The sequence below is a fragment of the Chamaea fasciata genome, unplaced genomic scaffold (assembly GCF_029207755.1).
Source record: "Chamaea fasciata isolate MVZ Bird 193981 ecotype frontalis unplaced genomic scaffold, bChaFas1.0.hap1 SCAF_1, whole genome shotgun sequence".
NCBI lineage: Eukaryota > Metazoa > Chordata > Aves > Passeriformes > Sylviidae > Chamaea > Chamaea fasciata.
Genome location: NW_027094086.1, coordinates 106,723,347 through 106,867,525, shown reverse-complemented (window position 1 = coordinate 106,867,525; position 144,179 = coordinate 106,723,347). Strand labels below are relative to the sequence as shown.

The 144,179-nt window shown below is 40.2% G+C and overlaps 1 protein-coding gene across 1 annotated transcript; it reads left to right on the top strand.

The window, feature by feature from the left end:
* Nucleotides 1–62,803: 62,803 nt before the first annotated feature.
* Nucleotides 62,804–119,738, top strand: NPSR1 (neuropeptide S receptor 1). The gene is made up of 9 exons (XM_066177520.1): nt 62,804–63,058; nt 75,621–75,753; nt 102,278–102,381; nt 102,729–102,822; nt 107,415–107,616; nt 116,385–116,461; nt 117,144–117,233; nt 119,342–119,522; nt 119,645–119,738. The coding sequence occupies exons 1-9, from the start codon at nt 62,918–62,920 to the stop codon at nt 119,736–119,738; spliced, it is 1,116 nt and encodes a 371-aa protein (XP_066033617.1). The 5' UTR covers nt 62,804–62,917.
* The last annotated feature ends 24,441 nt before the right edge of the window (nt 119,739–144,179 follow it).

Below are 144,179 nucleotides of genomic sequence, written 5' to 3'. Positions count from 1 at the left end.
CACAAAAATATAATATCATATCATATCATATCGAGAGTCCTTGAAAGTGAGGAGATGAGTGCAAGGTGCACAAAAACCAGGACTAGTAGCAGCCCAGAGCAAACAAGACTATTTCCTGATCAGTATATTTAGAGATTTTTTTTTTCCAAAAAATGTTGAAGGGGATCACACAAACATCTAAGCTTCTTTAACATGCTGCTTTAGTCTTAAGTAGTGACTCTATGGTGAGATAATGGTGTGCTAGCTCTAAAATGTAGAACATGAATATGCTCTTGATATAGCTATTTTTATAAAGTAGCACATAATTTTTTCCTATTCTAAAAGCATGCATTAAACCCTTCAAAACTGAACATTTTTTAAGATGACATTTTAAACTATTCAGTCACCTGGGAAGTTGTTTTTAACAGAACTTATTGTTTAAAACACAGGGACAGTGCAATGTATTCATAAATAACTTGCTGTCATTGCTTAATCTGGTAGTGATTTACATGCAAAAGGTTTCTCTCTGTTCATGGTGTACGTTTCTAATTTTTTCTGTTAGAGGAGGAAAAAGAAGCTAAATTTTGACTCAGAAAATATATAAAATTATCACACAAATCAATACTATGCTTCCAATTAGTGTTTCTAATTTTACATCACTTTTCTTATCATTTGCTCTTAATGAAAAAGCAGCGATTTCAACAAGAGTTTCATTATTTACTTTGGTCATTCAAACTAGCCAGAATTTCATACAGGGACAGTAAATCTGGTAAAATGATAGTGACTGATATTCCTCTGGCGGGCTGGAAGATGGGGACCTTTCTTCCCCCTTTGGGTTTTGGCAATGGGGATCTTCTAATACTTTCCATCCTTCTCTCTGTTTTCTCTGTTCAGCCAGTGGAACAGAAAATAAACCAAAAAGGCAAGGCCAAGCACGTGCTCCCTCTGGCCCAGGTGCTGTTGTCTGGGAGGGACCAAGGCAAGAAGAGTGTGTGTGTGTGTGTGTGTGAAGAGGAGAGGAGAGGAGAGGAGAAGAGAGGAGAGGAGAGGAGAGGAGAGGAGAGGAGAGGAGAGGAGAGGAGAGGAGAGGAGAGGAGAGGAGAGGAGAGGAGAGGAGAGGAGAGGAGAGGAGAGGAGAGGATGTTGAGTACTGTTGGATTTGTGAAGGGCTGTGCGGGGATGCAGGATGCAGGATGCTGATCCATAGGAAACTGGTGTCTTCGAGTTCGGCATCTTTAGAACCAGGTTTCTTCTCTTTCTGGCTTTCTCCCCCTGGCTCCCCGGCAAGCATAGTGCTGGTTGTTGCCGGCCCCCTGCACCTTCTAAGGAAACAAAAAGTCCTGAGGCACTCGGTAACAATCCTGTTTTATGACAGCTGCTGTTCGGATGTTTAATTTCAGAGAAACTTCATGGATAACAAAATATTTTCCTCGGAAGTCAGCAGGAAATGTTTGTTTCATTTAGGACACCCACTAGAGGGAGTACTGATAATGTTTTAACGTTGAAGACATTTAAATTGCATTAGTAGAAGTCGTGTAAACCTGGGGCAATAAGTAAAGATTTGGGTTCCTGCCTCTCTTGGAAAACCTATTACATACTAAATCCGGAATCAAAGGGTTTCCTCAGTGCTCTGGAAACACTCTGGATAAAATGGTTTTGAAGCAAGGCTGATGTTTCCTTTCTAAGTCACATAACTGCGTTGATGAAAGACTGCACGGAAGAGCATTTTCAATGATAAAATGAACTTTAATTGCCATCAGGAATGACTTAGGGGTGGAATGTAAAGGATTTTTTCTTCATGGGTAAGATTTGTATGTCAGAGTGTAGCCCTTCTGATCTCCAGGAGTAATTTTTTTAAACTGAATTTACAATTTAAAATTATGTTGGCAGTCAGATGTTTGGGGTTTTTCTCTCCAGGGTAAAAATAATTTCTAGTTGGAAGAGGGAAAATAAATGCAATCTTTCTTTTCTTTTGAACTGATTTTTTTTTTAAAGCAAACAGCTTAATATTAATATTCTGTGAGTGAAAAAGCAAGGCAGCTTCTGAGTAACGCCTAGATGCTGAGGGGACTTGGGGACTGCAATGCCTGAGTATTTATGTTTGTTGTGTGTGCATCCAGCCCCCAGTGGGAAAGCTGACAATCCAATGTGGGATACCTACACTCTGCATACAGATAGGGGAAGAAGTGATGCATTCAAACAGGAGCTGTAAAAATTTGAGTAGTGAGTAGGAACTGGTTAGCACAGGTTGTCAACTGCACAGTGCTGGTGGGACTGCACATGAGTAGCTGTCACAATAATTCTTTTTTACGTTTGATCGAAAATCTTTTACGTCTTTAGGAAGAGTTACTTATGTGAATCAATTTTTATTTCACTCCTGCACTTCTTTCCCATTCCTCTATCCTTTGGTAGTTGTGTGAAATGTGACTTACATACCCACAGCTATAATGCCTATTTGAGTGTCTTCTGTTCTTTCTTTTTCTCTTCCTTTATTACCCTAACCCTATGAAATACAATTTTACTAGTATAATGCTAAGCAATAAGTGTGATAGCAATAGATTATTTCACAAGACAGACTTCTGGTGTTTTTTGGGGTTTTTTTTGGACTCTCTTCTACAGCTAACAGACAGGGGGGGAACAGTGTAATCAGTGATTTCCTACCATGGAACTATCCTTTTAACCTGTTTGATTTCCCTTTCCCTCCTCCCAGGCTCTCTTCCTCTCTTAGGATTTGTGTCTCTGGCAGTGTGCAGGCAGGGAGAAGGGGATGTGGTGCTACTTGAGCCATGCTCAACCTGGCAGAAAAGGTGAGCATTCTGTCACAGTTGGAGAGGGGCCCCAAAGTACCTTACTATATACCGGGTTCAGAACAATCCCAACCCCCTAAAATTTGAAGACAGCAGTCAGGAAAGTAGAAATAAACATGACACAGATTTTCACAGGCAGTGAAAGATGGAAAATAATAAAGTGCTTGTCCTGATTTTTTTATATTAATTTCATAAAATATTTTGTTTTGACATATGGAACAACTTTTACATAGTTACTATGCAAATTATGAGTCTATTTTTGATCTTGTATCACAAGTTACTGGTATGGAATTCAATAGATAACAGCAATAAGTATTTCTTCATGCCAAGGGGCTTCCCCTTGGTGGTTAGAGATAGGAGCAGCATCTTCTTGCTTTTGACTCTTATTTCTTTGCAGAAGTTTAGTGTCTCAGGTTTGTGTCTGTCACATTTGAACATGGATCAGTCAACAGATGTGCATAGCATAGCAGAACCCAGTAAAAGCTGAGGGTGGCAGGCATCTCTGGAGATTGTACAGTCCAAACTTTTGTTAAACTGAGTTATGCAGATTCCTGTTAAATCTTGCCATTTCCAGCAAGGGAGATCCTATAGGACAACCCATTGTAATGTTTATTTTATTGCATATTGCACAATTTTTTCTTATCATCTGCCATTTCTTCCAAAATAATTTGCATCCTTTGCTTATTTTTTGTCCCTATGCATCCTTGTGGAAGGAATTTCTGTCTTTCCTCTGTAATTACATTTCAGGTATTGGAAAAATGTGAATAGATCCCCTCAAGATTTCTCTAGGCTGAGCATACACAGTTCCTTCAATTTTATTTCATCTGTCAGGTCCTACTACCCTCTCATCATCTTGGTGGCCCTTCCCCCCCCAAGTTTTTAGTGTCTTTCTTGAAGTGAGGAATCCAAACCTTGATCTAGTGTTACAGGTGTGCTCTAGCAAGTGCCAAATGGACTGGGATAATCACAGCCCTCACTTAGTTGATTGTCCCCTTGTTGATGCAACCTGTGGCAAGGTTTGCTTTTAACTGCTTCAAGGGCACCCTGCTGAAACACACCCAGGTTGCCGTCCATCAGAACCACCCAAGCTGTGCCTTCAACTGCTCTGTGGGATTGCTGCATCCCAGGTGCAGCATTTAGCATTTATCTTTCTTAAACTTCGTGCAGGCCTTCTTGTTTTTTGTTTTTTGTTTTTTTTTTTTTTTTTTTTTTCTTTTTTTTTGACACTGTCAAGGTGTGTTTATAAGGAGGCTCTCTCCTCTGGCAGATCTGCCTCCTCTCCCACTGTGCTGTCGTTTGTGCACTTTGTGCATCACGGTCTGATAGATGAACGTGTACCCTGGCAGGAGGGGCTCTGAGATGCTCACAGGTAAAGGTTCTGTTGTCTGTGTGGACAGGCAATACCCAGTTGGGTCAGAGCTGTATCATGTGGCAGTCAAGTGTGAGTTTAATGCTCAGCTTCCCTGAGAACTGGGAGAAGGAAGAGAGAATTTGATAAAAGCATAAATTGCCAAATAAGTTTTTATTTTCAAATCTGACATAAAGTGACTCAGTTTTGCAAAACCAAAATACTGTTTGATAGCGCTGTCTTGGAGAATAAACTATATTAGTATAGCTTTCAAAAAACCTAAAAAAGTATGCCTTTTTCGGCTGCCTTTGTAAATGTACATAACATCCATCTGCTGTCAAAGACTTCTAATCGTAAAAAGAGAGAACATGATAGATGGGGAAAACAGCACTTGGGCAAGTTATAATTTGAAGACCAAAAAAAAATGTCACCGATATGAATAGATTGTGTGCCCAGAATAGACCGAATAAGTGAAAACTGAATTAGAAAAAAAAAAAAAAAGCAGCCTATAACCAAGCATATGTTTTTGCAACTAAATCCAAATCTTTGCACAAAAAGTGGAGAATTCTAGAATTAATAGTATAATAGGAATAATAGCATTAAGGGTGTTACTTTTCACATTCTTCTAGAAGAGAACAAGAGAAAATGAGTCTATATGTTCAAGCCTGCTCATGTCACTAATTGTTTCCTTATTGTAAATTCAATCTGATCTGAAAGAACTGTAATCTGCGTGTCAGGTCTGCATTTTGTCAGAATTACTCTATCTTTTTTTTGAATTCTTGGAGTGTATCTGGTGTGTCCTCATTACAGGCTGAGTGTCCAGCTGAATGAATGGTACTTGTACCAAAACCACAGGCTCCAGTAAATGCATGGTATCTTGGGATATTTACTGATAAACTGCAGATAGATAGCCTGGCTATTCTCTTTTTTACTCTTTTCTTCTTTTTTTTTTTTTTTTTTTTTTTTTTTTTTTTAAACTCTGGATGATGTGTGTGGACAGCAAGCAGGCTGTTGTGTTGCCAGATGGCATCTGACTGCCTACTTCCTTATCACTACAAGAAGCCTGTAACTTTGTTAAATGAAAGGAATTGGTTAACAAGAAAGAGAATTATTATGCATTTGGAGGAATAAAACAAGGTTAAATGCAATATGGCCATGTCATAATTATTGAACTAATGATGCAATAAAATCTCTCTGAAAAATCTTCAGAGTGGGAGAAGAGGGAGTTTCTAGTACATCACAAGTTTAATATGGAATGAGAAACACTAATACATAGTAATTGTTCTGCAGCCATCTGTGCATAAGCTATATTTTTAAGCATGAATTTATTTGCTGTGGGACTAGTCATGCACGAAAACACTCCCTCTCATCTATTTTCAGAACAAAAACCATGAGACTTATCAAATGTTTAACACTGATGCTTTGTGCTTAAACTAAAAATTCCTGCTGTTGTTGCTTTCTTCTTCCCCAGCAGATTTCATTGCTGTTTTCTGCTTCTCCTTATGGACAAATGTTATAAAGGTTTTTGGTTGCTTTAAGAGACTTGCTGTTCTAACAGTAATTTGTTATTCATGGTCTCCTTGAAGTTTTGAATGCTTTTGGATAAAAGTAGATTTGAAGTTGGTATGAGATTAAAAACCCTTGCTAAATGTAATAATTTTGATAAAGAAAAAACGCAGTCAGAATTATTGAGTGTTATTAGTGATTGCTCAAGCAATCCAGCCGCTTGTAATTTTTTTTCCATTCACCCACATAGGCACACAAGTTACTGCTCTTTTTTCTGCCCCAGATTTCCCTGCAGCTCTTCAGAATGCTTCTCTCCATTGGCTGGATGATTGTCAAGACTTCCCAAAGCGTTCCTGCCAGAGCAGCCTTCTTCCCAGCCGGAGGACCTATGTGGCACAGATGCACTGTGGCATCTCTGCTTGGAAATGTGTTAACACATTTGACTTTTCCACAGAAATATGTTCTCCACTACGCTGCATTTTGTTTTTAGAAGAACATCGTGGGCCTGCTTCTCACCTCGTATGAGCTAACAGGTTTAAAATATATCTTTTAAGGCCACTGATATCTATCTGTTTTGCAATGAAACTGGAATTTCGGTTTAAGGAACACAACGGTAAAATTCTTCTAAATATTAGATGACATGTATCAGCTATTTTAATTTCAGAACAGGCCATTTTTAAGGCCTATTCTTAAGTTAGGGCTTAGTAAAATACTCCACAGGCACTGGGGAAAGGCATAAACTTTGATGAGTATGTTGATGAGAGGGGTGGTAAATGTATCTTATCTACATGCTGGATCTTTTTCTCTATCTCTGTCTTCAACAGAACTTTAAATAATTGTAACAAGGTGTCAAAAAAAGATTTTTCCCAGAGAAGTACTAAAAATATCTACAGATCTGTCAAATTGCCATTGCCTTTCACACTGGAAGAAGAAATCTCTAAGGAGATAACTCTGAAAGATATGAACAGGTATGCTGAAGGAGCACATCTCTCAGGCTGCTTTTGAAACAGCTTTCCTTGTTTCTGGTGGAGGAAGAGGGTGATGGCAGGATTGTCTGTGCTGGGGTTATAAGTCTTGTACAGTACTGCAGCTTCCACAGATGAGTGACATGACCTGAGCAACACTGAGAAAGCTATGGCAAAGGGTATTGAGAAAAAAAGTACTGTCACATCTCTCAGCCCTAGTACAAAGAAAATGTTTATGCAGAAAAATGGATTTTTTACCAGAAAGGCTTTAACAATCACAAAGTTACATTCTCAAACTCCCAGTCTCAAAAAGGTAAAGTAACTGTGATGTTGTTTGCAGTTGTGATTTTTTTTCTTTACTTATGTATATGTACAACCAATGAGATGAGAATGATGTGTCCTACAGTCTTTCTTTTTGCCTGATTCTCTTGCAACAAGTATTAATTCATGACACAAGGTAAACGTGCATTATTTCTCTGTGCTTACTGGCTCTGGCTCAGTCCCTGCTGCTTCATAGAGCACTCAGCAGAATAAAGGCAGTGCCTTATAAACAGGATTTATGTCTGACCAGGTCTGGATATTTGTTGATTTTTTATTTCTTTTTGGGAGAGTAATAGGCTGGCAAAGCCCCTGAAAGGCAGTATAAACAACCGTACTCAAAGGAAAAAAGTCCCTGACCTTTTAAAGTGTCCAAATAGAATTTTAATACAGGATGTTGCAGGTCATATTATTCACAAGTTGATGTCTCTGTACACCCTCAAAATCTAAACAAGAACACTTATCTTTTATCAAATGCAGAGTTTCTCTTGTTCTACTTAACAGGTTTTGGTAGTTACCCTTGATAGCTGTGAGTGTTAATAAGAGGATAATTTATACCACAGTTCTTGCTCAAGGTTTTCTATGCTCTAGTGATAAAAACTAGTGTGCAAATAGAAGTGGAAGCAGACTGTCTGGCTTTCTGAGTTGCATTTGGAAACCGGTTTGTTGGAGGCACCAGGATGTCTGACTCACCATCACCCCTTGTGAGGACTTAAAGTACAATTAGCACTGATGGCATTAGAAAGCACAGTTGAATTGTGCAGCACCACACTGCCCCCAGTTCATTCAAACAGTTTATGATGGATAACTTGGCTGCAACACCAAATTCAGTTAACTAGCAGGAGTTTGCTGGTGGTACACAGGGCTAGATCAGTTTACTAGATCAGATTTGGAGGGTGTGTATTTTATCATTCTTAGGGCTTCCTTGGCTCATCACAGGAGAAGGGAGAGATGAATTCTACAAGGTTGTTAATGAGCTCAGACTGGGAGGGGATGGAAAATAAAGGTTTTGATTTTGTAGTTTTAAATGTTAGAAGCAAAGGAATTCTGGAGTCTGTCCAGAAGACTAAGTGGCTTTCCAGATACTTAATAGACTACCTACAGTTAAACTGGGGTATTGCCATGTACTGATTGGAAACATAAAAATCTTGTCTCTGTTCACTAAAGTCATCCATTATTGTCATCTTCCCATAATAGTGTCTTGAATAAATGAAATCACTATTAAAGGAAGGGAAAAAAGGATTACAGTACTACATGTTCTATTTTTTGTTAGACACCTTTGAGGTGGGAAAGATGTTAACAGTTAGGTAGATCAGGGGATGATTTATTTTAATATGGACCTTTGGCAATTGAAGGAGTGACATGCCTCCTTTCATAGAAAGTGAAGACATGCCCCAGACTTACTCCCCTCTCCCCTGTGAAGTTGGGGTTCCCGTAAGATGTCTGTTAAATATCACATGAAAGATCTGCTGTGTTCTGCTGTGTGGGAGCACAGATGTTTGCTCCCTATGCAGAAAACTGGATGAGAATCATGGAGATCTGCTGGATATGGAAGGAAAAGTTTCAGTGTGAGAACCACATACTATCCAAGGACTTTATGGCTCCTAGCGTCTGAGATTTCTATTAGGAAGGATTATAATATTGTGATAGGACTTGTAAAGGTGTTTAAAGGTTGGATGGCCCCCTTCACCACCTGAATAGTTACTCAACGTAGCCATCAAACCATAGGAGAGCCTCTCTCCAGGGCAAAGTGTCAATTTCCTGTCCACTTATTAACAAAAGAAATTTGGAAACCTGCAGTAAGGAGAGGGGCTGAAACTTGATCTCCATTATCCAATCTTTCTGGAAAAAACAAAACAAGGTGAAGTCTATTTTATAAAGTATTGACGAAATGCCCACAGAAGACCTTTTATCCTCTGTTCAAAGGCATCATGAATGAGAATTTTGGAGGCATAACTTAATTGAAGGAGACCTCTAGTGTAAGCTGTGTCAGAGTCGATACTAATACTTCTAGAACTGCTGGTTATCTCTTATAACCTGAAATCTGCCAGTTTATTTCATAATCAGACATTGATTACACAGGAGGGAGGATGGTTGCCAGTGCATAGGGATTACTCCGGGACAATGTAGATGGACTGTGGTACTGTTAAATTTGTAGGAAGGCTTTTGACAGCTATAAGTGGCAAATAGAACTCTCCCAAACAATTCCTGAGCAGGGGCCAGAGGCCAGCTTGGGCCAGGGGCCACTCTCAGTAGGCAGTTTAGATGGGACTCTCTTGCTTTGGAGGGCAGGAGAGATCAAAATTATAAATGCAGGTGCTCCCTTTGCACATTAGACAAGCTGGTTTTAAAATACTATTAGACCAAATAGTATTTTAAAACGCCCTGCCAAATATATGTTTACTTTTATTTTGGATAATACTAGTACTAATACTAACACTAGATACCTACTATTACTACTGCTACTGCTATTAGTATTAATATCATTGTAATTATTACTAAGCAATAAGAGTAAACCATAATGTAAATTTCCATTACATTATGATTCACCCATTTTTCCTCTTACACATTAGAAATGCTTCAAGAAATGCTATTTCTAGCCACAAACCAGACTATATTCATTTGCTCATTTCTTTGTTCTGACATTACACCTGCACTGCACTCTTTAGGGAATTACTTCCTCCCCTCAAGCAGCTTATTGAAATTCTGCCTTGTGGCACAAAATATTGCAGTATTTGGGTAAAGAAATATATCTTATCAGGAAATTGTTTTGCTACTGGTAGGTTGCTTGTTGTCCCATTCCATGAAATCTGGTTTCACAGGGTTAAGCAGTAACATTTCTCTGCATGAACCAATGTTGAATTTTTTATTTGCTAACATTGATTGTGAATATGATTTGAAACATAAAGATCCTGAAGTGCAGACTTTGACTGTTTTTGCCCTTGATATTTCTCAGTGGTTTTTTCATTGTTTTTCAGCTTTCAGGTGTGAAAGCTGCATTCAGTGCTTCTGCAGATGAGATGTCAAAGATGTGCCCATCCTGTATACTTCTGAATCTTTGTTGTATATACTTCTTTTTTATTCCTGTGTTTTAATTCAGCAGGTAAAAGACTGATTGAAAGAGGAAATCTAAATGTTTTGAAACTCTGATCAGTTTAAGCATCTCTTGGTTCTCTAGGTGTCAAAAGATTGTGTGTTTTGTTAAACTTTCAGCAGCCAAACCCTCTGTAATGTACCAACTTTTCATATCCAGAAATCAATATAATAGAAGTCACATATAAGAAACTCTGCTTGGAGACCCTTTTGACTTCTCAGTAAATTCTTCATTCTTGCAGCCATTTCTTTACTCTTCAAGCAATTTTTGTTTGTTTGTTTCATATTTTTCTGGTTTAAATGGGTTGTAGAATCCCTTCATGATGAAGAAGTCCTGCAGATTATTATTAATTGGCAGTTGAGGAGGTTATAACTTCTAATCCATCTGTCTAGACCAGTATGCCTGATTGACGAACCTTGGAACAATGTATGATGTAATATTTTTACCTAGTTTCTAAGTCTTTTTGCTTTTGTGCAACCAGAGTTATGTTAGAGACAGAAAGAAATAATTACAATGGCCAGTCAAAAAGAATACATGCATTGAATGCATCTTTTTATGTGGGAAAATATCGTATCATGAGAACATTTTTACCTACAGCTCTCCTTATTGTGAGAGCATCCTATAAATTTCCTATTTATGACTTTTTCTCACATCCATAATCTCAGCTAAACACTTTTGCCATCACAAGAAAGTGCATATATTCCTTCCTCTGTCGGTTAGAAATGGGATCCCTGTCATACCTTTAGTGCAACATGCCAAGGGTGTAACTCATGGTACTGACAAGGTCCCGTGCCAAAGGTAATGAACGGGGGACACACACACATATTCCTGTGTGTCCACAAATACATGAGGCCATTCAGAATAGATGGAATAAGCATCTGCCTCAGAGCATCTCCTGGGCTGTGGGAGCAGCAAGCCCAGCAGCATCTGGCTTTACACAGAAGTTGTATCCTTCAATCATCTACTTGAGTGTTTTATATTATTATCTATGAAGTGGGTGATCAGCGCACATAAACGTATAGTCTGAGGAGAAAAACTGTAACTATAATTATTGCTTTCATAGATCTGTAATTTCTGTAAGTGGATATTTAATCTGAAATATAAGAAACCCCAAACTGTAGAAAGTCTGTATCTATTGGAGACATAGGCATTGAGAGAGGAGGAAAGATGAAGTAGCTGTTGAACTACATTTCCTTCACTTCCATTCACTGCTACTGTAGTCTTTGGGTTGATTTAATGTTATTTCAAATAGGAAAACCCAATTGTACTGGATGGAAATTCCCCCCCAAAACTGAGAAATTTGGCAGTTTACAGTACACTGGCATTTTAAATTGCTCTTCTAGCACCAGGTGCACAGCCTCCAGTTGACAAGTTGAATGTTTGCCAAGAAATACAGCTGGAAGGTACCTGCTGTCACTGTGCTGCATGAACAAAACCAGATGGGGACAAGTGCTTTTGGAAGCAAGTGTCTTTGAGCCCACTCATTATTTTCTACTAGCCAGTACAGCCAACTTCTGGGTGGTGTCTTGCTGTCTGTAAGTCTGACTACTGCCAACTTCACTTTTTTCTTCTCTGCAGTGGTGGCTTGATTGCCTATTTCCTGTCAAATGGGAGTGGAGTTAAGCTAAGCCTTTTTAAGACAAATTCTTGTCAGAATGGGACTGTTCCGAGAGAGAAAATGTCATCTGTCTATGCTCTGCTATCATTTGACTTTTCCAGAAAGCCCTAAGGCATGTCTGCTTAACACCTGCAAAATACTAATTGTAAGGTTTTTGATACTCAGTGACTATCCTAACAGTGCACACATTCACCAAACGTTTAATTAGAACTGTTTTAGTGCAAATCCCTTGGTCGCAGAAAGAATTCTAATGATCCTTGTCAAATTAAAGAAAAAGCTATTATACTGTGCAAATATGACAACATGATTGAATCCCCTCCTGGAAATGCAACAGGGAAAGCCCCTCTGTGTTTTATTGTGGTATCTACATTTTAATATATTATACTCTTTTACCATAAAATTTTGATTTGAGAAGCTTTTCATAACATGCAGTTTTACAGAATGTTGGTTTCTGATGCTACCAAGCTTTGAAAACAATTACACAAAGTACAAGTTTATATCTTTCCATTTTACTAATCTTAGACCACATCTGAAAGCAGTTTAGATGACAGTTATGCATGCAAATGTTGATTAACTGCTGCAGTTTACTGTGCATTTTACAGTCGTTATTGTCTTACATTTACAATGTTAAAGTGCCCGAAATGCTAAACTGAGATTTTGGGGAGTAGATGAGAAAACTCCTTGATCTCCATGAAACTACTCTGTGATGCTGTCATTAAACAACAAAAAGTGATGCTATGCAGCCATTTGATAGATAAATCTGAGCTTGTGCAAGTCAGCATTTCTTTCATTTGATCTAACTGAATTTTGCTTGGCTTTCTGCTCCATGCTATGTAGTTATACTACAGTTATACCACAGCTTGCTTGACCTTCTGTTCCGTGCTATGTAGTTATACTACTTTAATCGCTTTAATAGTCCAGTAAAACATTGTGGATGGAAACTTGCATTGGATCTGTGTATTGCAGCAAGTCTGACAAAACTTGAGTTTGACACAGAACCATTCTTGGTCAAACATGAGAAAACTGATCAATTTTTTGTATAACTTTTTGTTGTAGCTTCCACTAGAAAACTGTAGGGAAAAAAAGATGGCAGCTGAGGGTTTTAATGACCTAATAATTGATGATCCATGATTGAGATTATGATGGACACTCCGGATTAACTTCCAAGCATTGTAGGTTAGACAAATTTGTTACAGTAATATGTCTATCTGTGCAGGTATAAACCTGTGTGTAAGTGTGGATACAGATGCCAGTATCCCAGTGCCTTTCCCAAGTGCTCGCTCTTGTGTCCTCCTATGACACTGTGAACTAACTGTATTCCTCTCCATGCCTGCTTAGTGTGGCAGGTGCTTCGGGCAACATGGTGTCCCATGGGAATATCTCACAGAGGAGGGATTTTCTACAGTCCTAATCCCACTAGGACAAAAAGTCATAGATGCCAAGTGAAAGCAAGGTTATCAACTACAGGCTGCTCTTCTCACCTGCCTCTCATGGGGCCGTGTAATGGCCATGTCCATTTGCACTCCAGATGGGGAAAGCAGGAATACCCATGCACTCCTGCCATACCTCTTGCTCACCCACCAACAGCTCTCTCTTTTGGGCAGTGTTGCTTTTCTTTGGGATTCATGACTTCCAAAGCAGACAGGTGTGAGGAAGATTTGCATTGTGTAGGAGGCTGAGATACCAGTATAATTTTGAAGAAGAAAGGCCTGGTCTAGGTCTAATACCTTTCTGCCTCAGTTCCCTTTTTTGAGAAAAAACCCCACAAGATTGCCTTTTGCTCCTTTTATTATTTACTTGGTTTAGGGGGAATTATATATCTTTAAGGAATGATGTGACTGATTTTAATTATCTGAGAAACAAACAGCTGCATCCTGCATGTAGTAGAGTTAGTTATAGGATTCAGGAGAAATCCCCAAAGTTCAAGTTTTGCTGTTCCATGACTGCACCACAAACACCTCACTGCCTTCACTGCTGGGGGACTTCCAACTTCATGGCAAATAGCCCAGAATTTCCTGTGCTTTCTGCATGGCTTTCTACATGGCAAGGCACATGACAAGCAGCCCATGTGGGATAAAGGAAAACCTGCCACCTGTTTGCTCCCTGTCTTCTTGAACAGGGGCCGTGCAGTCCTGCAAGGTGCTGACCACCTTCCCATCCTCATGAGGCTGATGGAATCTGTGAGCACCTGAGAGCACTGACATGTAGCTGGCACTTGATGAAGTACATGAGAAAGAGACCGGCCCATCACAGCTCTGTTCACATAACCTTCAACTTTGATTGCTACAGATACAGATCTGATTTTTTTTTCACTTTGAATTTCATACTACTTTCCAATTTTCCTTGAAAATGAGCACTTCAGGAGAAACTCCAAGTTTCTCATGCCTTTGGCATTGGCACAAAAAGTTGGCATAGGCTCTGAATCCTGTGAAGGGTCCCAGAGGAAATTCTAGACTGACATACAGCCAAAGGATTTTGGGACTGCCAGTCTGCAGACCTAATTTTTGCACAGCAAGTATCAAAATACCACTGTTAGAAAATTGTGTGGGGAAGTCATTACCAGATACTGTGATAAATCACACTCCCTTTGGTAATTTTCATGTAAACTTTTAAATCAGTATGAATCTAATGGTGACCCTACCACATTGCTGGTGATATTTAAAATACTACCTTCATCTGCAATCCTTGCCTGGGACTGTTTTCCATAGCATTTGATTTTGCACAACGACATATGGGACTGGAAGGCTGGATTTGACACTTGCCAGTCAAAATCCTGTTGCTGCCATCACCTGTAATGATGCTCCCTGTCAGCCTCTCCTTTCTGTTCTGTTGTCTCTGGTGTAAATTGCAGAACACCCTGCCAGTGCTCAGTGGCACAGAATAAACAATAAAATGATCACCACTCTTTGCAGCCAGACTGGCATGTTCCCTGTACCATAACATTGCAAAGCTATGCCATTTTGAAGAGATAGATTTGTCCCTGGAACGACCTGAGGAGTGGCAGAGCTGAAGCTGGGGAGGAAGCAGGACCATATGGGCAGGAACAGGAAATGATGTGCCAAAAAATGTGGATGCAGCACCGTTCTCTTTTGGCAGCAGGGAGCCCCTGTCCTGGCTCTGCTGCCTGCTGAGCCCTGGCCTGGGAGTGTGCAGTAGGCATCTGAATCTCTGCAAGGCAGATAGGAGGGCTGTGTAGCCCGCGTGGGAAGGAAAGGCCCTTTCCAGCAGCAGCAAGTGTCAAACAGTCTCAATTCATTCAGCTGGTGGTCTTGAACCTACCCCAAATTCTCCCTAGCCTCCAACTATTTCATTCTCTTAAATGAAACAGGTCTGCAACAACTCTGAGCTCAACTCCAGTGAGCAGCTCTCTCTGTTTTCCATCACAGGAAATCTGTGTCCCTGCTTCCTAATATGTGTATGTACATAGCACAGACATCTGTCAACTGCGTATTCATTATCTCGCTGCGTCACATCTGTCAGGCAGATTCAATTAAGTGAACATGCTTCCATCTCCAGCGGGACTTTCTGTGCATGCAAAATGCATCAATGCCAAATGAGGCTTTGGTAATCAGAAAAATGAGCAGAATGAACCAGGGGGAAAATGAGAAGTCAACAGAGTTTGTTACTGTTTCAGGTTTGATGTCAGAAAGACTGTGTCTCCAGGTTTTTGGAAGTGCTCCCAAATACTGGGTTGTACAATGCTGTGCAACGAGAGGATGCTGGAGACCAATCAGACAGTTGGAAACATTTAACTGTTTATTATCTGTCATTTCCTTCTTTTAGTAATTCTTAGAAAAAATGCAGTTTAATCTTAGAAGCTTCCTCTGTTAATGACTAAGTGCTGTCCATTCTTTTGAAGCCTGAAGTGCAGGCGTGGTTTTGGGTGCACATGTATTTGATTTTTACACTTAACAGTTCAGTATTCTTGCAAACCACTGTTAATGTATGAGGTTGTGCTCTGCCTCCAGAATCCTTTTCCAGATGACATGAAAGTGAAAACAGCCTTTGCTACCTCACAGGGCAATACATTGCAGGAACAAGGCTCCCTCCTCTTGAATCACCTTCAGCTGAAAACATGATATGAGAAACTTTGGCACCTGGCTGAGCAATAATCACTGTAGGAACACCCAGGGAATGTGATGGAGATGCATCAGCATGCACAAGTTGCCTGTGATGAGCAGCAATGCAGAAGCGTCTCTTTACACCTTCAGCAGTCTCCCTGATGCTCAGGGTGCTCATCCCGGAGCAAGGCAGAGCAGCCTGGGACTACCCCAGCTTGTAGCAGGTAGGCAACGTAATGCCATGATTTCTCACTAAATTAACTTCTGCCTTCGACTCTGAAAAGAGGGAAATGCAGCCCTGAATGTCTGAGGAAACAAATGAGCTAACAGGAGTCAAACGCTCAGCTCCCAGGTAGATTTTACGTGTTTTGCATGCCTGCCTGTACTCAGTGTTATTCCTTTGGACCTTGAATCCTAGCACGAAAGAAATTCAGGTAGCAATCTCTGATTAGGAATGACCAAGACCTGTAGACAATATGAAGGCAGAATTTTGTATTAGGAGATTCTGGAAAGGAATTTACACTGTCAAGTCATAGAACAATTTAACTCTGCTGAAGTCCAACAGTTTTCCAACCTATTTTTCTATAGGTGGAATAATAATATAATTATTATTATTGGAAAGATCAGTCCTAAACTGCCTTATATTCAGGCTGGTTTTAAATACCTCCCTTGGCTTGGCTTCTATGTGAACAAGATAAAAGTACCACATTTCATTAATTTTTACATTAAATTTATTTGACAAGCCAATTTTGTGTGTTGAACAGTCTAACTCAAATATGGATGTTCTAAAACTCTTTTGTAAAACTAATTTTAAGATCTAGAACTGCCAGGAAGTTTTGGTGTCAGAAAAAGAATTCTGTGGCATCTAATTATAATGCAATCTTAGTGTCCTTCTAGGACTAAATAACTATTCAGAGGCAGGCACAGTAACTTCAATTAAACAGTTTTTCCCAGTGGATCAGTCATGAAAAGGTTGCTAATATCCAGTGGAAACATTTCTTTTGAAGAGGAGATTTCACCTGCCACATTCTTACCAAGAAGATTCTCCACTCAGCTGGGATTGGGGACTGAAGGACAGAGGAGTCTTCTGTTGCAGCAGCAGTGCTTTGTCAGGAACCCAAGCAGTGTAATCTCTGGTGGTCTCTTTTTAAAAATCTTTAGTCCTGTGGTATTTGGTGTAATATTTTACAGTGTTATTTTTAAACTTCTAGCAGCTAAATTCATGTTATTATGTGAAAATCTCAGTCACAGAAGAAGAAAAATGCCTGATTCAAAAATTATGATAAAATTTGAAGTCTGAAAATGAGACCTTAAATCATTACCTGAACCAGAGACTAACAACTGCACTCCTTTCCAAGACTTCGCCATTTTCTGATGTTCACACTTTCCAGAGCTCTGTCAAATTTTAGGAAAAAAAAGGAAAAAAAAATCAAGAGAATTTAAAAAATGAGAACTTAGCGGTATTACCAATTTTATCTCAAACAAATTGTAGTTGGCAGAATTCTTGCTCCTGAATATATGTAGGGTTATGTTAACCCACCCCTGCCCCTTTTTGTTGTGGCACAAAGAAAATTTTGCTAAAATGTCCACCTGCCAAAAAGCTCAGAAGAACTGATCCTCCAAAAGCGAACAAAACTGTGGAACAAACTTGACCATTGCCCAGCGGTTCCACGGTCCCTGGGAACTCTTGTCCTGCTCTTCTCTGTGTCTTTCTGCACCAAGGCTCTTCTGAAAGCTCATGGGAACTTTTAAACATAGCTCAGTGCCCTGGAGTGATTCCATGTTCATCAGGAGAAAGAGATGTCCCATTTTCAACTGTGATTTTCATTTATGCAATGTATCATTATGTAATTTCTGAACAAACTTAACAGACACTTGAAGTCAATTTAAGTAGCTGCGGCAATTTGAGCTAAGGTGTTTTGATATCACTCTCAGCTTCTTCTGTGTCTTCACAAAGTTTAAAGGCTTAAAACATGAAGCCCAAGTGTTTGTTTGTTGTAGGAATACGCATGTGTTGTACATACAGTCATTCTTTTATGTCTGCAGCTGCAGCCCTGTGTAAATTGCTGTTTCTTGAATTCTCCCATTCATGGTCATGGTGGTAGATTACACATTTCCTTTCTGCAGGGCTAATTAAAGTCATCGAAATTCTGAACAGTTAATTTCTAGGTAGTCTCGAGGCAGCTGCAACATCCATAACCAAAGAAACACTCTTTACTTGAATAAACGGTCCATATGCTCTTTGATATTTTATCAGGCTGACTTGGGAAAGGCAGATGATTAACACTCAGATACTGCTCTCGTGGATGGGGTTCATCTGGTCCCTGCTGAAATCAAGAGGATTCTACTTAATTTGTGAAAATGCGAGATTAAAATCACAGGATGAGGCAAGTGAGGCGGTCAATTCAGTGCTTCTTTTGGCAGAGCTCTTCTCTGGTGGCAGGCTTAGCACCTGGATTTTCATGGCTGCTTCAGACTAGGAGGCATACCTGTAATCAGAGACTTCAGCTACACATCAGCTCTTTTTTTCTGATTTTCAACCTGCCTTTTGGGAGAGGGTTTCCACAGTCTGTTTCCTTTGGCAGATGATTTGCTTCAGTGAAACAGCTGCCTTATTACAGGTGAAAGAAAAGATTAACAGAAAAGTGCACATATTAATGTTTAAATTTGGTTTTTAAGTTTTTAAATGGGTATTTTTTATGAACCTTGCTTGTATGTTGTCATGAGATTCCTGTCATTTCATCAGTCTCTTTAATTCATGCTCCCATTTTGACAACAGTGAAATACCTGCTCTTTCTCCTGATTAGAAGATCACCATACTTTTGTTTTCTTTTCTCCTCTCTGTATTGCCACAGAATTAACAGGGATCAACCAAGCTGTCAAGTAGCCTTCTTTCTAGTACACAGTTGCACTATTGGTTTTTCCAGCACTGCAGCTGAGAGTAGCCCAGTAGCTATTCCTTTCTTTAGCACCCTGGCAGGAGCGAGTTGCTGTGAGTCCAAGCAACAGATTAATGTTCTTCAGTTTAGCATTTAAAAGCTGGTTGTCTAGAATGAGTTTTCATCTAGACTCTCTCCCTTGGCTAGTCAGAGAAAGGCAATTTCCAAGGTGATCCATCACAACCAAGGAGAGGGGGAAAATTTTTCTATAAAATTTTCTCTTTCCTGAAAACCTGTTTGTTTGGTTGGTTGGTTTTTTTTCTGGAGGTTGCATTTCCTATCAGGGTAGCATTAGCAGGATGAATATTGGTTCTGCTCAGTAGCCAACATCTCCTGGAAATGGAGATATTCAGTTCCTTCAGTCCCCAAATAATACCTTGTTAGGCTAGATTGGTCATAGCTGAAAGCAAAAGAGGAAAAGAAAAACTATTTTGTTTACTGCATTAGCGGAAAAAAACCCCCTACATCAGAGTGTTAGAATGAAAGAATGTTTAAGATTTTCAGTTCGGGTTTCCCCTGAACTTGCACCACTGCATTCATCAGTACAATCAATATAACAATTTGTATGAACTCAGCAGCAGCAGCATCACAAAAATCCCTGCATGTCAGAGCTCCTTAGCCTTGCCCTCTTCTTATCTAAGTGGAGATAATAGTATTTAATTTTTATCACTATATTTTGACATTGATACACTTCAACACCTCTTGTAGTTCTTACACAGACTACTAGAGAGGATAAATCTGCTGGGCAAGATTTTAGTTTTTCCAGAAGATTTGTTATTGTACAATAAAAACAATTTCAGGCAATATTGATATATTAAAGTGCTACTTTAATACAGTGTAAGGATTGGATTTCCTTACTGGGATGCCTGCAAGAAAGGGAATCGATTGTTTGAGGCTGAGAAAATACTAAACAAGGACGCATAAAACACAAAAATAGTAAATCTGATAGGCTGTTTTACAGGTCTCTTGAGGTAATTCCATCTTGACACACGAATGCCTTGACTGTGAAGACACAAAAAGTAGTTGAATCAAATCAGCAGATCTCCACTCAATGAGGCCATAAATTTCAATGTAAACTATTGGAGAAAAAGTTGCTTTGGGAATAATTTGCCTTTGGCAGGAACACTGTGGACATACCTGGCACTGATAAAGCAGGAGTGTTAGCCATGGAAGGGGTCAAGTCAGGAGACCAGTGGGCTAAAAGAAGACACCTGGGGTTTTTATGTGTAGGTCGGCAGGAAATCTGTATGATCAGGGGTGCTGATGAGTAAGGAGTGGTACTCTCAGTTCCCAAGTGTGCAGCACAAGGATACTTAATCTGTCTATATGTTGGTCTGCCACTTGTAAATGGGGCGTAGTTTAATTTATACATGCCTTCCCAAGGTGAGAATTTGGACTCTCTGAAGGCCATGAGCTATGTGCCCTGGAATGCCTTGGGTGGATTGTTTTTAAAAGTAGTCAAGTAAGCTGCTAAGTCTCTGAAAGGAAACATATGTTCATTTTGTGTATTTGGTTTTTTCCCTGAATATACTGAATTTCTGCTTTGTTTTGTAGTGCAGCTTACCCTGGCATATGCTTTACTGATTGCAGCAAGTTGAGCCTGCAAAATTCATCATCTAACAGAGGAAGGATATTTACATCAAAGGTAAGAAAACTGGAATGAAAGAACAGATATCCAGGTTAGTTTTAAATATGTCTCACTGCAAGATTAAGTTGATTGGGAAATTCAGAGAGCAAATCTGAGCCTACTTATTAGCAAATCCATTTCAAAAGACTGAGGTTAATTTTAAGAGTTCAGTCTCAAAGCTTTTTGTTAAGCTTCTAGAGCTGTGAAAATATTGGAGGCACTTAATGCTTTTAGGCAGGACTCAGAGGACTGATTCCTTACCAACTAGATGTTCAACAATTCTGAAGTGACAAAGCTTTAATTTGGATATGTGCACCCATCCATCACAGCAGTGTGTTGGTGGTTACTGTTCTGAAGAAAAAATGAGGCCATTTATGTCATCTGTACATGCATTCACTGAGTTTTTGAGCTACATGGAAGTGTTTGGTGCTGAACTCTTTGGTTATGAAAAGTGGTAGTGTTCTTTGATGTCAGGGGCAGGGAGGAGAGGGATGGCTCCTTGGCAACAGCGGGAGAAGCTAAGCTGATGTTCTTCCAAGACCAGCTCACTAAAAATTTACAGTGCCTATAGGTCATTGTGGCATATCTGGAAGTACTGTGAGAGGCTGTACATTGCACTCCCAGGACAGTAGCTACCATGGGAAGCAAAGCTGCCGACTGAGATCTCGGCTCTTTCTTAAAGAAAGATTAAAACTTCCCTTTCTAAGCAATGTGATTCACCTATTAGCATCAAACAGCCTATTAGAATTCATTTTTCCTGATGAATATGGACTCAGGGTCTTTTAAAATAAGACAATACAAGCATTGTGCACTATTTGCCTATTTCTGGGTCAACCTAGCAAAATGGGCGTCTAGAAACTGGCATAGTCCTGGGGACAATGTGTGTTACCAACACTGAGGTGTCACAAGCTAGCCCACTGAAAATTTCTGGTAGCATGGTGTTTGTTGTTCATTAGAAATAGATGCCATTATGCCCACTGAAAAATATTTTCTTTTTCCTTTGTCAAGGCTGTATATGTTGGTGTAATTGAACTTAGGGGAATTAGAAGTAAACTACCTTTCTCAAGCCATCTGCGATTTGATCCGAAAACCTGAAGGCACATATCAGTGCTGATAATTAGATGCTTGGGTACCATACACCACTGAAGTCCAGGCAATCTGTCCCACTTCAGACATCCCAAGTAGACCACCAGCAGATTACAAAACACTGAATTGTGTCTTAGGGTTTAAATAACACCCCAGAATACTGCAGGGCTATGGGAGGCAGGGTAATTAGATAGGAGGAAAAGTCTGACCTCTCTGCCTTCTTTGCTGATTGCTGCATGTCCCAAGGGCATTGGGAGGGCACAAGGTTTCATTAAGCAACTTTTTGGTGCTGTTCCATTGCACCTTCACAACACTAATTTAGACTTTGCTGTTTCTGGCATTTGGTCACTGAAAGGACCAAGGGGATCAACAGAAATAGCATCACTTTAATTAAAAAATAAAACTAGTGCTTGGCAGGAAATGCTAATGACTTGTATTGCCTTCAGCCCAGATTTTAAAGGTATTTAGATACTTAAAGATACAGTAGGTACTTGGAAGATTTTTCCTAAGTAGCTGTATTCTCAGCTCCAATTATTTTTAATGAGACTATTGTGACTCCTTATTTCAAAGATGTCTGATAGGAACACGTCTGAGGGTTAAAACACTGGAGGGCCTTAACAAATCTGCTACAATGTCACTATTGAAAATGAGACTTCATTATTTAAGCATTACAAGACTGATTTGCCATTAAAACTATCTGTAGATTGTACTGATGCCTTTAACATTTTAGTGGGCTTACGGCATCCAACACTGAGTAGCCAAACTCAGACAAAGCCAAAAAAGTAGTGTTTTCCGGCTCCTCAGAAGAATAATCACATGTTACAGCTATGGTCTGAAACTATGCAACTCCAAAATGTGGGGGAGGAAGAGGCATGTGTGCCATAAACCATGAGAGTTTGTTCTGCGAGCGCTGCAGGGAGCCACGGTACTTTTGTGCTGCTGTCTAAGGAGAAGTGGATCTCAGGTTTGAAGAATCTCTTTTCAGTGGCCTGTGAGTAATGTGGTGCAGCACATGGGGCATGGATTTGGCACCCAGAGAACCAGAGTTCTGCCTGATCACAGATACTCTTCTTTGCTGGTCCAACATCTGCTCCCCCTGAAGCTGTTTTGAGATCTCCTGCTTCATGAAGCTACTTGCAAAGAGTCCCGTTCATGTGGCAAGAATAGGCAGTGAAATAGGCACATCACCAGACAAAGGGGCCGGGAAAGTCTGGCTGTCCCCTCAAGCAGGGACTGTGAGAAGTTTGCCTGTGCTCACCCATGCATGTGGTTCGTTTTACTTTCACACACAGACACAGAGAAATGCACACATCCTTTTCTCACCCTGGCATGCTCCCTTGCATATTTACCAGCGTAAATATGAATTTTAATGCTAGAAGAAAGCTGTGCTGAAAATGATGCCATTAAATGCTATGGCTTCTCAAAAGCATGTTTTTTTGAATGATAAATGAAAAGCAGTGATGGGGGTGGGGAGGAAATGTGGTTAAAAGCAAACCTTACTGGTAGAATATTAATGCATGAGCCTACACAGGTAATGTGTGGTTTGATTTGATTCTAATCCTTTTGAAAGAAGGGGATACTGAAAAAAAACCTACTGAAATGCAAAACTGAGACAAACATCAGTATGCAGCTGAATAATAACAGAAATTGTTACAAAGATCAGGTTGGTAATGGTAATTAATGAGATCAAAATAGTTGTGGTAATGATTTCTTTCATTAGTGACTTAATTTTGATGTGACTCTGAAGCTGCCTGCCACATTTTGACCTAAAAAAAATCTTTTTCCCTAAAATAGTGACTGTAATATAGTATTACTGCAGTTAATTACTTAGTCATGAGGTTGCCATGGGTGCAAGATGTGCTTACAAAGGGACGGCAAGGGCTGTGGTATTGGTGTATTAGCACTGCGTGTGCCTATATGGAGTTTGGTGAAAATTTGGATCAAATAGCCTTTTAGTTTTAAAAGATGTGTGCTTTCAGTTTAGCTTAAAGAATTTGTGCAGAAGTCAGTGAATAATTTTATCTATAAGCAAAAATAAAAATGAAAGCAAAACTATGGCTCTTTTTAAATAAAAGCACTGCAATACGATGCGTCAAAAGTGCATTCTTCACAACCTGCACGAGTGTGCCCCTGGAAAACAGTGTGAGACTGTGGACTCAGTATTTTCTGAGCTTGAGGAGAGCTAGCCCTTCTCAAGGGAAACTTTTCAACAGTTTTTCTTTTTCCCAAAACAACCTTGTGTAAACAATATTCTTTTCCCATAACAACAGGTGTTGTTTGCTATTTCTGTTACTTAACCAGTGGGAGAGGTGTCAGTCCTATGGACCAATAACGTGCCTTTTAGTGCAACATGTTATAAAAGGCCTGAATGAATTGTAAATAAAACCTTCTGATTTCTACTGCCTTCTGCCTGGAGTAAAGCATCTTTATTTCGTGTCCTATCGCAACACGAGACCCTCCTGTCACTAGTGAAACTGTTTGATTTTGTAGGAAACAAAAAATAAGTAACATTAACATATTGTTCACAATTTTCTATCTTGACCAAAGCACAGAAATCATGGTTCTGTGTGCCAGAGTGTGTGCGCATGCAACAACTGAATAAAACCAAGTTAATAAAGAGCAATGCTTTGAAAAGGAAGATAGCAAGAGTAGAAGCTTATGATGGTTTAGCTGATGCCTTTTGTGTTTTGATTTCTTTTTGACGTTTACTTCAGACCTAACCTAGCAATTAGCTATTACTGATTTGGTTTTTTTTTTTCTTTTGTCCATTATATCAGAGGGACTGTCAATATATCCCTTTAAAATGTTACTGTGCAAAAAAAGACCTTTGTACTTTTTCATCCTGGTTTTTGTTTTCATATAATTGGCATTTACAAAAAATGCAAAACATTTCCATAACAACAGTCCAGGGCATCTCTTTAATTCCTAGCACAAGGACAGATCTCTTTCCATTTCCATAGGAACATGGTAACAAATCATTAGTGAAGGGCTGGGGATTTTTATATATCCATAAGCAGTAGTTGGTAGTTTTCTGTGCAGGTAAAATCTGAGACTGTGGGCATTTGAAAGCAAGTACAACACTGGAGCCAAGTTAATCTTCAGGCAGTATTGCTTGAAAGCCCTGTGAGATAGTGCAGATCATTGATCTGGTAGGTACTGACATTGCTGCAGGTCTGGTCTAAATCTTAACAGATATGTGGCAGTTTACAGTTTACAAGGAAAGGCATTTACATGTTCCCAAGATCGTAGTGTTATTCCCAAAGACAGTAATCTCCTTCTTGGCAAGCTGGAGCAATAAATTCTGTAGCAAGGGATCTATACCTAAAATTGGAGTTAAGCCCATGAACATCTATCTGTATGCCAAAGAAGGGGGCAGACAATGACTTCTGAGATGTGAAGAGTTCTGTCTAATGCTGTGCTTTGAGTGTCCATAGCACTCATCCTGACAAGATGCAAACCCACCACTCTTCCACTGAGAGCAGAAAGATCACTTCCTTTTGTGTGGGGGTGAGCTGTCCCTCATGTCCTTTACTGGTTTGGGGTTTTGATGTAGCTCTTATGGAACTAGGAGGGACTTTATGATGGTAGGCCGGCATTGTAGACAATGATGTCTGCCAGTTTCCTCTAGAAAATTATTGGATTTCACCTGAAAAATTTGTCCTGGATTTTGCTTTAAATCATTTCCACATTTCCAGTTCTCCAATGACTATAAACCTCTTGTTTCTTCCAGACTGTTTACTCATTGCCATTTTGTGTCCTTTTGCTCTGGTTCCAATGTCATCTTTTAATTTAGAAGCTCTTCTTTCTGATGGAGAATTAGATGCCCCTTTCCTCTAGAGTGATTATTGAAAGTAATCTTATTTCCTTCGAGCTGTATCCCAACAGTCTTCAAATGCTCGATATCGGGTATGATTTCTCTATAAAAAGCACAACCAGTAGTCAACGCAATAAATGACAAGCAAAAAAAGTTGGGAAGCTCAGCAGAAGAAAAGATATATGATTCCATTATGACCTGTTTGATTAGCTCTTCAGTTCTTGGCAGAAATCTTTTCAAGTTGGCCAGACTTCCAAGTGGATTCCTCTATTCCAGCCTCTCTCTCCTGTACCCTTTCTCCCTGGCACCCTGTGTATTATGGAATAAAGCTGCATTTTCCTAGCATCAATTAAGCATTAAGGGTCCACTTAGATTAATGTTTTTGTTTGGATCAGAGTGAAGTTTTAAGTGAACCTCCTAGTTTCTCTCACTTCCTGCACCTAGTTTTGTACCGTGGGGTGGCCTTAAAGCTCATGAGCTGTGTTGTTTCAAGAAGAAATGAAGGTGGAATATGTGCTCAAGTGCAGCACTTCAGCTGCAAATGGGCACCCTGGCCACGAGGCTAGACTAGAAATAGTCTGAAAGTAAACCCAAGCACAGTATAGTTGGTAAATCAGGTCCTCAGCATCAAGTGCTTCACTCTACAGGCCCACCCCCACAGGTCACATTCCTCGCTATTGCAGATGTGGGCTCAGCCTTCTGTCCCTGTTTCCTGGGTCTCTGATGGGTGGTAAAAGTAGATCATACCTGCACAAAGTTTTCTTTGCCCTTATATCATCTTTGCATCAATCTTTATCACTTTTAATCTGCTACAGGGGTTATCCTACCTTTAGGCAAGCAGATGAAACTGTCAGAGGAGTGCAAACCAGCTATTCCTGCCGTGCGTGAATGCAGTCTCACAGAAACACATCAAGATTAGGATCCAGCAACACATTTACCTCCTTGAAACAGATTCCTTAGGATGGTATCCCTTGGTAACATACTGACTCATAAATAGCAATTTGAGGATAAAGAAGACAATTGTACTACTAAAACACTGAAGTGGATTAATATTTAAAGGCTTGAATTAATATGACAGATTTAAACCCTGCATTTGCATATATTGACTTTTCTTCCCTTGCTGCTGAAAGCATAAAGATTTGTCTTTAAGTCTTCTTTATTAGCTTAAAAATGTTCTTTTAGCAGAAAGCATAACAAACTGGTTATCTGTGTTTTAGTCAGGTGCATTTACCAGAGCATGGAGTAGGAGCAGGTACTTTATGATGGTTTTCCATCTCATTCAAGATGAGTTGTCCTTGTAGTCCCTACATTTGGTGATATATAGAAAAGGGCTTGCCTGACTGCAATACACAGGACCTGGTTCTGCATTAATGTACTCTGACTTGAGAAAGAAGGGCTACATGCTGAAGGAATGTTTGCAAGACAGAATACTTGTATTAACAGCTGATTAATTAGTCCAAGACAAGCCGTGGCCTGTGGCTCTAGTCCTGCAAGTTTATCAGTTTGCTTTTCCTCTGCCTGTCTGAAGGATTTGTGTTATGGTTTAAATGGAGATTTGAGGTCTCTGTGTGTGGGAAAAGTTGGTATTCCTGTGGCAGTAATGACAGGATTGTTCCTGATGTTGATACAGCAGTGAAGACAAGCCTGAAGCAATAACATTTTATACTTCTCTTAATATAGCTTCATTGTGGAATGACCGCCACTTCCAGTGAAAATGAACCCTAGATGGAGTACATTGTTGGCTGTCTGCAAAATTGTACTATCAGTCCTTCTTTCTTTTAGTTTATTAAGTTTCTGAACTTGGTTATGAGATGGGAATGAGTGATTATGCAGGATATGAACAAGTTGCATACCTCCATGTATATCCGTGTTCATGTAACTTCTGCTAAGGTAATTTATTCTTGAATGCAGAGAACATAAGCATAACTGTCTATAAAATATCTTAGTTATGAGTATTGCCCAAGGTAATATCATGGTTAAATTTTAGACTTTTATGAAACTCTGTTCTTGGAGTATGTTGTGTTTGGCACACTAAATTTTGGTAGATTTTATTTCATTGTTAATATCACTTTGAAGAGGAAGAGCAAATACTCTCTTGTCACGTACATTACAAGGGCTTGTGACAAAGACTGAGATACGTAGTTTGAAGAGCTCTCCTCAAAAGCAATTTAAAAAATAATGAATCAAACAGGGAAAATCTTTTTGTTGATTCTTGAAAAACTATTTATTTTCACTTCCTGACCCAAAGCTTAGGTATGGGATTGGTGGCATTTTGCCTTGGGTGAGTGGTTTCATCTTCTGTAAACCTGAATTATTTGTAAAATTTGGTGTGCATGTCAATGCGCTGAATGCCATAGGAAAAGTACTCTTCTTGGATGACATACTCCTCCCTGAGTATTAGTTTCTACAACTTATGGACACTCAGAGCCTGCAGGATTGGCCCCATAGGAACAGCAGTGCTGACTGGCACTTGCTTTGGGAGCCTCTCAGAGCAAGACAGCATCACTGCTCTCTCACTGCCAAAGGGAAGGCAAAGGAAGAGGGCAGTGGTGTGAACCTGTTCCCTCTTCATCCCCAGGACAGGAAGGGCCCAGGCTGGTGGAGGCTCTGTGGATCTCTTCACTCTCGTGTGTTGGCTTTGAGGTTGGACAAGAAAGGAAATAGGGATGTAGGAAAAGAAATTTTTCTTCAGTCATCTTTGCCTGTTCCTTATGCAGTTGGGAATGGTTTAGCAGAAGCTGCAGTGAAGGATGAAGGACCTTGAGGGGAAGTCATACAAGGAACTTGGTCTGTTCTGCCTGGAGAAGAGGAGACTGAGGGGAGACCTCATTGCAGTCATCAGCTTCCTCATGAGTGGAAGTGGAGGGGCAGGCACCTATCTCTTCATCCTCAGGACCAGCAACAGGACCCAAGGGAATGGCCCAAAACTGAGTCAGGGGAGTTTTAGGCTGAATAGCAGGAAAAGGTTTTTGACCCAGAGGGTGGCTGGACACTGGCACAGGCTCCCCAGGGAAGTGGTCACAGTGTTGAGCCTGAAAGAGTTCAAGAAACATTTGGGCAACATTCTCGGGCACATGGTGTGACTTTTTGGTCTGTTCTGTGCTGGGCCAGAAGTTGTATATTGATGATCCTTACAGGTGCCTTCCAGCTCAGAATATTCTGCAATTCTGTGATTGCATAGAATTGTTAAAACAAAGAAAGTTACTCTTTCCCTAGGACACTAGTTCTGGTTTAAGATAACTTTCTTTTATGCTTTTTAGTGCAGACATTATTAATTTGGAGACATCTCTTTCATGGAATGTTTCTCCTCTTTCCACTTAAAGATTCTTTTCTGGCTACTGTAATCCTGCTGGCTGGCAGTTCAGAGGTGAGCTTATTTTCTCATCTTCTGGACAGGCTGGCAGATATATCCTTTGGGCCTACTGATAGGAACAACCTGAGAAAAAAAAAGAGGGGAGAGTGGTGATGGAAAAGAAAGCCAAGTGGCACACTGAAGACAGGGTCTCCCAATTATTCCCATCTGTCCATGGCCACTTGGCTACCTCTGTGCTGAGGTTGCAGACTCAGTGTGGGAAAAGTCCCCTTGTTTCTTTCCCTATTGCTTTGATACTCAGACGTTTAGAAATGTCTTCTCATGAAGACTTACCTTCAGTAATTTTTTCCCCGATTGCATGCACTAATTACAGCAGCAGAATTGTGAAGAACATTGGCTATATATAAATTATGGAAGGGAATTAAATACAGCTCCCAGCTGAGCTTAGATTCCCAAAAAGTCTTTTAATGTGTTCATCTGTTTCACCACTTACGGTACTTGATAATTTTATCTTAAGCTGTATGTTTTTTTGGAGTTCATCCTACTGCAGACTTTGTAGAAATCTTTGCTTTTTCGCAGATCTCATGTGCAGACTCTGGCAGACATCCTGCCTTTTTATTCCAAAGAAATACAAATTTACCACCTTTCATGAGCCATCTTTTTGGTAACATTACTCAGTGTCCCTGCCCGAGTCTCACCAGTCCTGGAATTGCACGTGGCAACCCTCATGTCATATCAGTAGAAAAAGTTTAGGCATCCATAAAATAAATCACTGAATTAATGATTCTGCCACCCAGATGTTAACTTTCCTTGTGTCCCTTATGTCTTACTATTGCTAAGTTCTCAGATGAAAACCAAGATTTTTCAGAACTGACGGGTGCTTTTCAAATTAGGTGTGTTGAATTTAGGATGAAAATTTAAAAGGAATTAATTCTCAATGTTTGGCATCACTACTTGGATGGTTAGACTGTTCCCAGGTTGCTCAGGCTGAATAGGGAAAGTTTTCTACAGGTTTCTCAGACTGACATTCAAATTTCACTTGTGGAAAGCTTTCCTCTCTCCCTTGTCCTTATACAGTGGGTTCTGAGATGTGAGAGAGGCTTATTTTAAAATTTTTTTTAGATACTTATTTTCAGCTGGATGATAATTGATTTGGCCCAGTGCCCTGAATTTTACTTGTCATATTTTCCTTTGCATTTCCTTTACAAAACATTTTCAATGTTCTGTAACTATATTTGTTAATTTATTCTTAATGGAGCTATTTTAAGAAAGGCGGTCACATGCCACACAAAGGGACACGTGGCCCTACTGTGTGAGTAATCTTGCAAAGATGTATTAGCAAATGCACTTAGAGCAGTGGTATTCATGGAAGGCTGAGAGGGAGGAGTGTCACCAAGAGAGGTCAGAATGAGACAAAAGGGCTGTTCATACCCTCAAGACTCTGCCTGCAACTCTAATGTTATCAAGAGTTACAGAGCCATCAGTAGTTTGGGATTTATTAGATGTTTGTAGGTAATATACTGGCAGTAAATTGGGTTGAAATTTGCTAAAGAAGTTGGCCACTATTAATAGCTTCCCTTGATCAAATTAATGCATTCCAGGATGATAGCACATGGTAATCTCTCCTTGGAGACTGTTCTTGGCAGGGGATAGATGCATGTAGCTCTAGTTTCTCTGTGTCTGACAGGATGGGACGGGTGAGCTGATTATATGTGGTTATATTTGTATTCCCTTGCTTAAATGAATAAGCCCTTCTGCTTTGAGTTTGACATATTGGTGGTATTAAAAGTGTCTTATAATGCTGTCTTTCTGAGTCTTTCTTGTAAGGATTATCAGGCTTGTGCCCAGCTGTTGCTTTTTGCTGTATATTCCTAAGCTGCTGCAGTGCTTCACCCCAGAAACTGCTGCTCACTGAGCAGAGTAGAAGTGTCCCTGCTGTGGTGTTACACCTGCCAGAAGGTACATTCATCCCTCTGAGCCTTGTGGTAAAAAAATTAACACAACACAAGCCAAATGGGTGCTCAGAAAAGTCCATAAGGGACTTAGTTGACTTAAGTACACACAGTCTTTCAGCATTTGAAGGCTTCAGGCTGATCTTAAGCACTGCATGGCCTTATATTTTTCAGCTAGGGCCAGAAGATGAGCAGGCTTATGCAGCTCCAACTTTGCTGTGTATCGTGATTCTTTCTAGACAAACATATTGAGGGATGTTAGTTATTTCTGGTTTATTGCTTTGTGTTCATTCCTCTTCCAGGTGTGCAAGGAGAATTGCTCAAACTTCAGAAGGGTTTCTGCTTCACATTACATCCAGAAGAAGTGCCACATTTCTTGCAAGTGGGTAAATACATACAGTACTTTTAGTCCTGTTTTGCTGCCTTAACAGGCACAGATGCGTTTGAAGAAAAACCCAAACATTTTGAGACATAGCCAAATTCCAGCCCTGAAATTTCTGAAAGTTTCCAGCAATGAAGCTAAGATGGAGGAAGCAGGAGAGGGAAAAACTTGAGGAGCAGGACATCTGGGCTGACCTGGACCGTCCACCTGCATCAGTAAGTACAGTGGAATAGTAGTGGTGGATCTGCAGAGGAAATGAGCTGACCCTGCAGACTCAGCAGGCCAGAGACACACATTTCACGGGGATATGATTTGGATTAGTCTTGTCCTGTAGGGTCCACATTTGTCAGTTGCTGGAGTGCCCTACGGACAGTTGTGGAAAGCATCTTACCGGTAAGTTTTATTTGAAAGACACCCAGTTTGTGTTCTACAGGACTGCTCAGCCATGTGAACCAAAATGTGGTAAGGGGGAAAAATTGGGAGGTTCACTTCAAAAGGGCACTCTTGATCTTAACTAAAAGGCTAACCCAGATGGACCTGTAATCTTTCCCTGTCTGTCATGATTTCTAGTAAGTAGGGTAGGAAACTGCAGCACAAATCTGAAAGATCTTTAGAGGTCTCCCATTTATTTCTTGTCACAGTGCTGGCAAAGGTACTATTTTTCCAAGCTAAATGTCCAGTCATGGCTCAAGTACTGTATTTAATTGGTGATAAAACCCACTGTGTGTGTTGGGGTTTTTAGAAAGGCCAATTTGCTACAGTCTAACAGCCCACACAGACTGTTTGCTTGAAAGCCAAATTACTGGTTTTATTCAAGTATCATTAAGGGCATGTGAAAACTGAAGGAATTTCTGAAGACACATGGAGTAGAGAATCTGCATTAAATGAAATTTGCCAGAGGAAGAAAATTCTGGTTTATGTTTTCTGTGGCACTATTTCTGCTATGAAATTTCCAAGGGGATTCTTATGGAACTGTAATCCAGAAGCAAACGGATCAGGTTTAATTGTGTTTTCCTGTGGAGCAGAAGCACAAGCTCAAACACCCTCCAGTGTTTCTTGACTGAAGCTTTCATCTATTTTGTACTGCGGGTTTTTTTCACCAACTGAAGGTGAACTGATTTGAAGAAGTCTTTCAAACATGTAAGAGCTGAGGGAGGTGAATGGGGTGCAAGGATGAATTAATGTTTGTGTGCTGAACTTGCTGGAGTTTTGTGCATGATTACAGAAGGTTATTCTTTGTGTGTCATGGTCTGGGTGGTGGGAGGAAACTGAAGCCACTGATCAGAATTCAGAATGTAAAATTGTTTCCCTTCTGAAAGTTCAGCAGGGTTTTGCTAATGGCCTCCGAAAGCCAGGATTTCATGGGGAATATTGAGATTATTCAGTTGTGGTATGGCGGCTTGAAAAAGGTGAAGTTAGCTGGGAAAAAAAAAAAAAAAAAAAAAAAAAAAAAAAAAAAAAAAAAAAAAAAAAAAAAGAGGAATAGAGATAAGTAATCCAGGGACAGCTTTTCAACAAAGATAGGGAGGAAGTTTGGATCATGTGACAAGACACTTTAAGATATTATCAGGACAAATGTGTAAACTTCCAATCTTTCCTCTAGAAAGATGAAGTCATACTGGGACAGTCACAGAAGGGGTGATGAGTGGAATGAGGAGCCTGATGCCAATGTAGAGGACATAAAGGACATTTTTTCTTAAACAATATCATAAAAGGACATTGTTTCTTTAGCCAAACAAAATAAAAACTCAGTGGAACATTAGCATGTCAATACTCAAGAGTGTTAGTTCCCAACGAGAAGGACAAATCTGAGAGAAGTGACAACAGAGGCATATGAAAAAATGGTTATTAAAAAGCCATAAATAATGTGAAGATGCAAATTGGATTCCCAACCATCAGGAGCACGAGGTTCTGAAGTAGCTTTCTGACAGTAGGTAGGGGCAAAAATCCATGTCTAAGACTGAGTTGAGTAATACTTTGTGAAAGGAATAATATGAGGTTGTGCCTGCAAGAGGAGGGGACTGGATACAATGGTCCTTCAGGATGCTCCTTCAAGTTCTGTGTTCTGATATACAGCTCATACAACACACTGAAGAAAACAAAGAGAAAATTCAACTCATGTAAAAGCATATATTTTTATAAATAAACAAGTCAATAAATGTGTTTCCTTAGTATCATCTTGTGAATGTGTAGCACAAAGTAACGGCAGTGTTGTTATCTTTGCTTGTAGAGGTTCATTATCCAAGAGGTCAAATGATTATTGTATCCTTGCTTCTGCATTAGGTTTGGATATGTTCTGGTTTTACTTGCCTGGAATTTTTCTTGAGATGCGTACATGCTGTAGCAATGCTGTGCATGCCTGTAAACAGGAAGGCTAATTATCACAGCAATATGGATGAGGTAATGGAGCGTGACTGTCAGGAGTGCAACTGGTGAGCAGGCAGACAACAGGCTAACAACTGAGATCTTGTCAGAAAAATCAGAGTTCTGTGTGAGATGCCTGAAGTATTGTGCACAGGGGATATGGAGGCTGGAAGCAGCCAAACACAGCAATTGAAGACACATGGTTTAAGGTGAACACATATTGCTGGTGATGACTGAGGCTCAACTGTGTGCCTAATGAAATGAAACATTTTAACTAATGGGAAAGTACAGGATGCAGTGTTCGAAGATATGATTAAATATATGTACACAGAAGCTGCAATCCGGCTGCTTTCTTGGGTAGCTACATCTGGACCTTCCCACCTGCTGTTTGATCAGACAAACATAAAATCACAGAGTCACAGAATGGTTTGGGTTGGAAGAAACCTTAAAGGCCATTTAATTCCAGCATCCCTGTCATGGGCACGGACAACCTCCACCAGAGCAGATGATTCAAAGCCCTGTCCAGCCTGACTTTTGTCACTGCAAGGGATGGGGCATCCCCAGCTTCTCAGAACAACCTGTTCCAGTGCCTCACCACCCTCACAGTAAAGAACTTTTTCCTAACATCTAATCTAAACCTGCCCTCTGTCAGTTTGAAGCCATTCCCCCTGTGTCCTATCACTGCTTGTAAAAAGTCCTTCTCTAGCTCTCTTGAAAGCCCCCTTCAGATACTAGAAAGATGCCATAAAGTCTCTTCTCCAGACTGAACAATCCCAACTCTCTCAGGCAGTTCCTGTAGGAGAGGTGCTCCAGACCTCTGCTCATATTCCTGACCCTCCTCTGGGCTCACTCCTACAGGTCCACATCCTTCCTTTGTTTGGGGCTCCAGAGCTGGATACAGCACTCCAAGCTGGGTTTCACTAGGGCAAGAGGGGCAGAAATGACTCTCTTGACCTGCTGGTCACATGGTAGACCTTGAAGAGACAAAGTCTTTCAGGTGGTCTTGAGGGAAGACTGTGGTTAAAAGGGATCAAGGATGTAAGATCTATCTCTTGTCAGTGAGACATCTACTAATCGTGACTGGTGGCTGTGCACTTGTGAAAAAAACAGTTACACAGCTGAGCACCAAGAGACACTCTGGAAGTGACTTATCCATCAAAAAGAACACCTTGATGCACATTTAGTTTAATATGATTAGTTTGCTGTAAAAGATGGCTTTTGTTGTCTCTTAAGATACCTGCAGCTCTTGGTCTCTTGGTGTCCTGAAGCTCAAAACACACATAGAGCTCAGAGAAGGTTGTACAAAATTAATCTACATTGAAGAGGTTCTTCCCATAATCAGTACTGTGGAAAGAGTTAAAACCCAAATATTTAAAGTAGGATAATAAAATTTACCTCTGACACTAGAGGAAATACATGTCTAGCATGTTATATTGTGCGTAGATTGGATTCTAATGATTGGAGCCCAACACAAATCAACTCATCAAACTTGTTAATGAAAACACTCCTTTGATTGAAATTGCTCAGTAAAGTGGTCATGTGGAAATCTTAACGGGTAGCATGGCTTGTAAAAAGTAAATGAAATAGTTCAAAGCTTTTTTCCCATGTTGGTTTCAGACAGGTCAGCACCTCAACAGATTCAAGTCTGAATGTGGCAGCACTGTCCCAGTAGGGGCAAGCCACATGTTGAACTTCAACAATGTTATTATTATATTGCAGTGGACTTGTGTCTTGTTCCATGAGTCACAGGGGCACAAGTCCCCTTAGGGAGAGTGTTCCCAGAAGGTTGCTGTCTCCAGTCAGGAGAGAGCAGCTGGAGAAAAATACAGCTGAGAATATGTGGAGCTGTGCCAAGAGCCTCTGTGCCAGGAGGAATATTCAGAGAATCATAGAATGGTTTGGGTTGGAAGGGACCTTAAAGACTATCTAGTTCCAAGCCCCTGCCATGGGCAGGGACACCTTTCACTGGACAAGGTTGCTCAAAGCCCCATCTAGCACCACCCTATATTGCAGCAGAGCTGTCAAGTGAATTGCCTGAGGAGGCTTCTGCAGGTCTAGACTGTGGTGAAAAGGAAAATGAAAACAAGAGTTGTTTAGGCAACAAAGCTGGATATTTGGTACCAGCATGCATGTAGGATGCTGCCTAGCTCTTTAAGAGGTGAGTTTAGGGGCCTGCAGGTTGATGTGATGCTGAACAAGCTGCTTGCTCAGTCCCACGTGCCTGGGGAAGAGAGAGTTGCTCACCTGAGACAACTTTGGTATGGCTGTTGAGATCAAAGACCAACCCTTTATCCAGGGTTCAGTGAGTCACAGCTTTGAAGTTGTTTTCAAATTCTCCTCAGCTTACAGTCCAGCAAGGAGTTAAAGCAGAAAATCAAAGGGGATGCAGCTTTCTTTTCGGACCACAGTAAATCTACCAAATTCAAACCAGAAAGAAAGTGTGTGTGTGTATAGGGAATAACATCTCAGATGCATTAAAAAAAAAACCCCTCAAAACTATGTTATGCTTGAAAGTGGGTTTTGGTAGTTTGGATTTGTGAGGTTTTTTTGTTTTGTTTGTTTGTTTTGGTTTTGTTTGCCTTTTTGTTTGGCTTTTGTTGTTTGTTTGTTGGTTTTGGTTTGTTTTGTTTGACTTTTGTTTGTTTGTTTTTGCTTTTGTTTTATTTGCATTTTTGTTTGTTTGAGTTTTTGTAGTTTGCTTTTGTTTGTTTGTTTGTTTGATTTTTTTCCTCTAGTGTCATCTACTAAAAGCTGCTGTCTTCAGCTACGCTAGAGTGACAGATGCAATAGAGATGATATAGAAAAGCACATGGCCACCCATTTGTGACTTGAGGTGCAGTGTGGAGGGCATTTTTTGCTCAATCTACTCCCTTGGCCATTTAAGGGTAGGAGAAATCTCGTGTACAGCGCTGGGATTTGAAGTGGAAGGACCATGTATGGTTGAAGATCACTCTGCAGCATCTCAGACCCCTTCTGTTATTAAAAAGCCACATTGCTATCCTTAATTCCATTCTGTGCAAATGGAAGCAGACACCTCTCCAGCCCCTGGTTAATTCATAAAATGGTGCTTACAGTGTAAGTTACAGCAACAGCTGTGCTGCAGTAACAGAGAGTGTGGCAAAACCCCCTGTTTCCCAAGAATATTCTTAGAGGTATAATAGTGATTAACTAAAGAAGCAAAATCAATAGTTAAGTTCAGGAACCAGTCTGTGAAAACTCGCTCAAATACATCATCCTGAGAAGACTACTGTGCTTTCTTTCAAATCCTAAGTATCTTCTTCCCTCAACTACATACTCTCAGTTAAATCCATTTCCAAGAAGGATACTGCAACACAAGCTTTGTATTTCATTGTCACTTCTTTGTATTTCATAGTCAATACTACAAAAAGTGCAGCAAATTGCTTCGTGTGTCCTCTCTTTGATTCGGTCACTCTAAGTGTTTGCAAATCATTATCCTGCAAAATAATTGACTCAGTGCTATTAGGACTTGAAACTCAGAACAAACGCTGACAATTCTGAACACTTGAGATGTATAAGAATAGTGACAACGGTCATTACCATCAACAAAGATAAAGGGAAGACTGATTTTACTGATTGAGCATTTTGCCTCAAGACTAAAGAAATAAGTGTGTTGTTGCAGAACAGAATGTTCTCTGAGCATTAAAAATGGTGCATTTTATATAAAAAGGGGTTGTTTTCCCTTTATGTTTCAAAGTTAATATTAATGCAATCTTTCATAAAATTCTTAATAATGCAATCTTTCATACAATTCTTAAGGCATGACATGTCTCCTTAAATACCATACTGTATTCACCACGCTGTTCTCCTATATTCCCTTCTGTCTTTGGCAGGGGAGAAACCACCATGTACAATAAATTGTTCATGCAGTTTGGTGGCTGTATCATACATTTTGGTAGCTTCTGTGTGTACTCATTTCTGTAGATGTTGGGTGGCCTCTTGTTGCTCAGGAAAACGGAAAATGATCCCAGCAGATAAAAAAGCATTCCCCTTTGTGGGTCTTCTGTGAAGACCCTAGTACTTTCTGTAGCTGGTGCTCATGAAGTTACAGAATCTTCATGTCTTGGACACATCCAGCTCTCTGTGACTGAAGGTGCCAGTGGACTCAAAAGGTAAGAACTGGAAAGATTTATTACAGGTTTTGGCTTTTTTTTTTTTTTGTTCTTTTTTTAAATCAGGCTAAAAGCCCTCTTAGTTTGTCCTACAAGTAGCATTTAAATTAAAGTATTTTTAAGCAACATTTTGAGCCCATGGATTTCTGCCATGCTATAAAACACCTGACTGCAACATGAAGCGACTTGAAGTACACATCCTGAAACAGAAATGAGCATAGGATACCACTGAAGGAATAAGTGATGAAGTCTGCTAAGACAACAACAAAGACTCTCTGATGTGAACAGTGCTATGAGGAACCTCATGGTATTTTGTTAAAAGGTCAGCTGTAACCATCGGGTTGTTTCTTCTCCTGAAGCTTTATAAATGTCATTGAAAAAAAAAAAAAAGATAAAGATCAAAAACTGCATGAACATATGCATTTCATCAGATGTGTATGGTGGTCACAGATAGTAGTCCTACTCTAAAATTTGGTCAATGGTAGCACAAAGTCTTGTCTAACACACACATAAATGTATAGAGACATTATCTGCTCATAAAACAAACATAATGGCTTCACAGAATCAATGTTAAACAGAGCTGACCTTAAAAGTACAGTTAAAGAACTGAAATTTCTTTCTTCCAGCTTCAAGATTTCATGAGCTTTATACCGACACCTCGATGCTCTGAAAAAGAATCCAGCCAATGCATTGCAGATGAACCAAATCTCAATGAGTGAGAAGAGACACTAAGTCTCTGAAGCCACTGCAGAAAGGATCCAACTTGGCTATATCAGCTAGCAAAAATTATTCTGTCTACTCCAGCTATGTAAGCACACCTTTCTGGCATTTAGTATAATGAGTCTTTTTGAGGGATAAAACAACTGAGCAAATACAAAAATATATTTTATCAGGTTCCTTAGTTTTTCTATGGATTTTTAAAGTACATTTTCAGTTGCAAAAGTCTTGTTACTTGTGAAGTTTAAAAATAGTCAAAAGACCTGTAATATTTCCATTTTAGTTAGTTGAATGGGGACTGAACCTGAATCCATTAAATATGATTTAACTAAAGTATGTGTTAAACATAAATAAACCTAAACCTGCAGTCTTTCCTCTCTTATTTATGATCCCAGTCTCTGGATATCCTGGCTTAAGACATCCTGGCATTTATTGCTCTGCAGTGGAAACTGTTTACACCCTTGACTTCAGTAGAGGTAAGATGGCTCCTGTGGCCTTTTCTCATGTAGTGCCATCACACAAAGCTCTCAGAGAATTTAAAAAACCTTGAATAACTTTCACAGAGGTGCACAAACATGTCTTTACCTTTCCACTGAAGCCAAACTAACTTTGTGTTTTTTGAGATTCCGTACATGTAAGTCCTTTGCTTGATCAAATCCAAAAGGGTGTGTTGTGGTTTAACCCCACCCAGCAGCCAAACCCCACGAACTGCTTGCTCACTCCCCCACCAGTGGGATCAGGGAGAGAATGAGAAGTGTAAAAGCTAGAAAACTTGTGGGCTGAGATAAAGTCAGCTTGATAGAAAAAGCAAAAGCTGCACACACAGGCAAAGCAAAACAAGGGATTAATTCTGTGCTTCCATTTGGCTACCAACTTCCATCATTTCTTGCTGAACATCTCAGACTCAAAACCTGCACAGCCTTGTATCATGTAAGCCCAGCCAGTTTGGTTGACTGGAGAAGGAAGGAAATTCTTGGAAGTCCTGACTCCAGGTTCAACCAGCTGGTTAGAAAGCAACATGCCAAAACTTTGAACTGAGTGTAATAACTGTTGACTTAGTGTTAAAGAATTGATGACAGACCACTTGGTGTTAAAAACCGCTGACAGATAGCAAATATTTTTGTCACATTCTTTTGTGAAAAAAGCCCATACCTTGGTGGAAAGAGGAAGAAGTAGAGGAAAATAGGAGGGACAAAAAAATATACCATTGCAGAGAAATGATGAAAAGGTTATGTTTGCATCTTAGCAACTCATTTCAAGATTGATGCCTAGCTGGAGGGTAGCTGTTGACTTACAGCAGTATTTGATGGCGGTGCTGAATTTATGTTACTTGGCAACGGTAACACACATTAAGTAGGAATGCAGCACACCTCCTTGGTTGGGCCAGCCTGCATCCCTTCCATCATGCAGACCAGCATGTGAGACAGGTCGGATCTGTGGCTTCTGCCAAATTCCTTGGAAAATTTAAGTGCAGATGCCTCTCACAAAATTAAAGGTTATTTTAACTGTATTTCTTTTCTAAAAATACTTGTCATAACATAGGGAGGACCCTTACTTTTCTTTCAGAGACATGAAATGCTTAGCACATCTGACCTTATACTGTCTCTCTGCAGGGCACAAGGCACCAAGTCACCCAGTCTCTCAGGATAGAGCTGACCTTTGATGTGCTTTTGCCACCTTGCAGGAATTTGTCCTTTCCAGTACAGCTGAGGAGGGAAATGTTTCTTATAGTGTTATGGGACATTCAAAGATGTATAAAGAAAGTCACATAAAAAAGAAAAATAAAGAACTCTAATTAAGAATAGCTGATATTTACCATTTTTTTTGATGGATCTTCCTATTTTTATGTTGGACCAATTTGCTTAGATCCTATATTTTTAAATTTGTTGCCCAAAGTAACAACCAGCAAGCAAGTTAAGCTTTGAAATACCCACCATTAGCAGGTACAGCTCAGAGCAGAAAGGAGAAAATGAGTCCTATGCATCTCAGGTAGAGCAGGATCCCTCCACACACCCTTCACTCATCTCTCTGCCTGTGATGGGTTGGCCTTGGCTGGCTGTCATTTGCCCACCAAGCTTACCACTTGTTTCCCATCCTCAGCAGAATACAAGGAGAAAATAAGATGAAAAAACTCCTGGGTTGAGATAAGGACAAGGATGTCATTTACCAATCACTCTCATGGATGACTCACCTTGGGGAATAGCAATTTAATTAATTGCCAATTAATAACAAAGAAGGATAAAGAGAAATTAAACATAGTCACCTTCCCCCCACACCCCACCTTAGACTTCCCAGGCTCAACTTCAGTCCCAACTCTTCCACCACCCTTCACTGCCCAGGAGTCACATGGGAGTGGGGAATGGGGACTGTAGTCTGTTGACAACTCTTCTCCTCTCTTCTCCTTCCTCCTCTCATATTTTCTCTACTTCATATAGGGTTCCACCTATAGGAGACAAACCTTCATCACTGTGGGTTCTCCCCACAGACTGCAGTGCTTTAAGAAGTTCTCTAGCATGGACCATTTCTAGGTGCCCTGTTCTTTGGGAATGGACTTCTCCAGTGTGGTGGTCCCCTATGGGCCACCAGTCCTGCCAGGATGGTCTCAGAACAGTCTTTAGAAACAGTCCTGGGAAAGGTGTTGCAACCATGCACCCTTCTGGCTCTCTGGCACTGGTGGAAAAGAGCTGCCTGGAAGAACAATTAAGTTGCATCTGACACTTCAGATTGGTTCAGTGTGGCATTTAAGGCTGTATAAAAACATGCCCACTTGAACAGAAGAGGGGATAAAATTCAGAAGCTTTAAGCAGTGACAGTTTCAGCAGCTAATTGTATCCTCGTCAGAAATTTAAAATGAATGGGCAGAAAAAATAAATGCCAAAACAACTTCCACATGTGGAAGAGAAGGGGTATCTTGCCTCTCAAGAAAACCTCATTTGAAAACATTTGAAAACTATTTAGTAGGGTTGCAACCTCTACAAAAGAGGTTGAGAACTGCAGTTGAGATGGAGCAAGGAGTGCAAAGCATTAACATTTCTCTCTTGTGCCATTGCTTGAACAAACATATAAATAAACTACATTCTGACAGATTGGCTTATAGCAGTGGATTTAGAAGAAATGGAAAAGGAGAGAATCATGACAAAACATTTATTTTGCATTTGCTTTTCAAAATGAGAAAACTATGTGGCAGTTTAATAAAACATAGTTTCCATTATAATTAACTAAGCTACATTTGCATTACAATACAGTGCAGCTTGAATAGTTTGCATATATCCTAAAGATTTCATGAAAAGATCAGCTTTTAATCAGTAAAGGTCTAAAGCTCTGCAGTTACACTGAGCTAAAGTTACATTGCCAAGGCTACTCAGTTGAAGCTTTCTGAATGTCATTTCTATTACTCATTCATTAAAAAGCATTGCCTTTCATTAGCAGGACTGAGAAAAGCACTTAAAAAACCAGAAACCTGATGATTCAACCTGAGGGATCAAAGTATTAGAATTTCCAGAGCTTTTCAACAAAAGTTGAGTGTGTCAGTTTAGTTTAGAAAATCAAATCCTTTTTATTTTAATTTTTTTTTTTCAAACAAAGGAAAAATATTTGTGATTAAATTCTGGGTGTTTGATTTTATGAAGATGCTCAGTAAATAAAATAATAGGAGCAGGACAATTGCTGTGACATACTAGTTTAAAAAGCCTTCCCACCTCGAGTTTACCAGGAACACAATGAGAAAAAGAAAAGAGGGGAAAACCAAAATGACCCCCAAAATTAATATCATAGTAAAAACCTGATAGTAAAAGGTGTTTCTTGAATATGTTCTTAAGCTAGCACAGCTGGTGGAAAAAAAACCCCCTCTGTTTGAAAAAATTTTGGAAATGTGATTAGACAGAATCCATGTGTCTCTTATTTGCTTCTTTTCTGCAGAAGGGTATTGCTATATAGGTTTACCATACCTGAAAATGATCTCCAGTTTAAAACTACTAAAGAAAAAGACTGGTTAGGAAAACTCCTGGAAAGATAATGCTTCATGATATTAGATTTAGATTCAATTTTGAAGTTATTACTAGATAGCTTTTAAATTAATGGGAAAAATGCCAATTTATTCTTAAAATACAGTGCCTTTTCTGACAATACTGTTTTCACTGTGCCCTTTCTTACTCTCTGGCTGACTTCTCAGAAAGGAAGAGATCAGAATAAGAAAATGAAAACTGAATAACAGTACATCTTGTTCTTTGGGAAAGACTAGTGAACAAACAAAAGTTTGAAAAGTTATAGATAGCTACAAAGATAGGGAGAGAAAAACTGAGGAAAGTGCAGAAACCTATAGCAAAACAAAAACAATTTAAGAAATGTTATAAAATTAATCAAACTTTTAATCTTCTTTTTTTTTTAAAGTCTGCTAGGTAATAGTTTGTAATTGGAAAATTATTTATTGTGGTGGCAATTTGGCACCAACAGGAAGCAACACAATGTGCTGGTGAAGTAATAGTTCTGTTGTTGTGTTTCAGGGCAAATTAGAGGTCTTTGATAAAGAACTCTACAGCTTGTACATTTGGTGTGAGTTCTGGGAAAACAAAATCATACTGAAGTTGTCTTTCCCTGCTCAAAAGCAGGGAAAGCACTGTCTACTTGCAGTGCTCTTGTGGAAAACTCTCTTTGGCCACTAGCAAGTGTATGACAGTGATGTGGTGGCAGGGCAAGGATTAAGAGGTAGGACTTTCTGATATCCATGCCGAGAGGCTTCACAGTTTCACAGCTGAGATGCCTCTCACAGGTGTCCAAGTACAGAAAGGATTCCTTGTCTCATCAGAGAAAGCTTTATATCAGAAATGTGCAATAACTGGACCGAGTGGAGGTAGAGCAGGCAATCTATGACATGCACAGTTTTATCTGTTAAGAGTACGTTAAGTGGTATTAAGAGGTGCTTCCAAATATTTTAGTGGTGGGTTTTGTTGGATTTCTTGGATGGTTAATTAATCTCTCTCTCTCTCTCTCTACAGTGCCTATTACTGTTTTAAATTTAAATAGTGTGTTGGTCATAGATGGAGACATTAATAAAGATATATATGTCTAAAACATAGTGAAAAAACCCATATCCATCTGTGTCTAAAACCATGGACCAGTACTAGAAAACATGCTGGTTTTTGCAGGTTGGAATTGTCACCTTACTAAATTTATTGGGAAGGTTTCCATATATTTCAGAAGGCCCTTTAGCTTTTTTTTGTTGTTGTTAGAAGGCAATTCATATTTTAATTCTGGATCTCCTATGAGAGGCAGATTAAAAAAAAAAACAACCCAAAAAACAAAATCAAAAACCAAAGTCAATAAACAACCCAAAACCAAACATCAACAGTAACAACAAAAATAACAACAACAACAAAATCCAAATCCTTACCCATGAAAAGATCCAGAAGAAGGATGAGGCAGTTTGCATAAAGAAAGAAGACCTAGATGGTGTCATGGATTAAAACAGCTTTTTTTTGAAAGGAGGAAAGGAAGTGGTTATGAGAGTGATTTTGGGGAGCATAAAACAATGTTGGAAGATGGAGGATTTTAAAATAAAATTTATAGCTTGCATATGAACCTGGAAGTTCGCTTTGTTTAGATTTCGACCCAATATGTGAACGGAAAACTCTAAACTGAATAAATTTGAAGTGAATTGCTAAAGATGGAAGAGGAATTAAGAAAGCATGTCCCCTTCAGTGCAAGACAGAGAAATTCAATAAATAAGGATTACTACGCTGTCATATTTTTGCTATCAGCAACATTCCCTGTAAAAATTAAACAGTTCTGTAATGATCTCTAATATTTCTGTGCTGCTTCTGGGTGAAAACTGTCAAATACGTACATAGGTTGCGACCTGAAATAAAATGGCACCATATTTAAAATGTGTCCTGAGGTATAGCTGGAGAAAATTACAATAACGTTTTTCCTACTGGAAAATAAAACACTATTTATTAATTTAAAATCAGATGCATAAGGTATGTCATACTTGCAGGAAGGTCAACTGCTGAGAACAGTGTCACTTCACCCAGATAACTTCAATCCTGTTAGGACTGCCAAGCACAGACCATTTTTACAGCTCAGTATAAATAATGAATGGGTGGTAAAAAGCCCCAGATGAGGGCACAGGAAATCTCATTGTCTTCTCTTTGCAGTGTGTTGTTTTGTGCAGCTGTTCAGAGCATGTAAAAATAGCTACCATGCCGTGTTTTGCTGTACATCACTTCTGTCACGTTGCTGTAATGGGCTGATCAAACCACCAACTGGTGGAGAGGTGATGTCTGAGAGTTGAAGTGTGAACCTTTCTGTTCATCACAAAAGCTCTTCAGAATGCTGCATGAGATTCTTTCCAGGGTTGCAGACAAGCTTCCAGGCTTTGGTGGCTGAAGTCCTGCAGATCCGCACATTGAATGAAGCAAACTTTGCTGAAACAATTTTAAAATTGGGCTTGTTGTAATTGCAGCTGGAATGAGTTAACTAGAGGAGTACCTAGCATAGAGCAGATGTGCAAAATTGCCCTGAATGTATTGGTCTTCAGCTAATTGTTCACAGAAAACTGAAAACATCCTGCAACTACTTAGTCTTTATTCTTCATTAATATCAATATTGCTGATTTGAGCTGATATTGGAACAGTAGCCCAAAAGCCTTCTGAAATTAATTTAGTATAAAAGCATAGGAAAAACTGCCAACAGAAATCTTATTTGGAGCCTAATTCTGCTCTGAAATACACCCGTTCTTACATCCTTAGGTGTTGTGTTTTTGAGGGGAAAAGGTTGTTCATTTTGTATTACTTACGGACAGCAGGACGAGCTTTCCTTAATTGCAACCAGAACATCAAAGTAATTGCAAACATTTTCAGGCAGGCTTGTGAAGAACATAATTTTTGTTCCCTTTTAAACTTCACTGAGTTTAAGGAATTCACATACCTGTGTTCTTCAGATTCTAAGGGATCAGTGGGAGTACTAAGCAAAGCAAAGCTATCAGCAGAGGCTGAAACTCACTGAAGACAGTACACCGCTTTACTGGAAAACTTTTATGGGGTCTTCAAACTGAAAAATACCAGTGGCTTACATCAAAGACCAGAAAACATTTTCTCCTTCTGGCCATTTCTCATTTGATTCATAGAGTTCTGCTTTATTTCTGTGCAAAGGAGACTGTGTGCTCAGATTCATTATATAACTGACTCTGAAACTCATTTTATGACTCACACTTTGATGCTGACCTCTGCATCTGCTTGGATTCTCAGCATTTAAAGAGGGAGTATGACTCAAAAGGCTTTCATTGCGAAGATGCTGTCACATTATTATAGACTCATGTTGCAACTAATTTAATGAATGAGGATGCTCTCTGTATCAAAGATTGCTTCCCGCGGTCAGATCTATTACCTTACATCACCAAAGACCAGGAGGTAGTTTTGCTAAGCTAAAACTTATATATATATATCTGTATGTATACGAAAATGGCAAGGAAACCTATGGTCCCTCTTTTGAGCAGAGAGCAAACTACCAGTAACACACAGGAGGTGCTTTTGCATTTATCTTAATAAATGGAAATTACCTAGAGGTCTGTCAAGTTATCTGTGGGAAATATCTCAGTCTGTGCCAGCCCTGTGTGGTGTTTTGTAGACTCCAAGACATCAAGGCAGCTGACTTGTACTGCTGAGGTGATAAAAATGTGTGCATCATTAAGGGGTACTCTGAAGATCCACAACTCTCCAAGAACAAGGCAGCATCTGCCTCTTCAGTCTGGCGTAAATAAACTAGCATGATTTTTCCTCCATTTTCCTTTCTCTATTGCTTTCTGCATAAAATTTACCTAGGAATTAGAAAAAAAACCTACAAAAACTGGATGAACCACATGTCAAGAGACATTCCCTATCCTTATGGCAAGACAAATTTATTCCTAAACCCTTCCTGATGGATGTTTCATTAGCTGAACTAGAAAAAAACCCAGGGATGGGTTGCATTACATGCCCAGGCAACCTGTCTCAGAGATTTCCATTGCCTTAGAATGTGAAAATTATTTTTGCCCCTAGTGTCCACCTTAAAATCCTTGCTGCAATTTGTGTTCATTGTGTCATATCCTTTCCCACACTGATGGATTTGAAGACTGGTTCTGTATCTTTCTTCACTCACTTCCTGTCCTGACTGAACTGTTGTTTTTTGTCTCTGCATAGGCCACACACCCTGAGATTTTGATAATTTTACAGGTTTTTGTCTTTAATCAATGAAAAAGTAATTATTTGTATAAAATAATCATTCTAAATACTGTAAAGACCAGACAATCCTCATGGCTTGGTGAACACAGCCTTTTTAACGAAAGTGATGATTATGGAGAATCCTAAGAGAATCTAAGATAGATGCTTAAATGTTATATAAAGCAATACAAATGCATGCACACACACAATACAACCAAAGAATTCCACACATATGAAAATCACAGGCAGTCTGCAAAGATAGAGACTGAATGTATAAATTCAATGTTTCATTCCTGACTGTCTTGCATTTTTGCCCTAGAAAGGCATGAAAATGATGGGTAAAGAAGAGCGGCTTATCTGTAAGAGCTCCTAGATATATTTCAGTCTCCTAACGCAGTATTTCACCAGCAAAAGCACGTTAGTGGAAGGTGAAAAATGAAAGCTTACAGGAATGCCATTTATGCAATCTGAAAGGAATGCTAATAGAGTTTATTTTGTCAGTGATATTTGTTGTTATCAATGGAGATGTGCTTATGTGTTTGATGGCTTTATGAATTTCCCTGAAAACATTGTTTATCCTGTAGACTTGGATGGAAACCACCATAAATGTCATCCTCCTTTAGATCCTGACTCTGCAGAACATTAAGGAACATACTTAAATCTGAATAAAAGCTGCATTGTCACTACTTCAGCAAGAAACAAATATGTACTTAGCATTAAGCACGTCTTAAGGGACTTTTGTTAAATCACTGTGTTATTTTCAGGTAGTTTAATTTTCTTTAGCATTCAATGATTCAGTGCTGCATGATTTATTGCTTGTTACAATGCATCTTTCATCACTACCTTTCCTGCTCCTTTGTTGTTCTGATGTGCATTGCTGCTATAAATAATGCTGCTGAATGAGTATGAAAAAGAGTTGCCTCCAGGAACTATCATTGTATGCTGTCACAAAGTTTGTGAAGGTTAAAGATTAATGTTTAAATAAGGTACTTAATAATGTTCACATTATATATCATATATCTTCTATGTGCCAGCATTATTTTTTCCTCTTTTGCTAAGGGAAGATGTGTTATTGAATAACGATGGTTGCAATAGCTATTTGAAAACACTGAACAGTTGTTTTATAGCTGCAAATGATTCAGACCTTTAAAGTTTGGACCATTTACTGAAGCTGATGCGCTTGTCTTGCTTTACATAGATTTTTTGGATGGAGAATTCATCTTGCTAATATTCTGATGCTTAGAGGAGGGGCTGCAAGTTTTGGGTTTCTTGCAGCTGAGAATACGTATATGTAGCTGAGGTTTAAGCAGCACTTTTTCCCCTCAGTTAACTCAACTTTTCTGTCATTTTGTTCGTTGACTTTTAAAATCTTTCCTCCAAGCACCTATGTCTTCTGTCATGATATATGTGGATCTTACCTGCTGAAATCAGTGCTCTCTTCTCTCCTAGCTGGGTGTCATATGGGCTGGTGGAGAAGAGGAATGCAAAGTCCTCTTGTGATTTTTTAATTGCTCTGACAAAACTGGTTTGTTACTGCACTGAGTAGGATCTAGAGATGAGAAGATGTTTCCAGCAAACTCCTGATTTAGGAGACACCGCCTCTTATGGACAGTAAAAAGGATCATTACTGACTGACAGGCAGAACTTGACAAAACAGCTGCTAGTAAAGTAGCAGGTACGATTCTTTTATTAGAAGGCAGTAATTTATTTGAAGTACTGGATCTCTCACACATCAGGCTTAGTGTGTGTTTTCTGAATCCCTGGCAGTTCCAGCAGGACCATGCCAGAGCTTGCAGTGTCTGTGTTTGAGTTTAGGAAATCGAAAGCTCATTAACTTTTGGCTCTCAACAGACAGCTGCTCAGTGAAGAGCCCTGTCAGACCTTTGGCTTGTCAATTTGTACAAGAGTTTGGAAACGTGAAGTGGAAGAATAGGGACTTGGGCAGTGAAGGGAAGAAAGTTTCCATGGGCTAGAAATCCTGCTTTTTATCTTCCTCCAATTGAAGCTTGGATAATGAAATGTGTCTGTGCAGCAACTGGAAATACTTGAAGGTGTAGGCATGCACATGGATACAAGACAGTGGAAAATTCAATGATATGGGAGGACTAGCTTTGCAGCAGTGTGACTAATACTGTGGTGAGCTTTATGTGATTCGTCAGCTGTGTCCTTCCTCCAGCTTTTTGCTGGAACCATCTGTAACCACCAGGTCCAATGTGTCAGTAACCTGTAATCACCTTGAGAAACCCATTCTGCTGCCTTCTGCGTCTCTAGGGTATTTTATTCTGGTTCCAGTGGGCAGTATGTAGGGCTTCTGTCGGAGATACTGAGGGTGAGTGTTGTTGCTGATTTTTAAACATCAGCAGAGACGCTTGTCCTTCATCTTTTTCACAGGTAAAGCTCATGGAGTACCTGCTCTTCCTGCTGCCACTGATGGTCTGTCAAGCCTCTATCAGCTTTTCAAAGCAACCCATCAATGTTTAGCTGGTTTTTGTATGCTGGTTTGTCCTCAAAATTCCACCTGAGTCTGAAAACAAGCATGATGCCTCACACATAGGGAGCAGCTAATTTCTGCCTTTTAAAGTGCAGACCCTGTACTGTGTGCTTAAGTTTTAGAAATCCACCAAAGTGGTCTTTGGAAAGCCATCTGGAGGGTCAAAACTGTCACGATACTGTAAAATGCTAGAAATTGATCAGCCACTTGCAAACTGCCGTATCCAAGGGTTCTTACACCTGATTATGGTAGTAGGCTTCTGGGAAAGTTGGTTTTAGTAGCATCAATGTACTTTACAATAAAGGCAGGCCATACGACAGCTGTTCCAATTGATTTTTTAAATATAATTATGGGACAATGATTGTGCACAAATGAAAGTTCATCTTGTCTCTTCAGGCTGAGGATCAAACTAAATTTTCACTGTGAAATGGGAAAAAAAAAATCACATTTGCCTTGATCTCCAGAAGAAAGGTAGGTGTCAAGAGGTGTGAAGCTTCATTTTAAAGTCATGCTAGTCACAAGCCGCCTTTTCCCCACTGCACAGGTGTAGTGGATACACCAGGGCAAGCTTGGCAATTCACCTCCATGAGTGGATTTGGTTTGTTTGCTCCCACAAGCAAGTTCCCTGTCCCCAGAGAGTCTGCCCTGCTGCTGCTGAAACCCTGCCATCAGCAATCAAAAACAAATGTGTTAACTAATGAGGAATCTTTATGAAGTGAAATGTACCACCAGAATGTGGCCACTCAGGCAGTGTGGTCACTTTACAACCTGGCTCCACCACCAGGTATTACCTTGGGTGGCTTTCAGGGTGCTCCATGCTGTAAAATTAACTGCTGCTCACCTCTTTCCTTTTAATTGCTGGTGTCAAATTGTTGGGATCGCTCTGGCATTTGAAAGGCAGCAGTGAAGGTGCAGAAACCACTGATAGCTGAACTCATTATTTATCCACTTTATAGTGCTTAGGAGGGACATTATGTGGTTTAATGGTCTCTGCTATAAAAAAGCATTTAAAAACCCAGTCACTACGTTGAAGCTGCAGTTGGTGGCCAAAACCCCTAACCTGCCTGCCACTGGAACTATATCCCTAACCTTGCATAGCTGTCTTCCCTAAACTGGGAAACTTGACCCTACTGGGGGACACTCAGGACTGGAGGTGAGCTGTGTTACACTGTGGGCAAAGGGGCTGAGCCCAGCTGAGAAAGGTGGGAGGATCCTCCCTCTCTGATATCCAGCTCTTCTTACCCACCAGCTTGGTTGATACCAGGAACAAAGGAGAGGAGGAAAAATACTCTGCCTCTGACCTGAACTGAAGGGTGTTGCTCTTAAGTGATAACACGCAGATAAGATCTGGGTTCATCTGCAGGCAAACCACTAGGAACCAGTAAGAGGCCAATGTGATAAAATCTTAATGGTGGTTTTGCTTTCACAAGCTGTGTTCAACTTAGCAAAGACTTTATTTCAGTTAAAATAAAAGGACAGAGAAATTTCAAATTCAGCACTTTCCCTGTGGAATATTTACTTTTCTTTATTTTACAAGTTTTGAAACATTACAGCTTGATCCACTTGTAATTAAACTAGAAACCCCGTTACCTAACCTAAAGCAACACAGCTGAAATTTTCTATTTTCATTTCACTACAAGGGGGTTCATACTTCCTGTCCTCATAGTTTATTAGCACAGTTCCAAAAAGTAGTGTTGGAGAAAAGGTACGAAAGGTGAAATGCATACCCGGTCTCAACTAGACAGAGCTATGGATATGCTCTGATGTGGTACAGGCTCAGGTTAATTTTGGGCAGATACCACAAAGATTTTGCTATAACTTATTTAATGTAATTGTTGACCTAGTATTGAGTATCTCAAGAGTCTGCGATGAATTAGTAAAACCTGTATTTTTCTTTTTTTCTTTTTTTCAATTACAAAAATGGAATGAGAAATTGTACATATATATTATACATATGTATAATTTATCATTCTTTCTTTGAAGTCTAATCTATTTGACAGTCTGAACAGTGATTTTAAATTCACCTACGTCTAATTATTTGATCTTCTCCTCTGACTCTCTCAACCTTCTTCAAACTGAAGAGATTTGTCTTTGGAGCGTGTCGGGATTTGAACAGAACAAATTAGATGTTGACAGGACTTTTTAAAAGCATAATTAAAATGCAGAACCAAGTCACACATCCATACTTTTAAGAAAACATTTTATTACATTAAATATTTAATTCTAGGACAGTTAATCCATATTCATCTTACAGGACCATGCAGTGACTTTAAAATTGCGGGCCATCAAGCCTTTCTTGAGCTCCTTGGATCTATGACAAACACATGGGTTAAGATTGCCTTATAAAGTTCAGGCAAACACTCCTTGGAGTTCAGCCATGTTTGAATCAGTGGACCAGATCATCCAATTCTCTTCTCTACTCCATCCAAGAGATGCTGTTCTCTGCTATACTAACTATTTGGTAATTACTTGAGTGTGCTCATCAGGGGGAGTACCACCTGCTTTTTTTGGCCTTATCCATGCTGTGCTGTAGGGCAGAGACCTTGACCACCGGAACAAGGGACACTGGTGCTCATCAAACAGGGCAGCAGAGGCTGACAAGCCTTTGCCTTAGATTTTGTGCATGTTGGAGCTGAAGAAATGAGACAGATAAAAGACAAAAAAAATCCAATTGATCTTTTAAGGATGTAAGCTGTACAAGAAAGTGTGTAAAGTTCTCCAGTAGAGCCTTTGTGTTTGCTTCTTTAGATATTACTTTCAGTTTGTCACTCTTTGCTTCTTACTTTCCTACACTTCTGGTATGGGTTGTGCACCTATTACATAGGTTTTTTTGTGTGTGTTTGTGTTGGGTTTTTTTTTTTAAATTTTATTTTAGTTTGGATTTTTTGTTTGCTTGCTTGGTTTTATTTGGGTTTAATTTAGTATGGTGGGGTTTTTTTTTTTTGGTTGCTGTTTTTGTTTGTTTGTTTGTTTTTTAACTATCGATTCATTGTGTGTCAATGACTTTCAGTACAGGAAACTCTGCAATTTAGCCTGAATCATTTAAATTTTCACTAATTATATATATATATATATGTGTGTGTGTGTATGTATATATATATACACACACACACACACATACATGTGTATATGTATGTATAAATTTATGTAAATTTGCCAGATATTTCATTTTAAAAAATGGTACAGTTAAAGGATTGCTGGTGTCAAACTCCTCATAAAAGAGAAGGTTACTTTTCAAAGAAAGTTAAGAATCATAACTTTTTTAGTCTCGATGGCTCACAATGAATACTTTTAGCGTTTTTTAAAATTACATTTGTTCAGTAAAATACCTATTTCTTTCATTTCACTGCTGGAGGGAATTCAGACAAGTCTACTGGCATTTCTATCATGCAACAAATAATGGAAGATTTTAAATTTTTTTTTTTCACTCCAGCTGTCATGGATTGCTGCTTTATAGAGAAAAAGAGAATGGAGGGGACCTGGCACCAGCAGGTATCCTATGAGATGCTCTAATTTGTGTCATTCCTTTCACAAAGTGGTGAAATACATTTCCAAACTTTAACACCCTGAGGCAGGGCCACATTACTTGGATCTTCATCCAAGTTCTCTAAAATACCAGCTGCTAAGGTCTGCAAATAAACAAAAAGCAACTGTGTGTGCACGCTTCAGCTCTTTGATGACAATCAAGGCCTTTCGTGGAAAGAGAAGTAAAACTTTTCACAATATGATCATGAAATTAAAAATACACTTAGGTCTATCACTAGCTAGTAGACTTTCTAACCAGTTTCACTGTTAAGCATGGTGAAATATGTAGCAAAAGAACAGACTCTTAGTGATGTTTAAGCAGTATTTCCTCAGCTCTTAACAGTAGATTTTCAGTTTTCTAAAGGAAACTCCCATGATTCAATTTTTTTTACATTTTGAAAGCACGTTAAAATCCCTTCAGCAAGTCCTATGAATAAAAATATAAAATTATTTCTTTTTTTGAAGAAAAAGATATGAAATGAGAAGTCATCAAATACATTTCATTTCTGTAGAGAAAAAATTCAAAAGCTCTACATGCATATGAAATTATTTTGCTCATCACCTTCCCAAAGAAGACAGATTTTAATTAATCCTTTTTCTGAGAAAGATATTAAATCCTCATCTAATCCCCGAGCAGCAGTTCATATGAAGTATGGAATCTTTTTGCATGTTCATAACCACAGAAAACATTATTTTCTCCTGAAGCAAATTGTGCTACAAAGCTTTGAACGCTTTGAGTGTAGAGACATTTTCCTTTTCCTTCATTTAATCTCTCACTGGCTTGATACATATGGATGCATAACAATAATTATTTTCCCTTCCAATTTTCTTTCTGTTTCAAAGATAAAACCTAAGGAACTCTTCAGCGATTTTGGTCTTTTTAAAAGTTCTGGAAACTCAGCTCTGAGCAGCAGGCGCAACGAATGTCTCCCACACTGATTTCTGGTTTGCTTCTAATGACTTTAGAAAATTAGGTATTGTATTTGCTATTTCATATATTCCGCCCACACCACTGTTATGCACTCGAAACTTCTCGCACTCCTGCTTCCTGGATGATACTTATTATTTTATCCTGTATTGCTTTATTACAAGAACAATATTACCTGTTTCAGAGGTATGTTTGGACAAGCACTGGAAATTTCTCAGCTAACTAAAGGAGATGTTGTTTTATCTGTATAGACAGTAAATCATCTCTGCTTATACATATGTGCATATCATTACTAATGTGAAAAGAATCCACAGCTCACCTCCCAGATGTAGCAAGCCAGATCAGCTGCTCACATACTTGGGCACAACCTGTGAGCTGAAAAAGGCTGATCCCATTTATTTGCATGGAGATCTGGTGCTGCTGGTCCTCAACTTACTGCACATAGAGCAGCTGTCCTCATCTAGCTGGTGAGGGTTGCCTGTGTGCAATGCCATCGTGAGGGTAATCATAGCCACTCCAAAAACAACTCCCTAGTTCACATTTTTCTGAGCATTTGTATCATAATACTCACATTTACAATGGTGAGCAAAGAATCATTACCATGAGATAGCCACATCACTATCACCTTATTGCAATGCGGATGATCCAAGAGACACAGCAGTCTCAAAATGTGGGGACATAAAAATATTGGATTGAGTTTATTTGCCTAGTTAGAATTTGCTGCCTGTTTGGTCACTGAGGTGTGAACACTCATATCAGCTGTATCCACAACCTAAAACTGGTTGCTAAATTTTGTATTTTTCTTTAGGCAGTCTTGTTTCTTTGAACTGTGCTTTCTGCATTCAAGTCAGCGTGTGAGGCAGTCCTGTTTCACTTCTTCGTTGGACTGGAACCGTAATTGAATGATTTTATTTGTGCAGAAATGGAAGTGATAGCAGTCTATTTCCACATTTTTAATGAAAGTATGTTTCATAGTGGGATTAGGAACATCAATGTACTGCTAAAGAATATCAGATAATATCCAAAGAAGTATGCCTGAAAAACATATTAGCAAAAGACTTTATTATTTTGGAAATGAAGGTTTGTATCACCAGACTAATCTACATCTACATTTTAATCTAAAAATAGCTGGCTTGCAGAAGGCTACATTTTTATATACAAAATATATGTTATAGAAATGTTATATTGTGTTTTGGTCCTGCTTAATCTTTTTTTATTATTTGCTGAACACTAAAGAAAAGAAATTTAAAAAAAGATTTTTTTTTTATGGCATTTGGTATTCTGGCCAACATAAGTTATTAAACACCCTGCTTGTGCCAGTGTGCAGTGACAGATTAGCATGAAAAAAGCCTGAGAGATTTGAGCCTTGAGATCTCTCTGTGAAGCTGAGACAGTTTCTTCAGTGGGTATTTCTTCACTTCTCTCTGTTCCTCCTCCTTTCCACTGCTCTGCAGTTCAGTGAATCCAAAGTAAGTGCTGACACAAAGCTGCTGGGGTTTGAATAACTCAACCCTTTTGCTGCCTGAAAATATATGTAATCCCTCTTCATGGAGGTGACCTGGAATACAATTGTATATTATGGCCAATATTGTCTTCTTTCCCCTGTCCACGTACTAGTTCTGACCTGGATCATGTCATTTCATGGTTTCATCTTCTGTCTGCACACTGGTTTTTTATGAGAGAACAGGGGGTAAACTGTATCTTTTTCCGGAGATGGTAAAAAACTCAGCTTCAGTACTTGGGAGTGTTACATTTCCCAAACTGCTCTCCAAGTGCAAAAATGATAGCAGTACAGTACATTTATTTTACTCTACCTTAGGTTTTTTTTAAAGGGAAATTGGGTGTAACTTGATCCCTTTCCATACAATGACTTTTTTTTATTTCTCTCTGTGTGTGTGTGTGTGTGTGTCTGTGTCTGTGTGTGTCTGTGTGTATCCATGTGAAGGCAGTGAGAAAGAAGCCTTGCTACTGCAGAGCACTTTTAGTCTGCTCTGTGTAATTTCTTCAGCCTTTATATAAGAGGAATTAAACTAAAGAGCAGTTAGAATTCAACTGGCCGCTTCTATATTTAATAAATAATAACTCTGCCATGAAATTGCAATTGGTAATAAAAGGTCCTGCAATTCATCTAATGGCTTTCTACCTCTGTTGTAAATCTGCAATTCCACTCTGCTGCTCATCGCCACAAGACAGAGTGTATTCATTACTTCAGGTACAACTTCTTCCATAGAAAGGACAGCAGGGTTGAAAGCATTTAAAATTTTTTCTTCCCACACTTTCTTTTCTTCCCACTACCTCTCTATGCGCACATTTTTTGGCCTGCATTGTGGTTTGTGCTGGTCTTTTCCCAGGCTTTTAGTGTTGGTGGATTAGACTAATTCCCTTTGTTGCCCTCTTCTATCCCTGCAGTGCCTGTAGCACTATTTGATCACAGATTAAAGATGGCAGTGTAGTCTGGTAACATGTTATGTATAAATGACCATCTTTTCCCATGTTTTGAACATTATTTTAAACTTCACCTAGAATTGCAGTTTTTAAAAACCATCTGTCCAATAGAAATTGATAACAAAACTTGTTTTCTGTGAAATGAACAGCTCATTTGTGGTGTGGCTTTATCTACTCCTTCTTTGCAAAGGAGGCTCAGCACAGTTTTAGCTCACTGCTGATTTCACTAGCTCCAATTTGGCATGAGAGGACCAATGGTGTGGTTTCTTTGAACAGAGAATCAGGTCCCTGTGTATAGCGGATCTGTCAAAAATTACTGTCTAATACCAGCTGAATGCTGCAACTGCTCTGTGTGCCCAGAGCTGGGAATAACTATGCGGGCAGGAGCATCCAGGTGAAAGAGAAATGACATCCAGAAAGGCCTGAGTTTCTGTCACATGTCCACTTTCCAAAGCTCTTCCCTATGGGAGAGGTGATCTCTTGGCCATTGTCAGAATGGGAATGTGCAGAAGAGCAAGGTGCTTACTATCTTCCCTGAAGTCCAAGCCTAAGTCTTAGCCATTGGATCACCCCCTGCAGAAGAAAAGAGAATTTTATCAGACCCAGGCATCATCTGAAATCTAATCTAATTCCTATATCAATGCAGGCTTGAAGGGGAAAAATGGAAATGACCTCTTGTGTGCACTCACTACAGGTAGCAGACAGAAAGGCAAGGAATGGGAGGAGAGGAGCATTTCTCTCCCAAAGCAGATACGATGTGGTTATCCACACTCTGTAGATTAAGATGAATTAAGCATTGAGCATTAAGCATAGAGACTAGACTAGACTATTTTCAGTTGGAAGGGACCTACAATGATCATTTTGTCCAACAGCCTGTTAAATTGGTTCAATTAAACACGGGAAAAGAAAACTTATTCTAAGCAGCAATGAGAAAACAGAAATGAAACGGATTTCCATTTATATATGTTAAAGGCATTATGTGTCAGTAGTGGCTAAGGAGTTAGCTTGTGGAGATCCTGAACCCAATTTTCCTACAATAGCCTTCCTGAACACTGGAAAACAGAGCTCTGGGATGCTGAGGCTCTGGCTTGTGGCTCAGAAGATTTTACAACCAGCTGCTGGTGCCAGCAGTAGACAAAATGGGATCTAGTACCTGCGGCTGCACAGCCTTCTGGCCCCGCTCTCAGGGTACATTGGTGCTCATTGTAGTTAAATGGGATCTTGAGCAGAGGGAGGAGTGGGGCAGGAGAAGCATATGGTCGGTGTTTCATTCCCTGCCGGTGCCTTGTTAATGAGCATACAGTGTGCAGGGCGATGCAGTCAGGCAGGCTGGCTGCATTCCTGCCGGCTGTGCTGGGAGCTGGCCAGGGCTCACCTGAATCCACCTTTCCCTTTTGGCAGCTTGGCTTTATTTCTGTGCTTTTTTCCCTGTCCAGCTGCAGCACTTTGAGAGGGGCAGACAGTGCCTTGGCAATTGGAAGATTTTGAAGGAAGGGTCTTTCTGGTGGTGATGTGAGCTGTGAATTTATTCTACCTACTTACTGGCATCTGTACACATAACTACATGCCAGCACCTAATGGATGCCATACATTTCTGGCCACCTGCTCAGCTCCTTAAAAGTTAGAACACTTCAAGGGCTATGTTGACTGTCTCAATATTTTGTAGGAATGCACACTCATTCGGCATCTGTTTCAGTTTATGGGGCTTGGCTCCTTTTTGTGGAGGCTACTTGCCATTCTAGTCACAGAACATCAAGAAATTCTGCTCTGCAACATGCTAAATGAATGGAGAATCAGGCCCTTGCAAAATATATGATTTCATTGATGGTAATATTGTGGGGAACAGAGTGAAGGGATTTGAAATCTCAGGGTGTCTGACAGTTCCACTAACAGAATATTCATATTTAATGGCATTCCTCTCTGTGTTTTCTTTATCTGCTTGCTGCTTTTCAAAGGTAATCCCTTAAGGATTCCTCATTTTTCTGCAAAAGTTTCTTAACAAGAAATGAGAAATGGCTGTGTATCCGTTTTGCAAAATGAACCAGTCTGGAATAAGACTACAAACAGTAATAAAGATGAGGAAAAATCTCTTTAAAAAATTGTTTAAATTATATAAGAAAGAGAAACAACCAACTCACATTTTATCATTTATTATAAAAATGTTCTGTGATTTTTACATAGTGTTTCACTATGGGTAAAATCTAAGTGCTTGCAAAAGTTCTGATTCAAAACTGACATTAAGAGGAATATCCAACTTGCTGTCAGCTCAGGAATCTGATTCAAAGCTGGATAGGGACTTGACAGGCGAGAGATCAGCCTGCAGCCCAGCAGAAAATAGGTATCTCATTCTGTGATGCTTTTAATATTTCAAAATTAAGTTTATTCAGATTGCGGATGAAAATTAAACTCAAATTTTTCCATCAAAGAGAAGAGCTTTTCAGCTATAGTTGCTAGCCTCTAACTCCAGAACCAAGAAATTTGAGGATGCAGTGAATACAGTGTGGTGTTAGTTGGCCCTGTGACCCAAGGTGATCCATGCAAGGCAGATGTCACAGTAACAACCCCAGAGTTTCTGCGGAGTGTAGCTGAAATTCACACCTCACAGTGAGCACCCTGGGAATGGCTGAGTTTGGCAGTGTCAACATGCCGCTGCCAGGTCCTGCTTTGGGATGCAGATCCTGAAATAAAATGCTTGGGAGGAGGTTAAAACCAGCTCCTTACTTACTTTGATTCCCAATTCTTTAAATCCTAGTTACAGCCACTTCATTCTGGAGGGTGGAGAATGGGTTAGGGGTTTCTGTCAAGAAAACACAGTAACTGTGGATGTTAGGGGGTTCTGTCAAGAAAACCCAATAACTGTCTATTTAGCCTATAAAAGATCATTGCTATTTCAGGTCTTGAATACTTAGAAATTTGATGTCATCTCCACCTGGAGGGGCTCAAAAATTGTATAAATGTGAGTGCAAGTGTGTGGCATAATACTTGCATCCTAAGTAAGGCACATATGTGAAGCCCTCTGTTTCACACACAGCTGTGACCTACAGGAGTCCAGAAACATGGGCATCCCTTCCCAGCCACATCCCAGGCACTGGGACCACATGAAGACAGTTTTGGCTCCAGATCTGAGGGAATCAATCCAGCCTGTTTGGGCATTGCCTACCCGTGATGCCCAGGTCTGCATCCCTCTGGAGGCACAGCACCAAAGGAAACCAACACACCTGCTAAGTAGCTTGCTAAGTCAAAGGAGAATGAGTTTCTGACAGACAACAAGAATTGTGTCACCAATGTGTCAGCTCTGCTCTCCTATGCAGCAGGGAGGAGGGCACACAGCTGTAAAGTGGTGCTATGCTGCCAGGGCCAGCAGCTGAGTCCCTCTGAATTGCCCCAAATGTTCAGCTCTTGGGGAGAAGAGCTGTGCATGGGGAAGAGCAGGCTAAACTTTCTCTTCCAAAGCTGGCATGTAAAGATTTGGATAAGCATGTTTTTCTACAGAAAACCAATTAACTTGCTGCTCTTTTAGAAGTAAGAAATATCTCATTCTCTTTCTTCCTACAGTCTGATACCATTATTTGTTCTTTGCATTTAATATGATTATGCCCAACTACTCCAGGGTACCAAAGCTCCAAAGAGCAAAAACCAAATATTTTTTCAATTTTACTCTGAAGATGCCTAAATATAGCAAAAAGAAATCCACCATAAAGTCTCAGTAAAAATAATATACACTTGAGCAGACCTTTTTTCTGCCCATTTCTAATGTGCCCAATCTTTTTAACAATTAGACACATTAGAATATTTACATTGGCTGACTTTTGGTAGGTTATCAACATCAGCAACAAAAATACTGCTACACAACACTTTCTGCCAGGGAAGTCAAGATACAGAAATTGAGAGCATAGGAGGAACCAGATATTCCTGCATAGTCCCTTCTCTTAGAGCTGCTGAGTTTTGGAGAGTAACATCCCCTGTGATGGCACCTCTGCCTGCCATGGAGCATCCACAGTGGGGTGTTCAAAACTACCCCACCTATTGCATTTCACAGCTGTTGTGCAGGAAAGACCAGAGTTTTTCCATGAGGAATTTCAGGCTTAAATAATCAAAATCACTAATTTTTACCTGATCTTTAAAAACTTTTATTCATTGCTTCTTGTTTTTCCATTTTTTTTTAACCTTTTCTTTCCAGAGTTACCAACCTACATCTGCTGCATCACATCGCATCACATCACATCACATCACATCACATCACATCACATCACATCACATCACATCATTACATCAATCTCCTGGTTTCACTTTCTGCAGTTGCACAGGGTTTTCTTTTCTTTCCAGCCAGGAGTGCCATGCCACTGTGGGGAGATAAAAGATAGGCATTGCACATCTGCCCCCACGTTTCTGCACATGGAGGATATGAGTTTTGTTGCACCCAGCAAACACAGAATACTGTCTTTACCTTTCAGTGGAACCATTTATGCTCTCAGGTTTTCTCATCCTTTGGTTCAAGGTTTTATTGAAGAAAACTAAATGTGTGTAGCTTCCGAGACTGTGATAAAGGGAATGGCAAATAGAGAGGCCTCTAAAGCAAGTTCTCTCTATTCTTCTTTCAAATAATCCGTTCTTATTGCTTATGGATTTTTTCAATATCTTTCCAACTTATGAAGCGTGCTGTGGTGCAGTGCTACAGTACAGTGACTTTTTTTTTAAAAAAGCCTCTCTAAAGGTTAAAAAGGAAGAAGCATATTTTATTATACATTAGATAAAAAAAGGTCTTACAATAATAATTGGACAGCATTTTATATTAAAGCAGAGAGAAGACTGAATTTCTCTCCCTGCAAAACTGTCTCAATCTCTTAAAACATTGAAAGTTCTCAGAGACTTTTCAAGGTCCCAACTGAGGAGAAAAACAAAGTGAGTTACCAGGATCCATCAGCTATTCCTTCAGCACAGAGGAATTTCTAAGATTTGATCTTGCCTTTTGTAAGCTCTTGAGATTCAGTAATAAAAGTATTTTACTTTGCCATTCATTTCAGCATTTGCTTTAACTCACCATGGCGAGTGGGATGGGGAAAAAATTCTGAACACCAAATTTCAAAGAGCTGTAATGACTTGTAGTGGTTTAAAAACAAAGTATTTTATTCTAGAGAATTAGCTTAATTCTAGGTGTGGTGCCTCAGACAACCCACAGCATCAAATTCTGTGGCTAACTGGCATTCTGACAAAACCAGCCCTCAACAAAACATGGCATGGCAGGAACTGAGAAATACTCACCGGAAGAAGAACTAACAGTGATGGAAAACTTGAATTAGCCCTGTGTGGACTGGAGAGTGCTGAAACAGGTCACGGTATAACCTTTTGTAACACCATAAGCACTACCTAGAGAAAGTAGGCATGTGGTGTAGATACTGAAAAGCCTCTCAGTGCCTGTAATAAGCTTGTGCTTAACAGCTCCATAGGAATGAAAGTGCAAAAATCCCACAAAACCCAAAAGTCCAGTGTAATAAATTTTAACTCTAGCTAAGAGAATTCTGTAAATATAAGAAAGAAATTAAGAAGAAAGAAGAGGGGGGAAAAAAAGGTAAAATATTTTCAACAAGCTTGGATTTTACCTAAATACTTAGCAGAGTTTCAAAGTCAACCTGTACAATCAGTCAGAAAAAAAAGCAAAAATATTTCCCCTCTCTTTTATATAAAACATATATGAGCATTTCCTCAGTGGTTTTCAGCAAAATATCGTGGTTCTATAATATTTCTTTTTATCTTTTTTTTAAATAATATTTTTTTATCTATTTCATGTTCCAACCCATGAATCATTTGTCACTGTTAAATATTGATCACTGGTGTGTATTAGTCAGAGTTGATTGCATCGTGACTGGTACTGATTATCTGTATTGGTCTAGATTGATTCCCTCCTCTAAATGAGTCTGCTGAATGACTCTGATGACTCCAGCATCTTCTGGAGAGTCTGAATACTGCTTAGACACTCTGAGGTTTCTGCAGTCTCTACAACAGCCTGTTCCAAAGCCCTCGATCCAGACATGTCTTAACTTGGGAGGGTTCAGAGTCAAAATCTGGGCCTGGATTTCCCTGAATTTCCCCCGCTAATACAGGTCCTGGGAGCTGGAGGACCCTTTAGTGAGCCCCCTATTGCTGCCCATGTAGGCAGGGATGGGAACAGTCCCGAGAAGATCAGGCACATGGACAAGGTTGGCATGTTATGGAAACCCCTGCTCCAGCACCTGGGGAGAAGGTGTGCTGTGCTAGCAAAAGTTTAAAGTCTCCTGAGCTCACCCATGGCCATCTGTGCCTATATAAACACAGGACTGACTTTTGTCATGAGCAGGAAAAGAGAGATTGTAATTGGTGGGGAGTGAGTGTGAAATGCATAAGCGCTGCTTAGGATTGACCTATCATTGAGGCAGAGCATCTTCACAAAGCTGAACAGGTGCTGTATTTACAAGTGACTCTGGTCAGTCAGGGAAGGTGACTGCACTCTCATGTGTCGCCTTGGTGTAAAGCTGGGTAAAAACATCTGAATAAACAGAGGGTATGTGGGATCAGTGCCCAGAAAAATCTGTGAATAGAGAGATAATTGATTACCTTGTTCTGAAGAGTCTTGAGCCTCTAAGTATCTAGGAGCTCTGCCTTTCCAGACAGGTTTTCTGTACAGCGAAGAAAGCCCTGCCTTCCTGGGTGTGCAGCACACTCCAGCTCTTTGCAAAGGTGAGGGAGAGGTCTGTTTACGAAGTCAGATAGATATTGATAGGGAAATTGTGATGCCTTAAGCCTACAAACTTAATTGGGTTTTGCTCATATGGGAGAGCGTGTTGGTGATTGTTTATGGGTATACCATAAGACTAAAGGTAATCAAAATCATAGTGAGCTTGGCTAAGCAATGCTGCTGGGTGGAATACCCAGGCTCCTGGGCTTAGTGCAGGGAGGAGCTCCATGCTTTTTCAGGTGTGCCTGACTCCAGAGCTAACAGTTTGAGGTGCAAGGTAATCCGAAGCTGACAAAGCACATGGCTGGGTCCATGTGTGATGATTCTGTTACTGGCTGTTGCTGTTGGAAAGAGCATGTGGATGGCTGTCGTCAGACTTATAACAAAAGAAAGCTCAAAGGAATGCCAGCTTGGCTTTGTTTTTGTGTTTTTGGTTTTGTTTTTTTTTTTTTTTTTTTTCCCTATCACTCAGCTGCACTGAAGCCCGACACCTCTGGTAGCCAGTGAGAAGCTGGTTTTGTGCTGCGCTTTAACGGGAGAAGCCTGCCTGCATTAACTCTTAGTAAAACAAGCACCTAGACAACTTAAGCAAAATCCAGTGATGGAGGTCAACTCCACAGAAGCCAGCAGCAGTTCCCAAGGAGGCACCGGCTGTCTGGATCTGACCCTTGTCACCCACACTGAAACGGTGGCTTTCACAGAAGTGGTGGCAGAAGAGGGATCCTTTTACTACTCCTTTAAGGTATTACTTCAAGGCGTGCATTTCTTTTGTCAAATGCTTGCAGCTTTAGAGCATTTTCAGCACATATGTGGGGAGGTAACTAAGATTGTTGAACTTTTCTTTTTTCCAGATATTGGTGGGGCTTTTTTTTCCCCTGCAAAGACAGCTGACAGCATGTGTGAGGCATTTACTGAAAACCAAAATACTTGTAGAAACTGGACTTCAGATTTACATATCTTAGCTAACTCTATCCCCTTCCAAGAGAGGACAGTACTGGTTTTTTGTAGAGGTATTGTAGTTATACATGCATCTTTAGGCAAAAGCTTGCATTATTCTTAACACAATTTTTATGTAATTTCTTAGAGGCATCATCTTGACATAGGGAAATTCTTTTCAATTTTCCAGCTGTAACAAACATCATACAGAAGCGGGAGGCGGTTTTTGTTGTTTGGGGTTTTTTAAATCATGAGGGACAGGTTTTCTAATTAATTTGCTTGCTTGTTTGCTTGTTTGTTTGTTTGTTTTTTGGTAAGTTGAGCAGGGGTTGCAGTGTCTCTTGAAATCTGTTGTTAAGAATGCATCGGATGAGTCATTCAGTAGTTAATGCTGTTGAATTGAATGGGAAGTGTATTCAGTCATCTCCAAAACTAAACATCACCCTAGCAATATGTGAATGTAGGGAAAAGATTAGAGGAGTTCTGAAGTTCATATTTCCTTTAGATTTCAATGTCTGTTGCTACTGCTTAATTTTGTTCTGAATGCCACATGTCACTTTGCTGTTATGGTGTGTTGTACAAGTTCAAGTCGTTGAAAAGTCTGGCTTGGAGTACCCTGCCATTCCTTCCAGAGCTTGGCACCATAGAAACCAATTTCAGCTGGAAAGATACAGGCATTTCTATCATTTGACAACATGTGAGGTAAAAGGGGATATATTCAGAAGCAATTTTTGTATCTATGTGATTGGTAGTGCTCTGACACAATCCTAGTGGAATCAGTGGAATTACAGCAGGTTCCCTGCCCTGATAAAGAAAGAGATGATCCATAGTGCTAGTCTTAATTAATGAGGGTCTCTTTTAACATGCTGCTTATAATAGCTAAGGTAGTACTTCCTACCTAGGATCTCAAGGGTGAAAATTACTTTTTATTCCTTTTTTTCTCCCTCTCCATGTTGGACTCCTAAACTGCTCTTGAAAAAGAACTCACAAGAGACAAGAAAAAATATTTTAATAACTTTCTCTTTATCTCCTGTCTTCTTTTCACAGTTAGGGCTGTAAATCTGAACAATGTCATGGGAGCACTATTTTTTAATAGTAAAAGTGACAATTAATTCCACGATTAAAAAGTCCCCAGGCAGAAAAATGTTCTTTAATAGGAGAGATTGAGTAAATTACAGTAATTAAGAAGCCAAGGATAGTCATGCATGCTCCTCCATTGCTAAAGGAAACGATTCTTCAGCTGAAGGTTTCTCATTAGACTTGCACTTGAGTCTCTGCCGGATGCCTGGCTCTGGCACATGTAGCATGAACTTTGCAAGGAGACTCACTGATTTCACATCAATTACTAGCAGTGGATAGGAATGGAAATATTTTGACTCCAGAGATGAATGACAGCTGGTACATCTGTAGGAAAGGAAGGAGAAAGCACCTGCTCTTGCACTACAGTGCAGGGAAGACAGGGCTCCCTGCCAGCAATTTCAGCACTCTGTAAAATTCACATGTGGAAGGTGCTGCTGATACCTGTTGACTCAGCTGGTCATCCTCCACCAGCTCTGCCCATGTTGTGGCTGCTTCATTGCCCACTTCAGCAAGCCAAGCAGCATTGTCTTCCTCTGTACAATGCCGTGGTTAAACAGCTAAAGCAATATAAATTTCAGTTTGGAACAGGTTGAACGAATTTGAAAAACAGAATTCAGTGTTCAAAATGTAGCTTACAAATAGGACTTGGATTTTCAAACACAGTGTCACCTGTGGCTGACTATGAAGGCAGGGTGAGTGAGTGGTCACTACACAGGTTGACCCCTGTGTGCCAGGGTGCAGACAGAGCACAGAGATATTTCTGCTTGGAAAATGTAGGTGTAACCTACCTTATCAAAGCAGTCATAGGAAAACATGATCTAAACTGATAAACGGGGCCTATGGAGTGACACCACGTACCTGCGTTAATGACTTTTTAAAGATGTTGCCCAATGACACCTGTCAGGATATCTCACATGCTGCTCAAACTACACGTGTATGCACTGGTGTCTTCTTTTCCTCCCAAGCTGCAGAAGGACAGTCAGTGCCCACCCCAGGTAGTGTCTGTGTTATACTGTGGTGGCAACGTGACAAAAGTACAATAATTTGCATTAGAACATTTCAGTGCTCCTTAGAGCACTGTTAAAAGCTGAGTTCTGAATGCTTCTCTTTCAGAAAAATTTAAGCCTCTCTCTATTTCTCTGCTTAACAACTAAACCCTGCACAGTTTCAAATTAGAGTGTTTTGCCAGTTCAGGTTTTTGTCGTCTTTTTGGGGGGAAGGCTAGGGGGGATTTTGTTGATCTATTTTAGCTCAAAAATGGAACATTTCCTCCACTTAGAGGAATGCAAATTTTCTTCTGGTAGTCATTACTACAGAAGGGCTAGCTGCTCACCAAAGCTTTGCTAATGAAGTCTGATTTGGAGCCATGTGAGTTAACTAGACTGACTTTTGGCATACAGAATGGCAGCTTTTGGGGCAGGACTAGGTGTATCCATGCACCACCCAACAAACAAGATGAGCTGGAAATTCCCATGCCAAAGGCACTGCCTCATTCCCACTGACATTTAGGTCTTGCTGCTGTGTTATGGCAAATTGTCCCTGAAATCACAGATCATCTTTCTTCCTGGGTGCCTTTCAGTGGGGTATCCAGGTAGGTTATTGACTTAAACTACAAGGAATTCTGCTGGTTGTTTCAGCACCTAACTCAGAACAGATCTGCAAATTGGTATTAATTACAGCTCCAACCTCCCAAGCCAAAGGAGAGTTCCTTACATCCCTTTACAATCTCCTCCATATGTGCTTAATCCATGTGTAAAAGGGCTCTAAGTAAGCATCAACTGCACCTGCCAAATACAGTAGTCCAGAAAGAGCAGAAATCATCTAAATACCTGTAGCCTTCCTCTACTTTAGGATCTTCTTAACTCTGCAAACCTGACAAGGTACAAACCAGAAACCTGCCTGGAGAAAAGCTGGAATTCCAGAATAGGTTTGGCCAGATTTTGCACAAGGTTTGGGAGGCTTTGTCAGGGCTGGAGGAAGCATCTCCTCCTGCCAGATACTAAACCCAACAGCCCAGAAACTTTCACAATGGTAGGACCCTGTGCCCGTCCTCAGGAAGATTAGGTAGGGATCATCTCTGTTTTAAGAGCTCTGCTGGGAAAGGAGATGCTCTGATTTTATCCAGGAAAGTAAAGGTTGGAGTGCTCAAAAAGAGAAAAGAACAGCCACTGCGAGTTTTCTCAGTGGGACTGTGTTGCCACCATGATTTCCTACCTGCCAGCAGAGCTGGGAACCTATCCAGCAGTACTTTTTGTTTCCTGCTGTGCAGAATCCTCACCTTTGCAGCAGGACACAAAGGTTTGTTGTTTACATCCAACGTTGCCGGGAACCCTAGTGTCCCCCCTGCCAAGTGGGAACCTCGATCACTGGTCCAAATGTTGACACTCCCCTCCCTCTGACACCACTGAGGCAGGGGAGTGTCAACATTTGGACCAGTGATTGGGGTTCCCACTTGGCAGGGGGGACACTGAAGTGTTACAGCTCTAAGGAAGAACTGTGTGCTTGTCGAAACCATCACAAATTATTTTAAACATATGTCTTTGACTGTCCTCCCCCTACACTGCAGGATTCCGTGTACCCACCTGCTTTAACCCATGTAGCTCAGATATTAAACAGGACAGCACAACCTAGCTCAAGTAAGCATAACTCTAAGAACATGGGCTCCTTTTCCATGGGGCTAATGCTCTTTACAAAGGTTGGGATTTACCATCACCAGCAAAGATCTGAGGAGACTAATGTGCCAAGAGGTTTAGTAGGATATAGAGTTACATGGATTTGGCTCCAGGTGTTCCAGAGACTACTGAAGTCACAGTCTGATGTCCCTATCCTTTCACCCAAATATAGGAGTCGCTTTATCTCCCGAAAAGCATTTGCTTATGCTATTGCTCATTCTGATTTTCAAGGAAATATCACAGAGCATCCCATCATTGAATACATAATAGGAAAGTAATAACGGGTGCTGTCAAATTTCTGGAGTAATCTCTGCAATTGCAATCATACATTTTAGAAAATAGATATATCAAATAATTCAGAGGTAACTTTGCAATCTTTAAGTGGGGGGAGAGGAGGAGGATTAGGTTTACACAAATAAGATGTCAGGGACTCCTGAACACAGCCTCTGCAATATGCTGTGATGACTGTTGCTATTCCTGACATGCTGTGCTGAGAATGATGTCCTTGGGAAACTGCTGCTGCACTGCTCTTGGCCAGGCTGGCCTCATCCAGCAGCTTAAACACAACACAGAAGTGATCTGTCAGTATCACAGTCCAACAGGGAGCAGCTCTGAGCCAGCTGATTGGGGCTGTTCTACAGCAGCAACCCTCATACTACTGTCCCTGTGTTCCACACAGGCACATGGTTTGCACCTCTCTGCCTCTGAAAGATAAAAATGCCTAGAAAGTATAATTTTTTTACATTTTTTGAGATATTTTACCCATTAGGCATATTTAATAATTTTAAGTGATTAAGAAAAGCAGCACTGCAGGGTTTTAAACAGGGCTATCAAAAATCATAAAATTATGGATGGACCTGTGAGTGACCTAATATTATCCTTCCACATAGAAAATATTCTACCAAAAAAATAGACAAGTATACCATAAAAAAATTATATTTCCTGATGACATTTAAATCAGGAATATCTGTCTAATTCTGTGGAATTTCCCTAGAGTGCAATGGGTAAAATATCCTGCAATAACTGAGCAGTACTGCATGCATTTATTATCTCTCTTGTATCAAATCACAACAGAATGGCATATAAGAATTATTTAGTGATACAATTGAATTAGTCACATTTGTTACTGACTGTCACCATCACACCTGTGGAGAATTTTGGGGCAGAGTGAGGGCTTGTTCAGCTGTTGAAGTTGGAAAGGTCACTGCAACTAGCATGCATTAGACTGTGTGTACTGAAGGGACCCTGCTCATTCGTGGTGGTGAAGTCAGAGCTAAGAAATAGGTTTTTTAAAAAGGTTCATACCCCGTCCCCGTCCCCCCCGCCCCCCCCAAGCTTTGCTAGATTTCAAAAAGATGAGAAAACGATCTTGATAACAAAATTGCCCCTTTCCATGAGAAAGTGTCCTGGTTTAGTGAATAGACTATTTCATATTATAGATCACTCCTCCACGTAACACATAAACCATAAACATAACAGACAATGAGTGGAATACCATATCAACATAAACTCATACAAAACTGTTCCACAAATTCAACAGAACAGAAAAAAAATCAGCTCATGTTCCTTACAGCTGTGTGCTTTTTCCAACTATAAAGACTCCTTGGGAAGTGACTGTTGCTGGCACGTTTGATATGTTGTGAAGATTTCATGTGGCAATGCATCCCAGGTTTGCCAGAATGTCCCATAACCTTGGGCTGGGAGGATAACCCAGGCAGTCAGAAAGCATCTCAGTGAGGTAGCCTCTGCACAGGGGGTAGGAGGGCTATCAAGCACAACCAGTAGTATTTAAATGAGAAAACAGCAGTTCCAGAGTCAAACCTGGGGCTGAACTGGTGTTTACGCACTTTGAATCAGGCTCCATTCCAGGCCACGTTAATTAAAAAAAAAAAAACCAAAAACAAAAAAACCATAAAATGAACTCCTAGAGAGCTTGTTGCCTGCCCAAATATGTTTCTCTCATATTCAATCATAATGGAAGCACTTTCAATGACAAAATATAAAACTTAGCTTTGAACTTTCTTTCCTCCCAGTCTTTCTCACCTTCACGTGAGTTTTCCCTGGGTTTTTAAGTGTCAATCAAATTGTTTTCCCAAAATTTTCAGGAATATCTTGTGTGAACTTTGTGTGGAAACATCTTAGTTTTGCCTTGCTGGATGGAGAACCTTATTTCAAGACATATTTGTATTACAGGGGTGGAGAGTACAATTTCCGACTGCTTGTGACAGCTAAGGTTGAAGATTTCAGCGACCTTCCCAGTTGTGTGAGCACGTTTCTTTCTTATTGAGACAAGGCCTATCAGTAGATGAATCAAGAGCTTTTCAGCCATTTTTTTCAGCTTTTCTTTTCTTGAGCATTAGGAGATAACTTGAATTAATCATCTGAATCTTCACATTCAAATGATCAGCATTTGGTTTGTGAAGCTTGCTTCTAGCCCAAGTAGTCTATTTGTTCTGCCTCTTCTTGTAAAATTTTTGGTGCCCCTTACTTTTTCTTCCTTCCTGACAGGCTTTCTACATTTAAAGTATATGCAATGTACCTACAGCTTTTCTTCAAGCAGATTGCTGTTAGTTTGTGGGGTTTTTTCACAACCCAACTTGTGTAGAAAGTTTCAACACAGGAAGAAATATGGATGTTTCCTTGGAAGTTTAACTAAGTTTGTTCTTTTTGTGCATTAAAGAACATTTATTTTGTAGGTGGTAAGCATAACCATAGTCATGACTCCTTTGATGGCATCAAACTTTGTTTCTGAAAGACCACAGTTTAAGCTGGTCACACCTGGCAGAAATTCTTCATCTCAGGACTTCAAATATATATAAGAGAAATGCCGTCTTATACTTTTAAAGTCCTTTTTCCTAGGACTAATGTGTTTTTGTCATTTCCATGCCAATAGCCTTTACACCCGTACTCTTTACCTGCAGAGCAAATTTTAATTGGCATAAAGATTCCCAGAAAGATAGGAGCTGTTCATGTTTCTGTGATAAAATATATAATAAGCAATGTGTGCAAAGCACTCATCTGATTATGTCTAAGTGCTTTTTAGTTTTAAGAATATTTCTTAAGAAAATAGGTCTTATTCATACTTGTGTGTGTGCATAATGATGCAAGTAGAGAAGGACTTCTGGAGGTCACCTGAACCAACCACTTGAAAGGAAATCCAAAAGATGCCAGATTTCTCAGGGCAGTATCTGTTAAAGTTCTGAATATCTCTAGGGATGGAAATCCCACAGCCTCTCTGGGTTCTCATCCTAGTGCTTGACCACCCTCATGAAGAACACTTTTCTCCTAATTTCTTATCAAGATGTCCCATGTTGCAATCTTTGTTTGTGGACTCTTGCCCTTTCATGGGGCACACCTGAGAAGAATGTGGCTCTGTTTTCTCTGCACCCTCCTCCCAGACAGTTGTAGGCAGCACTTAGACCCCAGAAAGCTCCTCTAGGGTTTCTACTGTAGAGGAATCTGGCAGTATGGAAAAAGAGGTGTTTTATTATTTTAGCCTTTTTTATTTATTTAAGAATTCGTTTAATTATATCAGAGGTTTAGCCAGTACTTTTAAAACTCCCTAATGGGGTTAATAAGTATATTTCCTTGATTCCCTTCAGTGTTGCAGTCCAAAGTGCAATTTGCCTTACAGCTAAGCTGACTATAAATCCCTGACAGAAATTAGTCAAACTGCATGGCACCTGTCTGCCTCTGGAAAATTAATTTTCGTGGTGTTTTGGGATTTTTTTGGGGGGTTGTTGGTTTTTGTTTGGTTGGTTTTTTTACAGGTTTTAAGTTTCCATCCTAAATGGAGGATGTTAAAATAGCAAATCCATCCTGAACATTTTCAGTTTTCAATGTTCAAGATCTCAGGTCTTCTACAGTAGGATCAAAAAAATTTGCTAATCTAGACTGCTCCATTTTTCTACATGGTCTGCAATTAATGTGATTATTTTAGAGAATGTGAAAAGATTTTTCTCTTTTTATCGCTCTTTCAAGAAAGTGCAATGCAATCTACTAGTGGTGAACCTGACCATGAGCATGACAGCCATTTTAACAAGGTGATTTATATATTCTTCTCATGTGTTAAGAATACTCTTACAAAATTGTTTGGCTTTCTCCATGATTGCAGCTCTCTTACAATCTCAATTGCTGCAATGCTAACCCCATAATTTTTAAAATATACCAAAGGCAAGATCATTTGTGTATTCTCAGAGTTTATCAACTGACAAGAAAAAGTTATTCAGAGACTTAAGCTGCTACTGGCTTGTGATATGAGGGATCATGCCTCTTCTTCACCCAAGAGACCAAGAACATGGTGCAGAAAGACACCAGGTCAGCAGGACAAACAATTTACCACAGGCCTGCACTCCTCATACTAAGAGCTCAGTCAGCTACTCTAGGCATGGAGCATGTCTCCTCCTCTTTTTCTAGTTGCTCATTTCTTACCTGAAAACCTATTTTTTCCAGGTTGTTTCTCAAGCAGTCTCAACAGCTAGAGCTAGACTGTTTTAGACTGGGTCCCTGTTCAAGTACAAATAAGCTTTGTCCACTGATAGTTGAACGTCTCTTTCTGTTAGGCAACTTCTCTAATATCAGACAAAGGCTTCTGCACCTCAAGACATGAGGAACACCACTTCCACTGGAATGGGCTATCAGGTATATATATCCCCATTCCACAGTCACAGCTCGTGCTCCCCAGAAAAAGGCATAGAAATCCTGAGAGAAGATAAAGCAAGGAAGTTGGCTGGGGAGAACCAGGAGGGATGGCATTATGGTACCAAAATGCCACCCTACATCTCCAAAAGGATTTAACTATGGTCTTGATTAAAAGGATTTGCAGGGGTGATCTTTGCCTCAAATATAAAGCCGAATACACCTCTGGTTAGGCTTATTCCAGCCTCTGGATTCAGCAATTTTTATAAGAGAAAAAAATGACAACCCTTTTTTTATAGCCAAAGGAAAATACAAACTACAGAAAGGTTTTCTGGCTTACATTTCACCCAAGAAGAGGCATTTTCTTCATTGACTAAACCTGGTTTTAATCTTGGAGCAACATAGCAAAACGCAAATATGCTCTCTGGATGTCAAGCACTTCCATGCTCCAAACACAGCAGCCTTGTGGAACAGCAGCATGTGCTATTGCTCAAGTCAAACCAAGGAAATCCTCTTGACTTTCATTTATTGGTGACCTTAATAATGTCAGAAGCATCTCCAACTTTTCCAACCTGAAATAACTGCTGTGTGATAGTAGTCTTTCATAGCATTCTCATCTAGTATGATTATTAATGCCCATTTCAAAAGAAGCTGTTGTCAACAGAGGTTTGGGAGATATTATTATCTTCCTTTTTATCAGACTGCTTCTGATGTTTGCACAACATATTATAGAGGAATATTTTTTGTAAATTACCTTGTCCAGGATTGTTATTAAGAAAGGATTTTTGTTTGATGAATGAACAAGACATGAAATTAAACACTTCTATGTCTAAACAACCTGAAGATGATTAATAAAACTAGAGAAAATGCAGCTGGAATGAAATTCAAAGAGCCATCATCTATCTCTCTGATCTAATAACTATTTTTAAGGCCTTCACAGATGAAAGTTTTACTGGCTCAATCAGTCTCTCTATCTATGATATATTTTAAAGCCTTCTTTTTCTTTTTAAATTTTCATCCCGAATTCTGTACTGTAGTTTTGATTTTTACCCAGTCTGTAGTGGATCTAAAGAAGAGATTAGTGCTTTACATTTTTACATTAGTCTTTTTGTATCCTCAAGGCTATGTTCATCTTTTCCTGCAGTCGGCTTTTCCTGGACTTAGCAATTTGTTTCATTCAGTCGTTTTGCTTGACTATGCCCTTTATGACAACACATTTGTGTGTGTCTCTTGAAGCACTGTGCCCAGGAGTGGGCATGACCCAGTGGAAAGATGAGAGCAGAGGTACATGAGCCTGGTGTTGACCCCAAAGCAGTGGTGGCTGTTGCTCTCATGGTAGGGTGATGCCATGATGCTCTGGGGCACTTTGCTCGTGTGCTGCATGTGAGGGTGGATGTTTTGAAGGCTGGTACAACCAAGTGTGCTTACACACTCTCTATACTGCAGTGCTGAACTTCTCCTTGTTGAATAATATGTTGCTTTTTTCCCAGTACATGTTTCCAATTCATGAAGATAATTTTGAATTCCAACCCTAGCTTCTGCAAAGGCCTTTATCACAGTGGGCATCCCATTAATAACCATGGAAGTTTTCATTCTGCAAGTTAACACAGACTGAGAGAGGCTGTGGTGATTTAAGTTGCCTATTGTTATGGCTCCTTAACCCCCAGGAATGAGATCTTTTTTCCTTTGGTCTGAATGGCAGCCCCCACAAACATATTAATTAAAAATTTGGCTTTCTTTCTTTGTCTGACAGACTTACCTCTATTTTCAGTGTTTGCATTTTTACGTTATCTATCTTTGCAGTCTGGTTTAATTTCTGGAGTCTAACACTGCTTAACTGTTAGGCATTGCTTTTAAATTGGCGGAAGGGATTTAACCTGACCATTTGTGCTGTGCTCCTAGGCTGGGGAAACATCCTTCTAACACAGCCTCTGTTGCTCCATAGCTATTTCTTCTGTGGGAATCATAATGTTTGAGTGTCAGATCCTTCTTCTGTTCCTATCTATATCAGTATAATACAGGAATATAATTCCTTTCAAGAAAATGCTCTTCTGATTTTATACCAAAGAAAATGGGAACAAGTCTAGTCCCGTAGTTTTCTTTATGTGAGAAATACGTTTTCTGAAATGGAAAAACCAAAACAAACCCTGAGGAGAAATCATTGATTTCAAGGACAAAAGCAATGTGAAATCTTATCTTTTATGATTATATTGTCTTCCAAAAAGACATTTCCTTCCAATTCCTGTACTAAGAAAGTCATGCCGATAAAAATAGTTTCACCATAACTCTGCCACACATTTTTAAGGAAATTTGTTTCCAAGAAATTCAAGATTTGCAGATACCCCAAAAAGATAGCTTTTAGATTAAAAAAAGTAATAATAAAAAAATCCAAGTATCTAGCCCACACAGGTTGTCTCATCTAGGTCACTCTATATTCAGTAGAAACAACCCATCCCAAGGTAGGTGAGATGAGTCATCTCTGAGACACTGCCATTACCTAGACAATACTGAGACAATTTAGAATAGCTGTGTCTCTTTGGAACTTTAATGTTAGGTGAGATGACAATCTACGTGAGTGGTAGATTACGCTGGTGAAAATCACCATGCTGAGAAAAATGAAATCCTCTTTACACAGGCTTCATTGTTTGCTTAAACTAATCTCTGGGCTTGGGCACAGAGTGCAACATCAAATTGCTCCTCATCAGGTCTTGCTTTGCCTGCATGACTGCATGATCCACAAGGCAGTGTGGCTCCCTACGTGGAGCAAAGCTGGGGCTGGTTCCCAGGAGGGGCTGCTGGGGGGGGGGAGGGGGGTGGCACAGGGAGTGACTGTGAGGGACAATGACTGCTGGCCAGGAATGGGGCTAAGTGCTGAGAAGGCACTAAGGCTAATTATAAAGCAAGAAGTTCCATGTCCCTGCTCCATTCCTTTCATTTCACCTTCCCACCCCATGCTCACGTGAAGTCAGCTATTTTCTTTGGAAGCAGAAAGAACTCTGGTTTCTGCTAGCCCATAGTGGCATTGAAATGCTTTTAATGAGTGTTCTCCCTGGCGTCTGCTCTACTATCAGCCCAGTCAGGTAGGTGGCGTCTTACTGACAGCATCCTTCCCCCAACCTGCTCTGGACAGGTCCTTTAGGCCAAATCTGTAGGGTCAGCACCTGGCACCCCTCCTCAGCTGCAGCCCTTACCTGCTTCCTCCATATTCCTCTAACTCCCACCTTGTGGGTTTGCTGTCTGGAATAGAAAGATCCCGAACGACTGCATTGACATTACCTAAAACTCATCCCAGTTGCTAGGAGGTTAAGATTAGGTGTGCACTCACCAAACAAGCAAACGTGGACACATACCCTGGCGATGCTTTGAGAGCATGAACAGCTTTCTTACTTTGTTTTCTTTGTACACACACCACTAGGGGACGTTTTGTCATCACGTTTCAGTCGCTACACAATTACACTTTTCCTTAGTGGGTCATGCTTTCTATTAAGTCATGGTACACATCTAGATCATGGAGTGGATGTCTGAATTTCGTAGGGCTCGTGAATGCCCCAGACTTACTGAAGCTGGGAAAGAGAGAAGTATTTATTTCCTCCATTCCTCCAAAGGAGCCCATCTATCAACATTCCTTATGAAGTGAGGCAGCTGGTTATTTCACAGCTTGCTGGAGCAGCACAAGAAAGCTGGGAGCTGACTCTCGTTTTAGCACTAAGTGCAGAATGCAGACACTACTAGTGGTTTTGTGAAGAGAGAAGTAATATACAGACACTGCAAACCAAACTGGTGATGTTCACGAGCAGTGATGCGTGTTAAGTATTTTCTGAAAAAAAACAAGAATGTCTTTTAGATTAAATAGTTGAAATCAATTGGCAAAATTCAAAATTCACTTCTGTTTTCCATTCTCATCTCGTTTGTCTGAGGATAAATGACTGTCTATCCAACCACCCACCTATGTGGTTTTTTTCCTTCTTTCCGTTCCAGACAGAGCAGCTGGTGACCCTTTGGATTCTCTTTATTGTTACAATTGCTGGAAATGCCATCGTACTCTTCTCTATCTGGAGGAGGAAGCGGAAATCTCGAATGACCTACTTTGTTACTCAGCTGGCAATCACAGGTAGTGTATGGAAGGGGAAAGGGCACCTGACCTGCACAGGGATCACTATTAAAATGACAAATAAGAAAATGCGACTTGAATGGTGGAGAATTCAGTTGCCACCTATTGTCCAGTTGCAGTTTGCCATAAAGCAAATGGATGGCTGCTTATCTTAGGGCTCAGTTGGACTCTGATCTAAAAAGATATTGCTAGATGTAGTAGTATGCAACAGCTGCAACTAACTAAATCTTATCTTTCAGTCTGAGTTTGCATCTGCATTTCCCAGAAGGCATGTCTCCAGCTGTTGTCATGGAACTGCTTAAATTAAACTAGTCTAAGATGAATCTCTTGTGTTTTTCTACTAAAACTACTCCATCAATTATACTCCTGCAGTGAAAAGTGAAAATAACTTCATGTTGTCCAGTTTAATCAAGTAAGGGAAATATAATAATATAAAGGTGGAGAGGAATGTATTTAGATTTTTTTTTAAGTGGACAAAGGGATGCTGATCCAAGGACTTTGTAGTTTTTAAACAGAATGTGAAATGTGCAGAAGCCTGGTTTGTAAAATGTCAGTCTCAGCAAGAAGGAGAGGAAATGAGTATAAGCAGCACATTGTTTCTCTGTGGTCTTGAATGGACTACATTTGTGGGGGTTTAGGTTTCCCAAGGGAAAATATGTGCTGTTTCTATAACAGTGTCCTGCTACTAATCCCTGCTTACAAGACATCTGTGTTGTACTGTTTATGTATATAGGATATATTTATATGCTTTCTATTGCACTTCCCCCCCCCCCCCAGCTATGGTAGGAATTACAGCACTTTTTCACTAAAAGAGCCATTTAATATATGATTTTCCAACAATACCACACCCTCCTTTGTGTCTCTTGTACCTGTGCATAAGTTGGAAAAACAAAGCACTACACTGCCCAATTTTCAACATGTGTTTTTGTAAATAAATGAACTCCATGGTCTCAACTACATCTGCTCAAGAGAAAGAATTACTCTCAGCTGAATCAGCTAGACCAGGGTGTGCAAATTGATGCAAAGAGGCAAGCCTGTAACAGGTGATGTAAGAATCCTTGCAAGGTGAGGAGGTGAAGGTTTACAGTGACTCCTCTTCTGAAGTGCTGACAGTTGGTTTTCCTGTTTGCCTGAGTCATCTGTAATAAATGGTTTGACTTCTTATCTCAGTCATGACCCTTATGCCACCTCCTTCATGTGCCAGTGGTATTTTCCATCAGGTAAGGCAGGTCAATACAACCTCACCCCACAGCTTGGAAGCTTCAGTCACAGATCAAGCATTAAAGCATTCACAGGAGTTTCAAAATAAACAGTCTCTGCTCAAAGAGCTCCTGATCCCAGGTGAATGGAATGTACTCAGGCAGCCAAGCAGAAGTACAGGCAAAGAACAGAAGAGCAGAGGAAGCCTCAGATGGATATCATCCATTTTCTACTTACTATCAGGTGCACTGGGAGGATTCTACTGCTGTTGCTGTGCTGGATAAGTGGGAATTCTTCTATTTTTTTTACCCACAGGAAAGAGGAATTTTTGTGTTAGAATGGAGGTGCATGGAGAACTCTTCACTAGCGGTTTAAATATTGTGAGCATGAAGAGAGAGGAAGGCATTGCAAGTGCAGTTCTGAGGGAGCTGAAAGAATCAGTGTCAGTGGCAAAGACAGCAAGGCAAACATACCATTAGATGTGGGCAGCAAATAGTGCTATACAGCTGATGTTATAATTTGACTGAGATCCTTGTGTTCCACTTGCTGATTCTTCTGACTTGCCCTTCCCTAAAATTATCCTTGACTTTTAAAATTGCCTGAGTTCAACAGTCTGTTCTATTTCATATTACAAAAATTCACATAGAAAACTCACTTGACATTCACATCTGCAATGTTAAAAGAAGTAACTCCAGCTTGAACAGCAAGGTTCCTTTCAAACAATGTTGATAAGTGTTTTGTGATGCAGGAGTCAGAACTCTAATTTATCTTCCTGCACCAAGACTGCTTGTCAGTATCTTGGCACAAGGAAATGACTTAATTCCTGAAATGGAGCCATTTCACTTTCTTATCTTCAAAAATATTATTAAGAACAAAGCAAGCTGGCAACAGCCATCATCCTTTCACAACAAGTTATGAGGTAGACACAGAACATTATGAAAACACTGACTTGTCACATTGCTTTGACATGCCAACCATATTAAAATCCTACCAACTAAAGCCTAATCTCCTGGCAAACAGTTTCTGCTTAGTCAATATTACTACTTCCATCTATTTTGAGGTTCTTAAAATATTTATTATTTCTACTCAGTAGCAGAAAGAAGAATAATGGATATAGCTTTATTAATGCAGGCATTTCAAAGCCATTAAAAAACTTTTTTTCTATTGATCTGTGACTCAATAGTTGAGTGGTGCTCTCAATTCTCACGTTTTCCCACTAACGTTGTACCAAAATGAAATTAAAATACAGCCTTCGTGTTAGAATAAACAAGGTATTCAAAGCAAAATCGTGCATAATACATGAATAGGAAGTCAGTGCTGTTCTTCTTGACTGGTTGCCAAGCCAGATGCAGATGAGAAGTAACTAACTGATTGAGACTTCTTTCAACACTGACAGAATTCAGTGGTTCAACCCACTCCACAAATCTAGAGATGACCCTCATTGATCCTTTACTACATCATATTTCAATGTGGTGCTCAAGGTTGCAGGGATCTGTAGAAATGTGAGTAATCCCTTCAACTTCAGAATGCTTAAGGATGTTCCTGAAGCCTGGATTCACAGTATTTCACATTAAATATACACTTATACAATGCTTGTGTCAGTACCACATTTAAGTCTATGTCTAGCTCTCAGTTTGTGTACAAATCTCTTTGAAATTATCTGACAATTAAGCACTAGGAAATCAGCTAAGAGTTAACAGTTGAACTGAACAATAGTACTAATCACTCAGCATCAGCTAATTTAACAAAGAGGCATATTGCCATATTTGTCTTGTGTTCAGTTTTCAGTTTGCCTTTGGGCATATTCCTCTTCTGTAAAAATGTTGTTCTTAGAAACAAGTTCATCTATGCAGACCGAAACTAAAGCTAGATTTCCTACAGATTTCTGTCTCCAAGGTAATTTAGTTTCTCAGAAAGAGAAAGCTCTGAAGATTACCCTGTGAGGAGGGTATTTCTAAACACTTTTCCCCAAGCAGATTTCTTCTGAGTTTAGCACAAGTTATGCTTATGGCATAGCTATCTCTCCTGGCAGGAAGTCTCTCACATCTTCCCCCACCTGATGTCATTTCACATCACTTCAGAGTCTTCATGTCTTTAAGATGTTTGCCTCCGACTGAAATCACTGAGTGGTTCAAGATCAAAGAGTGGGATGAGTTCACAGGCGCTGTAAAAAGCTGGAAATATTGAAGTGAAACATTTTTGTTTCCGGAAAAGATGGTTTACCCACAGATTTGTATCTGTACAGGTCAGTTTACCCAGCTCTACCAAGTGAAAGCCTTCTTAAATTTACTCTCAAAATGTAAAAGCAGTGGACGTGAGGCATATATCAAACCCAATTATTTGAGTAGTAGTGGATAAGAAACATAATTCATGGGCCAAAGAGTTTATACAGTAAGAACTATTATTTGACCAATTCCAAAACCAATCAAGCAATACATTAAAAAGTCTGAATTTGAATTAAAATAAATGGATTGAAAAGAATGAATGAAAAAAAAGAATTTTGCTTCTCATTATTTTCCATTCAACTTTAACTACTACTGACAGAGGAATGTATTTAAGTTCCTTTTATTGACCAGAAATAGGTAGTTTATTTAGATCTTTTTCTCCAACATTAACATCTGGAAATTTGGAACTTGAAATGTCATGACCTTTAGCTCAGTGTGTTTCTATTCCACCATTTAGCAGAGATCAATACTTTAGGAACAGTGTTACATTTGTTAGGGGTAGAAATACATGTAGGCACTTTACTGCATGCCAAATTTATAGCTATAGTCTGGCAGTCTTGTTTGGAAATATGTGCTCACATTGCTGTGGCTGTAATGAAGAGAGAAAATAGAAAGAATATCACCTAACTTCTATGGTACCTTACATATAAACAGGAAAACAAAAGGTGTTCTGTAAACATATGTAGCTATACAGTCCATATTATGGCAGAAATACCAAATCCTAAAGGATGACTTGAAAATTACATTAAAAAGACAAGGAGGTAATTTAAAACGTGATATGAAGACATCGGTGCCATTGTCACCGTCTTCAGTTGCTCCCAGAAGGTTGAAGGCCTTGGTCCTTACCAGCTGCACTCATTTTGTTTAGTGTTCAGTAAAAGCCAACACACTGAGAACCTGCTATGAGAGGGCAATGCAAGCATACAGGTGGAAATGGACCCTGCTAAAGTGAAGTGTGCTGCTTTATTTCTGTGCTGCTTCTGCCCCGAGAGGGCATGACTCTGAGACTAAAACCAACTGGGCTCAATCACTGACTTCTAGGGGGCCTTTGGATTAGATGACTGAAGGCAGAGACTACCAACTAATTTTCCGGTTAAATGCACTAAATGAGTGCATCTAACTGTGCAGCTACAAGAGCTAAACATGAACAAATTTTGTCGTTCTTTTCTTCTTTTTTCCACCCCTACACCAAAACCAGTAGGGCACTGACAGCTTTAATGGACTGTGCCTGTCCTTCCATAATTTTCTTCTTTGTTCTGTGTGACTTGAAAGAATGAAGATGACTTGTTACTCCATGATCTGTAGAAAAGCTTAATATAACAACACCATTACCAAAATTAACATGTAGAACATGATTAACAGATAATGGTCTCTGTTCCAGCTTTTCATTTGGAAAATGGTACTTGGAATATTTCTGCACTTTAGAGAAATCATACTTACAAATTCATCAGTTTTACAAGTACCTTAGACATCACAGTGATTATGAGCATTGGAAGTTAATTGCACAGAGCCAATTAGCAGCTAAATCAGCAGGTCACCTTAATGGAGGTGGACTGTTGGCAGCCAAAAAGTCTATAGAGTTCCCAGTTATACTGGAAAACTTGCCTATCTTGCCAGCTGGGTCTTGGCTGGAATCTGCCAATATGATTTACACGATTGTCAGCCTAAGACACAGAAACTCAATACACAGAACTGAACTAATTCCCAGAAATCTGTCTTCCTCCTCCTCCACACTAATTGCCTGCTAATTTGTAGGAAAAATATGAAGGCTGAAGGAAGGTGAGAGGTTTCATCACCTGCAGGAGAGAAAACTTAGAGGAAGTTACAGTTGTACTGCAGAATTCATTGCTAAAATTGAAAGAAGGACATGTGCATTTCTTATATTCATTATGTCCTAAAATCTCTTGAAAGTGTAATTAATGCAAGGAAACTGTCTCTGCTAATGGATCATCTGTGTTCTTCACTGCATGCTCCCATCACTGCTGAAAAAGGTTTGTCAAGATTGGGAAGAAAGAGTGTAATTGGTTAATATTCCCTCAGGCACAGACAGAAATTTTACAGAGTACCCAATGGCATCCAAATTCCCAATTTTTGCAAGCAGCTTGATTCCCAAACACCTAGCTGGAAGTCTAAGAACTCTGCAAATCACCTGACTGTACAAATGGCTTGATAAACAGGGAAAGAAATAGATTCTATCCACCTTTCCTCCGTAGGCTATGGAAACTACAGCATTTAGTACAACTTTCATTCACAGAATAAATGTGATTCAATTTACCAAGAGCAAAAATGGTCTCTGGGAGTAAACACAGTATATTAGTATTGCTTATTCAATGCATCCCATGAAACTATGTGAATAAGAATATTTGTTGCATGGCTGCATTAGTTGCCTGGAAAAGAAGCAATCATTTTTTCCATCCTGATTCTGCCAAGAAGACTAATTCAGTAAGAGGAAAGCAACACGGGACTTACTTTAAGTTCGGTATGTATTAGTGTGCCCCCACAAACAGACATAATGCAGGATAAGATAAAAGTGGTCACAGCCTGCAATACCCTGTGGCAGCACGAGGCAAAACAGATTTGCTATCCATTGTCATTCCTGGCGATTTAGTAACATCTAGGAGGAACTCAAATTCTCCTTTGAACTTTTACTCAGACTAGATGAGTCATAGTTCCCTAGTTTATAATATGAACCTTGGACACTAGTGTTGTACAATTCCAGCTCGATATTATGAATCATCTTTTACTATACTCTAAGATTTCTTATGTAAAGAGCCATGAGTATTTCTGGATTTCTGTATGTATTCATTTATCTCTGCATAAATGGTTAGTCAAAACGTAGTTTCTGTTTTTCTGAGGAAAATATCCAATGCATGCATTCCTCTTAAAATGCATTTTCTCCCAAGCAGTCCTGAAGTAGATGGGGTGAAAAGTGAAATATCCTCAGAAGGTAGGAAAGGAAACCAGAAGTGAACTTCAGCATCAAAACTGAGAGACAGAAAGAAGCTTTATGTGAACGAGATATGTTCTCTTTAGGGGTATCAAGGTCTCTATTTCAGTGTTTGGTCAGGCAGCCAAAGGAAAATGCTCACAGAAAATAGAGTAAAAGTCTTGTTTTAGAGGTGAAGTCATGAAACAAGAGGCCTGACATAGAAAACTTTGTGTCCTGAAAATACTTTGTTCTGGTCCAGTCTAGCAGTGCAGGAACATTGAATTTGGGACTAGTGCTCAAACAATCCATGGAGTAACGCTACTTCCCTGTGAGGTGCAAAGCAAAAGAAACTTCTTTTGGTGCAATATTTACGTTCTTGTAAAGGTAAAGTTATGAAACCACAATACTGGGACAATAAGAAAAAAAGGTAGAGGAGACTTGGCAGTAAACCTGAGGTCTAAGGCAGTTGGATCACCTTTGACTTTTACTGTATGTGCCCAAAAGGATTGGAGTCAGGCAAGACTGAAGAAAGATATGAGGAAAGACAAAGAAACAGCATTGGATCAAATCTTGATGCAGTAACCAGAGAGTTTAAGCCAGAATGAGGTACCCAAAATGCTGGCTGGGAGCTATTGTAGAGATGGGACATTTGGAGAATGCAGAAATGAGCTGTAGGTTTGCTGACAACAACTTCTGCTTTAGAAACCAATTCCAAACCAAATCTTAAATGTCTTTAATCAGCCCACAGACAGAAGCCTGTCATGCTATATTTTTCTTAATGCTCATGTAGTTTTATATAATTAAATGCTTTCTCAGGAGCTCTCTGGAAAGTCCAGGGCTGGACACGGGATTTGTCTTTGCTAAGACTCTATCCACTGGAGCTCACTGCAGTAGGAAACAGCAGCACTAGCACCAAAAAAAAAAAAAAAAAAAAAAAAAAAAAAAAAAAAAAAAAAAAAAAAAAAAAGCAAGCTGATGTGCAGTAACTACAAAAGTAGAATGGTAGAATGCAGTGTCCCTCCTATTAGTGGCAATGTAAAGGTAATGAGCTCTCCAAATTTGCTACTGGAAAGCAAGCATTATCATCCCCCATCCCCTTAAAAACCCTGCAATGACTTTTATTTATATAGCCTGCTTTAATCTTACAAATGCAGGAACAAGATGTCCATGAATCATGATTTGTAATTAATGCAATCACAACCCACTAGGCAGACATCCTTAAGCCAGTGTTTTTCTTTCTGTTTTCTGGGAACAGTGGTCTTCAGATCCCTTTCAGATAGCAAAAATCACTCTGCAGTTTAAATCCAAGCACAGAGCTGAGATTCAGACAGGCAAGGAGAACTCATGAAAAAAGTCTTTTCTTTCTTCTAAGTACAATACTTAAACGCTGCACTAAATTGTTCTGGAAGGGGACAGTTTGTGTGTTCGTCATACACAGGGACTCAGAGTGGAATTTTCAGAGCACCTAGGGACATAAACTGTATCTCCCTCTAAAAATGCAAAACAGCAGACACACTCTCCCTGCTTGTCAGTAGTTCCAGTACCACTTTTAATGTAGAACATGGTCATGTGGGTTTTTTCACATTCCAGTGGACCACCTGGGACCTGAGAATTTAGCTACAAAGATGATATGCTCTCATTTAATCTGCATCTCAATCACTTCAACACTCTGAAGCCAGATCTATCCTTTATTAATTTCTAATTTTTTTTGAGTTATAAAGTATTTTCAGTACATGTGTTGATTCTTGTACAAAGATTTTGAGTATTTCCTTATATAGACTTTAGGGACTTAATAGAATTTAGTTCAGAAATCCTCTTGCTTCTAAAGCAGGGGAAAAACTAACTACAACATGCCTATAAATATGCAATACAGTGTGCAATGATGTTCCTTTGCAGTGTATGTACATGTTTAAAATCACAAGCAGGCACCAGACTTCTGCTTCCAAGTCATCCGAGAGCATTTCTGAATGCCATGCCTAAGGTTTGGGCCCCTGGACATCCCCAAAAAGGAAATAAGAAGTATTAATGTAACATTAATATTGTAATGTAATTCATGACAATTCTATCTCCCTGAGTTCACCCCAGATAATGCCATTTTAAACTAAGATGGGATCAGCTGTTCTGTTTGCTTGTCCTGGCTGATAAGTCATTTCTGAAAGTACTAAAAGTGATGAACGGACCTTATAAGCCCTATCTTTATCAGAGGCATCATTTTCTCATTTCAATAGACACACACAGCCTAAACTTGATTCCACTTACCCACCTACAGATTTCCACACAGGAGGTCCACATCTACCATTTCTATTCTTTCAAAAGAAGCTGTCATTCCTTCAGATCTTTGCATACAAATGTTTTTTCTTGACTAGACATCTGTGTGACTGAAATGAAAGCGTTTCCTTTCAGCTGGTTTTGGGGTTTTTTGTTTGTTTGTTTATTTTTTTTTTTTGCCAGTAGCTTTTTACCCCCCACTTTCACCTGCAATACAATTTTTCCAACACTGTGCTGAGACTTGCACTGTGCAGCTAAATTACTGCACTGTCACAGCTCTGCTGATACCAGTTGGGCTGTGTGGAGATTATAAAGGTTTGTATGGGCAATTACAGCACTTTGAGGGCCGTAAGAAAAAAAATGCAGTGTGGTCTGGGCTCATATGCTAGAGCAGCCATGTCGTATTTGAAAGAAACAGCAAAAAGAACAACAAAATTCTAATCATGGTAACTTTTCTAGTCAGCCACGTGAAATGCAGATTAGGCAAGTATCTTCAGACACTTTTGTTGTCTTAGAGCTGGGTGGTTGACTAGTAGGTGACAATGTACATTTGCATGTCTTTGACCAAAGCAATTTTAATCTGTGACCTTCTCCACCTGAGGAAGTTACTGTTATTTGGAACATTACACCTTTTGCATTATACAACACCATTAATACTGAGATTAGCTCAGCTGGTGAGAGTTTGGTGCTAATAATGCCAGTGTTGTGGGTTTGATCTCCTTATGGGCCATTCACTTAAGAGTTGAGGTTGGTGATTCTTGAGATTCCCTTCCAATTTAGAACATTCTGTGACTCTGTGTAATAGCAGAGAGGGTGGAGGGCAGATGCCCTGGTAGACTCTTGCCATGTGTACAGAAGTAGGTCTGAAGAAAGCCCGTATCTTGGCATCAGTCCTGGGAAGAAAAATGGGACATAACTGTCACAGAGATAATTGGATTAAATCCCATGATTGCATTCTTGCACACTGGTACTCATTTTAGGGATTATCCATGCCATCTACTCTAGGCGCGTCACTGTAGGTATGTAAGATACAAAGTCACCCCCCCCCCCCATGCTCAAATTATATGCAATAGAGCAAAACACTCCAAGCAGCTCTATACTGGGGCTTAAGTTTCACTGACTTGCACAGAAGGATTCAATTCCTAATTTAGATCTCTAAAGTTGACTATATAAATCCTTGCAGTGTTCATACATCACCAAAACGTCAGGATTACAATTCACTTTTGAAAACTAAGAACCTAATCTTCCTCCATTTCAATCAGACCTCAGAAGGCATTGACTCAAATCTCATCCCCAAACACAAAGTTTTACATAGAAGGTCTTTCTTGGAACCTTTCCATTTGTTTTTTAAACTCAGCAAGGCATAGCAGTGTTACCTGATGGAAAGTGCAGGATTATTTTTTTGTGCTCAGATTTGTTTCTTAATTGCCATCTGGAACTTGTCCAAGATTTTATAGGCACTGCCCAAAAGATAATTTGTTCATAGAATCACAGAATTGTTTAGGTTGGAAAAGATCAAGTCCAACTTCACACTGCCAACTCCATCACTAAATCATGTCCTTGCATATCACATCTACATGTCTTTTAAATACTTCTAGGCATAGTGATTAACCCCCTTCCCTAGGCAGCCTGTTCCAATGCTTGACCACCTTTTCTGTGAAGAAATCTTTATGGTATCCAAACTAAACTTCCCCTGGCACAACCTGAGGCCATTTTCTCTTGTTCCATTGGTTGATACTAGGAAGAATAGATTACCCCCCAACTTTCTACAATGTCCTTTCAGGTAACTGCAGAGATCTAAATGAGATATGGAGCAAAAGTATAGTTTAAGTAACAAATATTACTCCAAACCTGGCCATTGACACTACAGCTGCATGATTAGCCTTAAAGAAGAATCTTTAGGATCATAAAATCAAATATTTTAGGAAAGAACTTCAAGTTTGTTGAGTTCAGTGCATTTAAGTGCTGTGCCTCACTGTGTTGGTGGAAAGAACCACTTGAAATTACTGAAGGATGCAATATGGATCTGATTCAGTTTCTGCACACATGTAATACACACACATCCACACCCACTCACCCACCCACACCATAGCCCTGAAATCCAAAAGAGACTTGTGGGTAAGTCACATGTTTCTTTACTCTTATTATGTTAGCAGGCAGTCTGCTTAACAAGAACATGATCAGTCAAAGTAGGATGGAAATTACATCTGGAAAAATCTCCAAATGTTTAATTTACAAGTGAAACTTTTTGCTAGTTCTTAAGGAATAGGGATAACAGCACTGGAAAGCAGAAGTGGTTGATTGATTATGCCACTTTCTTAGAGGTTACTGATAACAAAAAAAGGGATTTTTTTTCTTGCAAGACACTTTTACTTTCATTGTAAAGTAGCAAAAGAGAACAATAGACAAAACATTATTCAAATATGCCAGAAACCTACACATTAGAAGAGGGGAATAAGGGGTTGTCCTCGAGAGGAAACAGTTTGCTTTGAAATTGTGGGAACTTGAAGATATACGAAGAGACGTAAAGATACAAAAAAAAAGATGATTTATTTGTTTCCGAAAAACAAAACCACAAACCAAAACCCACATACACTTTGAGATTGTATTGGTTTTTTTGATGGGAATTTTCTAGTCTTGAATGGAAAAATGATTTCTACACATTTCATTTCCAGCTCCCATAGACAGGGACAAAATCAGGACCTGATGCCACATGTGGAAAGGATGGAGAGCCCTCTTAGAAAATGGCTTTTCCACGCTTCAGAGATAGGGACTGTATATTCACTGGCTTTCTAATATGTTATGGGAGTGCTGGAGTTACTGCTATAATATTAGTAAGTCCGGAGAAAAAAATTACGGTATATTAAATATGGTAATTTCAATACTTGCTATGAAACTGTCTCTCCAGTGATATCTAATAAGCCAGCTGAAATACAAGAAATGCCATTTGCTGCTCAGTCATTTTTGTTTTAATGAAACATGCAAAACTTTTAGATCAAGGGGATAATTGTTCTTATTTACATTCTTTTAAGAACTGCAATGTCACAGCTGTTTGCTCATGGAAGTCAGTAGCAGATTCCCTCTAAAGGGACTGAAAAGCAGAATGGCTTTTTCCCTCATCCTTAGCATGGAATCCAGTGTCACCACTCCTGAGGACAGCTTCATACATAACCCTGGTAAAGTAAGGATCTTTCAGTGTTTTGTTCCTCTTTTTGAAAGGAGGATACCGTGAACATTTCTTACATCTTTCATTCAGAGAATCTATGTAAATTTGGATTCCTGCTCATCCCTGTCAGAAACACATGCAGGCACACAGCAAGCCTGACACATTTTAAGTACTGAGCTTATTAGATGGAACACTCCCTTCAAAGCAATCCTCACAGTACTGGGTGCATGAGAGCCATGAAGACTACTATAGCACCAATCCACTCCCGGAATCCATGCATTTGCAATCTCAGATGATCTGCTCTGATGAGGTTTTACAGCGTTGTGAAACTCAAATATCAAATAAGTTTCTTTGTGTCAAAGAGTTATTAGTGGCAAATCTGATTGCTCTAAGACAGAAACTCTAATGAAACTTTAATGGACAAAAGACAACACAGTGATAAAACTACCCACCTGAAACCTTTGCTTAGCTAAGGTGTCTAATCTAATATTAATAAGTGACAACCGCATCAGTTGCATATCAACCTAGTTTCTCTGAAGCGTCCTTTCATAATATGCTATAAAATCTTCATTCTCAAACACTGAAGCTTCCTAGACAAACAAATCATTTATGTATCCTGTGCCTTTGCAATCTGGCTGTAAGTGAAGACTGTCTCTCAGTCTCCCTGCATGGGTATGCTGGTACTTACAGCTTGCCAGGTTTAATGGGACACCACAACATGGGACTCATCCAGGGCCTCCCAAATTCCCAGTTTGCCTTCTGTGCAGTAAATAAGCCAAATAAGTGTTTGTTCAAAGTAGAGCACTTTTTGCACCCGTCAGGTATTTCTCAAAGGCAATTACATGTCTACCAAATGCTTGTTAAACCAGACATTTTTGAGTAGTGCGGGCATATAGCACCTCAGCTTACTGGGCCCTGGTTGTAGAATGAGTGAGACAAGATTCAGTGTTGGCCCTCTTCTGAGGCACTGGAGAAAATAGATGGTTGATGGAAATCAGCATGGAATTCTTTTCCACTCTGTCTGGGGCAGGGAAAAGCATGTGTGTATTGCCTCAAATGTGGATTTTCTGTCAGTAATGGCATTAAAAGCATGTTTTGCACTCTGAAATTACCTTACTGTATGTGCATACCATGTCCAAAGGCAGGGAGCATGAAACAACCTGTATACTTAAAACTGAATATCAGCCCTCTGCCTACTAACTTCTTTTGGTTATCGTGGAGGCGTAAACTCAACCACTGAATGTAACTTTCAAGTGCTCTTTTTGGGAGGAGCACTCACACTCCTATCTAGACCAAAGTTATCCAAATCAAATATCTACATTCAGAGCTGGAAGTGGAGGATGGGGAGGGGAGCAGTGGAGAGGAGGAAATGAGGGCAGTACAATTTACTCACTATTAGAGGGGAGTCCCTAATACACCAAGATACACCAGAAGGGACAGTAATTTCCATTTTAGGGGAAATCCTGAGCCAATAGAGAAATTGTTTCTTGGGATAAAGATCTTGAGGCCTACTGAAAATATAAATCATGTGTTGACAATTTGATACTGACTAGAATGGTGCCTATTGTCTGTGTGAAGGTCTTAGATGTTCCAACGTATTCTGCATCCTTTTTAACTGCAATTTGCAGAAATATGTCTTGAGGACACAAAACCTGGACCCTGTAGATGGTGTAAAGTAAATGCTCAGTTTATAAAAGAATTAGGCAAGAGAGAAAAAAAAAAAAAGATGAAGATAACAACACCAGCATTTACAGAAAGTAAAAAATGTAGAAGAATTCTCCAGCACACTATAAGGATTAGCAATACTTATTCAGCTGTTGAACTCTACAGCAAGTCTTGTTGCTTTTCTCCTTCTGGGGAAAGCTACAGGTCACCTGCACAGGTTCTGATTTTGAGAGAAAGCACATCCTCAGATGTTCTCCCAGTTCTTCAGGGAAAGAAAATTCATAACATTCATAGATGCTGCCAGCCAAGGGATGACCTTGGTAGATGGGAAGATTGCTGCTTAATGCAAGCAAAAAATAAAGCACTATGCCACTTTCTCAGTGAACATCAGGATTATCTTTAAAATAGCTCCTTTATTATTCTACCTGGTAAAGCACACACAGCACGTGGGCACAGAGCACACTCTTACCCTCTGTGGCCTTCGCAGGTCTCCCAGAGCTCTCACCTTAGGAGCAGATTCACATTAGCAGGTGAGCAAAATCACCTTTGCAGGACTGGGCATCTCCTGAGCCTCCATGGCTTGGGAGAACACTCATTACTAGAAAGGAAATGGGTCAGGGTGCTCTGAAAAAGTTCCTTCTGTAGGAGATGAGATTACTCCAGGAAGAATGTATGTGCCACCTGCCAGTCACTGAGCCTCCCAGCAAACTAAGCTCAGACTCCTGACTTCTTGAACTGGAGGGAGAGTCAAACCAAACCACAGTGACTGGCAGGAGAGCACAAGCTGTCAGCTGGAACGTCCCGACATCAGCTCCAAGAGAACACATCTCAATATATTACAATGCTTTAGAAGTATTAAGGCACTTCAGCTTGTGTAATTTAGAAGTTATGAGCACAAAGGGCATTTGCCTTTTAATAATGTTTTTATGAGCTGCCTGAGTGGCTTGCAAGCAGTTCAATATCCACCGCTGCATACCATTACTGCTGCAGTTTCTAGAAGGCTGCTTGGGAGACACAAGAAAGAAAATTACTGTGATCAAAGTCAAATTACAAAACACAATTGCATTTCTGTGAATCCTCTACCCAGCTAATACAAATAGACTGGAAAAAATCGATTCAACAAGATTGTCGGAAAAACAAAGCCATGCTTCCAAAACCATGCCCCTTGGAGGTATGCTTTTAAATACCTCTGTGCTCCACTTACACAGTTTATAATGTCAATATGAATTTGAAAGGATCTGTAAAAGGAAATGGTTTTGAGTTCTTCTATTGGACCTCTTTGTGTGCAGATACTATCACAAACAAAATATTTTGCTTTTGCTCAAGACTAATTTGATCATTCTGAAATGTCACAAATGAAAGGACTCCTGAAAGATAGAGTTTTGCATTTTCAACTCTATTTCCAAATCCTTAAACATTCACTCATTAGTATACCAAATACATTTTCAATATGAGTGCTTTGGTACGTTAGCATTGTTTTCAGCTAACAATATTTCCAGAATACATTTTTTGTGCCTTGCAGAAAATGTTCTTGAAATGAGAGTGGTTATAAATTCTTCATATTGCTGAACTTATGAAGTCTGTTGATTATGCTATTTATTCCTCACAAAGATCGTTGCCAACCTAAATAATTCTATGATTCTAGGATGATTATAAAAATATTCACATCCCTTTCCTGACCATTCATTGCTTCATATGTAGATAAACATACTTGGATCTTTATGAATTTTCCCCACAGTTACATTTTTGGTGTGAATTGTAAATAAACAAAAAACTTCATATTCATTCATCATTTGGGAAGGCATTCCAATTTCAGAAGTACTTTGCTAGGATGTTGACTGACAGGATGGGGAAAAGGCACAAGTCAATTGATTTTAGCTTTCAAATTAGAGTCGTTTACACTCTTTATAGTGAATCAATCTCAGTCAATTACCTGCAGGGAAAATCCAAACATCTGGTTATTAATCTCAAAGATGCTCATGCATTTTTGGTCAGGAGAAGAAGCCAGACATTTTGAAAAAACTAATGTCTTTTATGATTTTAGCAGGCTGAAGTTTAAATTTTGGGTTGTGACTGCAATATTGACACAGCTTCTGGCTGGCTGGCTGAGCCCTTAAACTAAAATTTAGATGAAATCCAAATACTTTTGACACTGGTGGGGAACTTTGACTCCATTATAACAAAGCTCTGTGTAGGTTTGGAGGTTTTTTGTGCCCTCATATCAGTCTCAGGTTGAACCCTTTGGGAATCCAGGGAAGGAGTGTCTACACCCAGCACTGTTAGAGGTCTGAGTTGGCCACACTGACAACATCTGATGCACCAGCTCCATGCAGTGCCACAGTCCAGACGTGGTGAGTGGGGGGCACAGGCACAGCCTTCATCCAGATCAGTGACATAGTTTGGGAAAACAGAGCAGCCACATCTCTAAGTCTCTCTGGAAAAACATTGGTCCGGTTTAATCCACCTTTTCATAAATTAATTTCTTCAAAACACCATGTTTTTTGAACAAGTCAGAGTGCAAGAACAGGAGGGGTTTTGTTCTTGTTGCATGTAATGAGGCACAGGGGAACATGAGGGGCAGGAGGTGAACTTGGGGCTTCCTATGGGGCTCCAGTGCAAAACCAGACTTCTAGGATGGTTTAGAAAGGCTATTTTGATAACCTTAAGAAGGTTATTTTAATTGCCTTTCCTGTGGCCCAGCGGTGGCCCTGAATATGTTTTGTAGATACACTTGACAGTCAACGAAATGAACCATGCATTTTCTAGATCAGCAGCAGTCAGCTTTTGCTGTGCCAATTTATGTCAGTTTATAGGAAGCCTTAATTCTTGTTTTGACAGCTACAGAATTGTTATGTGGTCCTGAAGGACTGATTATGGTTTTCCTATCTTCAGCCTGTTTCAGACATTCAAATCCTAATGACAGTTGTGTTTGCTTTTGGTTTTGTTTCTAATAAAAGGTGCTTGACAGATAAATTGTATAATCCTTTGGGTCTAACATTTCAGCATTAAGGGGGGAAATGGATTTCTTTCTGAATTACTTGGAAAACATTACCTCTAAATTTTATGGATTCCAGTTTGATTCCCTGATGGATATCCAGGCAGGATTGTCACCTGACATAGAGGACATTTATTTTACAGTTATTCTACATGAGAATTTGATCTCTATTGTTAAGTATAGTGGGTGTGTGGAGTTTGCTACCTGGCTTCTTCACATACCAGCAGTGAATGCTGAGAAACAGGATTGCATGAGTGTGGTGCTGCCAACAGCATGGCCATAATGACTATGCTTTACTTGGAATCATCACTTAGGATCTCATTAGCTCCCATTAAAAGACATGACTTTACACTATTGACATCAAAAGTACAAATACATCATTAGCACTTTTTAGTCCATCACCTGTACTGCAGACATCTAGTTGCAATCAAACAGAAATTATTCTGGAAATAGCCTTTTCATGCACTGAAGTTACATGAAGAATATCAGAGTTGTTCTATTCCTCTCTTGCGTAGTAAAGCAGTGATATTTATTTACTGAGATTGTCTTTGTGTCACTAACAATAACACTGACACATTTCCCTTTACCCATTTTGCAAATGGCTGTAGGACAACACATCCAACATTTTCATGTGGTTGTTCATCACCTGCCAACATGTTCAACTCACGTTCATGTGTTTTACACGTTTTCTCTGGAGAGTCACTTTCTTTAACTCCATTGCCTAGCTGGTTACCAAATGTTTACAAATGATTTACAGGATTTATGGAATTCAGGTCAAAGATATCATGTGGTGCTACAGAGTTAGTTGCTCTATCAAGATCAAATGCTTAGAAGTTCATTTTGGCCATGTTCAGCTCAATTACAGGACTGAGATCCAGACCACATGTAATGAATTTTCAGCCTGTTCTGACACTGCAGCATATTTAATGGAAAACAGCTCAGTGTGCGTTTCCCTGATCTACCTTTTCCACATTATGATTTTACATGGGAATTTGCCAATAAAACTTAGCAGTGTGCTTTTGTTCATGCTATGAGCAAACACCAGGGGGACAAAACAGATACAAAAATGTCAATGAACACTATTCTACTATTCTGTAATGGTGATGCCTTGGGGAGGCTGACCTGAAACAGAGACTGAACAGAGCTAGAGAAAAAAGTATATATTTATTGAAAGGCCTTTAAGGGTACACCTTGGGCAGGACAAGAGCCTGACCAGGGCTACACCCAAGGTGGACTTAAAATGGTCACAAAAATGGACAGCTGGTCACGAGGTCTCACGCTTTTAAAAGTTTTGGTCCATTTGCTTATTGGGGTTTAGTTGTCCAGTTACAGCTTCAGGTTGTGGGGATCTCGTCCTTCTTGTTTCTCTCTTCAGTCCGCTGTTGTATATGCTCTTGGACCTGATAGTTGAATTTGTTGTCCTTGGTCTTCAGCAGGAAAAGGATTTGTTTTGTCTACCAACTCTGTGAAGAGAGCTTACCAGCACTTAATATGAGGGTCACAACTACACTCCTAGGCAGCACAGAATCTGAAAAACATGAAAGCTAAAACTTAAGTCATCAATGGAAAGCCTAAGCTTCAACAAAAATTGAGCAGCAGCATGCAATGTCACTGCTTGAGCACCATGGGAGTCTGATTTACAGTTTGCTGTGAGGGAAGAAAGAAGGCTTTATCCTTTCCACTCCTACTTGGACTAAAGTATCTGCATCAACAATATCTGAGCCAACTAAGGCTATGCTGGAAGAAGTGTGGGTAAACAATTACTGCAGTGACCTGGGTGCCTGAACTATGCCAACAGAAAATACTCCTAGGATAGTCGACATCTTTAGATGAGAATAACCACACAATTTCTGTTGCGACCAAGATATAAACCTGCAGTCCTTCAAATACTTGAGATAAAGGGCTGGCAAAAGGATCAGTATAGAGAATTCAGAAGAAGTAGCAGAAGCATCTATATACAAGATGTTGGGGAAGAAAATAATTAAAAATAGAATTGTTTGGTACTTGGTATCTCAGAAGGTAATTTTTTTTCTGAAAAACTCTACAACTACAGGCACCACTTGAAATATATACAGCAGCAATGAATTACAGTGGGATTCCTTTGTATTTTGAGGAGGCATATCCTTGGTTTTTTTGTGTTTAATTAAGACAAATTGATCCACAGGAGTGTGTCTTCTGCATTTACACCGAGACTCATTCTCTTTGCACAGAATGAGCCACTGAACAACTGCATACAACAAAATAATATTTCATCTAGTAGACAGTGGCCTCATCTATGTGCAAGTAACACAAGATGGGAAGAGAAAACTTTGTCCTAGGATTCAGAATTATCACCAACTTCATCTGCCCCTGCATATTCCCCCTAACGGCAACTGCCAATCCCAAACCATAGTATCTGCAGAGGTCTGAAGAAGGGGACAGCTGAACAAAAATTACTTGCCTTTACTGTCCTGACTGTTTCGTAATACATCCTGGTTTTACAAGAAAACAATTCTCCAGTCATTTCTTTAACTTTGTGGGAGGAACCAGTTATTCTGAATAATGAGACTACTGTGATGTGGTGACCAAGCTCTCCTTTTTGCCCCCGCCCCCCCCCCCCCGCTTCCCCCCCATTGTATTTGATGTGGTGCTGCTGTTCCTGTTATCCTGTCCTGTTTTGGTGGGTGCCATGCTCCTTCTTGGCAGAACTGCTGGATCAGCCCAGCCCCCTCCAGCTGTATCCCCACAGCAACAGTGCAGTAGGCAATAAGGGTAGGAAGAGATATATTAATAAAGGCAAATTAAACAAAACTTCAGCGCCTTTCACAGTGGCAGGGCATGTTGAATTTTAATTCCTGATCTCCAGCTCTCTTGCAAGTGCTATTTCTGAAGAGGCTGGTATTGTGCAGCATATACTACTTTCATCTTTCAGCCTAGATGAGCTATGGAGTGAGGCTGAAGCCTCACTATATCCATCCTTTACAACATGTAGCCTAACAGGGCCTGCCTCATCTCATGAGAAAGTAGATCTCAGAGCAGAAATATAAGAAATGCAACAAATAAATTAGATGCTCACACAATTCAACAAAATTTCCTGTCACTTCCTATGAGCCAGAAAGAGAAAGAAAGCACATTTTCTGCCACAGGAAAATCCACATAGCTTTAACAGGTCAATTCAACAGGTTTTCCCTTGAAAATTTTCAAGCAGGTTTTGCTTCATACATTACATTTGCTGTTCTGTTCTAGGCTGCCAGGCTTGAAAGAGAAAATGCCCAAGAGCAGCAGAGTACACATTGTTTGTACCTGTGGCAAAACTGCTCCTGCTCCAGTGCAAAACGTGTGCCCCAATGCAGGCACCACAATGGAACAAAGCACTTGTGGGTGTCTGTGGGCTTGAGAGATTTTAGCCTGCCAAGCAGCTGCTAACATTTTACCAAGGAAAAGTTTCTTAAGAAAGCTTTTTCTCAAGACAATCTTGGTAAACAACTATCCTTTCTCAAAACAATCTTTGTCCAGCTGGTGCTTTGCTGTTTCTCTAGTTAACCAATGGGATTAGAGAGGTGTCGTTCCTATTCACCAATCATGTTAAGTCTGCATTGGAACACCTTATAAAAGGTGGTAAGAATTGAAATGACAAAGCCTTCTTTTTCTATACTTTTTGCCTTCTTGAATATTTGGAGTCTTTCATGTCCTACAGCAACAGGTGTCCATGCTGATTCCCCACAAAAACGTGGGGCACCCCAAAGGGACACCTTGCACTGCGTAAGCACAATCATATCTGCTTCATATCAACACTTCTAAAATAGCTAAAACCAGGACTGGTAGATTCATGGCAGCTCCTGGGGTTGCCAACCGTCCTCCCTATTGGCCCCATCTCCAGCACGGTGCCTAGATGTTCTGGAGTGCTGGAGAAAGGGGCTGCAAACCACCATAAACTCAGATAAATGCACCTGGAGGGGTTGTGAAGAGGAGGAATACGTTGCCCAAGCATGAGGGCAACTCTTGCACCCACCCTCCTCCACACGCAGCCCCACGCTGCACCATGACTTCATGGAGAGGCCACACCCCAGGCTCGGGTGGCTCAGCATTTAAAGAGCTAAAATGTCTTAATCTGAAAGGGCATCTTCTAAGTATCTCATAAGTATCTTGTCCTACAGATACCCACATCAGGGATACGACCTATTTCACTATCAGCTTCTGAATGAGAGCAGAGGGCTGGGTGTATTTTTTAGGAAATGTGGTTACAAAATTATTTCTAGTGCAGTGAGTACATGCAAATCCACCTGTGAAATTGTCAGTGGAAAGCGCAGACTGTGGGAAGAGTGGGAGAAAACAGGCTGTAGGGGTGTCTGCAGGAGGTAGGGCAGCTTCTCCTGCTCTCTCTGCCCTGTGACTATACTAAAGCCGACCTTCTGGACCCCTAAGAATACCTAATTTAAATTGCTTGCACCCACACACCTGTAGATACATCAGATAAGGGTTTTGCTAACTTGCAAGGCAAGTTCACAGCACTGACTCTGATTAGCTGACAGCACATCAAGTGTGATTCAGAGCAGCAAGGTCAGAGGGCAGTGGCTGCCTCATCAGTTCAAAAATCATGGACAGTGATTGTTTTTGTCATACGGCAATTATGCCACTTTTGTTTTTAAGGGTCTATCACTCCATTGTAGGCAGGTGTTAGTGAACTGCTGCTTCTGATGCTTCCAGAGGATACTCTCCTTGGGGAGTGGTAGGTGATGGGAATGTACATCACGAGGTCCAAAAGAAATGAGCCATATGAAATGCTCAGCCCTGACCAGGAGCTTGCAGGGTTTGTCTTGCCTTACAAAATGCTGTGTTGCCTTGTGCAGCTTGGTGCTGTCTACTAAGCAGAACAGAATATACCTCGTTAAAATGGAATCACTCTGTAAGTGGCATGAAAAGAGAGGGGGTATTTTAGCAAGAGGAACAGCTTCACCGAGAAGTCATGGATCACCACCTTCAACTTAATAGAACTATTCTCATCAGGGGAAAATGACACTGCAGCTGAGATTACATGTGGAGCTTTTTAACCCATCTCAACTTACCAGCAATCTGCTTTCCACTTCTGACAGAAAAGACTTTTATCCTCTGGGTAGAGGGTCTTCAGGGAAGAGTGATGTCAGTACTAATAATAAAATGATAGAGATATTTTCTTGTAGACTTGCTAGCACAGATTTTTGTCTGAACCTCCTTAGCTGTAATGAAAGGAATATCCTGAAGTCTCCACAGGTACATCCCTTTGGCAGTACCATCAACTCAATGAAATTTCTATGAACATATTATCTGAGACATGGAATCTGACAGTTCCCATGCCAGATTGCTAATTACCTCCATTTGCTTTCTATAATGGACTTCTTTCTCTGTGGAGGGTTTTTTGACAAAGATTTGTTTCACTTACACCAACAGCAAGTTGACATTCAGATTTGTTCCTCTAAGGGCAGTGATTTTTTTTTTACATTTCTGGGATTGGTCACGTGAGGCAGCATCCATCACCCAAGCTACTGCAATCACCTCCTGAACCAAGTGGCTCCTGGGCTCAAAAGTGTAGAGGCAATGCCTGCACTCAGTCATGCCCATAAAATAATCCAAAGGCATTTTGCTGAATGTGATGGAAACCTGGGTTATGTTGGCCTTTAAGGACCAGGATTTTCACAGGTTGTTTCAGTACCTGACATATTTCCCAACAACAGATGCTGTAGCTCTATACTCAGCATGTTTCAGTCTCCTCTGGGAACATCAGGGTGCTTCTCCTTCTCAGGCATTTTCTTGACCTTTTTGAAAGATGCTGTTTAAAAATGCTGCATTTTGAAATGCTGACGGGTTTGTAGAGGCAGACACTAGTTCTGCCTTTGAGGACTGGCTGTGGCCCTGGTGGTGACAGGGAGAAGGCAAATAAAGGTTTGCAGACCTGTCCAGTTGCACAAATCCTACAAAGCTGTTCTTCTCTCCCTCTGCCCAGGCAAAGCCATCTTTACTCCCTACCTCCAACTACTTTTTCTTATTATTGAAATCTCATGGAATTATTCTTTTATATTTGTTTATAAGTCCACTCTCCCTCAAGAGCAATCTTCTTCCATTCCTATCACACTAGTGCCATGTCTTCTCTTCAACGAGGCATTGTTTCATCTGTATCTTTCTTTGAATACACATTTGTCTTAAAAGTCACAAATTATCACTTGCTGGCATCTTTATTTTGTATCAAAAGAGAATACATTTCATTAATTGAATTTCTGCCTATTTTTCTGAGTAATTAGATGGGCCTATAACTCCACTGTTGCCTAGCAATGCTGACATGGTACCAGAGTAAACACACCCCTGCTTAGTAAAAAAATTTGGAAGACTATGAAGAAGGCAGTGGCAATGGCAAGGTTGCACACAGCTGTGAGTGAAGGTTGTTTAGGACAGTTTTCAGAAATTATCTTGGTGCTGTTCGGCCCAGGAACACTCATCAGAGAAAGAACACAAGTATCTAACACATGAGCCACCAGCTTTGTAAGGAGTGTTGAGGGTACTCAAAGTAATGAGGACACTGAGGTTCAGAGCAATGTATTGGCTATGCCAGCTTTCTGCACCTAACATTCATCACTTAGGATGGCACTGATGCAATTCAGTGACACCGTCTGAGGTGTAAGCTTTCCAAAAGCAGCCAGGGAATCTGTGATCTGCTGAGATCTCATTGCTGAAACCAGCTGGCTTCCACACACTGACTTCTACTACAGGAATTCAAATTACAAGGCAAATGAAGATTTCAAGACGCTGTGGTCATGGATATAATTGCATCTGAGATGATACAAGGGTGAGGAGGATTCATCTACCAGTGGCAAAAGGTCTGCCGGCAATTCTTTATCTCTGTACCAGGTTTATAGTGCTGACATGTTGGGGCTTTGTGTAAAAAGAGGCTTGTAAGACAAAATGTTGAGAAGGAGTGAAAAATATAGTCTAGTTATTTAAGGTGTGATGATCATAAGATAACAGATTAATGACCAGCATATTTAGTGTCTAAATCACTAATAAAGATTTGCACTAGATACTTGTGTCTCTGGAGAGTATATAGAAATCCTTTGTCATCATTTGTAGGTTTGCTTCATTTTCCCTTCATGCTGTCTGATCACTGGCACAGAGCACATTATTTACTTGAACCTATGTAAAGTCTGCGGGACAAATGCTCGATACGTGTGTGGTCATACTGAGAGAGCCTGGTCCTTTGCAGGGATGGGATAAGAAACACCCTCTGGAGCAGGCAGCAAAGGACTGAAGGATCCTCTGAGAAAAGTTAGACTGGTACTTTTAGGATTGAAAAGACAGGAGATAAAACCTGAGGAGGGCATGAGGGCATTTTGTAACTGAAGGGCACTGAGAAATCTGGCTAAATTTGGCCCACATGTGCAGTTGGGTGCATTGACTTTGGTACACACGTGTGTGTTGTGTTCAGGGGCACGTGCTTAGAGGCTCATGCCAAGCCCTCCACAGCAATTCGGAAATTCAGCACAGGGAGCTCTTAAAACACACTGCTGGGGGAGAAGAGCTGAGGCTGCCAGCACAAAAAAAACCTGTGAAGTTTAATCCCCATTTAAAAGCCTCTGCAGTCACCTGAAAAACCTCACTCAACGGCTCTCAAGGGAAGGACAATCCTGAGTTGTCTTTAAAGCTCCTGAAGTACTTCAGGCTATAGATATATTTGTAGGTAATGACATGCAGTGGGTAGAGACTTGTAACATGAAAAAGGCAGAGCTGATATCCACATTCTATATTTCTGGAGAGGAATCTGCTTCTGCTGCATAAACTTTGCCATGGTTCCTGAGCCTGAGCACTGGCTGGTAGCTGCAGGGTGTGGGATGCAAGGAGGGCAACCCTGGAGATTACTTTTGGGCCGAGCATCAGCTGAACAAAGGCTCATTCCCCTGTGCATCTCTATCACATGAGCCAGTGAAGTGGGGGCCATCCACACTCCCGGTTAAAACCACACTCTCGGTGTAAACTAAAAAACTGACGTGGACGTAAGCTGAAAGTGTGTTGTCTGGGACTGCGAAATTGCTTACCTGGGGGAAACCACCAGGATGCCATCTCCCACCACAGCTGCAGGATGCACTTCTAAAGCATTCTCCTGATGCATTGAAAAGTGATAGGAAGATGGCTGTGAGTAGAGGGAAATGGGGAGGTAGCTGAGGTGCTGTCCCTTCTCCCTGCCTTTCTCTTCAGAGCACTGATGTTGGCAGGAGGGAGGGCAGCCTCTGCGCCCTCCCCCTCCTGAGGAAAGCTGAGCCCTGATTTAGCATCTGCATGGCAGATGCTCAGACCATCAAAAGCCGGAGGATACCCTGAGGTGAAGCTCTATTGATGTGTATTACTTTGAACCAATATATATTTCATTACTGTAGAGAGAGAGAATATGAATCAATAATTCAGGAGTAAGGAAAGGGAAAGGGATAGGTTGGAACCACTGCTGGAGGATGCATTTCACTATTTGAAACACTTTAACTCTGTGTTTTTTTCAAAGACTACCTTTATTATACACCTACAGTCTTTTCAGTACAGTCTTAAAGCCACTGTACTCATCAGAAGAACAATCATATCTTTCCCCATCACCCTAATCAATGAACAACATTTACTTTAATGTTTCAAACCACAGACTTCCTTCTGCAGGTTTTCTCTGATCCAGCCTCTCTCTGGAGGCAGGGGAAGAGAGGAGAGAGAGAAAATGGGGCTGGGAAATGCTGTGAGAATAAAGAGCAAACCTGTATTAATTGAACAGTAGTCAATTAATAAGGAGGGAGGTAATGTAGTTACACTAATTTAATTTTGAACTGAGCCTTGAAGAAGAAGATAAATGAAAGAAGAAAATGAGGAGATAAAGGATTACTGATACAGAAAAAATAACCCTGATTTTCCAGTGAAGCCAAACAGGTCGCTTTTTCTGAAGCATTAAGCTGAAATCTCAATTTCCAACTAGAAATATCTGGAATTCCTGTAATTTCAAAGGGCTTAGAAGAAACCTAATTTGCAAAACATGTGCCTATTTGCTTGGAAATACTGTCCCAAACTATTTCTCAAAATATTCTTTTTAATTGTTGAAATATCTTGTTTCCAAAGGCATAAATTTCAAATCAAAATCTTCTGCTATGGGGGTTAAAATATCTTTATCACAGTAAAATTTAGATATGGCTTTTGAATGTGTAAAACAGTGGTAGCAAAATGAAATATTTCATCTCACCACTTTCATATTTTTTAAATATAGATTGTAACTTTTTCTTCTTGTTGCTTGGTTTTGTCCTGAAAAATTGCATGAAAAGTTTTCCTAACCTGTTTTCTCCTTTTGTGGTAATCTGTGCAAGAAGAGCAACATGGCATGTTACTTGAAGTGGCAGCACATTGGACTGGTATACATTTTCTTCTATGGACTGTACTGAAAACATTTATCTTGTCCAAGTGGGAGAAGTTGGTTTTAAAGACAAAACTTATTATCACCCATATGTAAAACAGGAGAACGAGCTCCTGTGATTCGTTTGTAAAACGTGCATCTCTGTGAGCACTCACTTGTTCAATAAGAAGCAGAACAAAGGCTGGAATATCTCTTTAGATTTTCTTTCAGGAGAAAAAAAAAAAAAAAAAAGGAAGAAAAAAGAAAAGATAGCCTGAGGTGTATTTAATTTGGAAAATATAAAAGTACAGGCATAAGTAGGTTAACTTCAAGCTGACAAAGCACAGTTAGTCATTAATTAATTAAGTTTGCAAATTAACTCCTGACAAAATTTCCACTAACTTTAGCAGCATTTGGTTGCCACTCCAGGTGATTTTGCAAGAGGCTTTTTAAAGTGAAATAACAGATAAAGAATAAAGGATGTTAAGTGGTTCAGTATTTGTCACAGCTGTAATCAAGCTGACGCACTTAGACACTAAGTATGGGGTGTCATCTGAGGCTTTCCCAGCTCCTCTAGCATACTGGGCTGAGTGGTCATGGTTTGGCTGCCCCTAGGACTGGGGACCTGATATATCCCAAGGATCCTACCTGCCTCTGTGGTTCACCTGAAGTCATGTATTTGCTTCTTTCAATGCTTCTTCACTTAATTTCTTTGTAGATTCATTCACAGGACTCATCAACATAATGACTGACATCATTTGGCGCTACACTGGAGATTTTATGGCCCCTGATATCGTTTGCAGGGTTGTTCGCTACTTCCAGGTATAAAAACCTCATCCTTTTTGCCCCCAAATCAGTAAACTCTGGCAAAAACGCTGTGTAGAATTTTTTCTAGCAGCAAAGGGGTTAATTGTTGAAAACGCTCATTTAGAGGTGAAACACGTTAGTTAAAGCATATTAAATCTTTTAAATTTTGTGGACAGGAAAAAGGAAAAAACTGGGTGAATATATGAGGGGGGTTTCCCTTCTTTTTTTTTCTTTTTTTTTTCCTTTTTTTTTTTTCTTTTCTTTTCATAAGTTTTGCAACATTGCTAGTTCAGAGTTTGCATTGACATCATCTTCTGCAATAGATGTTCTCAGCTGTTGTCTTTTTATACTTTCTGCCCCAGGTGGTCCTTCTCTATGCCTCAACCTACGTCCTTGTGTCACTAAGCATAGACCGGTATCATGCCATAGTTTACCCCATGAAGTTCTTGCAAGGAGGTAGGAGAATTTCAGTACCTTGTTATTGTTACAGACATTATTGGATAATTTTTAGTTTTCAAAATCCTTAACCTGGTAGCTACGAATTATTCATTCCTGCTCTAGCTACATTTGAACTGTTACAATTTCCAAATGACGAAGTAGCTGTGGTTTCAAGATTTATTGAACTCCACTTAGCCCTCAGCAGTTTTTGCAAGTATTGTGTTAGCAAAGAATGAAATGACATTTTAAAAAGTATAGTGGTTTTCGTTATATTCCAGCATTTTCAGAAGGTTTAATGGACAAAAGCTATCCCATGTTCCACTATACCCACTGTAGGACCTGCAACATCTATACTGTCTATTTATTCACTTTAAAAAATAACTTGGATGGAGGGTGTGGTACTGAGAATTCATACAATAGTTTGATGTATCTTCAAAAGAGATGGCACACAAATTTCGATATCTATTGTTTCTTATAATTTTCTCTGTTTGTTTTGGTTTCAGGGTTTTTTTACAGCACTCAGATATATCCTGACCTCTTAGCAGTACAGTTTAAACAAAAATTATTTCTTTCCCACAGAGACAAAGTGGGGCATTAAGTATGTTGCACTGAGTGAAGAAACAGAGATAGCAGGTGGGGAGGAAGAAGAACAGTTACAAGAACCATGAGGTCTGGAGGATGTGCTTTAATCAAATGCAAATATCATTCTTGTTTTGGAGTAATGAAGGCTTTTGCCAGACAGTTCTATTCAGGGGCTCAGATTAATGGTCCTTCCTGGCCTTAAAAACCTTTGAGTAAATCACAGCTGAGACAGTGGTGCAGCTTTGGCAGATGTTAAGGTCTGAAAGCTTCAAATACACGTGTGAAATTTAGCTTTGTATTCCTCAGCGTGCAGACCAAATCTTTCAGAACAGGGAGATGGACATCAAGGTTTTCTCAGCAGGCTTTGGGAGGGGTGGCATTGCTTTACAGCCGCTTCAGGAGGGCTCATAAACCAGGCAGGGTGGGGGCTCACAAACCTGCTGGCTGAGCAGGATGAGCTGTGGGACACACCTGCTGGCATTTCTTCTTCATGCATGGTACAGGAAAAGCAGTGCTTGTTAAATAACCACCTGTGTATAGTAAAGAAGTCGATGGGTAATCTTTGAGAAGAACTTTGAAGTTGAAAAAGAACCCATGGAAAATCACTTTGAATCTTTGAAAAAGCCTTTTTTAAATCCCATTTCCTGCACCTATAGCATAAAGTTTTTTGTCTCTCTTTTTTTTTTTTTTTTTTTTTTTAATCTGGAGAACAGAGGATGATTGCCCCAGTTGAGCGTAGCAAAACCATCAGTTGGGTGCACCTCTGATCAGGGAAAAAAGGTCACAAGCAGAGAGAACACTGACAAAGCCCATCTGCCCCTTGAAAGGTCTGACTACACACTGATGCACAAGCAAAGATCGTGCTCAAAGGAAAAAAGAAGGCAGCTGTAAATCCACAGGAAGGGTCTAGAGAGGTGTATTTATCATAGCAACTTCCTGGAATATACATAAAATAATCACCTTTTGCACCCAGCTATTCCTTGCAGAGGTGCTGTGTGGGATGCTTTTGAAATGCCCTCTTAGCTATTCTACAGATAGAGAACAAAGAGATTTACAAATCTTTGTCATTGGTGATGACACAGAGGAACTTCATGAACAATTCTGAGTCAACCTGTGGCAAATTTCTTTGCAAAATGAAACACTCATCCCCCCAAAATCCTTCAATCAAGAAACAAAAGAGTCCTTTCTTCTTACTGATTTGAAAAATTATGTTTCCATGTAACCTTGAAATACCATTTTAGGAAAAAAAAAATCAAACATTCCACTTTGAAAATGTCAAACAATTTTTTTTAAATTGTGGTTTAGCTATTAGTCTCAAGTCCTATTAAAAGTATTTGCAATGAGCTGTTCTTTGCATGCTTTTTAAGAAAACAAACTTCAACAGCTGAATTTTTTATACTTGGCCAATGCATAAATAACCAGAGAAAGTGTAGTATAGGAAAAAAATATGCTTTTTAATCCGGAAGCTTTTACTATGAAACACCTAATTCTACAACAAAAAGGGTATTAAGAAAAAGATTTAAAATGAAGATCAAAAAGAAAAGAAACTGAGAAGCTGTAGCAGAAAACGTTTTGTGAATACTTCATCATGTTGGAAAGGCATATGCAAGCAACATCCAAATTAAACAACAGGTGAAAAAAGAACTGCTTTAAGTAAATGACAAAACCCAAAAAGGTGTAAACTGATCCTTGTGTGACTTTGGGCTGAAAACAGCGCTATCGCTGAGATTCTGGAACAGCTCTGCTCTCTCTGGATTTAAAACCCAATTTTAAGATGGCACTGGATTTATCAAAGGATTGCATATCATTGACATTCTTGGTGGCAGGAAGCAAAGTGCCTTCCAAGAGGTGACTCTCTGTCCCATATTGCTGGGAGCAGAGAAATGTACTCAAACCCATTGTCACAGTGCAGGGATGGTGGGAGCAGAGCAAAGGGGACAGTCAGATCTGTGACACCTTTTAGGAGAGTCAGAGCCAGAGCTCACATCTGAGATTCCCACTCCAACCCTGGGAATTAGTCTTGGCCACCACAGTTTGAAAAGCTCTAAAGGAAAATGCTCAGACTGGTTCAACAGAACATTGTATTTCAAAAGTTGTTTGTTTGATTTCATTTATAACTGATACAGCTCTAGTTATGTGATTGGCCGGCATTTAGAGCATATTAGAGCAACTATTAAAAATGCAGCATAAAAAAAGCCCTGCTGGTGAGGCAGAAAATTAACATTATTCTAATAAAACAAAAATCTGCTTACCTATCAGTGCCCTGTAAAGCCCTTTAGACTAGCAAAGCCACATTCTACCAAATGCAAGGGACATTTAAAAATAAAAATAAATTAACATTGCAGGAAAAGTATTATGAAACACAAAGAAATACCGCTCTTGCCCAGCCCATATTGTTCAGTTCTGTTCAATAAACAGTATAAAAAAATAAGGTTTCTTTTCCAGCTCTTATCTTTTTTAGTTAGAAAAACACAGGTGGGCCCCACTGAGTAGCATGATTGTAGTTTAAGTAGTTAGCTCACATTTGAAATGTCCTTTCTGTCAGGAAATATTTTGTGAAATTTATTAATATTCCTTTTGCTAAGTTTATTCTGTCATACTTTGGGAAACTTCACAGTTCTCTTTTTCCTGTACAATATTTATAGCCTTAATCTAACCCTCTCACTTATGCAGATGTCATCAGAGTTCCCTTAAGCCCTAGATTAGCAAGACCATACTTTCCTGAACGTGGGTAGCATTTAAAAATGAGCAGGATAACTGAGCATTTGCAACTGATGTTTTATAAAGCATAAAATTACTTTTTGAATGTTTCACCCACATGCTTTTGTATTGCTATTTGAGCTTCAAGAGGAAAGACATTCTTCTTGATATGCATAATTTAAAGTGATTTTCTGTTTCACACACAACCTCGGGTATTTTTTAGGACAATAAAGTATTTGAACACTAAAGCTCCCCAGATCAAGAAAATATATATATATATCTGTCCCCATCTGTCCCTCTTGCAATCTGGCTGAGCAGGAGTAAGTGTCACTGATAATCACGGGCACTCCACAGATCAGTCTTTTTTCCCCACACTTTTTGGCTAGAGCTAACTGGAATTTAGCCAGAAGATGCAGGTTTTTGAAAATTAAAGCCTTGGATCTTTTTGCTCCAACCCATTGATATTTACAAAATCTTGTGGGTGTCACCAGACATCATTTCTTTTCCCACTTATTTTTCCTCACTTGGTAGTGGCCAGAAATCAGGAGGATGCAGTAACCCAAACCTGATGGAGGTTTTGGAGTCCTTTAGCACCTGTTCTTCACCATGAAGTCCATCAGGATCTCCCAGTTCCTGTATTTTGCAGCAGATAAAACAGGGCTGGGCACTTGAGCACTGTTGTCTGCCCTGTCTCATGGTTAGCAGTCCACTCCTGGCATATCTTGGGTTCATCAGCAGCAGCTAAATTTGACCCCCACCATTATACAGAGAAGTGCAGGAGATGCCCAGGCTCTTCAGGCCCATGTTTCTTTGGGACACTAAAGTTGCAGATGGAGTTAAAGGCAGCTGGTTCTGCAGTCTTGTTCTGACCCTGAACTGAGGCATTTTCTTTTTCCTCATAGGAAATGTTTTGCAATCTTTCTCACTTCAAGGTGCATCACTAGGTATGCAGTAGGGCAGGCCTGAGGTCCTTAACATGCATTAATGAAGTTCTCTCAGAGGCATAGCGGTACCATTTGCATTTCATGTTTCTGACTTGCTGACCCTGACCAGTGCCTTTCTCATAGTGTTTCAGATTCAACAGTCCCTAAGCATCCTTAAATGAAACTTGCAAAATACAAGCTCATAATAACATGACAATTTATCATGAGAAAGAGATGAAATCCTTTTTCTCCTTTGAAGTCTTTTCAGCATCAGCCAGCCGCAGCCTAAAATTCCCTTTCTTCACAGAATTTCCTCCTCCTCCCTGCCTTTCTGTCAAAAGTGCTCCAAGGGTTCACTTGCACCAACAACCCCACTGACACTGTCTGTTTGACTCTGTTACACAGAAAGGCAGGCGAAAGTGCTCATTGGAGTGGCCTGGAGCCTCTCTTTCCTGTTTTCCATACCAACCCTGATTATTTTTGGGAAACGGCAGCTCTCCAACGGGGAAGTGCAGTGCTGGGCCCTCTGGCCTGATGACTCCTACTGGATCCCCTACATGACAGTTGTGGCTTTCCTGGTGTATTTCATTCCTCTGATCATTATCAGGTAAGTCTGAACCCCAGTCAGCAAATGTGTGGTGAAAGCTGTCAAGTGTGCAATCAGCTTAATGCTTTAATTTCTACTAATTCATTACAATTTCATTTCCATACCTGCTGCATAGCTGCTTTGGTTTTTATCACATAATACATGGGTCGTTGTACTTGCCCTGGGTGCTCTCTGTGTGCTACTAACAGCCAGAAACATTTTCTCTGAGAAAAGGAATGAATCTCTAAGTGTGTCCACTTATCTCCACAGCTTCAGGCTTGAAAGATATCTTTATAAACCCAGTATGATTATTTGTCCATTATTACAAAAGATAATTTTAATAGAAGAACAGGAAACTGCACTTAACACCAATTAAACTAAAATTAACTTGAAGTGCTCTTAAGCTTCACAGTACTCCACAAGTGTTCCTTCACCAGGATTGGGAAGGAATCTCCAAGTGTCGAAGTTGCCAACTACTCCTAAAATATGAACAAATGTAATGTAATTCTTTTGGTTTTCTAATAGGAAACCTAAGCTGCAGATATTTGAGACTGATTTGAGACTGTGCCTCAAATCACAAAGACAATCTGCAGAAACTGTACTAAACTGAGGTCAATGAACATTGCAGACTGTGCTTTGTGATCAGCCTCCCTCTAGAGCACTGCCATTAGGTGCCGTTAAACAGAAGTTAACTAGCCATGAGGAGCCACCAATGCAAAAGAGCAGTCAAAATCAGATGTGGAATGGGTTTGAGGCTTCCTAACCCCTCAAAATGCTGCCAGTAATAGTGACAGTTCGCAGAGCCCTTATTTTTCTTTCTTTCACCAACAAGATTAATGTATTTATTGGTGTCCATCTCTTCTTGTCAGCAGCAAGAAACACTTGCTAGGACTCCTCCTCTCCCCCCCCCCCCCCCCCCAAGTTTAGTGATTTCGTGACAGGCTTCTTGGACTCTGAGAGAAGAGCTACTTTTGCAATGTCCCTTGGATTTATCTCTTGGTCTGCTTTTCCAACAAGTGATGAGCCATGAGTCTCCCTTAGCTTCCTGCTCATTAGTACCCTGGGTGACAGTGGGGTGGGCAGAGGCCGATCTCTTCTAAATGATGACAGGACTGATTACATAACCTAAATAAATGCTTTGAAGTTTATTACTGTTTTTTCACAGAGATTAAGTTATGTAGCTTTTAATGGCAACAAGTTTATCTCTCATAGAATCGAAACCATGTGGTGCTTGAACTCATCTAGCTGACTTTTTGATATGGATTCTAAACAGACCAGTTGTTGCTCCCTAGAAGGAAGGGATGATTTTTACACTTTGCTCAAAACCTTCCATTTTTTGTGCCAGATTTCATAGATGTAATAAAAAAAATCAAGAAAGTTCTCCTTAAAGAAAGGATAGGATGACAAGAGGAAAAACTGCTCCCAAGTTATCCTTCCTAGGTGGGATCATTTCTCTGCATGCTTTCCTGTCTCTGAAAGCCAGCCTAGTTTTCAATATGCAAAAAAATATTCTTGGGAATATGTAAATAAAAATGTGGGTAGATCTGAAGCCCACCAGAAGCAGCAAAAACAATAAACATGCACTGAACAGAGAAAGAGCAATTTAACTGTGAAAAGAAATGGCACTAGAAAATGTTGAGGCTGGCTTTTGCTGTGAAAGGGGTTCTTTTAAGAGCTTTCTCAAATAGGTAGCAGTTGGGAAATTCTAGCCAGAATCTTAAGTGTTTCAGGAAAAAAGCCCCACAGCCTGCTCAAGTACCAGTCATTCCATAGGTGTGTGAAACATCTCTTTCATGCTCAAACATACGGATTTGCATGGTTTCTGTTACAGACCAGCCACTCCTTTTACACGCCATCTATACTTGTTTGGCAAGAAAAGGCAAGCTATAGAGCAATAAATATTTCAAAGCTGTTGACATTATGGTCCCCTCCTCCCTGCCAAAGAAAGATATTCAAACCAGATCAGCTCCGTGACTTGCTTTACAGTAAATCCCCAGAAGCAAGAAGGTGATGAAGACATGAGGGGAAAGAGAAAGGCAGTGAAACTGGCATTTCATGAGATTGGCCTGACATCTGAGACATGAATAAAACATCCTAAAATTTTTTGTGGCTTTAACCTGAAGCAACATTCACACAAGAAATTTATGGCAGGACAGGAACTAAAACCACTGGGTTTTGAGTCAGGGGCAGCACAGTATCCATAACTGCCCAGAAACATTCCTGGTTTCAGTGTTTATTAACACAAATGCTCCTGTGTCCTTGTCAGCAGAAGTCAGATTTTTGACAGGTCCAAAGTGGTGTCTGGCACTGGAAGGAAGGAAGGGGAGTGGTTCAGGGAAGGATTTATTTTGTGCTCATTCATTTCTAGTTGTCAGTGATACTATTTTCTTCAGAACAGGGAGGATTATCTAAAACCACAGAAAAAGAGGATTACCATCAGGGCAAGGTCAGCAGGAACATTATGAAAAAAATGCCATGCAATTTGGAAGGAAATGGCTATTTTTTAGAACATTTTTAAAGTCTCAAGCATAAATATGAAAGTTGCAACTTTCCAGCTGATGTATCTGTAAACCATCTGGCAACATAGCCTGAAGGTGTGACATCTATTTCTTTAAAAATTGTTGGCAGTGCAGGAGTTTAAAGCTAATCCACCTGATGTGGCTGCAGCATACAAATACTCTGGTAAGCAGTTTGTGGCTCAAGAACAGCAGGAATGGCTGCTAATATCTCCAGGGACTTGGTTTCTCTGTAAAAGTTTTGTTCCACCCAGTCCTTTCAGATGCATAGGAAACCTTCTGATGATAAACGAGATGCTATTTCACAAGGGTGAGAGAGATCACGTACATTCCAGTTGTGTGTTCCTCTGTCAAGAGATTATTTATAAAATGAAAGGCGTTATTTAATAAATGTAGGAAGGCATTTTGTGATTTTTTTTTAAATAATGACCTTTAGCCGAAGATGGTATTTAAAAAAAAATCTCAACATAAAAATGGAGAGAAGATCCATAAATGCGCAACTGAAAAGTCAAGGATCAGTAGAAGAAGCCATGAATACGTATAAGCCAGAAGGCAAGGCATACACTACACTTAGTGAGGAAGCGAGGCAGGGTGCACACAGGGAAAAAAAATTAAACCTTTTCTGCAAGAATTCATATTGTTTGCGCAGCTACTTTATTTTCTCTGCTGAAGCCCTCTGATTTAGCTGCATGGCAGGTGTCTGATGCAATGTGGGACACTGGCTGGCAGAGTTAATTCTTAATTAGTTCTGCTGCCTGAATCTGCTGAAAACCTAACCTCTAGAGCAAAGCAGTTCACTGATGACAGCAGTTTTTCTGGTGCTGTTCATCTGAAGTGCATACAAAGGATAAAATCTTACTTTTCTGGTGCAGGACTTAATTCCACAGTAGATACGCTGCTTTGGCTGAGCTGTTTTCACTTGTAACAGTCCAGACACCATCATCTTTTAAGCTTCCCTCATCCAGCCCTCAGCTCTCTTGGTAGAGCTGATTTCACGTGTTCCTGACAGACTTCAACTAACTCACAGGAGTTGTGTTATTCATAACACTGCAGCCCATGGAATGAATTATTTAGCTGATAACCTTATGCTCACCATGGAAAACCCTTCCACTGAAAATCTAAACCCCAGATGTGATGTAAGCAAACTCTACAGATTCCAAGCCAAAACATGAACCAGATGAACACAGCATTCTCTCCCCCTCAGCCCCTGTTTTTTTGGTGGGGTTTTTTTTTGTTTTGTTTTGTTTTGTTTTTTAATGTATATATAGAAAGGTAATTTATGAACAAAACTGCAACAGCCTGAAAGATTTTAATACTTCTGAAGTCTGTTCCTACTACTTCTTCACAACTAGAGAATCAACAATCACTCATCAAAGAGCTTGTGGTTTTTCAGCAAGTTTTTTTTTTTTTCTGATTATAATATCAATGAACAAGACCTGAATAATGAAAAGAAAATGAAAAGCTATGATTGGTATTTTTAACCCAAGTGTGTGGATATCTTTGAGAGCTGAAGAAAGTGGAGATTATTTGTTCTTTTCATATTAAAACTTCCCCTGTTCCCACTGTCTCAGTGTTGTACTGGAAGACCCACAGATCCTGACTCAGGTATTTCTATACAGTGCTTAAAAAATTGGCCTGTACCCTCTTGTTTACATTATTCTACCACTTCTTGTGCAGTAGATATTATTAACCTATGAAACCCCCCAAAATTCAAAAACAGCAATTAGGGAACCTGCAGTAATTAGTTCTCCTCTCTTCTGGGACAAGTGTCATCAGCTATAACAAAAGTTTTTCTCCCATTCCAAAATACACCAAGTAAAGCTCAAATGGTATGTGTGATGGCTGAAAGCCTCTGGGGCACTGTTGAGCAGAGGTTAAATATGGGTCAGATCAAGACTACAGGCTGCTCTCCTGCAAATATTTTCACCTGGTCCCCTCAGAACCTGTGATAGGGAAACAGAAGAGCTACTGTCTTTCTATTCTGCGTTGCTACTCTGTGCCAAAACATAACTATGTCCTGGCACTTGAATATCCAGAAATTCAGAGGTTTTTTTAGCTGCTATCATGATTGCTAAATTTATTTTTATATTTTAACATTATAAATATAATACATAGACATTTACCTAATATAATTGCAAACTCATGTTTTAAAAAATTTGCTAAAGCTCCTCTTGAAGCACAGAGGAAGAAGATATCCATCTGCTGTTTAAAATCTAAACTCCAAAGTGAACATTTGCTTTGGAGCAGCTGAAAAATAATTAGAAGAGAAAAAACCCCCAAAATCAGCTAAAAGGAAAAATATGGAATTAAACCCAAGGCATTGCAATGAAATAAAAAATAGATTAAATAAAAGGCATTTCTCTGAATTAAATCAAATAAAGGGACTGGAAATGCCATTAATAAAAATACCAAAGGTCATTTTTTGAACTTGATTCAGTGAGGCCATTATTTTTTGCCTGCAATTTCCATTTCTAAATAAAAACCCTAGATCTTGTGCATATGTTCTAATATCTGCCCATCTCTTCACTTGCCCATTACATGTGCCTGCAATGGTTTGTTTAGATGAGGTTACTTTCCTCTTTAGACAAATAGTGCTGTAAAATAGCTGCCATAAAAAAAGGCAGCTGCGTCACTTTGCACAAATAAAGTATAAGGAACAACAGGCAATACTGGATGATAAATAGAAGTAATTAACAGGAAGTTTAAGTGGCTCTTTTGCCATGGTAAAGGCTCATTTTACTGGAAAGTACAGAGGCTGTGTGGGACGCTGTCATAGTGCAATTATTTACTTTAAAAAAGTCTGCATTTAAAGAGTGGGCAGAGCAGTAAAACTTATGATTGTTAATACCAGTACATAGCTTTACCAGAAGATATTTTATTAAAAAAAAAAAAAAAAAAAAAAAAAGAAAGAAGTGGTCTATGAATTAAAAATACAGATGGAGTGTGATTATTCACAGTTCCATTTGTATGACTAACCATAAGTTACGTATTTACATGGATAAAAAATGCTGTAATTACCAATGGAGCATACTGAACAACACCATTAACTAATAGCAGGCTATGATGAACATGCCTCTTAAAACTTTATAATTTGGATCAAGTGAAATTGTTTTTGGAGATGAGAAGAATTTCATTTCTGAGATATATCCATAATGTGAGCCATATTTTTGTATTTTCCTGCCACCTCTTGAGACACACATTTTATCAGGGTTAGAAAAGTTGTCGCATTTTCAGATCAACAGCATGTCCTTTCTATCCTGTGGTCTTCAAAAGGCCTGAGCAGCTACTTTTCAGAATGGCTTGGATGAATTTTCCATCCAGGTTTGATTTTTCCACATTAGTACCCTTTCATTAGTGTCTCACCTACAACCTGGGCTGGGAGATCAGTGTGCTGTGCACTTACAGACAGACACGAAGCCTGACAGCGTCTGGACCTCAAGAGCTGCACATCCCATCTCCCAGTGCTTTCAGTGGAGACAAGGGCAAGCAGCATGCAGGCATTTTACACGGGCTGGAAAAAGAGCTCTGTGGCAATGTGTACCACATGCTTTTACATCTTGCCAGTGAAGGCTGAGCAGTTCAACATCCAGAGGAAGGGAACAGAGATTAGGATATGGTTGGAATGGTGCAGATCATTTCTAAACACTCCTCTGAATACCAGTTTGTCATCTGTTCCCTGCTACTCTTTGCTCATCTGCCACTTCACTTTTCAAGTGAGAATTTCTTTGAGATTTGACCAGCCTCTGCATCCACCTCTGCCGCCTTCTACAACAAAGAACGGAGTTACAAATGTATGCTGAAAAAAAGCTGCTATTCCCTCCTAAAAAAAAATACTTCTCTTCCGTAAGAGACCTCTTTTTACTTCTGTGGCTTCAAAACACACATGCAGTTCTGTTACGATCCTATGCTTTAGGTAACATGTTTCTGGGAAGTCCAGTTACTCAACTCCATGCCAACATTGCTGGGAAAAAGAAAAATAAGAAGGGGAAAAAAAAGGAAAAAAAAGAAAGAAAAAAAAAAGGAAAAAAAAGAAAAAAGAAAAAAGAAAAGAAAAAGAAAAAAAAAAAGGAAAAAAAAGGGTTAGGCACTACTACAAACAGGAGTCCCAGAGAGATCAAATCGTAAATCAATAACTGCGGCTGGCACAAGAATTGCTCAGAAGTTTACCTAGCATGACAAGTGACTTGTCTTTCCTGACGCCACCTCTGGTCCACTCCTCATAAGGAAGGCTCCAGTGGCTTCAGCTACAGAGGAAAGAAAGATGAACAGAGGCAAAAACACCCACAAAGATCCACTGTGTTGGCAGCACTTTATAAGCTGCTAGATGAAGACAAGAATTCAACTTTCCTCTGGAGTTCTAAGAACTACGGATTCAGACGAATCAGCATGTAATCTCAAATGTGAAATGCCAATGAGAAGACAAATGCTGCAACTGTATCTGGCAAAAGACATGCCCCTACCAGACTCTGCAGTCAAGAGGGCAGGAATTCTGGGGTCAAAGGGAAAGCAAGTGAGAAGCCTGGCTTCATAATTCAATCCTTATGGCATTCGGCTGGAAGTAGAGAGTCTGAATATTTTGTCCAGAGAGTTAGACTCCTTTGTCCTGATGCTTAACAAACTCTGAATGTGTCCTGCTGGACAAAGGAAAATCTGCATCAGAGAGGACATCGTCTCAACTGCAAATAAAGAGGTCAGGCTAGAGACAGCAGGCTAGGAAGAAAATAGAAACAGGACTTTTAAGAGTGAGCTGGTAAATTTTTTGAGATGACAACAATTATCATTATAATACATTCTGATTCATTGGAACAATCAAATGAGAAACCGGTATGTGAATTTTCCACCATTGTCTGTAAAAAGTACAAAGAAACTCTCAAGTGTATGAGCTGTTAAATAAACAGGCTCTTGAAAAGCCAGGAGATAAAAGGAAAATGTTCAAATCAGCTGGGAGCCAAGCTGGACTTTTGAAGAGATTAAGGAGAGCAAGTTGCAGCCCACAGCAGATGCGAGCAAACCCCTCACTGGGCAAGGAGGCTTCTGCTCCACTGCACGGCCCAGACTGCACTTTGAATTTACAGCTCTCACCTACTGAGCCTGGAAACCAGGTGGCTCAAACTTCCACAAAAAGGAAACCTCCAAACATTCAGAGTTTTTTGAGCACAAATTCTGCCTTTGCAAGCACATCTAGCACTAGCAATCGAGGTTGCTGTAGCAAAGGCTTGTATATCAGTCTGAAAGGACTAATAAGAATAATGCCTCTTCTGATAACAAAAAGAACTCACATAACAGTAAGACACATTTTTGTCTCTATAAAACGCTCTGAAATTATGTCCTTCATTGCACCTTTTTCACATAAGGACCACTAAGGTTTATGGCAATTAAAATCCTCAAGGAGAATGTGGGTTTAAACAGTTTTTCATTTTGAAAGAATTATTTTTATCTATTCTGTATTAAATCAATAGAAGTCCAGATTAGCTATTGCATAGGGAAAGTCCATAACTATCCAAGGTCATTGTGTACTAGGGCACTTTTAGCCTTTCCTACTGAAACCTCTCTAAATATGCAAATTGTGTTGGATCTGGTTTTGAACCATCTAACTCTTCCAACTTATCTGACACTTCTGTCCTCCTTGATTTCCACCACAGCACCCTGAGACCCAAAACTGACCGCTGCTGTATTTATTTGCATTTGTCATAGATCTTGCCCTTATCGAATTCCCTGGGGTGAAATTTTATTCACCAGCTTCATACCCCAAAATAACAGCAAAATCAAAGTATACGTACAGCAAAACCAGGCCCCTCCATTGCTTCTCTCATCAGAGCTGGTGTTCTAGGGCTGATACTCAGATGGGTTTGGCATTAGCTAGCTCAAAATCACCAATGAACTCTTGCCTGAAAGATTTTTGGCCGAATCACTGCATTCCTCTGAGCCTCAGATTTGACATCTACAAAGCCAGGACAACCATAAGGTCTTGCATGGTGAAAAGTCTTCAGATCTCCTTCTGAAAAATACTGTGGGAGATTCTTATCTTATTTATTATCTATATCTATATCTATATCTATATGATTATATATATATATATATATATATATATATATATATATATATATATATATAAAATATATAATCATTGTCATTTACTATTATTATTCCTATGTATTTCAACCATCTCCGTGAACTCCTTACACATAGCTAAGTGTATTCTTAGAGCAGGAATGACCAGGATGTCTGTTAAATTTGTCGTGCCTAATACCAGCAACTCTTCCCCTCCTGCAGCGTCATATACTCAATTGTGATTCGAACCATCTGGATGAAGAGCAAAGCTCAGGCTGTCATCATATCCAGCTGTCCTGGTGAGTTTCAGCATACCTGTGACTCCAGCTTGGTGATCCAATTCCAGCTGATCCTCACAAATCTGGGAGTGCTTGGACATGCAGTGTCATGTTGGGCCCCCGTTGCTGCAGTGGGAATGGGGTTTCCGTATTTGTTCATTCGTAACTCATTTCTACACTATTTACCTTCTTTCCTTTGACACTAAATTCTTTTTTGAGACATAATAGGAAACATCTGTGAAAAAATGAGTAAAAAGTAAACCCTACTTATTCTAGAAGTTAGAATTCCTATTCCTATAACTTTGTCCATTTCCAGAATAGTTTTTTTTCTACCATATACTCTGCAACACTTTTTCTGTATCTTCATTTGTCCTTGCAAGTCTGAATTTTGCTCAAGATCAGAAATTGCTGGCCACAGAAAGCTATAAAATGATCTGAGTATTCCACCCCAAGACTGCTCATGCCTCAATGCTTCAGGAAGATCTACTCTCCTTACTTGTTCCCTTTTTATTTTGGGTGGCTCAGGTTTTGATTGTCCTGCTTGAGCAGACTTGCAAGTGTCCAAATTTCAGGAACTACTGAGGTCCTGACTGATGCCAGGGAAAGATGGGATTGTGTATTCCTGTCCTGGCTGTCAAGGTACACACTGACACATGCACACACGAGTCCTATTCTTTCACTAGCTGAACTGTTCTTTCCCCAGGTGGCAGAACCTCCAGTGGCTACAGCAGTCGTGGGTTCATATCCAGGGCGAAGGTGAAAGCGATCAAGTACAGCATTGTAATCATCCTTGGTGAGTGAAAAGCCCCACAGCTGGTAGCTAGTGAGGATGCTGACATTAGGAAGCTGCTTTTCCTCAGCAACCTCTATCATCAGCAGACAAAGTAGATGGCTTGGAGAAGGAGCTTGACTCAGACACTTGACTTGCCTTCTGATCTTGTCCTTCCCCTCTCTCCTGGCTGATATGTTTCTATTTTAGGAATCTGACATAAGCCTTAAATTAAATTAGATGCACAGTCCCTCGTGTGCATAAAGAAAGTAAAGAGACAATGTCTAAAAGGAACAAAGGAAGAGGTCATCTCTTTCCTATCAGACTGCCAAAAGATTTGAGTTGTCTTTTAGGCTCAGGGACACTGAATGGCATGTGAGCTGCAAGGGAGAGAAGAAGAGGTGAGATCTGCATGAATTGTATTTGATGTCACAGGTGTGTTGCCTGCTGAGATGGAAAGAATGAGCTCTCCTTTCCCAAGTGGGCAGCAGATGACTTAGTGCAGGTGTTCTCTGTCTCCCAGGGAAATGACATTATTCTGATGCAATTAGGAGCCTGATATTCTATCTCAATAAACAAAGGCAGCATCACACAGAGCTTGTGATTAGCTGCCAAAGACAGGCAGAAAAGGAACCAGAGCTGTTTACTCCCAAGGGCTGACAGTCATCCCCTGACACTGAAAAAGAGACTGCTTCGCTTTCCTACACTGTGCAAATTTCAGATTGGAGAATATTGTGATAACAGCCACTTGAGTAGCTTAGCTCGCTGTCTAGTGACAGCATCTGCAGACATGAGAGAGGCCAGTGTGATTCATACTTTTCATAAGCTCAAGAACAGCTTCTCCATGTCTGAACTTTTCTGCATGGCAATCGGGGAAAGCTTTTGTCAGACGCAACAACTATTGCAAGGCCATCAGATGTTGAGAGCTCACATGGATGCTCAAGTATTTCAGCAGGCCTTGATAATATCAGGCACCCAGCAGCTCTTGATGTGCAAACAGATTGACATCTAACATCCATGGATTTTTTTGAAGACACCTAAAGTTCTGCATCGTGAGTGCTATGATGTACCCTCTGACACTGTGAATTGCTATTTTGCATATATCTGCGCATAGACACGTCCTGTTTGATTGTTCTAGAAAACAGGAGGGGAGCTTACCTCTTCCTTGCACTTTTAGTGAGCAATCAGCTAACTGCCAGCAAAGAAATTCTGATTAATGTGACAAGAAAACAGGCACAGGGTTACTCTGCTGTCTCATCTGGGTCAGGAATTGATCATGTGTCTGATTTCACAATTATCTGTATGTTTGCAACCCAGGTACTTACAGCTGAGTTGAGTGAACTGCCTGTCCCAGCATTTGTATGCAAATCCTGAATCAAAAGTCCTTGTGAGAAGAGATGACATAGAAATTTGTAAGGGACAGATTAATTCTTGATTACTGCAAATTAAACTAGATCTGCAGCTAACCTTTTTTCCCCTACCACCTCTGAACAAAAGCAGAGGGTATGAGCAGTATAGTCCACTCTTCCCTTCCTCAAATTCATCTCTCAAATGGCAGCACAAGAAATCAGGAGAATCTTCCTGCACACACCATTTACACAGCACCTCCAGCCAGCACGCCAAATGACATGTTGGTTTGCCTTAATGCAGTGTGAAAGAGTGTCACTCCTTGCTCCTGGGCGCCTTAGGACCTTATTTTAATAGGTGGCTGTGACAGGCAGCACTGTCACGGAGCAGCACTTTGGCTGTGTGTACATTTAGATTGGCTGCTCACTCCAGGGACCATTAAAAGAGCACTTCACTATAACTGATGATGCTTTAACTGGCTACCTATTTACCCTTTATGTGTTGTGTAGTGTTCAGAAGTGTCTCAATATGTCTAGAGGGAGCACTCTAAACACTTAGAGAAATACACATAATATATTTTATAGGCATTAAAATAAAAATAAAGACATATAAAAGCACAATCTAATAACTATTCTCTTAAATAAGATCCTGAATGGAGAGAGGGGTTTTTTTTGCATGAACAAATATTTATGTGTTATGACAGTCACTCCACGAGTGTGTAATTACCTCCCTAAATTGCCAAACTATCCAATGTCAAGCTGTTCCTCTCTCTGTCTCTTCTGCAGCATTTATTCTCTGTTGGAGCCCTTATTTTCTTTTTGATATCCTGGACAACTTCAACATACTCCCTGAGACCAAAGAGCGCTTCTACGCATCTGTGATTATTCAGAACCTGCCAGCCTTGAACAGTGCCGTCAACCCCCTCATCTACTGCTTCTTCAGCAACAGCCTCTGCCCCCCTTCTGAGTATTGCTCCTTTACTCTCACTCTGACTACCCCTAAGAAGGGAGAGAACACATAAACATAGTCCCTAAACTGATTAACTATTTTTGACTCCTTTAATTCTGACCATTCTTTATTTTTTGTAGGGAAAGAAGAACTCAGAGGCTGGCCGGGACTTTCCGGGAAAGGAGCGATGGAGGGCAAGAGATGCAGGTCCTGTCAAAACCAGAATACATCTAGCACAGACAATGTCCTGCAAAGCCACACTGGCACCTTTACATAGGAAAACAGACGTCCCCCACCAGCCCTGTGCACCATGAAGTGAATGGACACTGACTGGCAAGAGCCCACACCTCGTGCTCTTGTGCATCTGATAGCACATATATTTTGGGTGGGCACTGCAGCTTCATCAGTTGCATGCTGCCAGTGCCAAGCTCAGTGTGTGGGGTTTGCAAGCCTCTGTAATCTATGTGCTCCAAACAGAAAAAAATAATTGTAAATGGTGTCTAGTCAGATTCTTCTCTATTTTTTAGGAGTCACTAAAAGCCATCTACTGCACCATCTGGCTCTTATAACTGATAGAGTGTTTACAAGCAATTACAGAGCAAGGACCCCAGTTAAAATGAAAACACAAGCACTTTTCCAATGAGAAAACACCATTGTCACTTTATGTAATTGTATCTGGGTTTCATACAGAACCACTTACAAAGTCATAGCCAGAGAAGAGGGGAATGAAGGGCTGGGATACTGCCTAACACACCACCTGGCCCAGCTTCTCAACTGACACCAGTGGCACTGTCCCTGTATCTCTTCCTCCTGGTCCAGTGTGGTATTTTCCTGCTGTCCTACCTCGGCACATCAGTGGCACCCCGGTGTCCCAGCAGGACTCACACATGACACATCTGGACAGCCATTTATTTCTGGGCTGCTTGTGAATGGTTCACCAGCCCCTCCCAGGTCCAATGGCGCATCCCATCTGCAGATCTTTCCACACTTCTGTGGCAAAGGCCCTGAGCAGCCTCTTCAGGATTCTGTGGGAAGCTGCCATGCAGGGCACTTAGCCAGTGCACACCTATCTCACCACCCACACGGCAGCATTTCCCTATCCCGTACCCCCTGTAAATCATCCCTGTCACTGAAATCATGCAGGGAACTACACACATCTTTGCACAAACTCAGAGCTGGAAAACCACCCAAGCGAAACCACAAAACTCAAATTACACTTAGAAAAAAAAAAATCTGTTGATGTTCCAGTCTTGTGAACTCATTGTAGGTTTCACAGAGGACCAATGGTAGGCAGAAGTTTCCTGCTGACCACCCAAGCACCTGGGTGTCCTCTTTCCTCAGCTCTCTGGGCATCTTCCCACCACACTGTTCTCAAATGTAAGGAAAAAGTTCCATGCAGGTGGGGGGTTGACATTATCCTCAATGTTCATTTTACTACAAGGCAGCTTAAGGTGTTTGTATTAAAAATGCACTCTAACCAGCTGTATGGCAACTGAGTTTGTTTTCTCTCAGTGAAAAAATTATTCTTACTTAAGCAAACTCAGTTTAAAAAGGAGGTTTTATTGTTATGATCATTTTGCAATGAGTTTGTTCCCTGTAAAGTAAGAACAGAATAAAATTTATAATTGTTTATATTACAAAAATACATTTTCCTAAGTAGAAGATATATAAAATCATGGGGCTTTATGTTCTCAGGAAAATAAATAAGGTATCTCTTTTTATTACCACGAAGTTCTGTTATTTAGACTTTATGTCTAAATTTTGCTACTGCTTAATTAAAACTATGAATCTGCAGCAGCCTTTACAGCAGCGACCTTGGATAGGCTGTATATAAGAACCAGACAATATTTTTTTTCCATGGGCATGTAATAACTTTCCTAAAATTGGACTGCTTTTTTTAAGCTTCATAGATTGTAGATTTTAGCTTTTTCATCTGATAAATGTACACTTGCTACCTACTTTTGAACAATTAATGGAGTTTTTAGACTTAATACCTGGAAATCAGATAGCATTTCTGAGCAGTACTTTGATTTGCAAATTTAGTATGACTCAATCCCACTAAAATTTACATAATATTCACTGGGGTCACCACATGAATTACCCCATCCATTTAAATTAAGCATATGCATGAGTTAATGTAGGACTCTGGACTGAAATAAAGTCATCATCCATTTATTTACAAAGAAACAGCTTTTTGTTTCATTCATTATTGTACTATGTACCATTTACAAGTTATTCTTATCATTTTTCCTCTGGACATGATTGTGATGCCTTTCCTCATATGAGAATCCTTCAGTTTAAATGGCCTCACACTGCTTTTGTCTGCATCCCTTCCAAGTGCTTAAATACAGGAATAAATAATTCATCTTACTTTCTATGCTGCTTCCTTACTGTGCAAGAGATGGCATTTTACTACCTTTTTCTACTCTCCACATCTTCTGTTGTAAAGCTGAGTTTTTCCATTAGACTGGAAAACACTTGCATGGTCCTCCTTTGTCTCTGGGAGAGAGAGAGATATAGGGAATTTCATCTGTCTCCAGTTAGTTTCTTATTCCTTGTCTGCAACTTGCTCTGCATCTGTTGACTGTTTAGTTGCTTAATGGTGCCAGAGGTGTTCCGACAGAGCCCGCACTTGGGAGGAGGCAGCAAAAGTCAGTGTCAAGGTCTGATTGCCCAGAGAGGGGGGCTGAACACGACAAGAAGAGGGCACCCAGCTGGCTTGTCCATGGCAGCCCAGGAGGAGCTCTGGTTTTCAACAGCTTTAACACTTCAAGAAGCATCTGTGAGATCCTTCTGACATTCCCAGAGTGAACAGAAATATTCATATGCATGACTGCTAGGACATAAAGCCTTGTATGATGATAAAGTCCTATTTGACTCTAGATTCCCGAGAAGCATGAAAAATCAGATACTCATGCCCTCAGAGATGTCACATCAAACAGCATAGGGCTAGGATACTTTCCAAACTAACACTAATCCAAGAAAACATGTATGCCTTCTGTGCAAGTTTCAAATAAAATCTGAATGAGAAATCTATTTAATTCTCCTTTGGATATTTTTGATTTAATTTAAAGTTCAGCTCTCTTAGACCAGATTTCCATCTCTTGCTAAAAGTGTAAAGCAGTATGTTGTCTTTCAACTCGGTTTTTTTGCCTCAGAAATTTTTGTCACCTCTTTTTGTTTTGAAAAAACTAATGCAAGGCAGCAAAATTCAACATCGCCCACTGTGACCATTGAAGCAAAATGCAAAGCAAAACTCTACCTAGAAACATGTTTCAGCCTCTTGCACACTTCTAACCCAGTGCTTGGAGGTGCAGACATTAGCAGTCCAAGAAAAGAAAAATGTAGTCACTAGTTTGTTGTTTGTAAGTTTGGGGCTCTTTTTAAAAGATATTTTTCATGGAAAAATAATTACATTTTTTGAGATGACGCAGGATGATTTGACTTCAACAGAGTAACAACAACAACAAAATTTATTCTTACATATCTCTCATTTTGAGAGGCAAAATGAAGGTCCATACTCTGCAAGTTACCTAAGTATTTAAATATGAATTGTTTTAGTGGGAATCAAGCATGTCATTATAGAAGTGGACCTACGAAACATGCTTTTGGAGTATAATGTATTGCAAACACCAGACCCTTCCCCTCCTTAGCAGTCCCTAAAGACACATAAGCAGAAGTAAAAGCAAGTCTAATACTTATTTTAGTTCAAGCCCTGACACCTGAATACCAGAAATCTTTATGTCTATTCAGATTACATATTTTCTTGACAATACAAGATGCGGGAAATCAGGAAAATCCTCTCTCAAACCAAAGGGCCCTATGAAAAACAAAAGAAAAATAACCCAACTGAACCCCCCGCAACACTGGCAAAGAGTTTCTCAAGATATGAGGACTTTGGGGTAACTCTGAGCCAAGTTAACTGAGAATAGTCTCTTGGCTCTCTTTACAAGGAATATGCTTGCTGATAAGAGGCCCCAAGTTCAGTGTCCCTTCAGAAGTCCTAATTCTCTGTGCAGATACATTTCAGACAAGAACACAGAAGGCATCATGCTACCTGCCACTTCACTTTACCCCTCACCAGGACTGCAGGTACTTTTCAGAAACACTTGATGGAAAAAGAACAAAAGAAAGAAATTGCAGAAAGCACACTATAAAAGCTCTGTATACATATATGCTGTAGGCACAGGTGCCTTTTGTCAAGAGAGGAATCATTCCACAAATAAAAATAAAATGGTGCAGAAGCTATCTGTGTGTACCTTGCACCACAGAGCTGTGGTGTTTACAGGAGCAGAGTTTATTCATCAACCTTGACAAATGGGATTAATTTGTGGAGTAAATGCAATTTTTAGTAAAAGGTAAAATATACTTCATTTTCTTTAGCAAACTAATTTATTTTACACAGTGTTTAATTGAGATAAGCATTATGGCTGAATGGCTCATTAGATAATCTTTTGTCATTTTTGATGGCATCTTATTCTGAGTATGCAAAAAATATGGGGGTAGAGGGTTAGGCATATAAACGTATGCATGAATTTACAAATAGACATTGTTGATTCCTCAGACTGAGTTGGTTACAGTGGTACATAATTAGAATTTTTGTTGATTTAGAGTCAAGCAAGGCAAGTGAAAATGTGTTAAAATTCAGCAACTTTAATAAACCCAGTAAATATGAATGGAGTCTGAGGCATCACATAGAAAGATGATCTTCAGGACCCAAACAGCAGAAATGAAATTAGTACAACAGTGTGTTAATAATCAATCACAGCAAATACGAGAAATTCTCTTGTAAATTGAGAATTCATCAGCTGGAAATGTCTGAAGAGAAGAAAGCCTTGAGCATCCTCAGCCAGGATGCCTGGTTACTGACACCACCATTGCCAGTGGGGTTAGGGGACTAATACGATTTCCACAGATATCTGGTGAAGCATTTGTCAGAAGAGCTCCAAGACTGTGTGAGTGTGACTGTTGCTCTCTGATGAGACCACTCAGTGTTAAACAAGAGAAAGAGGGAACGTGGAAAAGAACAATCTGAGCTTTTGGTTTGTTGAGGTTGGAAAGCTGAAAAGGGATATTTCTGCTCCTGTTAAGACAATAATGTCAGTGGGAAAAGGAAGATAAGGAAAAAACCGACGTAAAAACGTAAGTCTGCAACACTGCAAACTGCCCTGGAACCCAGTCCCTGCCCCCTGGAATAATCTCAGTAGGAATAAATTTGAATAAATTCATCTGGTACGATGATCAGCCTACCGAGACCTTGTTGCATGAGCTGGAAACAAGCTTTTGGGTTTAAGAGAGCCCTTCTAGTTTCTGCTATGGCTGTTTATTGAGATCTAAATCCACAGCAAGGCAAAGCTTTCTCTACAAGCTTTTCAAGGGGACCAGGAGTTGTTCCTCTCGTTTTGGATCTTGCTAAGTAGCCATGCCTCTGTAATGGTGCAGTGAGGAGACCTAATATAAATAGTATCAAAAGAAACTTCTGTTTGGAGAGATAATGCCCCCTTAAGCTGAGAGAGCTGGAAAAGCCAATGAACTTTCAGGCATGAACATGCTCTCCCCATTGCTGTGCTGCCAACTCACATGACAGGTTTTAGGAAAGTACAAGGTAGCAGCTGGCCTTTGCTTTCAGGCTGAGATCAATACTGATGAGAGCAGAGTTATACAAGTAGAGCTCTTTGAAGTATAATCCCCTGTCCTCTTTGCCCAAGACACACTCTTCGGTCTCACATGACAACCTCGTGCTGGAGCAGCAACCCACAGCTACACTAGTGGCTTGCAGACAACCTGGATCCGCTCACCACTGTCTGGGTTCCCACTCTACCTTCACACGTGCTCATGGTTTTACAAAGAAGTGACTAAGAGCTTGTAATTGCGTAAGTTATGTATGGAGTGACAGCAGAACTCAGCCTCCTGGGCAGGAAAGACTAATGCCAGTGGGAAAAGTTCTTCTAACAGTAAATTGATAAAGTGTCCTTAGCTTAAAGGATCTGGGTCCCTTAAATGCTTTACACAGAAAATTAAAGATAAGTCAGACTCCCTTGATCATACTAAAAGCTAAAAGGCACTTCATGTAGCTTCTAGGGAGTGAAAGGAGACTTTAAAATTATCAAGTAGCAAAATATCACCAAGTCCCATTTGGATGTCATGGCTTAATCTTCTCATTTGGGAGGATTATTCCAAGAGAGTTTTTAAAAACTTAGACAGGGGATTTATTGATTTGTATATATGTAATGTAGGTGGAAGAAGCATGCTCAGTTTTAATATGGCACCAAAATAGTAATTTAAATGTGACTCAGCATTATGGTGTTTATGAGATCCTGTGGGTGTCAGGTGATTCATAGAGGAAAGTCAAATGTCATCATACACTTGGCAATTCCCAGAACATTCCCCATAGAATGGGCTGGTAATGTGGGACAAGGTGTAGGGTCATCTGGAAATAGTTACTGTCAATCAAGCTCTTGCAGCAAATTATTATTTTTGAGAGAACTTTGAAGTTTTTTGCATGCAAAGAACATTTTCTGGATCAAACAGAAAAGAGAGCCAATTCAGCATCACCATGAGCTTGGCCACAGGGTTAAGCAACATGCTTAAGCAAGGTCTTCACATAGCTTTTGAGATCCAAAATCTCTAGGGCTAGAAATAAAGATATTTCCTGACTTCCGCTCCCACATGGTGTCCAGCATTCACTCTGTGGTATTGAACCCCTCAGACTCATCTCATGACTCCCCATTCTAGGGAAAAGACCCTCACAGAGGAGCCCTCTGGACCTGTGTTGTGGTTTAAGCCCAGCTGGCAACTAAACACTACACAGCCACTTGCTCACACCCCTGCCCCACTGCCCCACTGGAACAGGGAAGAGAGTCAAAAGTAAAACTTGTCGGGCTAAAAACAGTTCAATAATTGAAAAGAAGTAAAATATAATAATAACAGTAGTAAATTGAAAAAAAGAAAGAGAGCAAGAGAGAATGCCCAAAAAAACCAAGTGATGCACAATACAGTTGATCACCATGAGATGAGCAATGTCAAACCTCATCCCCACAACCAGTCATTCTGTCCACGTAACTAACGCCTCCAGTTTAAATACTGGGCATGACATTCTATGGCACGGAGTATCTCTTTGGCCATCTGGGGTCAGTTGCCCTGTCCATGCTCCCTCCCAGCTTCTAGTGCACCTGCTCAGTGGTCAAGCATGAGACACTGAGAAGTCCTTCACTCAGGGTAAGCACTGCTCATCAACAGCCCAAACATCAGTATGTTATCAACATTATTCTCATACTAAATCCAAACCACATCACTCTACCAGCTTCTTAGAAGAAATTAACTTTATCTCAGGCAAAACCAGGACAAGCTGCCTCTGCTTTCACAACCCTCTGCAGCTCCTCCCTTCTTAGCCTATCTTCACTCCTACACCAAGATTTTCATGTGGCTTGGGGTTTTTTGTTGAGTGTGGAAAAATGTCTGCATTCTTATGAAAAGGGGAAAAAAAGAGAGAAATTTCATGCAAATGAGTGTAACCTAATTCAAGAGAGGGGAAATGGCTCTGCCTTAGTTTTCTTAAAGAGCACTACTTGGCCAGGAAGAATCGCTGGAACCCACCATACTGCATGACTACAGCAAACGCTCATTTCAAATCCCAAAGCCGTGGGTGAGATATCTAATTAACAATATATGGAGGCAAGCTGTTGATATGGCTCACGCAGGGACTCAGTGAGATATCAGAAAGGGCCTAGTGGGAATTCAGCATTACACACTTCCACCTGTTTAATATTTGGAGCCAGCTTTTCTGTTTATGTATCTCGGCAGGTCTTTATCACCTTTCATTGAAGACATGGTGGGTTCATTAGATCAGGCCCACATCCGTATATCGAGGAATACAAGCGTGAGCCATTCTGAACCACGATCAAACATCAGAAAACAGGCATAATTTTCATTTTATAATTATGAGAATAATTGCAAAAGATTAGTAGTCTAGCCAGCTGGAGACTTTGCAAAATCCTGAAGGCAATTAAGCTGCTCTATTTTGAAAGTATCTAATCAATTTAATTTCTTTTCTTAGATAAAGCAGCATGAACTTCAGTTTGCATTGTTGGAGGAGGCCTGTTGGGTGATGAATAAATATTTCTGGTAGATTAACCAAGCCCTATCACAAGTCAGGAAGATTCTTTTTGTTGGTTTCAGTAGGAGTTGATCAGGGTCTGTTCAGGAAGAGCACAAGACCTGTTTAATGTGTTTACATTTACTATTTCGGGCAGGACTGAACTGATTTAACTGCCACCTCAAAACAAACTGACATTTAAAAAACAGGTTGCAGAGACTTCTTTTCAGGTCGGCCAAGCAGAATGCAAGGAGAAAAATAGTGCACACTGGCATGGAATTATCTAACAAAACACCTAAGAAATTGGATGGGAGGAACCACTGAAATGGTGACAGAGTGGTGAAACAAGTAATGCTCGCTTCCTATTTCACAGGCCATTCCTATTTCTTGAAAGAACGCCCTGATATCCTGCTGAAATTCAGTGGATTCAAATTACACAACAGACAGGAGAGACAGGAATATTAACAGTCTTGAATCAACTTGTGTTTGATGACACTATGGGACACAAAACTTTCCAGGATTTTTGCACGAACCTCAGACATCTTCTCGACATTTTTATGGGTTTGGCAGTGGTATAACATAATTCCTAGATCACCAAGTATGCTCAGAGTCACATCCATAGGAACTAAAGGTAATCTCAGGCAAAATACAACTCTCTCTAGTCAAGATCAGAATTCCGATGAATTTTACTCCTTCCCACCACAAACTGGGATTAAGCAGCATAAAATCCATGCTTGAAATGTCCCAACAGACAAAAAGCCTTAAACTCAATGAACTGTGCTACCCTGCCCTCACACTGTGACAAAAATTCCTAGATAGGCTTTCAAAAGTGGTCTTGGAGTATTTCACAGGTGTCACTCTGTGGGAAATGGATTTGTAGAGAATTTTTAAAGCCTGACAGAAGGCTCTCATAATATGCATCTGTATGCAAACTTTGAGACAAAAAATGCTGACTTAGAAATGCCATGGAATAGGACAGACATTGTTAAGAGAGAAATGGAACTAGAAACAAGTTTCAAAGGATGGCCTTGCAAAGACTAGATACTTTGGAGAAACGGAACTATGAAAGGAGCATTGTATTATGACCCACGAGGGGTAATTTTAGATGGTTGGCCTTAAGGCATCAACGGCATTGTGTGGCAAAAGCTGATAGGCCAAGAAACACTTCTAATGTATTGTAACTAAGTAAATAGTTTGGCTTCTGACTGTGATGGCGTGAATTGTAATATCTGTACTGTCTCACCCTTCACATGAGACTGAAAATGGAATAAAAGTTTTTAAAACGCCTCTCAGTTGCCCCATCTCTGGGTCAGAAAAAGGGATAATCTGACATCACTCTTCATGGAGAGTTTGGGGATTCATTGTCATCTTCTCTTTCATCTTCTTTCTCATCTACTCAGCCCGGGGAAAACCTGGTTTCTGTGAGGTAACTTGTACCATGTACTTGTGTGTGCAACCTGAACCCCAGTCTGCAGAGAGAAGGAATCAGACTGGAAAAAGCCCAGGAAATATTTACTCACGGTCAAAAGCCATATTCAAGCCCATCATTTGGGTGGCCCTCCATTTGGCACTCCTGCGCATGCATGAGGTTACGGGCAAAAAGTCAGGGGCCACAGTATCCTGGTCATTCTACTCCATGTTCAGAGCCAGTTTAGACATCTCGGCATGCTGCTGCACCCAGCTGCATCCTTTGACACTGCCTCTGCATATATACCACCCTTCTGTCTTGGAGAGAGTCACACCAACCCTGACATCTGTCTTTTTAGTAAAGTAAAAGCTTTTGGATAAAAGACTCAGCATGCCTGATTGCTTTGCTGTTTGTTCAAAGAGAAGGTGAGCTTCAGGGTAAAAGTGCCCTAAGTGCTTGTCTCTGTCAAGACATTCTCATTTAAGATTTACAGTATGGCAGTCTGATTTTAATATTTCTATGGTGTAATAAAAGCCACCCACCACTCCATTTCTGCTTCACAAAGCTAATATGACTCAGATAATTAACTCAAAGACAAATGATTATCAAGCTACAGGACATTCACCAGCGGAGTCATTAAACCATTTAAACACAGAACCACTGCTCTATTGACTGACAATCTTTATATGATTAGCTGAATTCATTTCATGATCTTTTCAGCCAGCAGCACAAAATATGACTTCAGTTTCCCAGTTTTCCTCTTCTGAATTGCTACATTAGCTGCCTCTGAAGTTTGAATCACAAGGATTTGTGAAGCTTCTGCTGTTATCTATTATAGTGATTTATGGTTCATACTATTTCAGGTGGCATACCTGCAAGCAGAGACACAAGTGGCACTTCTGCTCTAAAGCTGCTTTTAAGTTCTTTAAAGCATTGATGAAAAGCAGAGGAAAAAAAAAAAGACTTTTCAAGTAGAGTGACTATCAGGAAAGTTTGTTTACTATAACCCACAGCTACGATCAGAACTGCAGCATGACATTTTTGCATACCAACCCCCCCCCCCCCCCCAGTTTGAGGGCTTTCTCCTGCCACCCCATTGCAGCTTCATAAATCCCTTACAGTGCATCAGAAATTCTCTTGTCACCACATTGCAGTGTGTTGAAATCCAAAGCAATCCACACACAATCCCTGATGGTAGGGGTCTCTTCCATCTAATCCTCCAGCTCCGCTTGCTATAGAGAAAAAGGGCAGGAGGAAATGTGGGGGATTAGGAGGGGATAGGCAAAGCTGGCTGCAGGTGCCCTCTGCCAGGACTGTGCAGGCAAAGATTGGCACTTTGCTACCTTCCACTGAAGGACCTTTCCCCAGGGCTCTTGCAATTGCCTACTATCAAGTTTATGCAGTCTGAACCCTGTAGGCAGATAAAAGAAAAAAAAGTGGAGAAATATCATATTGATCTGATTCAGTATACTTATCAGTGATTTGAAAACATAAAGGAAATCACTTCTGCTAAGCTATGCAGATGTCAAACAGATATACACGGATGAGGGCTGAGTGCTTGCAAAAGCAGGACAAGGACATTCAGTAAATTAGTCCTATACAAAAGGTGTTTGAGTACAATCAAGCACCAAACTAAGCATCAAGGGGAAAAGACTGCCCCTCTATCTAGAGAAAGCGGTGCTGTGGATACAAAGCCCAAGACTAGAAAGGAACTAGAGTTGATAACAGTAATGAACAACAAAGCATGAACTCCTAGTGTTATCAGGGGATCAAAGGAGATCAGGGAAAAGAAACAAGGGGTCATTCAATACCCTTCCACACACAATGGGAAGGACAGACATAAAAATCACACCTTTTTCAAAAAACTTTTACAGATTTTGGGTGTTTTTAACTAGTGGAGGGAATTGCCATGAGGAAGAAATACTGGATTCCTCATCTTGGTTGTTTTATTATCAAAGCTGAAGAGTTTCTCTTTTATAAGGGCAGTTCAGCAAGCTTTCTTCAGTTTTTGGTATTTGAAAAGCAGAGTTATGTCCTGCATGGCTTTACCTCATCCCTTCTAGCAATAGTTAGCCATAATGAGTAATGGAAGAAACAAAGGTAAAATGGTTGTCCAGCTTCCAACATGATTTTTATATCCTTGGTTTGGGATAGAAACAAGATAATGATTTTTAATATGGTATCAAAATCAGTCAAGTGCCCCAGTACATGTCTTCTAGGACATGTTGAAGTGGCACAGGGAAACCAGTGGCTGGGTGAAGTCTGGGTAAAGCAAGCTCCTAGCCTCATCCCAACAGGACACAGAGTAAACAGAGCAGCTCAACAGAAGGGGTGAACAAGAACGTGGTTGGGTAGCAGGAAGAAACCCACAGGATTATGAAGGAGATTTTCTGTTCCTATTGTTGTCAACGGAAAATCTGCTGTTGAAACCAAAAGGAACACACAAACATTGTTTAGTTTATCTGGGAGAAAGCCAGAATTTGGACAACGTTGTGATACTATTTATGCACTGTTGGGGCAGTTTTCATATGAGAACAGAAATAAGATATAAAAAAGACAAATAAAGAACAGACTGTGAAACCAGGTGCCTGAATAAATGATAGCCTTCCTAACACTAAGTTGGTGTTAAGGAGTTTTATTTCAGTTTTGAGATTTGGTGACACCCCTATCTATTTTGTCCCATGACCAAGGAACAAAGAGAACTGGATTCAATGAGAAAGACAATTACACTTGTAAGCAATCACTACAAATGCTTTATCGTATTTAGCATATGTGCTGGTTTTCAGTGTCTGGAATTCATCACTCCTCTCTAACACTTAATCAGTTTAAATCTTTGTAAACTCTTAAATGCTTGACTGAAATGAGCAGCACCTGCAGTTACTGTAGCTATGGGTGGATTTCAAATTAAAAATATCATGATTGCTATCTTTGGAAGTAAAAAATATTACAGAAAAGTGGTGAAATGTCACTCCCTGCAACATTCATCTGTGAATGAGTGCCCTGTTGTATATTGCTTTTGAGTGTGTCTCCTTTTTCCTTTCCAGATAAACCCAGCCAAGATCGCTGTACTGGTAAAACGGGGTGTTAGGGGAGATGGTTTCTAATCCCTTTGTGGATGTCAGTTCCTCCTTTTCCTCTTCTAACAACTGTTCTGGCTTGATGTAAATCTTTGCATGTGGTACTTTGCACGTAGCAAGTAGGAAAAGAGTGATTTTACATTTTCACAGTGCCCCACAATGATATTACCAATTGCAATTTTAATCTGCAATATGGACTGCTTTTGGCTCTACAGCTGAGTCACTGTGACTGCTTGGATCTGCTTTTGTAATTTTGAGAAGGATTTATTTTTCTAAAAAAAAAAAAAGAAGTGCAGGGAGGGAGGACAGGACTAAATTGGCTCATTGGTGCCTGGCAAACACCTGAGTCTTTTTCTCTTGAATGGAAGATTAGTGGGCATTAATCCTTCCTGAAGGCAGTGTATTCAGCTGATCCCCATGGGGCGTGTGGTCCACTGTGACTATTGAGATGTACTGCCTCAGAAAAACTTGACAACTGGCCTTGTCTAAGTGCCAGGATGCCTCTAGCCAAGGAGCAATGGGGCCAGGCTTCCCCTTGAGAGGACCCTGGCACCTAGACCAGCAAGGAAAAATCGATTCCCTCCATGGCTCCAGAAACAATACTTGGGCTCCAGTGTGCTTAAGTTATTCTCATAAGACAGGCTCTCTGTGAAAGGACATGTATATCTGTCAGCATCTCATGGGTGGGAGTGCAAGCACAGGGCCTGCAACCACCAGGCAAGCCTGGTAAGGATCTTCACAAGAGTTTTCCTGTATTAATATCTCATTCAGTTTTCATCTCAGTTTTTTAAGGTCTGAAACTGGAATCAAACAAACTAATGGCAAGGCTGTAGTAGCAACAAAATACAGAATTAGGCCTGTTTTCATTTTTTCTAATTGGAACAGGGAAGCAATATTGTGACTGTTCAGGGTGGGTTTTTTTTTTTTTTTTTAATAATCTCTCTGTGTTCAACTGCATCCAAGTTTAGTTTAAATATATTGCTCCCCCTTCACCTTCAAGCTCAGATGGTGGTATTTTTTGTTCAATACAACAGATGTGAAAATAATTCATTACCTGATGTAATACTGGAGGGTGAGGAAATGCATTTATGAATGCTTTAGGGAATTTGTTTACATGCACTCATTCATTGTCTGTTTTACCCAGACTGAATGTCCTTTTTTTTTTTTTTTTTCCCTAAACAAGATATTTGGAGATATTTGAAGGTTAATTTAGCATTTCTCAAATGTCACCTAAACTCTGACTGATAAAATTGATCTAATTTCTTTTCCACCTTTCACCACAACAAACTCTTAGCAACGTATTCACTTAAAAATTCTTTGGGCCATAGTCTCTGCAAACTGCAGACATCCAGAAGCATAAGCAGAACCCTTGGTTGTGATGGAATAAACCCCATTTCCTTGTTTTCCTTTGGTTTCTTCTTCATTATTTCCATAGAAGATAACAACAGGGCAGGCAGTTGCACCTACATCTCCACTTACAGACAAGGGTGCTGACGAAGAAGGGATGGGCATCCTGTAACAGCATTTAGGCTGACATCTTGTTAGACCTTTGGGCAGCAACTCTCCTTGGGGTTTGAGGCCAGTGGATTTTCTCACAGCTGTTGGAGCCAATCTGAATCTAAGGTGTCATGTCCATCAGGCTGTCCAAAAGACAACTTTATTCTTGCTAGGGCTGTTTTTAGCCAGATAGTTTCTGAGAACCACTAGCATGCTGGGAGGTGCTGGAGACATGCTTGTGGAGGACAGTGGGAGGTCAAACTGCACCAGGATCACTGAAAGAGTGCACATATCCATGTGCAAAATTGGCTGCACACTGTCAAGCCTGATGAGATACCTTTAACTGACAGAAAACTGGAGGCACCAGTAGAAAACTCTTCACACTTCACAAATTCCTACCTCCCTCCCACACAGGGTGCTCCTGCAAAGGTCCTAACCCTGTAGATGCACCAAATGAACATGAATAATGGGTGCTCCAGATGGGTGCACCCAAATGAATATGGGTGCTCCAGGTAAGACCTGTCTCTGGCTAGCCTGCCTGTTGACATTTTTAAATTATTTGAAAGTAGACATAAATATCTAGATTTGCTGGGGTGCAAGTTAAACTTTACCTGAACTCTATGGTTATGCTGTGGAAGTCGAAGAAGGATTGAAGTGAAATCTGGAGTGAACAGTCTGAACATTATAAGGGTTAGGACAGACAAAGCTAGCAGCTTCAATATTACTTAAAAATTAATAGGTAGATTGATGAGTCCCCAGATCATGGTAGATGAGCTATAACAGACACATTACAACACTGACTGCAGAATCAGCTGAAACTTTCACCAAATCTGACCTAAGGAAGTACAAAGAAAACAGCATTGCAACATTTTGTAACAAAACAGTGAACCAATGAAGAGTGATAACATCCTAGATTGTAATTTGCCTGTTTGTCCATACTGTCACATGAAGGATAGGGAGTTCAGATTGTAGGGGTGTAATTGGCCAAGGATTTCTTTGTTTGGGGTCTCTCTTTAGAGGCACCTGGTTCGAGCTACCAGAGACTCTGATTGGTCTGTGCCAAAAAATTATCTAGTGGAGATGAGAGCCTGGTGACAAAATTTCTCTAATACTGCAAGACAAAGGCAGAGTCAGGCCCCAGTGCCACTTCAGACTGTCCCAAAGTGAGCCTCTCACTTTGCACAGGGTGCATCTGTGACCAGACACAAGACATAGCTGTTGAGTGTATTGCTCTGACCTAACCAGAACTTCCCACAACAACCCCTGAAGAACAAATTCACTGCTGACAAACTCACACTGAGAATGGGGAGGTTTGGTCCAAAGACTTGTGAAACTGCTGATCCCCACAATTCAGCTATTTATTCTTGCCAGAATACATCTGCAGTAGTTCAACAACAGCAGGTCATCACCATTGCAAAGAAGAGAGTCAGACCTGCCAGGTTACACAGTGACCTTGAGCTGACTTCTTTGTCTGTCAGTACAGAGTGGTGGGAAAGATGAAATGAAGTTGCCTTCCCAACATGTCAACACCCATCCAAAGACGTACTCAAGTAAGCTGGCCTGAAACAGGTGTGGGCAGATAGTCAAACTCCAAGTCTTGGTTATTTACACATTTAACAGAAAAACTCAATTCTCAGAACTGTTATTACAGCAAATTTCCAAACAATATTTCTTTTGCTGCTGAACGTGACTTTGTTTTATTTAGAAATATCAACCACAATGAGCAAGCTCTGAAATACCAGAGTGAAACAATAGCAGAATGAAGGGAAAGAAGACATTCAAAGTTACCAGGAGGAAAACTGCAATTTTCCAATCAGCTCACGAACCAGGGTTCACTGACACTCTGACAACTAGAGCTTCAATCAGCCTGCAAAGTCTATTTAATCTAATTTGCTGATGAGATCAGGCCAAGCCTTCCTATTCATTCTGTTCCTTGATCTAGTGCTAACCACACATGTTGCTGTAGCTTGTGCCATCCACCCCTGCACCCTTGGGACTCTCCAAGAACAAGTGTGCATACAATGCCTGTTACCCTTTGGTGACAGCACAGAAAAATCCTTTTTTTTTTTTTTTTACAAGTCAGTGCTAGTCTAAGCAGAACAAATTAATTACCAAAAAATGCAATAGTGATAAAACAGCCTTACCATGGTGCAACTTAGAGAGAAGGAGGCTGATATTGCCTCTGTAACTATAATTACATAAGAGGCATGTAAAGCAGCAACATAATTACTCAGCCCACACTGTAACCGTGCCTTGGAATTGCACAAAATTGACAGAAAGAAAACAACGAGTAAAGGGTCACAGCAACACATGCCGTTTCCAGGTGAGGTACAGTCAGTTACTATGCAAAAGACCAGCAAGACAGGGCAAGAAAGAGAATTTGCCATGGGGAGGTCAGACCCTGGAAGATGTGGATCTGTGCCACATTCCCCTCCTAGATGGGAAACTCTGAGTTTGAGTTTGGCAGCTCAAAACTCCCACAATCCTTGTTTAAACCAGTACAAATGATGGCAATGTCATTTATCCCCTGCTCACCTGCCCTCCCCATCTGCCAGGCAAGGAGGGAGAGGAGGAAGGATCATGAGCACATTTTCAAGAGGACAACATTGCTCCTTGCTGGCTGCATTTTTCAAAGTGAGCCAAACACTGCCCTTCCATACATTGGATCAATGCAGCACCAGCAGAACTCTTATTCAGATGGGTACTAAAAAATACAACTTTATCCCACCAATTACCCTTTCCACAAAAGGTCATGCTACCATCTTTCCAACCCCATCCTCCTTCATTCCCTGGGACATTTGCTTCAGGGCAATAAGGCTGAAGAGCAGGGACACTCCTTTGATATGGTGGCATGAAATTTACTGCATTTTCATGTAACACCACTGACACCAAAAACACATTTAAGTGTGTATTTGAATGGAGAAAGGCTGAGCACCAAAATGCAAGTTCAGTCCATCGAATCCAGGTATGGGACAGTGAGTTGTCTGCCCTGGGGGAACCCCTGCTCCTCCCCCACCCTTCCAGACCCCATCCATAGCACACTCTATACCCATGGCTAAACATCTCCCAGAAAGTGAGGAAGTCCCTAATCTTGCTAATCTGAGAGCAGAAGCACAAATGCCAGAGCAGGGACACTTCAGGCAGCTCACTCCATGCTGGGCTGAAGGAAAATGGTGCCAACCACACATCTACAGAAAATCCTATCAGCCTCCTCTGCCAGGAGCTATTTTTGCTCTGCCACGTAGACTGTGATTTGCACAGAATGCTCCGAATTGCATCCTCAGCTCTCGTTGGGACATGGATGGACTTTCCTAGAGGTTTGTTGAGCCAGAGTCACCAGCGTTAATGAAAACCATCCAGAAAAGGCCACTGTCCAGACTGATGCACCTTAATCCACAGAGCAGGAGGGTCAGTTCCACCACAGCTCAGCTTCCTCAGCTGGAATTGAGTCCAGGGCAACACGAGCAGAAGCATGGCTGTAAGAAGATTTTTTTACTGAACTTTAAAGATTAGATACCTTTATGAAGCAATTTTTGACCTTCTGAAAATGTCATTTTTATTCATTCAAGCAATTTACATCATGAAAGTTTAAATATTATTCAGGGGAATCCTTTGTCCTTTCCAAAATGCCGTTATATTCATCAAGACACACACTTGTTATTTATATGCCTCTTTTTAATTCTATTTTACTGCAGTACTGAAAGCAAAGTTCATGACCTTTAACTACACTTTGAATTCCTCTTTACTTGCATTGCCTCAAGAATTTACACCACACTGAGCTTGCTGCAAGGCTCTGAGGCTGTTTCTTTACCTTCTTTGAAATATATTTATCTGGAGGAAGGAACCAGGGCTGTGCTTCCCAGCCCCCTCACAATTCAGACGAGAGCCCCACGCTCCTGCAATGTCGCCAGCTGTTCTCTGGGCTGCAGGAGGTGAGGGCCCCTTAGCGATACCTGGGCATCTCTCTGCTCTCCCTCACACTGGCAGAGCAGTGTAAGGGACGCAAAAACCGCTGCACAGATGCACACCAGGTGGCTTTTCATCTGACCACGTAGGATACCAAGACTGCTGCAACTCAGAGACATATCTGCCTAAATATTCAGGGCCAGCACTGCTGCAGCTACTTTGCCTTTGTCATTTGAGCTATTGAGATGAAACCTTTATGCCTCTGTTTTTATGCCAGCTACAATCTTTAAATCCCTGCCTGCAGAGTCGATATGCTCCCAGCCCTTTACCTACCCTGTCCTTATTTGTACACAGGCAACAACACCACGTCAAGGAGCATCAGTATTGCAGGTTTCCGACTCACTCCTTGTCCCCAGCTGTAAGCTAGCACTTGAAAAAAGAGAATGCTTAAATCAGCCTAAATCCAAAGGAAAACAGCTATTTCCAGAGTGGCAAAATTCCATTATTTTTGCATTTCCATTTAGAGTGAGAATTCTTTTCTGGGTTATATATTAGCATTTCATCTACTTATACAGCTTACAAAGGATAAAATATTGACAACAAATTTTGCACTGAAATGAGCTCTGTTTCTGCAGTTACCTGAGCAAAAACATACAGAGAATAAGAAAAGGCAAGAAAAGCAATTTTCTAGAGCTCTGACATACTGAATTTATACAGATAACAGCATATGAAACATTGAACTGAAAGCAAACCCCAGCCACCTTGGACCATGACTAAATACCCTTGGATTGAAGTTGATGATGCACATTCCCTCAGTTCAGCATTTCCAAATTCCTTGTTGTGCTGAGCTTCATTCCCAGTCAATTAGCAGATGCTACACTGTGCTGCCAGGTAACAAACTGATAGCAAATAAACAGTCTTTCAGCCAGACAACAGTAATTCAGGTCTTCTAGGTGCCAGGTATCCTGGATGTGCAAGATTCCAAAAATCCCTTCAGGTCTTTGCATAATAGGAGGGCACTGGATCTGTCCCACTCCATATGGGCTGCTACTGAGTACTGAGTCATGTTCAGCACATCAGTCATTATTTTTTCAGCACTTCAGTGTCTGGGACCACAACTGCTAAAATCTTACAGCTCTGTGCTAGGGAGGATACTAGGATACTAGGAAAAATTTCTCCACCAAAAGGGTTGTCAAGTGCTGGAACAGGCTGCCCAAGGGAGTGGTTGAGTCACCATCCCCGGAGATATTTAAAAAAGGCATAGATGTGCTCCTTAAGGACAGTCCTCTAAGGCGGACTTGGCAGTGCTAGATTAGTGGTTGGACTCAATGATATTAAAGCTCTTTTTCAACCTAAAAATGATTCTATGATTCTAAAACACATTTGCCCCAGGATACACAGCTGACCAGTGCCAGGGTGGGCAGTCTGTATCCAGTACCTATCCTTCTGGGTGATACAGGTGGCATCTACCTACAGCACTACAAAGCCTGCTTGCTTTGTTCAACAAAACCATATGCCATAGACAAAAGATTTATTATTCCCATACTTCCTAGAAATTATCTCCTGAACTCTTTCCAAATCTCTGGCTATTTGAGCTGAAGACCGGAAATTTTCTCCTCTCATATTTGGTGCAGTTCAATCACTTTACATTTTGTTCTGGATTTTTATACCCATGTCAGTGTTAGCTGTTGATGACACATGAGGTGGCACAATGTTGTTCTCCCCCTTTTAGCCATTTCTACAGTCTAAGTCTTTCTTTTACATATCATACAGTTGTTTTCTTCTCTATATCTGAGGAAGAGTAGGGGGGATGCTAAAGAAAAATAACACAAACCTTTACCTTAGATAGGGTATCTCAGACACAGATACAGCTCCACCCTACAATTAAAGCTCATGCCCTCTGCCTGCATGTGCACACTCAGGCTGGTGGCTGCTCAGGTGATGACCTGCTATGTACCTTTTTTATCATGCACATCTCTGTCTCCTCCTAATCAAAACAATCTGAATATAAGCTTGATCAACTGTCATGAAACATCCAACATTTTATAAATTATGGGAAAAAAACTATCTGCAACTTTAATATGGAGTTTCTTTCCCTGCAACAGGAGAGCTCTCAAACAGAGCTGGTGAAGTATTCAGCTGTGGTCAGTTCTCTACCCAGGACATATTCACAACCTCACAATGCCCGTTTCTTACTCAACTTCGACAAAACCAGTCCCCACTTTTCACAATTTCACCCTAAGCCTTTCAAAAAGGCTTTAGGGTGTGACTTTGTAACACACAGCAAGTGTCATAGAGGGCTTGCTAAAGGTTTTCCAGAGTGCATGTTTCCTTCACCTTCATCTCTCAGCTCTTGGCTGCACATGTCCACACAAAATTTGCACAAACACTTTAAATTAGCTTTAATTTCAGCAACACTAAGTATTACCTTGACCTGTTCCTATATCCTGTTCCCCATAAAGCTGCAGGAATGCCTTAGCTAACCAAAGGAGAGGGTGGAGGCGGAGAGCCAGCAGACTGTGCTTTCTGGCAGCAACAGCGGCTTGTGGAGCTGCTGACATTGGCTTTGTACTCAGAAAGCAGGCAGCCTTTCGAACTGTCAGAGCTTTCCAAAACAATTGTCTGGTAAAATGTACTCTGAGGACAAAGCACTGTGGGGGTATCATGTATGAAAACTCTGATCCAGCTTTGTGCCTGACAGCAATCCAGTATTCAGGTGCCCTCGGACCACACAGCACACGTGTGCATGCCTGGACCCTGGAAAACCCACAAACGTGTCAAAGTTAATTCAAAACTAGCACCAACCAAAATTAAGGTTGTGTGTAAAAGTTAATTTATTCATTCTTTCTACATGTGAACCTAACATGTCATAGAACAGAATTACAACCACAAAGTATGTTTGATTTATATAGCACATGAAATAGGCTACCCTGGTTAATTCTTTTTCATTAGTTTTTCTTATCCCAAATGTTCAGTGCATAGCCACACACCTTCTTTACTCCACGCATTTCAGATGTGCTGCCTTAGATTTCTATTTTGTATCTACCATCACACCACAAGTTTCCATTAGACACATCAATGAAATGATGTCCCCAACACCCTTGTGAGGAAGCCCATCCTTCCATCCCTATCAACACAGAAGAGGAGTCTTGCATCACCTGGTCTAAACTAATACTTTCCAGTCAAATTTCCTGGTGGCTTCATGGACAGCTGCAAGTGCTCAGCCCTTTACAGCAGATTCCACTTGCATCGGTGAAGGGGCCTGAACTGGGAAAGTCTTGTTCACCCTTTAGTTTGGTTGACTTAATTAAACTATCAGCAGATAATAAAGGAGATAAGATACGACTCAACCACACCTTGGGAAATAACCCACTATGTTAGAGAAGCACAAATCTCTGCCACCTCCAGAACTGTGGGATTCTGCAGGTCAAGTGCAGACACAAACACACACTCCACATCCTTGTGATCCCCAAGCCAATCCCCTTGAACCTGTCCACCTCACAAGACCCACAGAAATGTCTCAGCTCCACATCTTGCCTTCCAGGCCTGTGCTGCTGCTTATGCCTGCAAAACTACAGGACTTTGGGCTGGACCTACCTGCATCCCCCTCTAGCTTTTTGTTGTGCCTTTGTGAACAGGACTGCAGTCCCTGTAAGCCAGAGGGTGATCTATTAGAGTATGCACAACCCTTCAAACAACATTCAGTCAGCCTCCTTTTCTTGGTCCTCCCTGCAGCAGGCGTTGGTCCCACCTGTGCTGACTCAAGAAGGGCTGGGAGTGCTCCATAAGGGCGGCAGCTGCAGCTATCACTTCCAAGCTCTTGAGCTATGGGGGTGACATGAAAAGGGCAGGGATGTGCATACACTCCTTGAGCACAACTTGCAGACATGAGGCAGGAGAGGGGCTTTTCTGCCTGGATATGAGGATGGAAATAATATCTTAAAATCAGGCTGATGCAACTGATATGCCTTAGAGATACCTTGTAGACATCTCGATCTTTCCAGTGAAAGGTCTCTGCCTCTTATGCACAGAGCTGTGGGAAAAAACTCTGCAACATAAGCACTTACCGAAGCAAAAACCCTGATTAATAGCCCTATGAACAGTAAAGCCTGCTCTCCTTAGCTTTCCCTCCTTTACCATAATAACCCCCCTTTCCCATGTCTTCACTACACTTGCACAGAAACAACAGTATTTTGGGGCAGAGATACTTAGGCAGGGTTGTGCTGCTTTTGCAGTGCAGAAGGAAACACTGACCTCTCTTGCCTTCCTCATGTGTACCAGTGTCACCAAAACCTGTATTAAATATCCTATTAGAGCTCTACCTCCCCATCAAATTTCACTGAACTTAGGTAAGAGCTCAAGAGTTTTTTGGTAGGGCCTGATAGAGCAGGGCCATTCTGGAGGTCCAGCATCCCAGGCTGGTCTTGTCTGACCCAGCCACTGAATAAAGCTGGTTGACTCTCTGTGTATTTCTCCATGATGCCTTTTCTCCTTGGTCATTTGAAGGTTCCTGTGGCTGTGTGATGAATGAGACTACAAACTTAGTTGATGTAAAAAAAAATCATTTTCCCAGATGAGTTTCCTGATCTGGTTTATGGTCTTGACTGCATGAAATTTCATGCTGGCATGCAAGCTGGCTGAGGGACAATAAATTCATCAGTGGCACTCATGTTTATGCTGTCACATATGTGGAAACACAGCTTTAGCCAGACTAAATCTTTCCACTATTTTAATATCACTTACCTTAGCAAGGCTTTAGAAGAAGATTGTATTTAACATTCTCATAACTATATTTTGCATTAGCCATTCTCTCAAAGTTAAATCGGATTTTCATTTCTTCAAATGTTCATCCTCCATTTTATTTTTAATTCAATGAAAAAGAATAATTTATTGATTTTTTTTCTAACTGAATGTGATTGCTGTGTCTCCCCTCAGCCTTTCAATTTTTTTCAGTCACAGAGTAGTTCTGGGAGGTGGTATTACAGCTTGTACAAACTGTGTGTTTAGACTTCAGTAATCCTGAGGAAGTAGAAAATCTCTACCTCAGGGAAAGTTGAGTTTGTCCTCCTCTAAATCCTCCCAAAATCAAACAGACATGCTAGTAATTGGATAGGGAAGTTTCATCCATGAGATGAGACTGAACCAAACCACTCATGAAGCAAAGCCTGAGTAAATGGGTTCTGGATACTGGAAATGTAGACTATAACCAAAGGCAACCTCCCTGAAGTTGCTGGAGTAGTGCTTGAATGGCATCTCACCCAACAGTGATACCTGCCTGAACTCTGGCATGCCAGCTGTGCAGGTCAGCACGCTATGTGGTGACAGCCCACAGCACAGAATGTGACCTTCCCAGCTCTGAGTGTCTCCTACAGGGACCTTGCTGGTCACTCGCTGCTCCCCATCTTGTTCTCACAGCTGTGATTTAGGCAGTCACAAAGGAGTCAGTGAAACTCTTACGGATTCTGCGTCCAAGGGTGCAAATAATGTCCAGAAAGATTCCCTGCAACGGACCTCTGACACTGACTGTGCAGAAACAACAGATACAGAGAACTCAATAAACCGAGCCAGCAAGAGGTTTTGGCTCCTTTGCTTTTTACCTTGAACTTGTCTCTCTGCTCACACACCCTCTGCTATCACCTCAGATGGCAGTGTCAGAGAGCAGTGTCTACAGTCACGCAGTCACCTTACGTAAGAAAGTATGAAGGCTTATCAGGAGACCAGAAACTGATTAAATGTGTCTGTACTGTTCGTCCTCAATTCTATTTCAAAATCACGTGCTTCTTTCATCCTTGGTTCTTAACAAATGTAATCTGACTCACCAAAACAGATCAGTGTGACCTGAAACACTGTCAGAGAATATCTTCTGACATTTTGGCCACTTTGTCAGAGGAAATTGCCCAGATTTAAGAAATGCACAGTAAAATTTCCCTATGTAGTTTCTGTAATTTCCTGTCACAAATTTGCAGAAAAAAGTTCCATAAGGAACTGTAGGCATTTACAGAATGGTAGCAACATCAAAAGGTTCATTACTGTTGTTACTTATTTGTGGAATTTAAATAGGGGAACACAGAACAGGTCGTAATTGCCTGCCCTGCACAGACAGCACTTAAATTCCTTTAGTCATAGAATGGAATATTACTTTTAACACAAATGCATAAGGTGAAGTGCAGTGGTAATAAGGGGATGAAAAAAGGTGGGGGAAGAAGGGGAAAGCACAGTGTGAGGCAACAGGGAACAGAGGTTCTGTGCCTCATCTCACTGACAGCAAAGATGACAGCAACAATGTGCTAAGGGAGTCCACATGATTTGAAACAACTCAGAAAACACACCTGTACAAAGATAAACCAAGCAGTTAAGCTGGTAAACAAAACTGCTATAAAGCAACATCACCAACCACAGACCACTCCAATTTTGTGGTTTGGACATGTCCTCTTCTGTTTCAAAAACTCTGGCAGCAGGAGTGGGCACTGCATAGGACACATGCTCATTAAGCACAGCTCTTCAAAAAAGCTTTCCATCTGAACTGCTTAGCACAGCAGAGCAACATCCTCCTTTTACTTCTTCAGTGACTTGTCTTAATGTGCTTTAACATCAGTCTTTGAAAGAGAATAAAAAAAGGAGCCTCAGAGTGGAAAGACTGTGCAATTCTTCCTGTGGCAGCAAAAAACAATGCACAAACTCTAGTCTTACAT

Coding starts and splice junctions, on each gene's coding strand:
- NPSR1 (XM_066177520.1), top strand. CDS start 62,918: ATGGAGGTCAACTCCACAGAAGCCAGCAGCAGTTCCCAAGGAGGCACC. Junction 75,754..102,277: donor TACTCAGCTGGCAATCACAG/GTAGTGTATGGA, acceptor ATTTCTTTGTAG/ATTCATTCACAGGACTCATC. Junction 102,823..107,414: donor CATGAAGTTCTTGCAAGGAG/GTAGGAGAATTT, acceptor TCTGTTACACAG/AAAGGCAGGCGAAAGTGCTC.